Consider the following 144,179-nt stretch of genomic DNA (forward strand, 5'->3'; position numbering starts at 1 on the left):
AGAACAGGACAGTAAGACTGGTTCACAAAGGCATGCTCAGAAAGCTCATGAAATCAGGAAAAATGAACAGTTTCACTAAGAGGAAATACAGGAAGCAGAAACTACTGCTTGAGAGCTCCCTGGTAAATTCTCATCATGCTCGAACTGATCATACTTTAATTACTTATCTAAAAAATTTGATGGAATATCAATCAAATACCTATAGTAGAATTATAGAAAACTAAAATTTATGCTCGTCCCACTGATTTCCAAGCAAACATAAAGAATCCTTGGATACCAAATTAGGTGCATATAAGATCTGCATGGGTCAAGACCAAGACAGAGACTTCTACTAGTCTACTATGGGCTGTGATTTACAGGGAAAAGAAGTGGTGTGTGTTTCATACTGACTTTGTATTTCCACATGAGTTCTCAGACAGAAGGTATTCTTAGCTGGCTAGGAGAATCAACTGTCTTCCTGTCCACTTTGCACTGTTGAAATGTCTTGAAGCAAACAAACATTTAGTATTTAATCTTTTTTTTTTTTTAAGCTGTGTAACCACATGGAAGATTTCATACTATAAGAGCATAGCACCTGTAGGGTTTAGTGGATGTTTAGAACATGCTTTATACACATTATATCAAGTTCCTCTCTATTCTTAGGCAGCTTAATCTGCATGAAAGTGCTCACTGAACAGGCACAGACTGTGGCGGTATCTACCTTCAACAACTTTCCCTGTAGGTTTTGTCTTCAGCTAGCGTATAATTAAATGTTCATATAAGGTGTCAGTTTCTCCTTTCTTCCTCTACACGTTCAACCCAACAACTCAGAAAATGTAGACCTTTGTATCAGCTTTGTTCAGCCCTCAGTTGTGCACTTGAGTTTGCACCAAGGGGTTGCAAACAGATTTGAATGACAAGATGAACCGTACTTAAGGGTTCAGAACAGTAATGTTGACCTTGCGGAAAGTTTGCATTGCATATCCTCCTTCAAATTGGACATAAGGAATGCCTAGGAGCACCCATAACATTGCCCACCCCCAGTGGCTGGGCAATGACCAGGAGCACTGACAGCCGTGCCTATCACAGTCAACTGTTCATCTCTTTGCACTCCCATTGCTTGCTGGCCATGGCTTGTCAGCCTGGGAATACATGTGCTGTTTTGGGAAGACAGCACAATAGGGACTTTGCATCTAGTACTAAGGCTACATGGACACTACCCCACAAAAGGCACTGAGAGAATAGAGTCAAAGAATGACTTCTGTACCAATATAAGGAAACTCCATCAGGTTCCTAATGTGCAACTTCAAAAATAATTATGAGGCTAGTATTGTACAAAGACATCAAAAATATTTATGAATTAGGTCTTATAGCACAGAAAATGGGAGCATTACTCTCCCCTGGTAAGGGTAAGGAAAAGAATATCCAGATAGGATGAGTGACTTTCTTAATTTCACATGGGAAGTTTGGAAATCCAGAATTAGAATTGAGATTTTCAAAGGGACTTCAGGTATCTCCATTATATGCATCTTAGAGTGGCTTAATGCAGTAACTGCAAGCTCCATGAGTGTTTGAAACCAGGCCACTTGAGAGGGTCCACAATTAGGCAACCATTACTACTAATGACCTTGGCAAAACTTAGTCCATATTCTTGACTCTTGCTCTGAAGCATTTAGTACCACAAAACACAGTCCTACCAAGATAAAGGGGGATCTAATTAAAGACAGTAACTTATCCTTAGTCACCCAAGAAATGAAGCTTCCACATTCATTAAGTACTGTTTTGTTTTCTAATCTATTCAATGGAGCTTAAATATGTTATTTATAGACCAGACATTTGGGACAAGTCCTGGGTTTTGTAGAATAGTTATGCTCCAAGAAATCTTTTCACTTAAAATAGATGATTACAACAGTTTCTAGAAATATAAATTGTTTTACAGACAAAGACAGACATTACAGTTTGTTCTAGTTTTCACTGAAATTAAGCCAGCAAATCTTTCGTGCCAGTATTATAACAATAATCATGCTGATAGTGTTATTTCAGTTTACCAAAGCCAAAATCCAAAATGCTACAAATTAGATCAAGCACCAAATAAAATTAAGTAAAAGATAAGCAACACCAAAGGAAATGAATACTATTAAAAAAAAAATTTACATTTCTTTGCTGATTTCAGACACAAGCTGGACATATGTAAGCAATCTTATGTCTAATGTACCTTCCTTTCCTCCTGCTCCCACCCCTCTTTTTTTAATTAGTTATTATACTTTAATTTAAAAACAGATTTTGCAGAAGAAGATATTCCAAGAGAACATATTCAGTTTAAATATACTGGTTTCAGGATGTGGGAAGGAAAACAGGGCTCAGACCAATTAAAAGCTTTAAAGAAGAAAGGCAAATCAATTAAAAATGCCAGAGGGCAAAGATTGCTTAGGAAGAGAAGAGACTTTGACAAATTTGAAATAGCTGTCTTCTACAAGGTCCATAATGGAAAACAAAAATAAGTTGCATTTGCAATGGCAAATATCCATGGGAGAACAAGGCATCTGATACATCACAGATAATACAGATCTATGCTTTCACAAGCTGAATAAACACGACACATCACTGAGTTAGTGTTTGCTGTGTGCTTTGAAGATAAAAAGCAACATAAAAAATGTGAGGTGTTATTCTTAAGACACCCAAAGCAGCCAGATTTCAAACTCAGCTGCTGAATTATTAGTCTTATTGATCTGGAATTGCATTATTTTTTGCACCACAAAACCCAGTAGTTACTCAATAGAACACAGGCACTAAAAAGACAGGCATTAAAAAAACTGTGTTATTTGGGACTTTTAAAAGATTATATTCTGATTTTTGGCAACTTTCTAGGAAAAGAACCAAAACTGACATTGCTGAATGTATCCTTTGACTGTAACTATAAATTGAAAGCATTGTCCAATGTAATTTCTTCTTTTTTCACACAGTGATATCAGGACAATTATTTATCCCCCTCCCCCCCCCCCCCCCCATAAGAATAGTGTTTTGAAGTCAGCCAATGAAACATGTTTTATTTAAGGACTATATTCCTAGAGCAATGGATTCTTTGGAGACCTAAAGGTTGCAGAGCACTTCATTAGTTCCACATAATGAAAGAATGGTGCAATTGAAGGAGGTCTCTAAGGGAGAATGGTGTGAAAATTAGAGACCCGTCTGCTCACTTGAAAAAAAAGAGGAAAGAAAGAAAGAAAGAAAGAAAGAAAGAAAGAAAGAAAGAAAGAAAGAAAGAAAGAAAGAAAGAAAGAAAGAAAGAAAGAAAAAGAAGAGAAGAGAAAAAGGAAGAAATTTTCAAAAAGGAAAACAGCAGAAAAGGGTAAAAAAAAGGAGAAAAAGGAGGAAATTTTTTTTTTAAATGTGGATTTTCTAAATAAAGCACACCGTCTGCATTCAGCCCACTGAGAAAGGGTGCCTACTCAATCCTCTTACCGTTGACAATATAATAAAACCAGAGGAACTTTTTTGAAGTAGATCTGCACATTCCACATTTGGATTGAGGGGCAATGGACTGTTTAAATTGCTATTTACATTTCCAGCTGTTTTACCAGTGATTTGCCCAACTTAATAGCTCTTTAAGCTTTTAAACAAGAAAATAGCTATTCTCACGATTCAAAGAAGAAACCATGGTTATTTCAGACTGCCTCTATTGTAAAAGGCTTAGACCCCTCTGTCTTTATAGATGCCCTTCCCTTTATAGTACTTCCCTTTTCCATCTCCTCCCGCTTTCTCAATCTTCTTCCATATTTTAATTCACTTTTTACATTATATATTTTAGTGACGTAGTGAATCTTTGCTGATACTGCTGATTCGAGGAAAATGTTTGCAGGCAGCCACCAAAATTCCCAAGAGAGACTTAAGTTAGCTAGAAAATTAGATTTGCATGTCTGATCTTCTGCAAGTTATTGGGGAGTTAGCCAGTGTTAAACAAATACTCTACAACTATTGAAAAATGTGTATTTATTTATCCTCTTTCCTCCGGGGCTGTATTAAAAAAACTAGAAGTGTGTACGGGCATAATGTAAACTGTATTTTCTGCTTATTTTTTCAAGCAAAGGGGAAGAGGAGGGCAACGGGGTAGTCCACAAATAAGAATGAGACTAAGATGAAAGGTTAAAAAGGGGCGGAGGGAGGGGGGAGTTATTTCATAGTGGCTCTACAGACCACTGCCATTATTTTGTTATAATTTGCACCCATTAGTTTGTTTAACCTGGTGCTAATAAACTGTAAAATCATGAAGGAAAAAAAGTCAAAAACAAAAGCCTCCCCCTCCCGCTTTTCCCCTGATCAAAGAGTAACCATTTTCCTTTTACTAACTCTAAATGTCCCCTGTGTTTACGGATGTGCTCGGATAGTGGGGCAAACAAATTCAGACCTTGTAGAGGTAGCTGCAACTCTGTTCGGAATTTTAAAAATGAATATGGTTCACTATGGAAAATTACGGTAATGCTTCAAAAAGCGTAAATGCGTTTTAGGACTGGATTGTACCTTAACTTAAAATTTTTGAGAAAAAGGAATTGTAACTGGTATAATGTTAAACAGCCATGATTATATTTTAAAGGCAACACTTCGTATTTGACAGTCAATATATCCTAAACTAAATTTCCCCTTTTTGTGAGGTTTCTGCAAAAGGTCGTGTATGATCCCCAAACTGACATATTGGCTGCTGCTAAGCAAATGCTTGTCCCAGTGTCACACACCAGAACGTCACTGAGAATATAACAGGTTCACTAGGCAAAGCAGGTCTGAAAATCAATATCTATTTGAATTACTGTGGTTAAATAAAATGGGCTTGTAGCTGGAATGTCTGGTCCCCAGAAAGAGGGGAAAAAATCTGCACATCTAAGTCACTGAGAAGTGACAAAGTTCTAAAGAAAGTATCTTTTTGGGTAAATCAGGTGCCCTGCTTCCCTGCAAAGAAAGAATAAAGAGTATAAAACATCACTTCTAAAAAATAATAAATAAAATTAAAAAAAAAAATCAAGGTCCAGTGAGGGATTGAAGAAGCTGGTAAACATCCAACATTGTATACACAATTAGACTTCATGAATTTTAATAGTGAAAAGAAGTTCCACAGACTTCTAGAGCTCTGCAGGAGGGTTGAAAACAAGCAGTCTCTGGCAGAATATTTCTGAAAAACTGCTCAGATTTTGGAAATTCCCAGGCAGTGCTGCTATTAATTCCAAGTAAAGGAAAAAAAAGTAAAAATCTAATGTGACAAATCCAGCATTACTTAGGACTATTGGTGAAAAAACAATACTCTGAGTATATGGCAGAAGAAAACATGAAAATACTGAAAGAGCGGCTCAAAAGGAAGTTCCTCAGAGCAGGCATTCATCTTTTGGCACTCAGTTCCAAGAACTGTGATGCCTTCTGTTCTACACAAGATAGATTTTTAGTTAAACATAAATTAATCCCTTTTTCAACCATATTGCCAGTGTGTACAATAAGAAAGGAGGACTGCAAATCAGATTGTGTTCTATGCCAAGGTGTTCTATGAATTTAGGTACCTTAGGTGTATTGCCCTAGCCTTGGTTTCAACAACTAAAACTATCATTAAGATCCAACTTCATGGAAGATCCTAGTAAAACTAGCAGAGAAAAGCTACCATGTACAAAGGGAAAAAAAATAACTCATTGACCAAAGTCTATTATTAGTCAAGAAACAGTGCAGTAGAGTAGCCACAGTAAGGTACACTTTGAGTAAAAAGTATTTGAAAGTAATACTTCCCAGCACTGGACTCAATTAACAGCAGATGCACTCCTGTGAGTGGCTCCACTAAAATCAAAACAATTGTTTACAATAATGGAAATAGGTGCAATTGTGGCTGCAGGATTATGACCCATTCCTGAGCTGCAGGAGCCCTGTATTAGAAAATGCACATGTATTAAATCACTGTGACTACTCTGTCACAGAGATGGAAGTTTTATTGCCAAAGGAACCGTAGTAAAAGGGCAATGACTCAACTCAAGTGCTCTGCAGCATGTGAACAGTTGCACATTTTATGCAGCGCTCAGCTGCCACAGCCACCAGATCTCAGTAATGCCTCCTGGCAAATCTCATTAGGTTTCTTCCTGCTCCATTAAAATCACCGGAGGCAAAAGAAGCAGTATCAAATCTATTTTGTATTGCCTAAGGATCTGTTGCTGCATTTATTCTTTACGCTGAACTATTTACTTGCATGGGTAAAATTCAGCCCAGAGATTATTGTTTTCTAAGAATCTCAACAACACAGGTTGTTTTTAGTGCTTACAAGGTAGGAATTCATCTGACACAAGCGAGTTGTACACGTGAATTAACAGAGGTTAGATGCCTGAAAGGCACCCTGAAAGAAAGCATGAAACAGCCGTGTCACCTTCACCTCTGATCTCCTCCCGTTTCACAGTCAGCCTTCACTGCTCCAAAATAAAAGGGAGCAACTGGGGTGCTGCAGGCCCCGTCCTTCTCCCTTCTTCTCGTGCAGACAGGCTGCAGACTGCCAGCTGGGTGTTCACAGCATGTGCTTGGAGCCACCCAGCTCCCCAGGCTGCCGCCAGCTCTCCCTGTTGTGCCAGGGCTTACACACCTGCAGCCCTTCTGTCCGAGTGCCTGAAGGTGAGCTGGGGGGAAGGTGGCTACACATACACAGGCTGTATCAATGCAGCAGAGGTGAAGGCTAAAGGAGACTGTGGGTTATCTAATCGAGATGTTCCCAGCGTTCTGAATGTCTTGGTATTGGCTTCTCCAAGTGATACCCTGAGCACACAAGTGGAGTTACAACTCCAGAAGTGGTGTTGCAAGCAGAAAAGTTTAGAAACAAAGGAGTTAATCTACTCGTTATCGCAGGTTGTTGCCTTTTTGAGGCCTCTCAGGTACTGCAAGATATGGAGAGGGGGGACTGATGGTGAGGTACACCCACCTGGCAGTGCTCTCATGTTTCAGGAGATGCTCTGAGGTCAGAGCAGAGGAGCCAGACACTTCCCCTGGGTACTGGTGAGGAGTCCCAGGGTGAACCCAGCCACTGTGAGGTTCACCAGGGAGAAGTCAGTCTCCAGGCACAGCCAATTTCCAGAGCTTCAGAGGAGCTAAGCAAACACTAACTCAGAGTACATCTGGCTAATTGTATAGTGGAAGAAAAAAATCTTTCCTGACCTCAGTGGTTACCCAGCTAAACCCCTGAAGCACAGGCTTTTATTACAACCATTATCTTTATGCAAATGATGATCATGCTGAGGACTTACTTGGCCTGTTACATATGAAGGAAAGAGCTGAATGAATGATACATTCTGGACAGATTCCTTGGCCAGAAGGGACCATTCACGCCAAAGCCAGTTTGAAAGAATATATTTTGGAAAGATATCCAAACTGCCTCCTAAAGTCTCCAAGTGATGTTAATTATGCTACCCCTTTGGTCTATCGTTGCAGCATTCTGCCACCCTCACTACTAGGACACTATCTGAAATCAATGTAAAATTTACCTAGCATGAGCTCTTCCCTGTCAGACCAGTTTCTGCGAGCCTGAAAAGCAGTGATAAACTTTGCTGTTAACAATCCTACCAATAGCAGTTTTATAAAGTTCTCTGCTAGCCCTGAGCTGCTCTATTTCAGGCTTCAGTGGGATTCATAAGGTGTCAGAGAAATTCTCCCTTAGATGCCAAAAGTTCTGCAAGGGAACTAGACAGAAACATGTTTTGTTGTTTTTTTTTCTTGAATGGAAAAGACAAACAGACACACACTAGAAGCGAAGAAGGAAAATGAAAATGACTCCACTTTACAAGCTACAACATGGGCCATGGCTGCAAGGCAAACTCTTTTATTCTTACTTACGGCTCTGTCCATTCGAAGAATATATACTGGCCGCACACAAAAAGGTGGCTTAATCTCAACATATCAAAATGGACCCTAGGAATAAGAACAAACAAGAGAGAAAAAAAATCCAAAACCAACAATTCATGTAGCAGTAGGTGGGATGTGAGACGGCAGGACATTTCAGCTGTTTCATGCAGCCATTGCCACAAAATCAGTGTGACAGCTCTAAATGCTAGAAAGGCACAAACTGTTAACCAGATTGTAAAGGACAAAGCACAGGATCTTGCCAGCTGGAGAAACTGTAACCAAGGATAGCAGAGGCCACCTTAGCCTATGTCTCTGTGTTCCAGAAATGTCCAAGACAGCAGTGAAGAGCCGCCATCATGATCATCTGGCATTGTGGAAGACCAGTTCCTCCTCAGCAGCTCTGGGATATGCTTGATTAATAGTTGGGAAATACTATTTGGTTGAACACTGAGTAGTAGCAGGTGCACCCAGTACGCAGCTATTACAATGCCTGTTCCCCAGTCAATTCTCTTACATGGATACTCCTTGTCCTCGATGTACTGGTTTTCAAAAGTGAAGTGTCTGTCACTTTAGGCTTCGTGTGTCTGCGTCTGTTGCTGCTACCACACTGCTCACACCAGCAGATGCGTACTGAGCTGCAAAGATAGCCAGGACTCTGAACCTGTGCTGGGACAAATCCTAAATTGTCTGCATTCAAAGAATCTTGTCCTCAGAAGCCAAGTTTACAAAAACAAACTATTCCACTAACTGTGCAGAGGGAAAAAGGCACAACCAGCCATGAGGTTGGAGCTAGGGAGCTCAAGAACCAGAAGGAACATCAGAGCTTGCACAGCACATTTGTGTCGATTTTGCTTGCATCCTGACATGTGTGTACTGTGCTTCTTCCGAGGAGAAACTGGCAGGAAAGCTTCCTCTCTGCTACAACCTCTCAGTTGTAGCAGTCACTATAATGTGTTTCAAAGGCAGGACGGGGCCTGGGATTAAAGTTTTGGCAGACGGTTCTTCATGCTCTTTGTGAGCACTTCTGTTCTGAGGCTGGTAAATGTATGTAGTATACATGGCACTAAGACTAAATTTCTCATCGCTACTTTGCCTTATGGTGGGAAGTTAACATATGCTATTGCTCAGCAAAGGACAACATTACATTTTAGCTCCTTCATTTAAAACAATAACAACTGCCTCCTGCACAGAAAACTAATAGGCCCTGTCCCCAGATGGTGTAAATTAGCGTGGCACTACTAATGTCTGATTTATAACAACTGAAGATCCAGCCTTCCCAATATACCACATGATTAAATATGCACTTTACTAGCCTGGAAATGTCTTGAGGGCCATGTAATTGTGTGGTAATGAACTAAACTTTTAATTAAGTTCTAATTTTGAATTAGAATCAATAAGTCAATAAATAGCCTTCACTTGATTTAGATGATAAATATGCGCAGCTGAGGCTGCACTCTATGTCCTCCCCAGTTTTCAGGCTCTCCTTTCTCTTCCATATGTCAGAATCTAATGAAGGAGCTCTGAAGTATGGTCCTAATATATTATTGTCACACACATGGTGATAATACTGCTTGAGTTAGGAGACTGCCAGGCTTCTATTATAAATCCTGTTCTCAAGGTTTATAGCATGTGTGTTTCAAACTGCAGTGAGCGAAGTTGTTTTTACAAGGAGCTGTCAGCCCCAGTGTGAATTTTTGTCAAAATAAAATTAAAAATGGATTTGATTGATTCAACCTGTCAATTTTTCAGGGTTTCTGAAGCTATTTTTGCTAACCTCTGGCATAATATGGCTTGGATTTGAAAAATGCAGTTTCATAGCAAGCTTTTAAACAAGACTAATTGCTGATTTTTGTTGGAAAGAGAGAGAAAGGGCCAGTAAGTTTGTATGGTGGTAATGACTCATATTTTAAGACTAGACAAGACCTTTCTGACCATCTAGTCTGACCTTTGAATAGCTAGGTCACAGAATTTCACCCAGTAATTGACACATCTGTCCCAGTAACTTCCATGTTGAATTATAGCAGATCTTTAGGAAACTGTCACCTCTCAGTGGAGGGAATGTCACAGACAAACTATTATGTATTATCCACTGCTTGGAACAGCAGAGGAGAAGTCATCACTTCAAGTTTCTTTTCTTCACTCTGATTCTGACTTGCTGTGTGGTCTTAGGAAAGTCATTTCATTTTCTGATTTCTCCATTTTTTCCATCTTCCACAATGAGGAAAGTAATATTTAAATGCCTCAGAGAGAATGTGGTGAGATGTCATAAATTATTTGAGGAATACTTTGAACTATTCGGATAAAAGATATTGTTCGGTAAAAGTAAAGAATGCTACTACTATGTATTCAAATCTGAAAACTGATTGATTACTTTTCATAACGCTTTCTTTCTCTCCACTTGTGTCATGTTAACAGCTAGTGCGTAACAAATCTGGTTCCGCAAAGTACTGATTCTCATAGTCCACTGTTTCAAATATTTTAGAAAAAAAATGGTGTAAAAGGTTAATTTGGATCATTTCATTCAGCTTGCTAATATTTTTTCTAATGTAAACGGTGGTTTTTGTTATGACCAGATTTTGTCTAAGTTTCCATTGGATAAGGAAACTTAGTCTCTCTTAATGTCTCTCAGGGTCACAAAAATGGACCCTTTCTCAGCTGTCCAAAGATCTGGTAGAAAACTGCTTTTTGGAGCACAGTAGCTATCACTCTGAAATCAGTGGGGCAGTTTGCACTCTGGACTGTCAGTTTGAGTGTATATTCAGCAATACAGAGTTCCACCTTTCAAGAGCATGATGGTAATGATTGGCGCTGACATGAAGACTAATACAGAACATTATGCCTTAAAAAAATATCCGTCATCATTCAACTGGAATATCTATGTCATTTTTTCAGCATTACTTTTACAATTAAGTTCCAGTAATGGACTTTATCACTCAGTGGCTTTATCTGCCCTGACACAATCATTTCCTTCAAAACCTGATCCTTGCTACTCAAACTAGAGGTGAAAAGAGGCCTGAACATCCCCTGAGTATCTACTTCGTTCAATTTGGCACCTTTGTGGCTCTAAGAGATTGTTATTATTTCACTGCAGATTTCTAATTCCAAATATCAAAAAAAAAAAAAAAAGGAACAACAAGGTCTACAGTCAGTAGTAGTGCAATTTTAATGAGCTACTCAGCAGAGTAAAATTAGTCTCCAAAGGACCATCACAGTGAAAAACTCAGAGATGATGGGGACAGCAGCCCTGTGCATCTTTACTGCTGGCCCATCACTATTCACAAAGAAATGTTCTGTGCAAGAGACCACAGTTGGGGCACAGTGACTCTAGGAGTGGTGTTTCAGTGAGGAACACGGAAGAATGATGTGGAATTCACTGAAGTGATGATTGTTGCGGCGTGGCCAATCACTGCCACACAGTGACTTGCAAGAGAAAGTGTAGAAGGAATTGTAAAAAAAAAATGGTAAAACTTTAGACTTACAGAAGTGATAAGTTGGGATCAAGGGAACTATGCATCTGGTCTTAAGTTGCTTTCCAAGGTCTATACAGCCAGGTGCTTTAGAAATAACATTTCTACTGTAAAAGCCCGTGCTCCTTCTATCTGTGTTTTTCCAGCCTGGTTGAATTAGAAGTTTAAGCTCTCAAAGCCTTAGTAGTGCTAAGAGAAATTTGTGTGATGGTTTGGGAGGTCTCAGGCTCTGAATTCTGGTCACAGAATAGAACACTAGACAGAAACCTAAGTCTAGGAATGAGCCTTAAGCTCCCAAAGTCACAATAGTGACCAGACTCTGTCCCATCTGGGTGGGCTGAGCTAACAGTAGAGAAATAGTGGATCAGATTGTAGAAGTTGCACTGACAGCCTGACACAGCTAAAGTCAGCCTTCGCCAGCTGAGACTGACCCTTTGTCTACAAACATCAAAAGAGAAAGAAAAATTTGTTTATATTTTTACTTTGACTGGACATTCTTTAGCAAGCACAAAAAATACTTAGCTTTCTTAACTGCATTTATGAGTGCTTTAACACTTATGGCAGTACTGCCTGACTCCATACAACAGCTTTAGCAAAAGTGGAGAAACAGCGTCACAGCCATTAATAACAATTCTGATAGTTAAATAAGCACAAGTAGCATTAAAGGGCTATGTGCCTTTCCCTGTGCAGACATAAGATGATTGCAGTCAAAGAAAGTTTCCATGAGATACTGATGCTTCTTGGTTCTGTGTGGAACATGATACAGAATGCTTCTGGGCAGCCGGTGCTTCGTACTACTGAAGACTACTTTTTCAGCAAAATGATAATTCTTGCCGAATGATCTGTTTGCAGTGATCATTTCCCATTTTTGACTGAAAAACTCAAACCTGAAAATTTTAAGACAATGCCTGAAAAATGTGGGATTTCAATGGTATTCAGTCATTTGCTGGATATTGACATTCTCCATCCAGGCCGAGTATATGTTTGCTTCTCCCTTCACATCTGTTTAGCTCTCTGTCCAATTGCTGTCAAGAGCAGAGTCACAGCTTGAGCCATAGTTTAAGGTGCTTTTGTAAAATCCTTTGTTTAGAAAAATATCTGGAGGAAAGTAGATTCTCCTCTTAATAGGAAAAAGATCTGTCATAAAAAAAAAAAGGAGAAAACGGAATAAAAGAGAATGGACTCAAATAGCAGGGGTACCATGAAACCTGCTACTTAGTCATTTGACAGAAATCTCCTTATATCCTTATACTTTATCACAGCATTTGTATATTGCGTAATCTTTACTTCACTGCTTTGTGTACTGAAATTATATGTCTGGTGGTGATAGACAGATGCAAGATTCCCTGTGCAGCTTCTGACCTGGCTGGAGAGAAGCATCTCTGGTTTAGAACCTGGGTTGGCATGATTTTGCATTCTGAGAAGCTTATCTTGTCTCACAAGAAAACCGTCGGGAAAGAGATTATTTTGCACATGCACATATGACACCCAGCATGACTAATTTTGGTTGGCCTTGCTAGTTTCAATTATAGAAAAATAATATGTTAATACAATATATGTGATACCTATACAATATGTATTGTATATATACATATATACAATATGTCAATCACAATATAATGTGATTTTGTTCACACTCAGTTTCAATGTCTTTTAGCAGTTTAAATGTGGTTGTTATTAGCAAGGACTGAAAAAGAGTGAGGAAATGGCTTCCAAAAAAATGCCTATATTAGCAGTGAGAATCTCTTGAGCTGGGGAGAGATTAGATTACTCTCAGGAGTTTGATTCAGGACAATGTTAAACCTAAGATGTAACACCCTACAAGACCATGAGTTTAGCAACTACCTAGACACAATATACCAAATTAATTCCTGATTTATAGTAGAGGGGTTGTACCAAGAGGTGAATTTAACATGCTGACACTGTTTAGTGAGAAATGCATAGTTGTACAACAAGTATCATGAAAGCACTTACAATTAGATTTCTCAGACTGTTTTCCTTTTGGGCATCACTGTTGACCAGAAATACATTGGAACAGAGCTTGTCAGCAAAGGTTGCAACTACAAAAATACAAAGGAATCAGAATTAAAAGCCTTTAGTCTAAGTGAACAACACCAATTTGTTGTACAACTCTTCACCAGTTCTGAATGTAAAAAACTACCAGAATCACTTTTCTCTACGGGATGTGGCTCACCTTTGTCACAGATAATAAAAAAGTGTAAATTGCTACATAATAGAAATTCATTGCTGGCTCACTGTTGAGCCAACATCATTTCCCATTAGCCTCTGGCACTGAATGGTTTGTGAACAAGGTTATTCAGATTGTGGTGTTGGGAAAGTACGTGGAAAAAGGAAATGAGCGAGAATACTAGGATACTGAAGGACAGGTTTCCTCCTCTACCTCCTGACTTGACAGTTGGTGTCTGCTTGACATATGCCTCATATTTCAGAGTATGCCAAACTGCTATAGAAGTTCTGATAGAGGATGACAGTGGCTTTCCTGGAGCCCCCTCTTTCTCTGTATGGACAACAAAGCGTTCATGTAAACAGCAGCTGAAGCAGCTTTTGCTCCCGCAGTAAGGAACTGCAGTCAGTCAATAGGTCCTGTTCGGGCACCACTGCGCCTTCAGCCTCACAACATCAGCCTAGGGAAGCACACGGCTTTCAGCCAGCACTGATGCAGAATGGAAGGCTGAATCTTACTCCCTTCTGGGTTACAAATATGGAGTTTAGTGTTGTTACCATTATTCCACTAGCCTTCATAAACCAATGCAGAAAGTGAAGACCACTCAGTGTATTATACACAAATGCAAATGCTACTGCACAAATATCTTCACATCACAGCAAGATTGTTTGCTGTATTCTGTCACATTAACCAAAATGCAGTAATCCTATTGAAACAAACTGTTGGCTACCAGCTATTGCTTTTACTCAGGAGAGGAAGGAATGTATTTATTTTTTACTGTACTCAGGGTTGTAGGTAGGAATCCCACACACTTTTGCAGTACTGCTAGTTCCCTTACCATGTAGAGTAACTGCTTTTTCTCATATAGCAATGTGCAGCAGCAGCTGGCCAGAAGTAAGTGGGAACCTTCAGGGCATCCATCTGGGACTAAGTGCAAAGAAATATGGAAAGGTAACTGGACAGCTAACAAAACATGGCAGCACTGATGAAATTCTCTTGATACTCCACAGCATTTATTCCCCTGTGACAGTGCTACTAATCTCAACCAGAATTAGAAGCTCCAAAGCATTCTGTCAATGACGTATGGCACAGAGCTCTTGATACAGATGCAGTCAGCTTTCCACAAGCATAAGCCACCCGTGTAGCCAAGCCCAGGGTGAACACGTAGGGTGTTAAAAGCCCATCATGGTGATTAGCTCTGAGCTGGAGCAGCCAATCGGTTTGATCTCCTGGCAGTGTGCGAGGCAGATGGAATATTAATCTTCTGAAATATCATACCCTGCAATTTATAATAATCAGGGGACTGATGATAAAAATCTAGACCGATATTAGGGAAAATGGGCCATTTAATAATCTGGTTTAGGCAGACTTAGATAAATGGGTAAGAGATTCCAGACATATTTGAAGGCTTCGAAGGCACCAAGGAAATAATCCATTTAATTCAATAAAAGTCCAGTCTGAAATTGCCTCATTTGCAGCTTGCTTGACATTTGCTGAAATTTTTGGTGCCAGTACAATAAAATTGTTCTCACAGTACAATTAGAGCACTCAGTGACATATTATTGAATGAGGCATTCAGTGTCTGACTAAACTTTTTGTCTCCAAACTACAGACATAAAATGTTTTAACATAAATTGGACATGAGAACTGAGTAGCAAAGTTTAAATGGACAGACCGGTCAGGACTCCTCTACCTCTTTTAAGAGCATCCTGGGCTGGATTCTCCTTGCATTATAGAGGCACAAGATGACTCCTGCTGTGTTCTACACTATTTTAAAATCACATTTGAAGAACTGCAATTAACAGGGTATTATTTTTCAGATGAACCACTATTGACACAATGTGACACCTCTGTCCAGAATGGAAGCTTGTTAGCTATGTTATAATTCACATCACCACAGAAGCAATTGGTCTGCAGGTCAGTGGCATTTTGCACACTGTGGCTCCCTACACAGTGGCTGGCTGCAGGAGTGAACCATTACACCATCCTAAACTACCAAACTAGTATTTATGACCTTATGTGTCTTTCTGGACCAGTGTTTCCACGGATGGAATGCAACCCCTGATTGGACAGTGAAAGGCAGTAACACAGGTCTTCTTCAACAGCTACTGCCTGTAAAACTCTTACTAACAGCAAGGAAGGAGTCACGATCCACAGCCGATAAAGGTCAAGAGCTTAGCATCTCATAGAAGCACAACAAAATGGAATACTTCTCTCTCACCTGTTCAAGACATTGGAGACAAGTATTTTGTTAACATAGCTGCAGCTTGTCCAAGGATTGACATCCTAATATGACTAGCTGGTATTGTACAAAGCAGTGGTCACACGCAATCACTTACCTGTTGTTTGCTAATGTGGTGGTTTCACATTAGTTTTCCAAGCCATTTGTTCACAAGTTGGCCTCATGCTTCACCACTGAAATTGAAGCTCAAAACTCAGTATTAGTAATGAAAGCCAGGAACATTCTGAGTTTAAAATCAGGGCTGTTTGTTTCTTTCAGGTAAAAAGATTACACTGAATAAAGATTAAATAATAATTCACTGAAGGACAAAGATGACGAATAATGATATAGCTCATTTTATTTACCTAAAAGGGAAGTGCTCCTGACAGAGAAGCCTAGATAGACAGATTTGCTTCTACTCAGAAACACTGTCCAATTCTTGAAATGCCAACAACGAAAAAAAAATTCAGGAAGTAGGAATGTGGTCTAATGTCAAACAAAAGATGTAATTTCAAGCCATGAAACAACAGATTTCAATGGAATGGCACATCCTTCATTTGGTCTGCAGATTGCACCACACAGCTACAAACAAAGGAGTCCCTAAAACTTTGTGGGTGGCAGCACAAAGGAGGCATAGAGACCCTCTGGATATATTACAACATGATGGTAGGACTCTGTTTATTAAATCAGTCTTTCATTCTCTGCTTTCGAATGTCTGCAGTTATTCACCTCCTCAGTTGTACAAATGGATTATTTAGACAAGACTAACCTGGGCCACCACTGCAGCACTGAGGCTGAAGCTCTGCCCCTTCTTGGGGCACTGAAGCAGGACACTGACGGCTGCAGCACTTGTCTCCCTGCCAAGGGGCTGCAGGGCTCCTGAGAAGCAACTTTAAAACACAAGGGCTACCCACAGGTATATTCTGCTCTTGTTGGCTTCTAACTGCTCCCACTCAAAGAAAACAAGAGGGTTTACAGGATGCCTTACCAAAGCCTCAGTTTCTGTTCTGGGGATTGCTTCTGTTGATGGAAGGAGGCTGGCATGGAGCTCTGACATTACTGTCTTGTTAACAGGAAGCCACATGAGTTAAAGACCACCCCACAGGGATGAGAGTGATGAGAGGGGCTGAGCAACTGTACAGAAGGATTCAAACTGTTTGCCCTAAAGACATTTCAGCCCCTTAGCCACAGTCTTTCATATAAAAGAGCTGTGAAACTATGCTCTATTTGTCCTTATTCTTTCTTGATACTCCTAGGTACTACTTGTAATTTCATTTTATAACTTCCAGCATTCTGCAGAGGCATCATTCACTGCCCTCCAGGATACAGTGATTAAATTCACCAACAATGAGATTTTTATCTCTCATGGAATGTTTTTGCTGTCACACATGGCTTATAAAATGTTTCTTCAGAGTTTTCTGTCATAATTCTCAAAGGAAGATGAAACAATTTAAAAGCAGAATAATAGAATGATGGTGACTGCAGTGTGTTGCTGACCTGCTGTGAGGCGTTATTTCTCAAGTAATTAGAGCTCCATAGTCCATCCTATACTTTTCTGTGCTTCACAAGCACTGGTACAGCACTGCTCCCTGCTCCAACACTGACACAAAGATAATAGTAATATTTGCAAGACTGCTTTCTAGCTCGCCAGGCAAGATGTTCTGGTTAAAAAAAAGCACATCTCAAACATCATCTTTGTCTCAGAATGTGACTAAAGGGACCATCAAAATGCACATCACCATCTGGATCAAGACAGAATTATTTCTGGTTAGCATTGCTTGCCAGAGAATCGCTGGGTTATAAACACAACTGAACATAAATTGGCTATCATAAGAAGAGGAGGTTATAAACACTTTAGACAGACGTGCTCCTGTACTCTTGATCTTTATGCTGCCAATACAAATAAAAAGAGATGGCTGTAATTGGTAGTCTCAGATATTTGAGGTCAATAGAGCAATAAAGAATGCATAATGCAAATTTGAGTTAATTGCTCTATTTGATGTTGTCAGAACTCACAGCCCATTGCAAGTACAATAATTCACTTGTTGGTTGCATAGGCCAGTATACCCTGGTTTGATCAGTAGATAATATTCTGCAATTCCATAGATACATCAGTTAGAAAACTCAAAAACTTACCTGGTGGTTTCTCATTCTGCCAGCACTTGACAGCTCTGTTTGCATCAGCCTCAGGAGACCACTGAGTCCATTTGGAGTAAGGCACAGAACAATGCAGTGAGGCTCAGCTGCAGAGCTGCAGTGACTTCCTAGTTTAAGAAAGAATACAATAGCTTGAAGTGAGTGGGGGGATTTGACACTTTCACAGTGAGCAAGGCAATCACATTTCGTATCTGTCTCTCTTTGGTTTTCAACCCAATGATAGGAAAATGTCTTTTGGTGTTGTTTTTGGAACAAGTGAACAATAGTAAATTATCTGGAACACTCCAAACAGAAAAGGCCAAAATTAATAAGTACTTGACTAGGCTGCAGAATTTTGAGGCTGAACTTAAGGCTGTGCATTCACTGCCATCTCTTTCCCTTTTACCCACTCACAAAAAGGGATGTTGTTATGACACATTAGCATGGTAGAGATTGACAGAGTGGTACACAGGGTAGGGTGTTAAAAAAAAATAAATCATTTTGCCTCAGTAAGATATTCTTATCATGATGTTTGATCAGAATTAGTGATCTCATTGAGATATTCTGTGCAGTTTTAAGTTTTCCAGGAGGTAACATATAAAAACCCACTCAGCTAACATTAGAAATTGCCTTCACATAAGAACTGCACAAATATTTTGACTAGTCACTTCAGACAGCTTGTTTATAAGACTACTAGTAGAGGTGCCAGTGCATGCAGACTTGGTCCTGCAGCTAGAATCTGGCTGACCATCCTAGTGATGCTGCAGTTGGAAGAGAGTTTACTTCTTCACTGTGTTGTCTCAACAAGGCTGCAGGGAGTACAGATAATATGTTTTCATAGCTACTTTAAAACCACAAGTTTCCTGAATAATGTGGTACACTTCGTGTTAGTTTGACACAGTTTGAGTTACCGTTATTAAAATGCAAGGAAATTGCCTTGAAGAGTTAATTAAGATGTGTCTTTCAGCTGAATACAAATATAGGATTAGTTTCAATCTCTGAAAGTTGCTGGTATTGAACTTAAAAAAAAAAAAAAAGGCTAGCAAAAAGCAGCAGAGCACAGCAGTGTATCTGCAAAGCTATCAGTCTGCTAGACAGCTGTTACAAGTACAGCAGCTGATGGATCTACATATTTTCAAATGTAAAAAGTCATACCTTTCATTCAAAGAAGTGGGAGAGCGTTACAACTGTTAATTAAACCTCACGACACTGCTGGGAGTCAGTAAAATGTGAATGCCTGTTTTGTAGATGTGTAAATTAGCCCACTTATCATTTAATATTTGAATGTACTTGATCACATTCAGGGGAAGGTGAACAGGAACCTTTTTGTCTATTGATTTATCTATGTTTAGAGGATATGGTTTCTCCAGAAGTTTAGAGAAGGTGTATTCTACTTAAAAAATGAAATTGCTTGGAAGAGTAAAGACTGTTTAGTCTTCTACCTTTTCCCAACAAAACTCAAAATGAATATTCTCCCTTTAGCATACATGACACTTCAGAAAAAGAGATATACAGGTTTAGGAAGGAATGAAATAAGCTCCTACTTCTCTGCCCTACTTGCCTACTAAATGTTTCCAAGAATCCTTTTACTGTAGAGATAATTAAAGGTAACTATGTTTAAACTACCAATCAAATTTCTAGTCAGTTCATTCCTAGAAGCAAGGAAGTAGCACGACAGCATGACAACATATGCCTATAACTTCCAACGAGGAGGGAAAGACAGATGAGAAGAAAGTAAGTTGAAGGAAGGAAGTTCCCAATTTTCAGAGAATTTAGAATATCTCAAGTTTATTTGCTCTGAATGACAAAATCCTGTCGATAGTGGAAATTTTTTTCAAAAGACAAAACACATTGAAAGAATAGATGGAATAAAATATTTTGTGTCGTACAGTCTCAGTGTCGCGCTCAATAAAGGTTAGTTTAAGATGACTGTTCTGTGTAGTCAACAGATATTTCAATGAATGGTAAAAGGACTGGTGGTGTCTCTAGCATATGGCACTTCTTAGAACTGTTAAGGAAGGCCTGATCTTGTAATTCAGTGGGCAGAAAAGCAGCTGAAGCTAAGTGGTCCTAAGGCTTTCAGCTCTCTGCCCACTTCCCATCTGTTCCAAAAAAAATCAGGACTCAGCAGAGAATACATTGCAGAATAATCATGTAACTGATCACAGAAAATTATGTGGTGCCTCCCCTATTCTGGCTGCAAAACCTTTGAGAAAGCATAGCAGATGCTGAACAGGTAATGGAAAGGGACAATCAAAAATGCTGGCAGAACTGTAGAAGCCTTAATGTGATTGCTGACAACATTACAGCTGTAAAACCTATAAAGACAGGTGTAATTAGATCTCACATTCCAGGCAGAAAGCTGAGTCCTGTGCCACTTAAAGTGATGCTTACCTCAGTTTTCTTCAGTGGTAGTTAGTCATGCTTTGGCTAGGTAAACTTATCCAACTTCCTTTAAAGCATAATGTCCTGACAGCTGCTAGGAACAGGATATCTGACATGATAGGTATGGCAAATCCTAAATTCCTGGAAAGGTCTCCTTTGAGCCTACTCTTTGATATTTCCTTTCCTATGGAAATGGGCAGAACTGTCAACATCATTAGAAACTGCAATTAATCCAGGGTGAGGAGATCACTGCCATAACAAAGATGCAGACAAAACTGCTTTTTCTTCTCAGCACATCTAATATTCAAACGTTCCATCCAAACAGTAAGTTCAGCTTTGAGACTGAAGCCAGAAATGCTCCAAAGCTGTGCTCTTAACTTTGATTCCTACTATGAAGTGCTGCACTAATAAATATCTGATATGTATCCAGGACTTATTCACTGGAAGGATCCCAAATTGTTCTGCATGCTATATATAGGAATAACTTCATATGCCACTGAAATGTGGTTACATCTGAAGTGAAAGGGAGGGCAGAAAACAGAAATATTGCAGCAATGATGTGAAAAATAGATTGGTTAATCTTAAAAGCAGATGAACTGTCATTTCTTGAGCCAGAATCAGAGCCTTTGAAGACCACTTATTTTACAGAACCACAAAAAATCTTCAGTGATGCCCTATCATCAGGTTTCTGGCTCTTCGTTACTGCTGAAACACAGCGATCCTGTGCAACAGCTCTTTGGATTTGTTCTTTAATCATAATACCATTTTTTAAAATATAATTGCAAACAGCAGGAGGACTTGGCATGATGATATCAACTCCAAACAGAGAAGATAAGGCAGCACAGAAGGAAAGACAGATAATAAATTACCTGGCAACAGTACCAACAGGACATCCCTGTAGTTCTGGTGCTTCACAGTCGCAATGCATTCATCCTCACAGCAGCCTTGTAAAGATGATCAGTTATTCGTAGGAGGAGCCAAAGGCTCAGGAAGGCTTGCGTCCTCTCTACATAGCAGATGTTCTTCAGGCTAAACCATGGTATCATAGACTCACCAAAGCCTCCAGGCAGAGGCTGTGGGTTGGCTCCACTTTCCCACTGCAGTGTGAAACCTGGACAAGTTCCACCAGGGTCTGGGGACTCAAATCCTCAGACCTAAAAGACTCCAAGAACTTCCACATGGTCGTGAAGTATGGCCAACAATTTGGTGGTTAGTTTTGGCTGTTGCTGCAGGAATTAAGTGTGTTCTAATACATCTTCCTATATGCTGCTAGCTATGCTGTGCCCAAGCTTTGACAGCCTGTTTATCATTCACTGACCATGGAGCTGGAGCTCTCTTTCAGTTCCTCCCTAAGACCATGCAACTCCATCTCACCCCTCTCAGCTGCTCAGTGTAACTGCTAGCAGAGCAAATGGAGCATCTCCAAAGCAACAAAAACAATGTTAATGTTGGAGAAATAAGTCAGTGGCTAGCCGCAGCATCAATGGCTTTGAATTGCTACCATTCGCCTTTCACCTGCAACCATAATTCAGAGGGACTAGATGGCTTGCAACTTTGGTAATCAGTTCTGTAGCTTTTCACCCTGAGGTTACCAGTTTACTGTCTCCCTCAGTTAAGACTGAAAGTTGCCCTTAGGTGCAGGACAATTCTCTTAACCTGGTTCACTGGTATAAACATTTCTTAACATAGCATTGTTAAGGTGCATGGAGAGTAGGGCTATTTCCCTAGAACGGCCAGGAGCAAAGGGCAGCCACAGCACAAGATGGGCAACGTCCTTATCAATCAGGCAGTCTCCCAGTGTTGGACACAAGCAAGCAGAGAAGGGTGGTGACAGCAACGGGCCCTATCCAGGAAGCACTTGGCAAGGCAACAGGCCAGGTCCAAGGTCAAGCTACGAAACCCAGAGAGTACAACAGCACCACATCTGGACTGAAGGCCCAGCCCAGAGCTGAAGTGGGCAGTGGGTGCGTGAGGGGGCTCCAGGGGAGGCCTGTCAGGGCCCTTAATGTTGTGGTGCTGCCCTAGAGCAAACGAGTCTGTTAGGTTTCTCAGGGCCCTGGCAAGTGTTTTGGTTGACTTGCTTCTTAAAGAAGTGTGTTTTTATCAGAAATCTGAAAGCTTTTCACACAGATCAGTTTTGAATTGTGGTGCTGAAAAGGGTATAAACAAAATCTCTGCAGGTAAAAAAAATGAACTACAGTTTTTAAGGCTTTTACATTCAACAGAATTTTATGAGGGACAAAAACAAACAAACAAAAAAAAAAACCAACAAGACTCCTCCTTGTCTTTCCCAAGCAGCTGGGAGTTGCACAAAGCAAATTTAGCACTGTGCTGGATAGAAGTGATGTGGGCAGAAAATCTCAGCTGAGGGACTGAGAAGAGGGCAAGATTTTCATTCCTATCTCCACAAGACTAGATGTTGAGTCAGTGAAACTGTGAGAACAAATTGTTAAAAATCCCCTCGTCTTACCAGGAATGTCAGACGTGCCACAGTGAACATATTAATTGACTTCTTAAGTGAAAGGAGTGTTTTTACAAATACATGATGCCGCAAAGGAGCTGAGAAAGCTGACTTGGGATTCCTCCTGTGAAACGAACTTCAGAGGCAGGCTGATACCTATTTTGGAACAGTATGGAAGAAATAAAGTGCTGCTCCCAGTGATGAGATGTCTCCTCTGTAGATAAAGGTAACAGCTGAAAGTGACAAATTCTCTTGCATTTAAAAAACAATGAAAGGGAAATTCTATCGTTTCTCTGAAAGGTGTATTTAAATTCATTTCCTTCTGACTGGAGCAAATATATAGTCTAAATCTTCCTGGCTCTTCTGTCCTGCTTTTATTTAAATCATTTCTGCCTCTGGTTTCTAGCAAGCTTCTCTAAGAATACAGGCAGTACAGAAAAGTTATGTGTAGTTGAGTTTGGTGAAGATGTGGGTTTTCAAATGACCTTCAATATTTGCATTTTTTTTCCCAAGACACAACTTTTGGAGTCATCTGAGTATGTGAAAAATCTGAACATCCATTTAGAAAAAAGGAAAAAGCAAAAAGAAGTAAGTCTTTAGCCCTTGTTATTGCAGAGAAACATTTCAAAAATATGAACTGTAAGTCTCACAAGCCAAAAAACAAACAAAATGAACCTTATACTTATTATTTTAAAATTGTCACAATATTAAAGCCAATCACATAATTTTTGAGTGCGTGTGCTCCATGAGATTTGAATGTCTGGTTTGAAAATGCTGGACTTTATAGTATTATTATTTCCTACCTATTTTATATTTATAGTATTGAGGCCTAAAATTCCAAGCTTCAGCAAACTAGAATGCTTTTTTGTCCTGGAGTGATAAATCCCCCCAAATAATGGAAATACTGACAGAACTTTAACAATTCTGTCTCAAATGAGACACAGTGATTTTAGCTTCTAATTAAATGCATATTTCTTTCAAAATCAGCTCTTATATAACTTGTAAATCATTTTGGTGGCAGCTCAGAGGGAAATAAGGGGAATGTTGACCTTGGCAATCTTTGTCTTGGCAAGAAAAAAAGAATTTTTATCTGAACTTAAAATATGTAAAACCTTTGGTCCAAACTATACATATGCATATATATACTGTGTAAAAGAGTTCTTAAAAAAAGGGGGGGCTTGGGGGGAGTAAGCATGTCACTTTAAGTTTGCAGACAAATTAACAGGTATTCTGCTGCCTCCCTGTGGAGGCTGGGATGCCTTCATCTAGAATTTCTCCCGAAACCAGCATCAATTTTTAGTTCATGCCAAGTTGCAAGAGTATTTCTAATTACATGTCTGGTTAACGAGTGCAAACATTACACTGCATCAATACAGATGAAGGCTGAAAAATGTCAAAATACTGGCCAGCTCACAAGAGGAAATACCATGGAGGCATAGTCCAGGCGCAGGAGGCTGCACAGTTCATGAGCTCAGTATGTGGTGCTGGACTGGCTAGGGCTGCAGTCTGAGTGAGCGTGGCAGTGCTGTGGCCTCCTACCGACCCCTTAGCCTACATATTCCCACTACTCTTAAACTAAGGTTAAGAATAAAAAATGTACAGATTTCTACTGATTAACCCCAAACTTGCTCACTAGAGAGTTAGTGTAGATTCAAGGGAAGCAGTAAACTGGCATCAGTGCTGACTTAGACGGGCTCAAACTGCTATAAAAATGTAATTTCTAGTTTGGGTTTCCCTCATCCTTGTAGGGCACAGAAATGTGTGTTTCTGTTCTGCGCCATTTCCAAGGAAAAACAGTGTAGACAAGTAACTTTGACCTATGAGAGTGGAAGACAACACTCATTTTATAGAAAAAAAAAAATAAGTTAAGTCCTCTAGTATCACACTTGAGGAGTGTTTAGAGCTGAAGCCTTTTGTGGGGAGTGGTGTGGTGCTGCCCCAGAGTGATCAGTTCATGGCAACCACAGAAGGGGAAGACGATGGAGCATCAGCTGCACTTCTTGGCTAGCGCTCCAGGAGATATGAGCCACTGTTGACTCAGCAAGCAGTTGCCTGCCAGAATAAGGTCATGTCAGCAGGCCAACATTGCTCTGACTGTCCTTCTTTAGCACTGGAAGGACTGATCACTTTCCACAAGATCTTTGCTGCTCCTCGTCTAGTATGTCTACTTCCTAAGTTTCTTCAGCAACCTGAAAGCAACTAAGCCTTTACTGGCTTTTCCATTAGGAAAAAAGTAGAGATGATGATCAGACTCTACCTCATCTAAGCCACTTAAGTGAGCCAAACTATGCTCTGAAGAGGAACTTCTCCTTACATACAAATTAAATTACCCCGATGAGAGATTTTCTCCTGCTTATTATAAAGGAAGCTTCTTGATTTATGTGCCTGTAATCAGAGGGGACTAAGAGCAACTTGATACACAAGGAGCATGGCAACACTGTACTGACTCACAGAACATACCTAGGACATCATGCCATTGACTGCATTAACTTTTCTATGAAGCGTTTCCCAGGAATTACAATACACCCAGCCCACAGGAGTGCAGGTCCAGTGGAAAGCCATGCTGTTTTCCCTTGCCTAGAGAACAGCCTGACATCCAGCCCTAGGCCAGGGACTGCAACAGACTGAGATCACTGCCTCACACTCAATGTCTTCCAACAAATCTCAATGAAGCCACCAAAACTGGAGAAGACTCTAATGCACATTTTGCCAACAGTTAATAAAATATCATTAGGAACAGGTGTTACCAATACTTTCCTACAGAAAATTTCTGCCACATCTTCCTCATATGGCTTTAAGCATACAAGGGCGTGCTCTGACCTATAGATTAGGAACACAGATCATGAGATCACACAGCCTGGAAAGTAATTAAGGAGACGTTACAGCAATATCCCTGCAGAAGTAGCTTCATCTTCAAATATTTTACAATCTATTGTTTTATTAGCTTTAAGTGCTGCAGCAGGCCAAACAATTATCAACTCCTAAAAATTTAAGATTTCCTTTTTTGGAGCAGAGGCACGAAGAGCCTCAGTCTGTACTTAACTCTTTGTCATACCTGACTGTGCTGATGGGCAGACATTAAATTCCTGTTTTGCTTCTCCCCTTCCCTGATCTGTTCTTTGGTCCTGTGAATGTGGCACATTCTCACAGGGAGCTATTTGTTCTGTCTTGAGTCCTGACTACCTGTCCAGGGCCGAGCTGGTCAGTCCTGGAACAGAGTTTTTAGCCAGTGACCAAAGACTTTCTTCACAGCTCTGTTTAGCTCTTAATTACAAAAAGTGCACGTAGGACATGGGCTCTCACCTGATTTATACCCAACATGCTGATTATGCAAATTTACTCATCCAGACCAGATGTCACTTGAGCAAGAGACAGCAGCTCCAGCAATGGCTCCATTTTTCACTTCATGTAACTATGGAAGCCGGTTGGCAGGATTTTTTTTTTCTTTCTGCCAAGCTTCTCACTTTTTTTTTCTTTTTTTTTTTTTTTTGCTTCCGTTGAAAGAAAATTTTGGTTTGCAGATTTTGACTTAAAAAGTGAAACAACTTCCACAAAAGAGCAGACACTTCAGGGGAGGACAAAGTTACTCGAAAACCTAAAAAAACCCACTACTACCATTCTTAGTACTACTTTTAAAAGCAAACACTTCTAGTGTTATTTGCTATCTTATATCTGTCTTAGAGAAGGAAAACACTTTGTGAAAAAACTGCATTTTAGGGAGGGGATTTATTCCAGTTCTGCACTCTCTAAACCCCTTCTTCTCAAATAAAAGGACAGAGAACTTGAAATAGCGTGTGTGGGAAGAAATGTTCTGTCACCACTTTTCTCCTTCTGTAGAAGAAGAAAAATCAAACAGTAACAAAGTAAGGAAAGAGTAAAACCCCCTCCTTGACTTTTTTCTCACTCACTCTCCTTCACAAACAAACAAACAAACAAAAAAGTTGCAGTTGGAAAATAACCTTCCCCTCACATTTCAGGTAAACCAAGGGAAGCAAATCCCTTTTCTAAGTGAAAAGATAAACCATGAAGAAAAATGGTTTCTGATGTTTTCAATTGCTCACTTGCTTTTACACCTGCGTTTAAGACAAATGAAAGTTTGAAGAAACAGGAATTCTGCCTCCTTTGTCAAATAACATGACTATTTTGATGAGTCAAAGGTTCTATCTTTTTTTTTCAAAACCCTTGACCGCTGTCTCAAAAAGTAAATAATTCCATAAACTACTGACTTTTTAATGCATCACTAGTGACAAACAAAAGACCAACAAGAAAATGGCATCTAATGTCTGCTCGATAGACCTACCGAGCAATGTATTCAGCTATCTACCTACTCCCTTATCACACATCTGAGTGCTGCCCAGATCCAGGTGTTCCTTCTGCCTGTGGCTGTCGGACCAGACTGCGTGTTTAGCCTTCCTACCCAAATATCCCTAATAACAGGTGGTCGCACTGGGGCCCCGGAGGCGCTGAGCGGCAGATGAGCTACTGTGGCTGCGCGCGGCGCGGCGCAGAGCCCAAGTAGCTGGACGCACCTCTACGCAGCGCGCCGCCAGGGGGCGCTGCCACCGCTCGCCTTCGCCCGGCGGCCCCCGGCGGTCTGCCGGGCCCCCGGTGGGAAAAGGCGACGCGGCTTCCCTGGGGTTTGGCGTTTGTTAACGTCAGTCATCGCTGCGAGGCCGCGGGCCGAGGAGGAAGGAGCTCCTCCGAGCTCTCCCCCGTTCGCGGCAGCACCCATCGGGGCGGCAGGTGCAGGCGACCCGAGCGTCGCGGAATGGCGAGTGCACCCCTCGGGCACGAAGCCGCGTCCCCAAGAGCCCCTCGCAGCGGGGAGTAGCGAGCCGGGCCCGCCCGGACGGTGTCATCGCAGCATCGCGAGCTGGCCGCCGAGACGGAGGTGTCCATGTCGCACAGCTTCTGTCTGCCCCGTCTCTGCACATACACACACTTCGTGGGTCAGAACAGAAGATATTTTCAGGACCTCTCAGGAAATACCATTTCAATGTCCCTCTCCCAGCTAAATACCTTGAAGAGTCTGTTTCCCTCCCACTCCCACAAAAAAATCCAAACCACCCAAACCAGCAACAACAAAGAACACCAATACCCCAAACGGCATTAGAAGGGAAATACCTTAATTAAACAAGTTCTGTTTATGGATTTTTCTTAGTTTTACCTTAATCCAGGGTATTAGAAAGAATGTATAATGGGAACACTTCCTGAGTTGTCACCATGCTGCAGGAGATGAAATTGTGTTTTACTTCAGAAATAATTAAGAGCAGCTATTTCTGAGTTCTGGTTGAAACAGGTTTTTGTTTATGTTTTAATGAAAAAAATGACATTTTGACACGAGGCTAAATCAGGAGACGAGTTCTATGAGTACTACTGACTTGTTTTGAAATAACAAGAATAATACACAGAAAAAATGGAAGGGTATATAAAGTTGGGGAGGGATAGGTAGCGACAGGACAAGGGGAAATGGCTTTAAACTGGAAGAAGGCAGATTTAGACTAGAGATTAGGAAGAAATTCTTTACTGTGAGGGTGGTGAGACACTGGAGCAGATTGCTCAGCGAGGCTGTGGATGCCTGCTCTCTGGAAGCATTTAAGGCCAGGCTGGATGGGGCTTTGAGCAACCTGGTCTAGAGGGAGGTGTCCCTGCCTATAGCAGGGGGATTGGAACTAGATGATCTTGAAGGTCCCTTCCAACCCAAACCATTCTATGATTCTATAACATAAGCCTGTAAAGGAGATCCCTGTGTTTTTCCCGAGGTTAGAAAGATCATTTCATTCATTAAGTATTGATTTAAATAAAATGGACTTGAATGTAATGAACAATATTAAGATTTTTTTTTTTGAGTAGTTCTCAAGTGGTAAATTTCTGTCCAGCTCCATCAGTTTTGCTGTATCTGTGGTACTCTGCAATGCAATTTCTCAGTTTTACTGAATGTACCTTTATTTCTTAGCATTATTGTCACTTTCTACCTAAATAAGAATGCAGCAATCGTGAAAACGGTTATTCTGAAGAATGTGGTGGAACATAGGCTTCTTTGGTTTCTCTGCTTTTCCAGCAGTACATTTCCATCTATATGTCTGTGTATAGGTGAGATTAGAGGTCCAAGGTGCTTAGCTGAGATAAGTAGATACAGGGCTCCTGGCTCCTACCTTATTTCTCTGCTACATGAAGCCTACTCTTCCACTGCAGCATAGCAAAGCATGCCTGTACTCTAACTCCTTTCAAGCAATGCTACTTTTAATGACTTCAAGCCACTTTGCAAAGAGTAGTTGCTTAAATTCTGCGTAAAACAACTTGGAATTTTTGTTCCATACCTTTCCCGAAATAAAAAGTGGTGTTTAAAAGAGAAAAATGTTGGCAGAAAAATCACCCAAAACACTGATTTTTCAGCAAAATCCTGTAGAATTATCCAAGATATTAAAAACAGTGAGCTGAATTTCGAGTTTATCTTCCCCTATTCCTTTTAAATAATCATGTACCTAAAACAAAAGAATGAGACCTGCCTAAAGGGAGATACTAAAGAATCAAGGCTGCTTTTTAACTTGCCTTTGATTTTTGTACCTTTAGAATTTACATGTCCAAACTATTTTCTGCAATCACAAAAGCTGAACACCAGCCTTTTTTGATGGCGTATAATAATGAATCCAGGAGCTGAAGCTGCAAGGAAAAATGCTATGTATTGTGATGGATTGCAAGAGGTGGCAGCCCTTGTGAGGGGATGCTCAGATGGTGGAGGCTTGGCAAATCTGCGGCATTACTGGGCTTCAGTAGCCACAGCTGAAGAGAGAAAAAAAGCAAGGAAGAGAAGACAGACGGGGGTCAGTGTTGCCCTCTGTCACTGGTGAACTCTGTCACCAGCTCACGGTGACAGGCCATCACCAGCTCTTCCCCCCAGAGTGCTGCACTGAAGGAGGTGGCCCCAGTGCCTTTTGCTTCTTGGCTGATGTTCCCTAAAGTGCCTGCAAAATTTGGAGTTATATAAAAGCACCATTGTTTTCAGCTGGGGCTGGGGACCACTGTTGGAAGAAATTAATACATTATTTAATTTGGAAAGCATACTAAATTCCGTTTTTAGTTCATTACACTTCACTCCCCAGTGAAAGCAGCCATGTCATTACAAGTAAGATTGCTTTGATATTTACCTGAGCTCAGAGAATGCCATTTCTCAATCTTCCTGTAGACGACAAGCGATAATTAGGAGGGGGAACGCTGTCTGAGGAATAAAGGATAATAACAAAGGCAGCATTGCATCTGTTGTTAAAATACTGAAATAAAATAAGACTAGGCTTGTACCTTCCCATTTTCTTTTACAAATGGTAAGGATTTAACTCTGATTAATCTCATTTGGCATTGTCACCAGCTTCTTTAAATGAATGTTCTTGCCAGGTCAGGGTTGGGACATGAAAGGAATATGTATATTTTTAAAATTCAGTCACAACAAAGTTAAAATCACCCAGGTATTGATGCATGCATCTTCTAGTGAATCACGTACCACTCTCATCCACTCCTTCTGCTGAAATATGTGGACAGAAAAGATGATACTTTCAGTGCAGTCACAGGCTGGTGGGAGAGTAATACTGTAAGAAGGCAGCACATTTCAGGAGAGTAGGGAACAGGGGGTACAGCAGACCAGAATCTTAACACTGACTTTGTAATATTCCAGGTAAGAGGTAAACAGCAGTACTCCTCTGTGACCGTGTTCACTTCCTACCATTTGCCGTGATTACTTTATCGCAACTCTGGGTGCAGTGACTGTTCTTCACCATGAGGACACACAGTGCTTAGGATGGTTGAGTTTTAATACCAGCCTAGGCTTCTGTAATACAAATAATAATTGAAAAGCTTATTGTGCCTTCACACTAAAGACAGTGCCTCAAACAGAATCATGATAAATGCCAAACAATCTTTCTCATTTTTACCAGGTCTCTTTTTGTTCTGCCAAACCCACAAACAAAGCAGGGAGAAAAAGGTAAAAATAGCACATTTAGTTTTGCATTCCTGGTAGGGCTTTGATGACAACCACACACAGTGGATTATACATACTTCACTTCCCAGCTAATAACATAAACCATTCATTCCTTTCCAAGACTATACATTCCAAAAATGTTTCGTGTATATTTAATATACTGATTATTTCCTCCATTCTGTTACTAAAGGCAAATTAAATATACCTAATAATCCCTTCCATTTCTATAGACCCTTTTATCCAAAGGTCCCAAAGCATATTCCAGTTGTTAATTTGCCATGAAAAACACCCTGCCATGAAACTGTGAGAATAAATGATTTTGGTAGGTGAATCTAATATACTTTTTGGTTTCAGTATGACCCACAATTACTTCTGGCTTTTGTGAAAGAGAAAATGTTCCTTTTTAAGTGAAAGGAAACATTCTGTTTGACCTAAAACACTATTTCAGAGCATTTCTGGGAAAAAAAAAAAAAGAAAATTTGGAGAGCAGTGGTGACATTCATAAGGAATATTGTTCAAATAGAGTCTGTTCTTTGCTCTTAGCAGTTTGGTGGCTAGGATGGTTAGGGAAAAAAATAAAAATAAGACCCATATTCCACTCTGCTTTCTATTTAAGAAAATGCCCTTTAGGTAGAGTTTTTCCCAGATCATGGAAGATCCATTAACTTTCCTAATAGCCAGGCATTGGAGATGCGAACTAAGGGTTGCCGCACAAGTACTTGCGGATGAGACGAAGTTTAAGGGCACATCTGAACATTTGCATTGAAGTTACAACCCAAAGCACGCACTGAATCTCTCTTCTATTTAGCTATAGTTTTGCCTGTTCCAGTAGTTTATTTCCCTTCTTTTTCCTGTTCCTCTTAGAAAGTGAGGAGGAAAAGTAGAAAAAAGTAGAAAGTGGGAGGAAAAATACAACATTCAGTTTTATTCATCCAGTTCCTTTTTTTTTTGTGGAAGCAAATCAAGGCATAAAAAGACTACTACTCAAGTCACTAAACTCAGTGTGAGTTTTAACATTAACATCAGTGAAAGCTGGCTGGCATCCAGAACCACTTATTGGCAGATCTGAGACTGGAGCCCAGGAGTCCCCACTTGTGGCCCTCTGCTGTGACCTTGCTACAGCACAGATGCCTCAGTGCAGCTGCAGAATTAGCAGATATAGGTTTAGTTATACTTTCATTTGGATAGTGGTAAGTACTATGCACGTTGTAGATTTATGTAGTTTAACATTGTGAGAAGTAATGAAACAAAATTAAGGACAGTAATTAGGAAAAATGTAAATAAATAATAACAAATTAAAGAAGCTGGAAATTATTGCCTAATATGCCCGTAGAACGTAATATGGATTTGGTTTATAAAGCCCCCAACTTTGTAAAATCTTCTGACTAAGCAACCCTTCAGTGGATTTTAGTATGTAGTATGTTTGTAACATGTTTAATATCATTTTCTCTCTGATGCCTGTGATTTGGGAAACTTAAAGATGCATTTATCTTCTAATTCTCCAGAGCCATGACTGGAGCTCTTCTGTTAACCCGGGCACAGCACAAATGCTGAGAAAGAATCAGATCCTGCCAAGGAGGTTACATGGACACTCTAGCTCCATCTCTTCTTCTTTAACCCTAAATTTTATATACTTATCTCTCTTATCCAAATTTAGACAGAGCTAGTTCTGTAATCCATTACCGTGAAATCCAAACAATGTGAAGGTTACGATATACACACAGACCTCTATCTTCCACAGTCTGTCCCATTACTAGTCATACTTTCTTAGAATGACTTAAAAGCCCTAAAACAATTACATATTGGAAAGATGCTTTTCCAAGAGTGTCATTTCATCTGCTTCAGAGGGTTCGTTCAAATCTTTTCACCTGCTACAGTTTTGGAGAGTTGTAGCGTATTGAGTTCTTGCCTACGAAATCATCGGTGATACTTAGTGCAGATTCTTCAGGCTTCCAGATTTGTTTCAGCAGCTACCCATCATACCGCCCTACACCCTTTTTGCTTTGCGGTTTGAATAATATCCAAAGTTCCATGTCTTGAGTGAGTCTTTTCTTTTTGTTGTTTAGTCTTGCTTTTATGAAGTAGCCAACTGTATTGCCAAATTCAAACAGTGTGAGCCTTGGAGAACCTTTAGTAGAGTGCCTAAGTTGTATGTTTAGACATGATATTAAAGCACCTTAATTTGCAAATTGGTCTGCCGCTCTCAAGAACTATACGTTGAGAGCTTGCCACTATACAAAATGCAGATGCAGATGTGACTTCTGCCACCAGAGTCCTTTATTCTTTCAACTAAAATGATAAAACAGAAAAATATGAAGCTTCTCTCTATATATGCACTGGCACAAAATTGTTTTCTCAATTTCCTTGTGCCAAGTTACAAAATCCTCAAATCCACAAGCTAGTAGAACTTCTTGAAAGCAGTTTAAATACATGATTTTGCATGTCTAAAGGATACCTACACTGTTTTTTTTCACAGAAATCTTATTTTGACATATGATTGTCTGAACAGCAGAGAAGATCAAAACTCCTGATGCCACCTATAACTTTATACCCATGTAAACTTAATCAAGGTAATGCCTATAGCATATAGTATGATACCTCATAAAAGGTACAGTAGGTGAGGCAACGTTACCAGAAATGACAGGGTAACACAATGAGAAAATAAGTAACAAGGTATGCAGCGCTAAGAGTTTGAGATTAATACAGTGCCTACAAACATTGGAAACTTCTTTCTAGGCTTTTTACCTGTGCAATCATGTTCTCAGTGTGCACATATATGTGTCCCTCCCAAAATACCCTAAATTTTCTAAATGGCAGGAGTTCCAAACTGAAGAATTGAATTCATACAATTAGTGAATTCCAGTGTCCAGAAAGCCTACAATTGCCTCTGCTGAGGAATAGTATCATGTAGAGTAAGATCTTTTTAGGTATCAAGTATCCATATAAGAGACCATACAAAAACCTCAGCCACAAAGAATGTTTCTGTCAGAGACTGCTCTTCCTTGGACACCAGTGAATGATGAGATGTACATCTCCATAAAGCACCACAGCACTTTAGTTTTGATATTTAAGGAACATTGTTTTGGACATTTAATGTCACAAACGTCAAAGTTGCAAAGAATGGAGAGAATAATGGAGTGGAACTGAGGAGTGACCTGAGGGTAAGTGATGCCGCAGGACACAGCATCCAGAAAAATGTTCTGGGCACACAGGTTTGCTTAAGGGGAAGACAGGAGAGGAGGAAGATGGTCCCTATCAGTCTGTAAGAGTAGGATGTTTGCTGATTTCAGTCTTACGTACATCAGCAAACAGAAGTACCAAGTAACTAAGTTATCAGTGGTCAGTTTCTGCTTGGTGTGAAATGATGTAAAAGCAGTGATTTAAAGTGGGAAGGGAAAAAGAGCCTGGACTATGAGACTGGCATGCAAGGACTGTGGCTTCTAATGACTTGGAGAGAGTTGACTTTGTAACTGCCAAAGGAGAGAAGACTCTAGTATTTGTGACATGGCAAGAGAAGAAAATTTGACAAAATACCCTTGAACTCGGGTAGCATGGGCAGGAAGAGAGAAGGGATGAGGTGCCAGACAATGGTCCTATAGCTGTGAACCCCTTATACTAATTTGGCTGCTGTTTGTTATCTTGTCTCTGCATGTAATGTCTTTTGTATTATTAGCAAAAGCAGCTACACTCTGTTCAAAGGGAAAGAAGTCAAGCATGGGACATTCCTCTCAGAAACAGGAAGGCACTTAACTTGAGGATACATTAATTGTCTAGAAATACTACCAAGCCCACCTTTGCTAGCAGGCAAAGTGCTGCTACGAAATTTTAGTTACGTGAGATAACTGCTTTGCTAAAATACATGAATCAGATATTGACCAACAGCCATTTAAAGAGTAGAAAAAGACAAAGCTTCCTAAAAACATAAAAAGCAAGTGAAAAAGATGAAAACCAATCATAATTTGAGAAGAGAGGGTGCTGAAAAAAAGACAAAAGTTGGAAAAGGTAAAGAGTACGTATTTAAGACAGTTTGTCAGTGTGAAATGGCAAATAAGCAACTGCCGATCACAAACTGATTGCAAGAGAATATCAGGGAATGTATGCAAAGGAATATACACTCACAATTTCAGTTGTATGTGTGTATAGTGAATGGATATACAGAAAACCTATAAAGATAGTAGTAAAAATACCAAAGTTGAAAGGGATCCACTGAATGGAAAAGAGGATATGAAAAGAAGAGCCACTTACATTCAGTAGCAAGAAGATCACCTCAGTCAGGTACAGTTTGTGAAGAGCTGCAGTCTTAGGAGACTACCATGAGATTAGGGATTGACACAAACTTCCACTTGGACTTGAGTGCCAGTAGCAAGTGGTCTGAGTGCAGTGGTGGAGATGTATGTCATATGGCATGGGTCATACCAGTGGCAATAAAGCAAACAAGGCAGAAGGAGCCAGCTGGAGAACAGAGCCCCTGGGAGCACAGAACAGATTTAGAATGATCAGGGTTAAGAATAAGGGAAATGCAAAGGGTTGAGTGTTCATTTGCTCTATCTGTACCAGAGGGGAGTGCAAAAATAAGCAAAAGTAGAGAAAGAAGTGAAATTCTCCCTGTAAATCAAGAAAAACAGCTGAAAAAATAGAAATTAAAAGGTAAGACATGAAGCAGAAAAGGAACAGGTATTTCAGCATCTGCAATAAATAAATAAATAAATAAATAAATAAATAAATAAAGGTGTCTTGGGATCTTATTCTGAGAGAGATTTTTTTGTAGGAAAGATGGACCAATACCTGGTGTGAGAGCAGTTTAAGCAGAGTAATGAGCCAAACTTTTCACTTCAACAGCACAGGTAGGATCATCAGCCTCTTTGATGAAGTAATTCAAATAATTCTTTTGAGAAACACTAGGTCAGGCATGAGAAGTGCAGCTCTGAAACATGTGGTATTCTCCCTTAGAAGACAGTTTTCAGAAGTGCAAAATTGTGTGTAGTTAGCATTCTCTCTTCAATAGTATATAAATGAGGTTGACTTACCCGCTTACACATAGTACATTTAACATGTTGAAGACGAATTGACTCAGTAAATTTTCTTGTCATAGAAAATGGTGACAACAACATGTTGATGACATTGGAACAGTAAGAGATTGTATTCTGAATGTTCCAACATATTTGACACATTATTTCTGAGGTTCTAACATCACTGGCATGAGACTCCTATTTTCCAAGCTAATAGTATCATATTTCATGCTTTCGGCACTGAGCAAAAATGTTCCTACTGTGGACTTTCCTCTGTTTCTCCCAGACCCTGAAATTCAGTGTGTGGGATCCACATTATTCAGCCCTACAATGCTCCTCTAGCATTTTGTTAGAACCACAGCATACTCCCATTGCTTGTTCATTTCACACTTAGCTTTCTCTGTGTTTTTCAGACATACAAACTGCCCTGCCTTTGAAGATTCCTACTTAAGACTTTGGTTGCACTCTGTAAATTCTGGAGCAGCTCTTTGTATCTTTGATTCTTGGACAGTGAGTTTTGGATTGAAGTCCCATCACTGCTGCTGCATAGTTTCATGAGGGAACTTTACAACTTCTTACAACTTAACAGAAGTAAAAGACAGTACTTAGGAGGATAATATTCAATGCAGCTCAAAACCACATCTGTTACTTACTCATCACTGCTGTTCAGCATAGGCTGACAACTTTAAGCCATTTCCAAAAAGAGCTAAGACTCTTCATAGAAGAATGACAAATGATACAATTAAGACACCATCACGCTTTTCCATTAGGATGTTCTCATGTGCTACTCCAAACAAATTACACTTCATTGCATCTATCTTTGGAGCTTTCCACTCCTTGGACAGATTTCTTTCAGGCTACTTGGAGGCATCACTTACAACAGGCCCCTGAGCAGTGTCTGCTGTGTGAGTGGAAGTTGCTGGCTGAAGCACCCCATGCTTTGTGTCCTAATGGGGTGGAGAGGGCCTTGTTACCAAAGTAGCTTTTGCAATGTTGAGTCCAACATATATTCTTTCAATTTTATGATGGTAGATAGGGAAGGGGATAACCTTAGCCATGGAAAAACTGTCATGTCTAACAGAGAGCATATTTCAAAGACCGAACCCCAAATTATCCTCTGTGACAGTGCTTGCATTCACTCCAGTGCTATGTAGAGTCCTATCCAAGGTTTATCCAGTTTCAGGTTTCCAATCAGATCTGGTTCAAAAGCAAGATTTTTGGTGCAGTGGAAGTTTGATGGGGCTTTTAGGATTTGATTTCAGTCCAAATCTAAGTGAGATATTTTCAGGAATTCTTCTGAACTGGAAGTTCCCCAAACCATTCAGCTGCTCAGTGATTATTACAGCTAAAACAAGCACTGACTTCACAAAGCAGTGATAGGGACTCAAACTCCCAGTTCCAAGTAGTTCCATCTGTGATTTGCTCTGTGGGGAGGACACGATAGTCTTCAAAATTTGCCAGAAACTAAGGAATTGTCTTAGATCCAGTGAAACTGAACAGGGCTTGAGAGGTTTCTAACACATGATCGTTGTTTCAGTGGCACAGTTGCTACTGAAAGAAAAGGTCCGATCTATGGCACATCCTGCATTACCCATCCCTTCAGTGAGAAACTCTATCCTAGTCCACATGCCTAAGCTTCCTTTGAATCTGAAACTGGTTGGGTAGGAGGGACGGTGGACTCAGCCTTGATCCAGGACAGCCCTCAGACTGGGGAAGTACTCCTGGCTCATGCACGAGAAGAATCAGTACTATGTAGTCCCAGTTATCAGAAGCTATCTTCAAATAAAGCCCTGCAAATACAAGGTACTTCAATTTCTTCTTTCGGATTTCAAAACTTCTGAATGACCTAAAGTTGTTACTCTACAGGAGCATCAGGCAGAAGGTTTGCAGAAGTCTCTAACTCTCAACAAAGAATGAAGAACACTAGCCTATACTCCTGCAAGTTTAGAAGGAATGAGACATTAATTCTTGCCTCTTGTTGTTAAGAAAGTCATCTGAACTGCCAACTGAGATGGCAGTTATTTAATAGATTTCCTGTAGTTCCCCAAATCTATGATTCAAAATTTACTCCCTGACTCATATATGACTCACACAAATATCCCAAATCTAATTCATTCTCTCTGGTACAGTCTGTTGCAATTCATGTCTGTCAAGGAAGGAAAGTGTGACACTAACCAAGGGGGATCCCAGGACCACTTGGAGAGTGGTCAGATCCCACGAAGAATCTAGATCTTAAGGCACTAATATGATGATGAAGCAGATCTAAAGTCAACATAGAAATTCTGTCCTTAGGGCTAAAATCACATCCAATGATCATTACACAGGTCCACATAGACAAACCTGGTTCCAGATCAAATCAGCTCATGGATTAATGCCCAGAGCAAGCAGCACCCCAACATGACTGTTGCCTTCCACTGCTCCAACGCAGCTCAGACAAGGAGTGAAGGCACACAGCTGAGCTTAGATAGAGCTACTGGTTCCAGGAGCGTGGGTGGAGGCCACTGGTGAAGATGGTCAGGGCTATTAAGACCTGGCACTGCACTCAGTGCCCTGACAGTGCTCACATGATGGTTATGCCAAGCAGATTATAATTACTAGTCTTTATTAAAGAGTATAAGAAAGATCTGCTTAGAAAAAGAGTGCCCCACAGAGATTTTCCTTGTCTCTTAACATTTCTGAGGCACTTTTCTACATCTATTTTGTAACTCTTGCAACAGAAATTGTATCATGTTGCAAGCCCTCAAATATCCAGCTATTTTCAAATGCTGACATTACACTACAGCCTTCTTTTTCAACTGATCTAAAACCAGCTAATAAAGCTTATCATCTACAGCTTTCTTCCCATCTTCTATACAGAATTTTATCTCAAACTCTGAGCCATTCCACTGTGAATGCAGAAATCTCACTGAGGTATGCTAAAGGAGAGACTGTATTTCAGAATAGCTGTTGCCAATTGCATAGTGCTCTGCTATCAGGCTCTCTCTGTGGGAATGACTTGGTTTCTCAGGAATACTTGCAGCCACTATTCCACTGGTTTTGAACTTCTGCAAGACATAGGAAGGGGAGAAACCATCCCAAACATGCCAATTCCTATGAACAATCAATTATTTGCTCCTTGCTTGTTTATACTGGCATTTGGAGTCAATTGCACAATGAAGCTATGTGGACAAAATGTCAATAGCAATCCATGCTAAGCCTGAACCCATGCTTTTGTGTTACTACAAACCCATAGCACTGCAGTTTTCCAGTCTGCTGTTGGAATGAGTTGCCCTTCTGGTTTTGAATCCAAAGAACTACTGCTGGGATGCTTGGTCCACTATGATCACAGCATCTTTCCATACAAGTAGTTGTGAAAATATTTTATAGTTTGAACCCTTGGTAAACTGTACAGTAATTTTTCTCAGGAGAGTTTAGCCATTGACTTTTAATAAACTGTCATCCTCTGAAGTAATTTGCATTCCTGTATCAATATCTAGTTCACAAACTTTAGCATTTTTGTCTAATTGAAAATGAAGTTTGAAGCCCTGGTAAGTTAACACTGAAAAAAAATCAGAACCTTTTCATCTCCACTTGCTAAATCACACACTGACCACTGAAATAACATTCTTTTCCTACCCTTTTAATGCAAATGGCATCTAATATTGTGAAACACACAAATAAACCTCCTCTAGTAGGATTAAAGTCCCATAGAACTGCACATCTGGGAACTGGCTGGTCTTAAAAGACTTAAGAATAGAATTTCCGTCCTCACTGTTCTGTGTGCCAGAGCAAAATTCATTCTTTTTAAAATAATTCGTACTGCTTTGGGTACAGTTTCAGGCCAGCAGCCTTAGGCTGATCCTGTCCTATTTGTAAATATATCTAATTTTGTTCAAAGATACTAGCATGTGCTTAGGGTATTATCTAGGTGTAGTGAACAGGCCAGGAGAAACTGTAGACCAAAGCCCTCTCTGGTGGTAACTCAAACGTAGCTGCTTACTCTGAAAATCAAAGGCCGTCACATTGAAATGACACAAATCTTGTCTGCAAGATTGGCATTTTTTTTCATCTTCTGGGCCAATTTCTGTTGCCAATCTTTGTTTAATATTCAGTCTAAAAAATCAGATTAAATTGTTACAAGGTCTGGGGAATCATCTCTATTCATGGTGACTCAGAGAAAGCCTCTTAAAATGTTCAAGGTAGTATCTACACAGGAACCAAATCCTCCATCATTATTTTTCTATCACGAATTATTGTTGATGCACAAGAAAATTAAAGGCTCATTTTATGTTCTTCTGAAATGTTTTTCCACATCCTTTGTGGCTTCTTCTTTCTCTGCTTGATGGCAAAAACAGATGAGGTGGGTGTTTGAGGTGCTGGCTCTCCCTTTGATGGCCTGGAGCTGGCTTGGAACACCACAATCTCAGTCTTTGCTGAATCAAAGAGACAATCATGATGCTTATCCAAACGGTCTTTTGGGTCATATCAAACTCTGTATTATATCAAAACAAATCTAACAGAAACCTTCAAATTCATCCCTTTAGTGTTCCTCCTGCATGCTATTCAGTTACTCCTGTGGTTTTGCAATTTTACAGTTTAAGTGCATCACTTTTCTTTCCCTTTTTATTGTTCATTATGTATTAGTCGTATCATCAAACATATAAAAATTAACTCCTGCTTTAGACCTACTCAAAACTTAACATATCATGTCCTCCTGCCAACTTTGTTTAAAAGCTGTTTTCAACCAAAGATTTCTTCTTCTGGAGCACTTACCATAATATTATACTGCATTTATTACTGCAGAACTGTTTGTTCATGCTGGCAAATTACCTGCTCCACACTACCAGATCTTCAGTGAGTTTGGCAAAGGCTGGATTTGTAAGGTATCACCTGTCAACTAACAGTCACTATTAGTCACCAAAATTGCATAAGACTACATTCGCTTAAAGTCTGCTCAGCCAGGCTGGCCTAGTAATTGTCAAATTTGAAGCGACATCTACTGTGGGCAGTAACAACCAAGCTCCTATTCTTGCTGCTCAGCTATACACTGAGGAGTTCCATCTTTCCCCTTGTTTCTGGCTAGCTGTGTGATAGTCTTTACTTTTTTTTTTTCCCTTTGCATTTAGTCAAACTATTTATTTGCATTACTGTAAATTTACCTTGTTTTATAAGCCAGTTGTGTTATTTTTGATAGCTTGAAAATGAAACTACCATCCCCTTCCTGGCATGCATGCTAGCCAGCACTGTGTTTTCAGGGGTCCTGGCAGTTAGTTCTCAGATTCCTTACCGGCGCTTGCTTCCTGTCCTAGAGCATTGCAGCAAGGAGGGACAGCAAGGAGGGACAGCTTTACGGTTAAACTCTGCTGCCTTTCTGCAGGCCTGTAACTTCTGCTTTGCTTTGGTCTGGAGAAACATAAATAAATTTGCGCATAAATTACCACATAAATGTTCAGTGATACCTCTGCATTCTACAAGCCTCCCTTGTCCTCTGCAAATGAGTCAAGGACTGATTTCTCCTTCTTCCTCACACTCAGCTATCCTCTGATTGCCCCATAGTCCTTAGATCTAAGGTGCAGGACTTCCTCCAGGATCAGGATAATGACATCTTGTTCTGGTGGGTGAGTTGTGTAATGCCATTCTAATTGTGTGTTACATCTTCTCTGTTCCTTATCCAGCTGTCTCCTACCAGGGAGATAACAGATCATTTCAAGGAGAAGCTAATTATTCCCTTTATGCTTAAACTGAAGGTGCAACAGAAGAAGAAACACTTGATGCCTTTCAGCAGGCTGCAGCGGAGTGGCTACTTAGATGTTGGCCATATTGTCTTGCTGAAGGTCAAACAGTGTGGTCATTGTAGTGTTAGGAGAGAAAAGGAAGACTCTTTCCTCATGTTTTTCTCTAAATGTTAGATGCACGCTTCTCTTACCTCTGAATTTCCTTGTCATGATGGGTTTATTTGACTGCATTGTGTGCTTCTGTGATTTAATTGTTATGTTATTAGGGTGAGTAAAATAAAGCTGCAGCTTTTCTTTTGCTGTATTAGTGCAGTTTAATTACATTTGGGAAAGGCGAAAAGGAGAGTGGGAGCTTGCCAACATTAATGCTGTCTGTCATTCACAGCCCATTGATGACAAGGAGTTGAAAGCTTGGCAGTTACTCTGGTAATCAGCAACCTGGCTGATGACGAATGGAAAAGATTATGTGAAATTTCCTGAAAGAGGGAAAAAAAGAGTTCTCCAAAGAAATAAAAATACAAAACAAGAACAAAGGGCAAAAAAACCCAAACCCCATCTTCTAACTCCAACAGTAAATTCCTTTTATAATATTTACATGAAAGACACTACATGAAACAGTTATAATTAATGAAAAATTCCACTACTAAACAGTTTTTAATGTCTATAAAAGGGATCTACGTTCCTAAAATAGAAGCACAAATATGTCCCCTTGATTGTTGTTAAAAGCAATTTGGAAATGGACCTTTTCCCCTGAGCTGAAGGATACGTATCACTGATAAAAAACAGCAACGAAACACCTTTCATCACTAGAGATGGCATCTCAGTTACATTTGTTGATTTATAGCATGGAAAGGAAACTAATCTTTAGAGCAGTTCCAAATATATAACTCCTCATCTTTTAGAATATAAATGCGTTTTGTTTTCTTTTTTTATTCACTCCACTTAATTTTCTCTTTTTAATATTGGAGAATGCAGACATTTCATCTTACTACTAATAATACAAGCAACCATTTCTGTTCAAGCTTTAGAGTTATTTCTAGACCTCCAGCCTCCAACACAGTAGTAAACTTCAAGAAAAGCTACAGTAAAATGCAACTAGGAACTACATCGGTGTTTAAGAAAAAGGAGTAATTCTAGAATACTTATGTGGTTTTGCTGTGATCCATACAGTGGATAACTTCAGACATTTCTCATTTGTCTTAATTAAAAGCAGAATATTATTCTGAAGCCTTTTTTTTTTTTTTTTCCAAATCTTTGGGATAAAACAATGCTGGCTTGTCTGAAGTTCTGTTCAGTTATTATTCTGTGCATGCTGAATATACCTACTCAATTTCACACTTCACATAAATATGCTTTGGGATTCTGGACTTTGGTCTTTTGTTTTGCTTGTGATGGGGAAATTAAAAGGTCCTATGGTATCTATACTACTATTAGACTACAGTTTTAAGAATAAGAGAAACCTGTAGAATTGGTCAATTGCTTCGTATGCAAGCAATTGTGAGCCTTTTGTCTCTTCTATTTTGTCAAACAACTTCAGGCAAGAAAAAAAAAAGTCTTTTAATCATGATGTCAGGCAACTCAGGCAATTTAAAGTTTACCAGCAGGTAAGTCTGATTCTTCAGGACCGCGAAGAGGGAATTTCTCTTTCACACTGTCTAACAGATACATCACTATGTGGTTTCAGGCTTTTGCCCCACAGGCAGAGTACCATAGTTCTGTATTTCATGAGGAGTAGGAGGGAATACCTCGCAAAGACTGAAAGATCACTGAGGTTTACTGGAAAACTACATATGAATGAGAATGATTTGACTGCTACATTTCCTATTTAGAACTAGCTACATATTTATTAGATTAAAAATGTAATGCATATTAAAGACCTCCTTCCACTCTAGAAATGACAATGGAATATTACTGTCATGCATCAGATCCAGTTTTAAATGTCTGTGGAATAGATGTAAAATTTAGGGGAAGAAAAACCAAAACACTTTTTTTGTGTTAGCAGTGAAGATCTGTTGCCCCAGTAACAGGTTTATCCATTGCTGGACAATGACAAGGTAAGGCTACTTTATGGGCAAGGCCTCCTACATATGCCATTTTCTCCCTGTGGTGATCAGGCACAACTTGATGTTTTTCCTTATTTGTTTGGGTTTTTAGTAGTGCAAAGCACCTGAGTGCATGTACACTGACTCTCACGGTATGTATTCAAGAGTCCTGGCTAGGAGTGCAGTGAACACGTAGATCAGCTGTACTTGCCAAGTGCAGTAAATCTTATCTTTCAGGAGAGCATCATAGGAGCCCAGCACTGACAAGCCTAGGAAGCACTGACATAGTGGATGTGTGAAAACTAGCTTTGCAGTGCATGTGCAGGAAGTCTGATATGTCAGAGAAGCACAGAGGATAGGTACACCAGAAAGGACAGACTGACGATTTCAGAGCTAGAGGCTGTCACTCAGCAGTGGTTTGGTGCTCCTGTAGTGACACTGTACTGACAGAAGTCTGCACAAACATGATCTGTAAAAATCAAACTACTTTAGAATCAAAAAATCCTAAAGTAGATCAGATCCATTTACCTATTGAAAAATGGCTGAAGTATGGATGTAAATGAAATGAAACATAAATAATTGTCAACCTTCAAGAAGCCAACTGAAATACAAAAAAACAGCAGAAGTAAAGGGATGCACTTTATATAGAATTATATTTACTATCCATTTATGCCTCCTCCCTGCATTCTCCTGAACTTCATTTGCCTAGTGATCTTTCACTTTAGATAAGGGGATCACATCCTCCACTATTATTTGAAATTTTGTCAGTTGCTAAGTAAGTAAAGGTTCACATAGAGCACTTTGTTATTAAAACTAGGAACCTGGAAAGAAGATGCATGAGCTCTTCCACCCTAATGTAACGATCTCTTTGTACAACCAAAGGCAACTATTTAGGGGTTCTTTGCATCATTATCCCATGAATTTGATCAAAATCCCATTACAAGTATTGTCCTAATATTATTCCAGCATACTTCCACCCCAAATTAATTTGCTATATTATCTCTATCTCTTCAAATTATATTTGATATTGCAAGTAACTTAGATCTTACACTTGCTGCCATGTACTGACATGAGTTAAGACAGCTAATCAAAAAGATGTTTGCTGCTGAAGTTTTGAAGGTGATGCCACTGAATTGGCTGAAGTCACTGGATAAGCAGATGGAGAAGGACGTAACTGATGCAGGAAAGCAATTTTTGAGAGCTGCAGTTTATTCCACAGGCAGGCTGAGTATCTTTGTTTCAATCCATTCAGGGAGTTCTGTTAAGAACTATTTAATTCAAAGCTGAAAAATCAACGCAAGAGTAGAAAAAGTAAGATTGCCCATTTTTTCTCTGTCAATCTATGGCTAAATCCAAGTACGAGAGGATAAGATCTGCTTGCACTAGGACTGTGAAGGTGATGGCTGCCAGACACTTCCCATTTAATTCCCATTCATTTGTCATTATTTCAGTTATTTCAAGAAGTATTTGAAAATGCAAACATGCTTTTGAAATGCATCAAGCACACTTAAGGTAGTCTTAATTAATGGACAATTTGAAATGATGCCACGTAAATTTTATCTGAATGTCAGTTTTCATGCAAAAAGAAGTTGACAGAAATCATAAGTAAACAACTAAAAATGTAAAGTATCATTCACTATTTTGTAACAATAGAGGCTAAGAAATTGATATTCTGAATAAAAGATTTAAAAGCTAAAATGGAATAATACAATGTGTATGGATACAACGCTGTCTCTTAGCTGAAGAAGAATCAAAATAGCCAGACTTGTTAATAACAATCAGCTGCAAATTTATGTATACATATTCACCAAAAAAAGGAAAATCAGTTACTCTTAGGCAACTAAAAATTTTAAAAGTAAAATATCTAAATTACTAACACCATTTTTTCCACTTGTTCTCTTAAACAATAACTAAAATGAAGGTTTTACTTCAAGCCATCTCTACAGTATCTGAAACATCAACAATGTTAATATTAAAGACAAAAATAAAAAAGAGCGACACTTAGCACATTTTTTTTTAAGAAATTTATTACTCCTATTTCTCATGGGGAACCCATGCAGCCTCTAGATTTCCAAAAACGGGTGCCTGTAATTACTTTTCTAAGCTTCTATTCATGCATCTGAATAAGTGAATTTATTGTGAATATGTTCTGCAGCTTCTAATAGGCCCTAACCATTAGGCTGATCAAAAAATTTTCAAGCACATTTATATTGTTGTAAAAACGCTGACATGTGAAAATGCAAAATTTCAAGATAAATACGTTTTGCCAGTAACAGAAATGGTGAGGGAGGGTTCTCAGGTCCAATTTTTCCGTTTCTGGCACAGACTGGCCTCATCTCTCTAGAGCAGAATATAGCTCAGTGGGTAGCAGAGGTACTCGCCCCCTGTGAGAGCCCTGTGCTCCAGTATGGCCTCTGCTTTGGAAATTATTTCACTACTGGGCTGGTCTGAGATGCATCCCCTCTTTTTTTCTTTCAGAAAAAAAAAAAACAACCCTCTAATGCTGTCTGTTTCATTCTGACACAGAACAAATGCCCAAATCCCAGTTCTCTTTTAAGGAATGGATGTTTTCCAGCACGCCATTTTTTCAAGGACTGTTCTATCAAGTGATAAAGTCACTGTGTGAGCTAAAAGCAGATGTAGCTCTCTAATTGTTGCTGGCCATCCAGCACGATTCCTTGCCTGCTAGGTGAAACAGGAACAGGCGCGCAGGAATTAAATTTATTCTTGGAGGGATTTTAAAATATTTCATTTCAGAATCACTTGACGACTGTGCAGTAAAGCCCTTTACATGTAATTTGCCTCTCCTCGATGTATGCGTTTAACTCTCCTGCTCTCTACTCATAATATCATAGGAGTGTAATATTATATATTTATGATTCGATGATCATGGCCTGATTTTGAAACTCACAGAAGCCGTGCACGCTCGGTGCCCCCGGGAGTCACACCGGGAGCGGGCAGGAAAGGGGCCTTCCCCTCGCACCCCCGAGTTCCCGCTGCCCCACTAACATCTCCCAGCCCCCCGCCCTGTGCCGTGACGGGGAGCGGCTCCCCCGACCCCAAAGCGGGAGGCGGAGGGGGAAACCCCGGCCACCGTGAGGAGGGCTGCGGTAAAGGGGCAACGGCCCCCCACGGCCGCCCGCCCCCGCCTCACGCCCGCCCGCTCTCCGCCTCACGGCCGTTGTGGCACGGCCTGGCTGCAGGCGGACACCCCGATGAACTTCCCCCTGCGGAATGAGGGGACGCGGGGGTGGCCCCCGCCTGTCCCCCGGTCCCCGGGGGCTGCATCCCCCGCCCCGCTGGCTGCTCCAGCGAGACCCTCGGGCGGAGGGTGTAGGGGCGCGGGGGCGGGCCAGCAGCTCGTCCCGGCCCCGGCCGGGGGCCATGGCGCACCGCGGGCCCTGTGCCCGGCCGGGGCAGCTCTGGCCACGGGCCGGGCCGCGGCCGCTCGGCGCTCCGGCGGCGCGGGGCTCCCCGGGCGGGCGGAGAGGAGGGGAGGGCCGGCGGTGGGGGAATCCTGGCCCCCCAAAGGAGGTGGGGGAGGCGGGGGAGGGGAGGCGAGGGGGAGGGGAGGCTGGGCTCCCGGAGAACGAGACGGGCACTCGCACAAAATCCTGCGGTTTCAGAGCAGCTCTGGCGGGCAGGGTAAGTGCTCTGGGGAGCGCCCCTGCCCCACGGGGTGGGAGCGGGGAGGGCTCCGGGCGGGGTCTGCTCGCGGCTCGGGGCGGGGGCACGGCACAGGGCCCGCTCCCCGCGGCGGGGTCGGCTGGGGGTGGTGGGGTTCGAGGCTCGGCGCTGCCTTCCCCGGCTGGGGACCGCGGAGAGGGGGGATGGGTGTGCGTGCGCGGCCGTGCCAGGATCTGGATCCCCCCGCCTGCCCACCCCCAAGCGCGTCAGGGCTTTGCCTCTCCCAGCCGAGCCTCCCCGCGGCTTCTCCGCGCTCCTTAAAAAATATATACGTGTGCCCCAAAGCCGGAGAGAGTGAGGCAGTCCGGCAGGGGGAAGGGCTTTCTGAGGAGCAGGGGCTGCCGAGAGGCGGAGGGAAGCGCCCCGCAGCTCCCCGCGCCCTGCCTCCATGCCGCTCTGCCGCCGCTCGCCTTCCGCCGGGCCGGAGGAAGGGGTGTGCGAAGGTAAACCCAGGCTGTCAGCCGCCGAGCGGAGCGCTGCCCGCCCGCCGCCGCCTCTCTCCGGCCGCGGGGCTGCGGGGGAAGCGGCCGCGCTGCTGCCCGCCCTCCCGTCGGGAAGTTACTTTGTTAGCGAGTTCCCGCGGAGGCTGCGAGCCGCGGGCGGAGGGAGGGCAGCTCCGGCGGCCCCGGGCAGGTGCGAGGGCACGGACGGCCCAGAGGGAGCCCCGGAGCACCGGGTGCGGCAGCTCGGCCCGGGGAAGGGGCGGTGGGAGCGGCAGAACTTTGCTCGGTGGTAGGAGAGGATCTGGTGACCTCCAAAGTTTTGTTCCGGGAGCAGAGCGTTCAGTAAGTTGCTCAGAATTCGTGCTGATCTTCGTGTCGTGCATCGCGCTGCTGTTTGGTACCCGGCACGCTCCGAGTAGCAGAGCGGGGAGAAAATAGAAGATTGAAGAGGGTTAGGTAGGGGGTTCATTGCTGTTAATATATTTCACTGTTTTCTTTATGCCTGCATTTCTGTGTTTTGCACGTTGGGGTAGGCAGCGTGGAATACATTTTTAAATACATATATTTGTGCATGGCCAACGTAGGAGATAAGGATGGGAAACATGCAGAAAGCAGGCAGGTTTCAGACCTTCCGTTCTCTTTGGCAAATGATCAATAGCTGAAGATTTCTCCCTGCACCATCTATATCTTGATAATACCATCATTAAAAGATCTGCTGACAATGTCCGGTATTGATAACCACTTCAACTTCAGTTAACACCTAATGAATTTAGTATGTAATTTAGACTGTAGAGCAAAGGAGCTTTGGTTATTCTGGATAAACTGATAACTGGGCAAGATTATTAAACTTTGTGATAAGCCCCTGATGAAGTGAGCTCAGTTTCTCAAGAGAGTAGCAGTAGATATTAAAATGCAAGACTACACTGAAAATGTGTATGGTTGGGATTTGGCTACCAAAATGAGTGCATCTTTTGAGAAGATTATTAAGTAGTCATTACAGGACTGTAATGTGTGCTGGACCTGCGCATGTTAAATTGCGCCGTGATGTAAATTTGCTGGCAGTGTAGGTAGGTATTTTTTATTTTGCAGATGATTTTTTAATTATTAAATGTGATGGCTATTCCATGTATGTTATATAGATGTGTTGATTGATAGTAATCGTTAGACACAATTTAAGTGGCGTGTTTAAACAGTTCTAGCTTTGCTCTTCTGGTTTCCTTCATTGTCTCAGGCTATCTGAGACAGAAAAATCTTAAAATTTCTTGCTTGTACACCATTCTCCGTCGTCTCTCCTCTGTGCTTTCCTTCAGTCTAATTTAAAGCATTGTAACTGCTGTGAATACCTGTACAGATTCGCATGAAGAAAAGTGCCTGTGTTAAAGATAAACAATTGTTCCTGTTAGACTAGAGCAAACCCTTTGTGCCCTGTGTGAAAACCTGTTAAGGTGTTATTATAGGATGCTTTGGTATTAGTTTGTGATACCAAGCAACAAACGACACGAGAGAATGCACAGATAAAACTGGCGCTCTGATCTTTGTATAAACAGGTCATGGTTTTTCTTTAATGCTGTGTGCTCATTACAGGAACTGTCAGCAGGAATGTAAAGCGGACCAGAGTTCTGATTTGGAATATGTTGCCTGTTCTGACACTGATGTTTCTGCTTCTTGAGTTAATGATTATAGCATTGTTTGTGATCATATTTATATAACCATATTCATTGTAAAGAATTAGGGAAAAAGTCCAGATTATGTCCTTCTAGGAAAGGAATACAATCAGATCTGCTGCTTCAGATGCAGTCCCTCTCACCTGAAGAGTTACATAGGAATGAGCCCTTCTCTACTGCAGTAGAACATGCAGAGGTATATGGAAAGGTTTCTGTTTTTTAAGTCAGCTAGAGTTTTACCACTGAACTATGAGGAAGCTCAAATCCCTTAGAACTAGGTGACCACTTAACTGATTATGCAGATGGTTTCTTCTTGCAGACAATATCAAAAAGTGAATTAAAAAGTGAGTTTAAATTTGAGGATTTCAGTATTTTTGTGTATGTTTTCATCTCAAATGATTAATACACACAGTAGTAATTCCCTGCAGTTCATTTGATTCCTGTTAAACCTTATTTCAGAGAATTGCAAGCAGCCAGATTCAGAGAGGATATGTAAAACAATCTGAGGAAAGAGTCTTTCCACATGGTACTGTTACATTAAGATGTATTGGACTGTTAAAATGTACAGTTTGAGGTCTCCCGAGAAGACCCGAGTATAGTGGTGGAAACTGTAATTTGCATGTACGCCAGGTTGGGTTTTGTGAACATTGTCTGTGGGTCAGTTGGGTCTGCCTGGGAGTGTCTGAAAGTGATATGGTCTCTAATTGTTATTTCTAACTTAAATACATGTTCCTGTTTCAATCCTGAATCTTCCAAGTTAGATTCAAAATATAAGCAAGGTTATTAACGTGTGTGTGTGGAGGGGGGGGTCCTTTAAGGTCGCTGGACTGTTATTCTGTGACTTCCTCTTAGAAGGTCATCCTTAGAGGCTAATATTATTATAAATAAAAATACTTGTGGATGTAATGCCTGGCTAAGGTTACAGAATGACAGTCCAGTGTAAGACACATTGCAAAAAGGAGCAGAGCTCTTAGCGTAATGACTATTCACCTGCTTCTACAGTGACCACCTCCAGCGGGTGAAGCAGTTCATTCTCTGTGACTGCTCACTGCTTGACCTCATTGTTTAAACTGTCAACAAGTGTGACAGTTTTGCTGTGATTTGAAGTGGCAGTGGAAATTATATTAGGAATAACAAATAACCATCATGCTGTATACGTATTAACTTGCAGTTGTGGCTGATTCGTTCTTGGTTACACTAACCTAAATACAAAATGCTTAGCATTATCCATTCAATTACTATTTAAAATACTGTTATTTACCATGGGAGTAGAAGTTATATGTAATACATACATATAATACATTCCAGTTTTAAGTATTTGTCCCGTACTGATTATATCTTTTTAGTTTATACATTTCTGCTAATAAGATTACTATATTAAACATATATGACTTTCTTTGAAAGCTATTTTGATGCAGCATACTCTCCTGACCTTTTAAGTTCAGTTTATCTACTGTACTGGTAGTCCAGCTTCCTTTACAAGAGGTAAGGGTCTTGCCATTCAGCCAAGGACTGAAGCTGGCAGAGCAGCTGTAGAAGCAGCATACGAAAGAGACCAATGATTTCTGATATATTTCACTGTTTTTTCTTTGCCTTATCCTAATTGGCTGTTTTGCTCAAGCTCCCTGTTTGCCAGCTCTCGTAGTCGCTTTGCTTTGCGTTCTCTATGGCTCAAACACCCCGCATGACACTTCCTTCCTTATCTTTTTTCCTCCTCTCACCTGCTTTATCATCTTTTCTCTTTTGTCTTTTGTGACGCTAATCCTGCTTATTTTTTCATTTTCTGCAGAAGTAAATGGAAAGAACGTAATGTTCTGTTGTTGCCTTGATCATTTTTTTTTCCTGCATTGCTGTATTATTTTTGTCCCACATCCTTTGTTGAATTTTGGTAGACTGTAATCTCTTTGGGGCAGAAGCTTTTTGCTGCTGTTTGATTGTACAGTGCCTAGCATAGTTTGTTCTTGGATTTCAGTTGGTCTGTGGACACTTGTGTAACAATAAATGATAATACTGGTATTATGGTTTGTTTATGTGACAGCCTTCCTTCTGGTTTTGTGGTAAACCAAAAATTTATTGTTCAGAGCTTATCTTCACAGTATCGCTATTCTGAGATATATCTCAGTTTTTCCCTCAACACATGTACTGAATCCCTAGTGTGAGTAGGTTTTGGTAAAAGTTCAAGATACCTTGCCTACTGGAAGGAGAATGGGATGGATTAAAACCCAGCTACTGTCAGCTACTTTTACTTTTTTACTTTTCACCACTGGAACACTTGGCTGTGTTTTAGCATCTTTTGGGTCAAATGAAGATTTGTAGTCCGTCCAAATAAAATTGTCAAAAGAGTTTTTCAAAAAGCCAGCAAACGAGGTGATGTACTGTGTGTATGGCTTGGAGCCACAGTTCAGCAGCAGCTGGTCCAGCATTTTGCAGTGTGAGAGCTTCCACCTGAGTTAGCAAAACTGGAGTGAAGTACTGTGGGTGTGCCGTCTCAGTGTAGGTGTTCTGATTTTTGTTTCTCTCACAAATAGCCCCTTCCGTTTTAGGGAGAGCACTGATTTGCAGCATTCTGTTGTGAGAAAGGCGCTGTAGGACTGGGTCTGCCTGATCTCCAGCACTCTGCCTCAGAACTGTGTACCTGGGGCTTCTGTATTACCCCTTTCCTTGAAGGAAGAGATTTAGTTATCTTTGTCTCAGTTTCCTGTGGAGCTTGGAGGTGGGCTCTCTGTGGGCATGACCTCATGCGTACAAGGAGCGAATGGTCCAACTTCTGAGTCATTTTTTCCTTATCAGTCCCGAGGAGGATACCTGGAAAAATAAACAGGGCAAACCTGCTGACACTGTCCCTGGACGTTAGTCAGATGACATGAAGGATTTCAACTAAATAAATGCAGCTAAAGGATTGAAAGGTGGGAACAGTGAAAATAATAGGACGATCCACTTAATTTTCAAAGTTCTGTGTCTGAATATATATATATAGATATATATACATAGTATATAAAGCTGTTAAAAAGATTTCTTGATTCCTTTTAATAAAATTATCCTAAAAGTAATATCACTATAGGTATATTTACATGTAAGCTGTTGTATGTTCTGATTTACATGAGTTTGCTTGCTTGTACTCCGGCATTTCATTCATCTTCAGCTACATGTATTAGATTGGCAACTTTTATTTTCTTATTCTTGTGTATAGACATAGAGATCAGCAACCTTTCAAGAGTGTTTAGTGTGAGATTTTTTTCCTGAAATTGGAGGCAAATGTTGGCAACAAATTTATCCAAAGCTGAGCAGTGCTGCTTGACAAAAAGGGAAGACCCTGTGAGCTGTCCTGCCGGCATCAACATGCCTTTGTGTGAAGCAGCAGCTCTAGTTGTGGCTGCTTTCAGAATGTGGGAGTTACTGCCTGTTTTGCTGTCTGCTACTTCTGTCCTCAGCCACCCTAGTACCTGCACTGTGCATTGCTGACCCATGGGCTAACCCTGCTGGTGGAAGACCCTGATTTTGAGTGCTTGCTTTAAAATGACCTGAACTGACTGCTGGGCATTTAGTATTAGGCTTTGTCATATTCTGATAAAGTACTGGTATCAGAGCAAACAGGCTAAATCACATGGATTTATTCTGCCCTCAGGTGAGAATGACCCAATCAACTAAATTCTATGCATTTATATGCTATTTCCACTGAAATTAGTTTGGATAAATTCTGTGGCACAAGTAACTTGGATTTGACCTGGTGGTGCTTGTCCAGATAAAGGCTAGGAAATTAATGTTAGGCCAGTTCTCACAAAAGAGTAAAGGAATGGAACAAAGTTTTTCACTTGCAAATTTAAACCAAACTCTGCCTTCTTAAATATATTATGTTTCAGTACTTGTATATTCATTTTCTAAGCAAATATTTTAAGAGATTCAAGAGCTTCATCAGATGACATACCCAAATTGTAGACTGAAATGTGGAATCAAAGCACTGCAATCTTAGTTTACTCCTATTGGAAGGTCTATTTTTGGTAATTTTTCCCAGATAACCTGTATTTTAGCTATTTTTTTTTTTTTTCATTAAGATGACTATTGTCTTTTGGGACTTAGAAGGATCTTCAGCAGCATAGCAGATTTTGAAATACTACTGGAGATGAAGGCTAATTTTTTAGAGTGAGGAATGAGTTTTGTGGCTCTTAGATATATTTATTTAAAATTTCCTTCCTTAGCGATAATTACTTATATAGGTAAGCTATGTTGGCAGATATTTTGGGATAAATAGAGGCAACATTGAGCGCAACAGAATATTTTTCAGGGAAAAGATTTGATTTTCCGTAAGAAAAACGTATCCATGTAAATATTTTATCCAAATGTGACGTTTTATACGTTCAGGCAACATTGTATGTTGGTTTACGGTGAAGCATTTAGCCGTGGCAAATGTTCAGTCTGTTTGTAGATCTTAGAGTATTGCAGTGTTTAAAATGTATTTGGTGTATTGTAAAGTGAAAGTTTAAGAAAAAGACAAACCCTTGTTATTAGTGTTTTTTTTATTTTATTGAATAAATTAACTGTTATTTGCATGAATGAGAACTTGGTTCAGAAAATGATACTCCTGATAATCCAAAATAAAATAAAAATTTTCATAAATCGAACACTCAATCATTGTGGTTTTGTGAACCTAGTTAAGTGAATTAGAAAAAGTAATTTTAACTCATATAATCATCATTCAAAATAGGACAAGCTAAGAAGGTTTTATAGTGATAATTGTTTTAAATGAACACAGAATTAAATTTCATAGGCAAATTTTGGTGTTTTCTGAACTCATCCATCTCTTTTTCTGGGTGCCAGGTCAGAACTTTGCCGTAGATACAATATTCCTTTTGATGAAACTCCAAAGAAGTGAATGTAAGGGCACAGTTCCAAAAGACAAATTATCTCATTTCCTACTTGCTATGTCTATAAAATATTTGCATGACAGTTAAAGCTAACAAATACTAACAAATAGTGTTTTTTATTTATAAAGTAATGAGAGAAATGTGTATAATACTTGTGCTTGAGAGCAATGGAAGAAAACTAATTTGAAGTAAAAGTTAATTTCAGTGACGAATGTTGTCATGCTGTGTTTGACAGGTCATTGTAATCAGCAAAGAAGAACAATGTGTTTTTACATGGTGAGAGATAACTTGGGGGGATTTATTTTCCTAATGCATGTTAAGGTAATTATAATTACAGAGAAATAAAAGGTCTTATTTAAGTCAGCGGATCTTTTCACATTACAAAACAGGTTGCTCTGTAACTTGTAGATCTGCAGTTAAAAAATAGATGGTATAAATGAAGAGACACTGAAGCATTCTTTGACAGATGAAATACAAGATTTGATAGATTGTGTGTTTCTTCTCATTGAAGTTGGTAGGATTTTGAGGCATACAGGTAAATGAGAATTATGCCTGCTCTTTCTGGTTATTTATCTGGGAGTAACTCTGACATCTGGTGAAAAGATACAGTCACAGAACTGAGTATTATTTGATAACAGCTAGCAAATTTTGGTTCACTAGTGCAGAAAACCATCTCAGATGTGTTTTTTAAAAAGATGGTCCAAAGGGTCCCCTTAATAAATGATGGAGACGATTTAGCTTCTTTACCTGTCTTCTGAAGAGAGCTGAAACTGGAAGGCAGGATGCTTAGGATGTCGATCCATTAAAGATACAACATAAGAAAAAGTTTTTGAAAATGAGGGCCAGAGTGTAGCAGAACATAAGTGCTCTAGGTAACAGGTGAGCCATAGTAAAGAGGCTTTTTAAAGGTTTTGTTCAGATTCTTGACCTTAAGACAACAGCACACACATCAATCGATATCCCTACATGTTGTGCCCTGAGAAGCAGATGAAGCAATGTATTTTGCCACCTCAGGGCCCTCACAGAACAAACTGGTGAGCTTGTTCCACTTTTACTGTGGCGATAAACCTGCTCTACAGAACTCACCCTAATGTGTATGTTTATTTGCTGCTTAACAGCAGAGATTTCTTGGAACATGTGACTGTGATGTGGGCACTGCCCTTAAGTGATGGTCTCTAGTGAGCAGGTCGGAGGCACAAAGGCAGCCTAGGGCCTCATGCCAGGCCTCTGTGTGTGCCGTGGATTGAGGTCCGGAGGCTTGAGGGCTGTCACCTTGGCACAATGCACCAGAGCTAAACTGATGTTTAGGAAAACTAACATTCTCAAATTCTGTCCTGCTTCTGTAGCCTAGGTGGGGCTAGCTTGCCAAGCAGGATTTCCAGCTGCCTGTGTTCATGACGTAGAACTCTGGGAAGCTGGTAAGGGTTGTAGGCACCATAAATGACACTACAGATTATGAAATGACAATTCAGATATCCTTGAGGAATATGTTGGTTTTTAAAATATTGTTTAATACTCATTGTCACAAATTACGTGTACGTAACGCAGTTGCCTTGGGGAAAAGAGGCTTATAGGTGCACATTTCACTTTAATACATCGCACTTTCACTTGTTTGCTTTTTAAATGGAATTGGTACAACAAATCATTCATTTAGAAAGCCTAATAATCCCATCAGTAGAAGTGACATGATTGACCTTAAAACCTACAAGTGTCTCTGTGATGATGCTTCCTTCACTTCAAAGTCCACAATTGTGTTAAGAGCGTACAAATTCCTCATTTGTCATGTGAATCTGCCTGGTCTCTTAAGGGAAGACTTGGTGGTTTTTGTTTGCCAGGACTTGCATTTGGTTTCAGAAAATGAAGAGAAGAAGAGGAGAGTGTATCACTTTGGAAAAGCTTTTATCTCCAGAGTGATTTGCTTGGCTCGTCCTTTCCCACAGAATAATGCCTTTTTAGGATTGTTTCAGCATTCATTTTCTGGTGACAGAACTGGAAATAGCAGCCTAATTCCATCGATTAGTATGGAGTATGTGAAATGGATATTTTCAACAGGAAAAAAAAAAAAGAATAGTTTTCAGCCTGTTTCTCATAGTAATCACTTTACTGGTTCCATTATGTTCACTTATTGCTGGACAGTCTGTAACAGTCTGTTTGTGTTGGGGGGGTGGGGTTAAAACAAAAAATAAACAACAGTAATTTGTTATCACAAAGCCAAACACCAGGGGTTTTAAGAATGTTACTATGACAATTGGTACTGCTGAATACTCTGGCACTTTTTTTTTCTCCTTTTTTTTTTTTTTTTTAAATAAAGAGCTGCCTTCTCTGTGTAGAGGATGACCTGCCAGCCTATGAACAGTTTACCCTCAGTATAGGGGACAACCTGAACTCCTGATGAGCTCTAGGAGGGGTTTCTGCTTACCAGTTTCCAAGATTACCCATATTCAGTATCTAGTGGAGGGTGTCCCCATGGCAGGGAGTTGGACTAGATGGTCTTTAAGGTCCTTTCCACCTCAGACCATTCTACGATTCTGTGATATGCACATGAAGCACATGTGTGACTATGTGGTCTATCACAAGCTCTCATGTGCTTCGTTAAGGTATTTTACTGCTGTTGTCTCACTGGCTTTCCCTGAAAAAATATAGCTTTGGTGTTTTATAGCTGCATGAAGGTGCCTTTTTTTTTTACTACTGCATTTTATTTCTTCATTGCCTCCCCAAATCCCAGCTCGTCAGACTCTCTGAACAAAATGTGTTTTCTGTAGCTGCCTCTGCCACTGACCTAGTACCAGCTTCTTTCTTCGTGGTAGCTCACTGTTGCTGATGCAAAATCTGGCAACTACTCCTCTTCAGCTTTCTTGCTGTAATGTGCTCCAGCTATGCTGAGCTTCTTGATCTCCAGATTTTTTGTAACCTGGCAAAGTTCTTTGCTCAACAGGTAACTCCTTCAGAGTTTTATCCCTTAATTTGTAGCTTCTTTGTTCTTATCATCAATGTCATCATCATCATCAGTATTTTATCTGGATTTCTTATTGTTTCAGTGACATCTGCTTGAGCTGTGTGGTTTTTAAGTCTAGATTCTTATATCCCATTGCTGGAATAATTGTCAAGAAATCTTAGTATTGCTTGTAGACTTGAGACAAAGAGCAGGTGATAGCAGTGGAGAAGATGGAATAAGATCTGATGAGAGACCGTGGACAAGAGAGTGAGCTGGAGGATGAACATAGAACGAAACAGAATTTGAGAGTGAAGAAGTGAGATTAAAATAAAACATTGAAATGGAAAATAAAAAAGGAAAAAATGGATGCATAGAAAGGCTGGAGAGTTCATGTAAAAATAAATATGCTGGCTATACTAGAAATTCCAGGCTGAAAAAGCAAAAAAATCTTAATACAATTTTTTTTTTATTTGGGAACTTAATTCAGCAAATGACTTAAATATGTCTGAATTGAAGCACCTGCCTGGTCCAGCAATTCCTCAGGAAAGATGGTGACCCATATAGTTTATGGCCTGATGCAAAGCCTGCTGAAGGCAATCTAGCAGTGTCCATTGTATACAGTGTGCTTTGGATTAGGCCTTTGAGCACATGTTAAAGGAAGCACCTGAAAGATGATGTACGGAGAACATTGCTGACATCAGTAAGAAGATGGCTTAGCTGATTTAATAGCTTTTTCTCAGTCTGTGATTCTAACAGCCAGGTTTGTGATATTTATTTTAGTATTCATGTTCTTGCAGTCCTTTTTACATTTCCCTGTTTTTCTCTGGCAGACATCCCGCAGCTCCATAAGTCTGGGGGAAGAGGATGGTTAGCATGTTGTTGCTGTGGGGATTTGAGTCTTAGTGCTCTGTGCTGGTAATGCTGGGCATATAAATTTTAAAACTTGCATACTAGAGAAGCAGATAATTATTTCCCTGCTACATTTTATGCCCTGTTCTGGGCAAGAAAGAGATTTCAGAATATTAAAAGAAGAGAAACTTATGATTTTGGGGACTATTGGAAATGGAAACAGAAAGAGGGGAGTAATGGGTGTCAGTCTAGTTATCAGTCAAGCTAGAAAGAGACAGCTTGTTCTGTCGAACACCAAGAATGTTCGTAGTCAGCCAACCACTTATGCAGGAAAGCAGTCCTAGACTGAAAGGTAAGGTTCAAAGACATCTGTGTGTGTTTCTGAAATGAGCTTGAATGAAGCTTGCTATTGAATTATGCTTACTGATTATGCGTGTTACAGTATTTGATTTTTGTTTAGCATAAGCTATTCATGCAATTGCTAGTTATCTTATTTTTATTGCAGTATCTGTCTCTTTTTTCTTTCTACCCCCCTCGTCTTAGATGCTTTTTATGTGTCCAGAGTTGACAATGGGTGACTGTCATTTGGCAGAAGGCTCAGCAATGCTGCGGCATCTCTTTTTTTTTTTCCCCCCTTAAGTGAGACATGTTGCCTTCCAATTTCCTACATGTTTTTGTGGTGAACTTCTTGCTGAATGTCTGTGACTAGCATCCTCACAGGCTGGCCTAATGGTGTGATTCACATGCTCTCCCATGTGCAAGGACTGATTCCCTGCTTAAAAAAACTCTTCAGCACTAAATGGTATATCAGTGGTGTACTTGCCGTGCTTAGTTTTTATTTGCAAAGAAAGTGGAAAAAAATGTTATTTTGAGTTAGTTTGTGTTGAGAAGCGCTGATTTCCCCTTACCTGGAAAGAGGAAGCAGAGCTTAAGAGTGGGCATTGGGGTGCCAGGATCCGTCTGCTTCTCTTCTCCTTTGACGTATCACTTGAGAGCAGTTGTAAAAGACAGGACCGAACAGGAGGCTAAAAAAACGTGTCTCAGCTGCTTTGGGCACTGAGAGCTTCCAAAGGCCAAGGGGAGATTCTGGGTCCTGCCAGGCAGTGCCTTAATGCCTTTGCAGCTTCAGTTCAGCTATGTGTAAAGTGGGCATGAGCCTTGAATTATAAAACACATGGTGTTTTTTAAGGTAATTTGAAATCCTCACGTAGAGCTGTGGAGTTGTATATTATTAATCATACTGGAGATTATTTCTAGAAGTTGCCAGTCCTAATGTTTTCTTTCAAACACAAGTAGGTTCACTAAGAACAGTTTACCCCCTATAAAATGCCTGACCATGCCCATTCAAACTTCTTTACAAATGCTTCATTTAATACAAGAAGCTCCTCAGGGAGGATTCTTCACATCTGCCATCATAATTTCTTATTTCCTAAGCGCTGCAATTTGTACTTGATTATTCTTACAAGAATCGTTCCTCCCTTCCCTCCCCCTGCTCTGGCACATTCCATTGTGCTGCTGCTTGTTCTGTAGCGTGCGCACAGCATCTGAGAGTGTTTAAATCCAAATTTTTCTTTGCTGTTATTCTACCATTTCTTTACCTCACTCACTTCCAGGGGAGGGCATCTGCTTTTTTATTCTCAGTTTTCCTGCAGGTTGTTAGCGACAGTCAGTTGTCATCATTTTGCAGCCATTCAGCAAGTAACAAAAACAAGCTGAATCTCTCATTCCAGTTTTCTAAGGACAAGGTTTCCCAAAACAAAAATACACCTCCACTTCTTGGAGCACTTAACATCTCCAGTAGATAGAAGGACTGAAGCCGTGTTTTTTTTGAAGATACTTAGGTGCTTGACTCCCACTGGAACTGAATTAGACCTAAGTACCTATAAATAGCTTTAAAACTTTGAGTGACTATGGAGACCTTCCTCATCCATCACTTGGCAATGGTCCCATCAGAATGGAAGTAATGCACATCAGCAAGGTCACATAAAAAACTTGTAGTTCTGCTTTCCAGAAACTGCTCATATCAGATGAATTGCTGTATTCTACCGTAACTTTTCTTGAAATACAGCTTCTGAAGCAGATTACTTATATTCGCTAGAGGAAAAAAAGCCCTTGCTTGCATGAAAGTAAATATTTAAGGCAGACAACTTTTAAAAAGGACACAACATTATACTGCAAAAATACCCAACTGTATTCCTTATAATCCATTTTTTATTAAAACTGAGAAATAAAATTCACAATTAAATTACTTCCTGCTGTTTCTAAGGGATACTCTTTACATTCCATTTGGTTTCACTTTGCAGTTCCTCTACCCATTTTCAGTGCTGTTGTTCTAGACGTATGTAACCTTCAGAGAAAATTTATTCCCAAACATAAAACCTCTCTAGATTTTACTATTTGATATTTAATAACATTTACCTGTGTGTTAGCCTTCAAATCACTTTTTTTTTTTTTTTCCATTGAATCCAGATTTTGGGGCTAGTGCTAAGAAGAGACTGTGTTTGAAGTGGGGAGATTGTCATATGTATATCAGGAGGTCCTTCAGGATGCTGCAGGACCAGGAGCATGTGTGTGGAAGGCTGAGTTTGTTTGGTTCCTTGGGATGTGAAGAAAAACCATGTGCATTGCATCCCATTAATAAATGGCATAGTCTTTCTTAAGAATTTTTTTAATTAACTCACATTTTAGTCACGCACAGATGTGTATTCAGTTTCAGGTTTGGGGTTTTCTTCGAGGAAGATGGGGTATAAATATTCAACAATTCAATCAGAAAAGAAAAGAAAGTAAATGTGTTGATGAGACATTAATATTTGACACACCATTCTCTTTTAGATCTGTATTAAATGTCTGAAATATTTGAGCAAGTTGCCTCCTGTATTCTGTTGCAAGCTTACTTCCCCCACCCACTTCCCGCCCTCAACTAAAGTATGTTCATCAGATTGCTGAATTGAAAAGGTTTGTAATGAATTCTGTGAGCTGTGCATCTTCCTTCTTACCCCCTCCTTGATCTTCATCTCGTAATAAATAAAGCAAATCTTAAACAGATTAACTGTCAAACAGTTATGCTCCATCTCTTCTATCTACTTTTAGGTTTTTCAAAGAGAGGTGTGCTGATTAGATAAGGAGATGCCATGGTCTTCTTCCGTCGATGTAGGAAGATAGCAGATATGATCGCTTGAAAAAGCAGAGCTACCCAGTGCAAGTATGGCTTTCGCCCAGTCGCACATTATGGCAGCTAGAAGGCATCAGCACAGTAGACTCATAATTGAAGTGGATGAGTACAGCTCCAACCCCACACAGGCTTTCACGTTCTACAACATTAACCAGGGACGTTTTCAGCCCCCACATGTGCAAATGTAAGTATTATAGTTTTGTTATTGCTCTAGCACAGCCTTCTGAATTGTTATTGCCTTGTCAATGTGGTATTTGATGGACCAGTCAAAAAGAATGTGAAGAAAACTGTTTTGCTGCTTTTCTGATAATAATTACTATAATGATACAAAGTCAGTCCTTTTGGAAAGTGTAAGTACTTTGTTAAAGGATGAGAGAAAGATCACTCCACTAGCATAACTTTAATACATAATAGTATTAAAAAAATAAATAAACATCAAGCTATGATAATAAAACAAGACATTCTACAAGGTTGATACTTTCTGCAATCTTAATAGTTGTTTGTTTGCATTGTGCACTTGCCTATTGATGTAAATAGCTGTTGAAATACCAAGCCTGTATCTGTACAACAGATATCATTTGGTTAGTTATATTACAGACACATACAAGGAAAAAATGACATCAATAAGTAAAATGGTGTGGGCATCCATCCGACAACTTACTTTCATACGAATGTGCTGAAGATGCCAAGTGCTTAAAGAGTAATTAAAATAATGTGTTTGTTTCTGACTTCTTATATAATGACAGCATCAGTAAAATTAACTGCTCTAAATGATTTACTTGTAATGTAAAGTGGAGAATTATAATTACAAAATGAAACCTGCCATAAAATTTAAAGCCAGAAGGAAGAGCAAAACAGTAAAGCTATTACAAATAAATTAAGTATAAAATTCTACTGTAAAATATTTTTATAGGGAATAAAAATGTCTGCACCATTTTATTATGTTTATTAAAGAGAAAAGCAGCCTTATCTTTAGATGAGAAAACTGGAGTTCATTTTTTTTTTTAAGGAAAGTTTTTTCTTTTACAAAGTCTGAATAAATTATCCGCTCATTCACATTTTTGGTATTTAATATAAATTGATAATTTCCAGACGTCGACCACGATTTCTGCAGTTGAAAATGTCAGCAGTTATGAGTGGTTGAATTCTGTGTGTCTGTTTAGTGAATGCTTATGTGTATTTTTTGACATAAATAGATACTGTGTAAAAAAAAATAAAAAATCTGGAGACTGACATACACCAGGGCGATGAACAAACACTTGCTTTTTGGGGGCAGCGTGTTAGCTGGTAATCTGTGTTGGGGGTTTTAGGTACTATTGAAATGCAAACAGTAGAATGAGTTGAACGTCTGCAGTGGGAAACATCTTTTGTTTATAGAGCTGGCAAATGATAGCAAAAGTACAAACAAACAAATGTGGGTTCAGAAGTACTTTCATAAATGATAATACTAAATGCAGGTTGCTTTATTTGTCAAAGCTTAGCCATTCTTCATGTGTATTCAGGGGGTTCCTGGGCACTCATGAACTTGTTCTTCAGATCTAAAAGCTGAATTTTACTGAACTGAAAATAAGTTATTTGTTAGAATCATAGAATCACCAAGATTGGAAAAGACCTCCAAGATCGGAAAAGGCCTCCGACATCATCCAGTCCAACTGTCGGCCTACCACCAATATTTCCCCACTAAACCATGTCCCTCAAAACCACATCTAAATGTTTCTTGAATACCTCCAGGGACAGTGACTCAACCACCTCCCTGGGCAGCCCATTCCAGCACTTGACCACCCTTTTAGAGAAGAAATTTTTTGTAATATCCAACCTGAACTTCCCCAGTGCAACTTGAGGCCATTCCTTGTCAGCCTATCAGGAGTTATGCAGGGGAAGAGGCTAACCATCACCTTGCCACAGGTTGTTGTAGAGAGCAAAAAGGTCTTCCCAGAGCGTCCTCTTCTCCAGACTAAACAAGTATCCACTTGGTACTCAACAAAATGCATGTTGAATTTCTAACTAGTAACAAACAAATTGTATTACCGGAGGGCTGAGAAAATCAACTTGGTGAGTGGAGTTAAATCCAGCTGGCGACCGGTCACAAGTGGTGTTCCCCAGGGGTCAGTGCTGGGGCCTGTCCTTTCAATATCTTTATTGATGACCTGGATGAGGGCATTGAGAGCACCCTCAGTAAGTCTGCAGACGACACCAAGCTGGCTGGAAGTGTCGATCTGCCTGGGGGTAGCAAGGCCCTTCAGAGAGATCTGGACAGGCTGGATCTGTGGGCTGAAGCCAACGGGATGAGGTTCAACAAGACCAAGTGCCAGGTCCTGCACTTCGGCCACAACAACCCCAGGCAACTCTACAGGCTTGGGGCAGAGTGGCTGGATGGTTGTGTGGAGGAAACGGACCTGGGGGTGTTGGTTGATGCTCGGCTGAGCATGAGCCAGCAGTGTGCCCAGGTGGCCAAGAAGGCCAATGGCATCCTGGCTTGTATCAGAAATAGTCTTGCCAGTAGGAGTAGGGAAATAATTGTCCCTCTGTACTCAGCACTGGTGAGGCTGCACCTTGAGTACTGTGTCCAGTTCTGGGCCCCTCACTGCAAGAAACACATTGAGGCCCTGGAGCATGTTCAGAGGAGGGCGACGAAGCTGGTGAGGGGTCAGGAGCACAGGCCTTATGAGGAGCGGCTGAGGGAGCTGGGATTGTTCAGTCTGGAGAAGAGGAGGCACAGGGGAGACCTTATCGCTCTCTATAACTACCTGAAGGGAGGTTGTAGTGAGCTGGGGGTCGGCCTCTTCTCTCTTGTAACTAGTGACAGGACAAGGGGGAATGGCTTCAAGTAGCGCCAGGGGAGATTTAGGCTGGACATTAGGAAATACTACTGTTCTCAAAGAGTGTTCAGGCGCTGGAACGGGCTGCCCAGGGAGGTGGTTGAGTCACTGTCCCTGGAGGTGTTCAAAAAACATTTAGATATAGTGTTGAGAGACATGGTTTAGTGGGGTTATTGGTGGTAGGTGGATGGTTGGACTGGATGATCCTGTAGGTCTTTTCCAACCTAGCTGATTCTATGATTCTGTGATTCTATGATAGAAGTTCAGCACCTAAGCAAATAGTTGAAAATAAGCTATCCTTAGAAAACAGTTCCTTAGAAGAATTTAGCAATCGCTTACAAATGATTAATACCATTGAAGAAGCTTGTGCATATAGAAAAACAGGCTAAATAAATTGCAATATCTACCAGAATCTGACCTGCTCTTTTTTTGGTATGGAAATCGTAAAGAATGTTTCTGACTACCAGCAGGATTGCATTTGCCTCCAATCAGTGAATACAACAGTGTCAAAGAAGGAGAAAGTATATACAAAATGTGTAACAAAAGCACCTTTATTCACCTAATTAATGGCGAAATCTCAACTCTACTTTAGTCTGTGCAAGTTTTGTCAATAACTTCAGAGAGGTGCGGGCTTTGCCTCGTCTGTGTGTGTAGTTCAAAATACCTAGGTTGCAGCCAATCATAAACACACTTCAGACAGACCCATTAACATTTTAACTTGTGGTAAAATACTTGAACTGCAGTTATTTTTTGTACTCATCTTCTGAATCCAATTCTGCAGCTCTTCTTTGGTCTTCAGTGCAGTTCTGTTTAACTTTTTGGCATACTGACAGCACTTTCCTAGCCCCATCTTAGTCCATCATTCCCGTGGTTGTGAGGTGACTGGATTGCTGCTGATAAGAGGAGTGGAAAATTCTGACAACGTTCTCAGGTTCATCAGTCACTCCTAAGAAGTTCCTGTCTTCTTTTTTGGGGAAACTCCTCTAAAGTCTAGTCTGAAAACTCACTCTTATCACTGTTGTTTTTTGTTTTTTTTTTCTCTGAGGTTTTAACTTTGCTTTTCAGTTTCTTTGCAAGTTTACACGTTGTTTTATAGAAAAACAGCATTTTGGCAAAAATAATCTGATCTTTCTTCCTCTCCTCATGCTGCAAGCAGTGCATGGAGTGTTGGTGTGACAGCTGCTGTGGCAATGTGTTACCCAAAAATATGGGGATCCAGCCTTCAGAAATCATTTATAATACAAGTTAGATGCATTTGTGAAACCTGACATATGTTTTTACCTATATATGGCCTCTGTGTGTGCATATCACTTGAACATGAAAATGTGCATCTCGTTTATTTGTGTTTTTTTTTTTTTTTGTATTGATATCTTTTCTTCATGAACATTATCTGACCCACTGCATGAGCTCTGAAAGTTAGACATACCTCAGTAACCAGGAAAATGCTGTCCACACCTTCTCCCTCTCCACCCAAACTGTAAGAAACAGCAAGTGTGTTGCATGCTCAGTTTACTGTGTTTTTCCATTCAGTTCTAATGTAGTAACAAGGGCAATACCTCCTACCTGCTGAGGAGGAGCTTTGTGAAATAAATGCAGCACATTTGATGCAGATTGCACCTTGAGACAAACCTCACTCCTTAGTCCAAAACCCACCATTCTCCATCCTTTGGTACCACCCATGGTGCCTCCACTCACAGTCCATAGAGCTCCCTCTGTGACAGCTTTCATCCCTAGGAAACAGAGGCATTTTTAATACCTAGTTGCGATCATCTAACTGCACTGTTTGAGGTTGTGACCTCTCATATCCCTACCCCCCATCTAACTCTTTTCTGTGGCCCTCACACAGCATATGTACTCCCTCAGCCATGCACATAATGTTTGCAGCTTCTGTATCTCAGGGTCCAAATGGCTCACTTTTTCAGCTGAGTTTCACAGTTTCCATTATGTGCTTACTTAGGTGTACCACTGACATGCACATAATGCTAGGTGCTCGTTGGGTAGGATCTGATCACAGCTGGTTTTTCTCCTTACTCACATTTTTTCTGTTCAGAATCTGGAAGTTTGGAGAGAGAGTTAGAAGGTACTCATAATGGCTTCCCCACTATCCCCGTAAAAAAAAAAAAAAGCAACATAACCACCTCACAAATAGCTGATGCTTAGTGTGATGGATTCAAAACAAAACAAAGCCACTCCACTTCTTCTTCCTCAAACACGTAAGAAAGATGGGTACAATGTAATTTACTCATACATGATTTTTATAATTACAAAAAATGCTAAGAACTTTTTATATATATTTAATAAGATTTGAAGTCTTAGGTTTTATCCGTTTATCATGTGAAGTTGTCAAAAATACCTCAGTTTACCCATCCATAAATTTAATAGAATTCTTCTTTGACTTAGGGAAAAGACTGTGTGATTAGAAATGATTATCTTATGTCTTTCAAGTAATAAAGTGTCTTCAGAAAATTTACCCAGTAAACTCAGGGTAGTATTATTAATAACAAAGATCTCTAACTATGTTTCTGTGTTTCTTTATGTAACAGTAAGATCCTGAATTCAAGCACAACCAGCAAGGAATTTATTATATAGGGCAGTAATGAACAAAACTAATTTTGTTTTTCCATTCAGGGTAACTATTTTAAAAGTAAAGTAATTAATAATATTTCTGTATACCTTTCTGATTCCTAGTGACGTAAATGTGACTCTTGTATCTCTGACTTTTTGATTTTATTCCACCAGAATTCCCTAACTGGAATAGCAGATATGGCATAGCTGTATACAGATACATTTGCTTCTGTATATTCTAACAAAATATAGCTTGAGGGTAAAAAGATTGAATGAGTTGGAAATAAGTATGCCTCACATAGCAGAGAGGTGTTCTCTGCTTTCCTCTTCTGAATCATAAGTCGTAAGTCTCACCAAACTTGGTCAGATTGTTTCTTTTCTCAGTTCTGAATATTGAGATTGGGTTCTGAACAATGCAGCCTCATCCCTCGCAGCATCTGATTTCATTTAGTATAATTAAGCCCAGAAAGTTACCACATTTGTCCTTACAATAGTCAGTCTTGAACGTACATTTACAGCTGTTGTCGGGAGAATTCTTATCTTGCTTTGCATTAGCAGACTGAAACGTATCTCCAAAATGTGTTAATTAAATTTGCAGGAATTATATAACTTGCAGAAAAAAGTTATAATTAAAAAATACATTAAAAAAAGTATTTATGTATCTAAAATAAATCTTTTCCCTGTGTACCGTGTAATCATATTTAAACAATGAAACAGGATAGCACTGTTCCTTTGAATCTGTCGATGCCTTTGATTTATTTGTAAGTATTTGTTTCAGAGTTACTACCATAGTTCAGTCTCTCTTGCTTAATCTCTTTAAGTTAATCCAACAAATACTGAGAATGTTGTGATGTGAACATCAACAATTTTTACACCTCCCATTGGTGTTAGGTTTGTTTAAATAAATCCCTTCCATCAGACAGATCTGTAAGACTGTGTATCTTTTGTAAAGGTAAAAATTAGTATTAGAATTGCGAAGTAGACACTGGAAGTTCGTAAGTACTTTATAATCATGTTATGATGCATTTCCTGCAGGGTTGATCCGGTGCCCCATGATGCTCCCAAACCTCCGGGGTATACTCGATTCGTCTGTATTTCTGATACTCACTCGAGAACTGATCCCATCCAAATGCCATATGGAGATGTGTTAATACATGCTGGTGATTTCACTGAGCTGGGACTTCCTAGTGAAGTAAAAAAATTCAACGAGTGGCTAGGTAGGTATTGAAATCTGTGTGGATTTGAAAGTAAATTTGTTTACTGAATGTATCTGCCCCTTCTGCCTCCCAGTAAAAACCACCACGCAGTCAGGAATGATGAATATTAATTTGTCTTAAATTTGAATGGCAATGAATCAGAAATTTGCACGAATGGCACGAATCAGAAATTTCTTTTTCTTTTTTTTTTTTTACAAGTTTTTTTTTTTTTTTTTTTGCATTTTTCCAACAGAGCAAATAAGATTTGTGAGACTATTCATCTGTTCTGCCTTCACACTCTCAAGTGTACATTAAGCAACTTTGTGGTGTTAGCAACAATTTCAGTCAGTAGGCCTTTAATGATTTACATAAAACCTCCTACATACATTGTTATGGCTTTGCTTCCCAGCAAAAAAAAAAAGTTGTTGTGACTGAAAACATTTGTCTGTTTAACCCCGGAGGCTCATCGTTTTTTTATCTGGGGCTCAGCTGCACCACAGTGATGAATTCCAAATAAAGCGAAACGTGTGCCCGTGGTTGCTGTCTTGGATGTAGCAGACCAGATGTAGATGCCTTCTGTAGGCAACTGCTGGCACTGGTAACTGAAATTCTGTTCCACTGGGCAAGAGAGTGGTGATTTACGTGTGCTTCTGCAGTGTTTTGTATATTCTAAAAAAATGTCAGTGAAAACTGGAAAGCATTGCACTGTATCCAGACAAAAACCCCAATTGGTATTGTTCAGGCAGCAGCGTAGATACTGTGACTTAGAATAAAAACAAAATCTTGCTTCTGATACCATTATCCAAAAAAAGGGTCACAGGACTTGGGAAGTGGAAGGATAGAGTTTAAGGGTAATGGATTTTAGTTTTTAGGTTGTTTTTCTTTCCTTTAGTTTATCTTTTGTGCATTTTCCCTGTCTTTTTTTTTTTTTTTGCTGCATGCTACAGTGTTCCTCACTAAGACCACACAAAACTGACAAACACACGTAGGCTGAGAACGAATGAAAAAAAAGGCAGGACTACACAATTTCAGCAAATATTTACCAGCAGAAAATCATCAGTTAAGGCTAATAAATATTTATTTCAGCTTGGAAACCCCATAACATACCCAGCATGAAGAAATTGCGTTGTTCTGTGGTCACTCAGTTAGGGGCAGCCTATGGAGGTATCATACTCTGCTGTAGTGCCCTCTGCTCTGTCTCTGTCCCCAAATGGCATGGGTCTGTTGTGCAACCAAAATATGAATCTTATTTTGTAGATCTCTACCACATAGTGTAATAATGCACTGATAATAGCATATGAAGATGATACCTACCATATGGTTATCCATTCTAAATAATACTTAGTTTATTTGTCTGCTAGTGTGGGAAGAAAAATGCCTTGGGACATCACTAGTGAGCAAAGACGGGGCTACGCACATTGCTCGCTGCGCAGTTTTTGTGTCCTTAGTTCTCCATCTGCCTCCCCGCCAGTCACAGCTGTAGAGTGTTCTGAAGAAGTCCTTAAGATGAAATCCTCTCAGTTTGGTTGGGAGATTTCCCAAGGCATTCCTATGATGGTCTCTTCATCATTTTTTGTTCCAAAAGAAGGCCTAATTTTCTGACTTTTCAAGGCATGCTTCCAATTTCATGGTAGTGTGTGGTTTGGGAAAAGGTGATCTTTGCGGTTTGAGGTATATTGTTGCCAGAGCCTCTATGGGACATGCATATTTAAAAAATAAAAGATTTTTTTTTTTTTTTAGTTTATTGGCAATTTGAAAAAAAAGAAGAAAATTTAGCTTTTTTTTTAAATTAATTAATAGAATAATAGTTTGGAGTCACTACGCAGGTTTCATATGGCTGGCACTAAAGGCTTTGTTTCAGTTAGACGTTGTAAATTTTTATAATTACACTCAATCAGATTTCAAAACAAAAGCATTAGCTTTTGTTTTGAAAGCTTATTTTGTTTTAAATGAACAACTTATGAATTAATAATCCATTGACTGTTTACAAAATCTGTAGTAAACGATAAAATGGTTAAAAGCATTCTCTTTGAGAGGCAGACTTTTCCAAACCTTTTGCTCGTTGTCTGTGTTGCTGTGAAAGGTGCTAATCTCTGACAGTTCAGATTTTTCTAGATGGTTTTGCAACTATAACTCCCACAGCCTGCCCAGCCTTATCCTTCTTCCTTGTCCGAACGTTTCTTGGTGTCTTGAGAAAGCAGTTGATGCATTGACCAGGACTTTTACTTCCAGCCTCATTCTTAACTGTTGCCATCAAAATTCCTAGTCCGTTCTTTCGTCCCATACCAGAGGACTGGCTTTCCCATTTGGTTATTTTGTTCTGTTTCAGATATGTGTCTTCTGCCATCAGTAGACTATAACCTATTTGTTCATGCCTTGATATAAAGAGTAGAACATTTGTTTGTTACGCGTTCCCTCAGCTTCCTGTAGGCAGTAGGTACACATCCTACTTCTGCTGTTATGTGAGCATTTATTCCTCCCTTATGGCATTCAGTTCTGTTACACCCCCTTGGGTCTCTGCCACTCTGGTCTATCAGCCTATTTCATCTTATCAGGAGGCCCTTTGGCAAGTTCAGATTTTATCTTTCTGCTCTACATAAAATTTCTGTGCCTTTTTGATGCAAAGTATATTTTACGTTAACATCATTAACTTCCATGGAGCTTATGGTTCTATCAAGCACATGCACAAGTGTTGTGCTAATAGAGGCACATTGGCTTGCTGAGTCATAGCCTAAAATATGTTCTCTCTTTTTTAGGCTAACCGTATGTGGGTACACAGGAAGGCCAGATGATATATCTCTGCAGCCCATGATTGCCTTTGTCTGGCCCTCAGTCCCCTATTTTAAACTTTTAATCCTCTCACTGCTACAGCCTCCACATTTCTTTGCAGTTCTTCTTAGTAATCAGTTGTTTACTTTCCCTGTTCGTTTGTTTTTTTTTTTTCTTTTTTTTTTTTTTTTTCTGAAGACTTCTCCCTTTTTCTTGGGAAGTGATTTGAGGTTTTACCAGTACTAGATTGATGCTGAGCTCCAAGGAAGAGGTAAAAGTCTGGTGATAACTGGACGTGCATATTTTCTCAGCTTTCTCTGATAGGCAGTCCAAGGACTTCCTGAACCACAACATTAAATACACAATGTGTATATTTAATAGACGTATGTAGATTTTTCTTCTCTGAGTTTTTAAAATGCCTCTTGGATTTGTGCAAATTTTTACCACAGATGCAGTCTTGTGGCAGTGTTCCGCAATGTAACTATGTGAAGAACTTTCTGAATTTTGAATTTACCATTGACTAGTTTCATTTGGTATTTCCTAATACTAGAAGAGGCACGTGAACAATTCCATTCTTCATTCTGCTCCAGAATTTATAGGCTCTTCCCTTTTAATATTTTTCAGGCTGCAGGCCATTTAGAAGACCTTACATGCCTTTGATCATCTTTGTCTTTCTTTGTACCTCTGTTTGTTCTTTATCATTTTAAAAGGTGGAGGAACTAGAACTGCATGTGCTCTGAATACTCCACAGATTTATACTCCAGCATAATGAAATTTCCTATTTTGTTCTCTTTTTCTTTCTAATATTGGGGATTATTGTTTTTATTTTTGACAATGACTGAACAATGAGATTGCACTTTCATAAAATTGTCTATTATAACTCTGTGAACTCTTTCCTGAACAGCAACATCAAGTTCAGAATCCATAGCTGTTTTCTACAGTTCGGATACTTTTTCCAGCAGTTATATTATTCTGCATAAATTTCTGTTCCATTTCATCTGTGCTATTATTGCCCAATCATGCAGTACCGTGATGTATTTTTGTAAGTCAGATTTCCATTTTGCTACTTTTATTCAGGGTAGCTTAGAAAAAGAAGGGGAAAGGCTATGAATAGTCAGTTTACAGAGTTTGCCAGTGGTGCTAATGAGGTCATTTCCTTCCCCTCTTTTTCCTGAACTGGCTTTTCTCCTCTTTTTATGGTTCTCCTTTTCCTTTTGCTACGTAGTTTCTTTTCCGACTGTATTTTTCTTCCAGATTTGTAAATCCAGTTATTGCAGATCAGAAAAAAAGGAAGAACAAAGCATGTATTGTGGTAGGTGCAGATGGGAGGCCATGGGGGCAGTGAAACTTTGTAGTGACATTATAAGAACGGATTGTGTGACAGTTTTGGACATACACTGGTTTTCCAGTATGTCCAGGGGATTTTAGTGGCATCACTTTAAACAGATGAAAATGATTCAGGGGAATTGTTATAAATACACATTAGTGTGTAATCAAGGCTAGATAAGGTGGATTATGTTGTAAGGGACGTCATGCTTCATATGCACTGCAGCTATCCTTGTAGTCAGATATTTCATTATTTTTGTTACTTAATCTCAACCTGCATATAAATCAAATGTGCTGTGGGACAAACACAAAGACAAGCTTTCCTGCACTCATCAAATAATGAGTCCAAAACCATTTCTATTTTGTGTGTCCCATATTGTTGGCACTGGAAATTGCCTGCTTGGTTCAGTTGCTCTTGCAATTCACTTTGTTAGAGTCTGTAATATCATTTCCAAATTTTGTACGCTCCAGGACCTGCTGTCACTTTGAGCTTGTGGGTAAGTTTCCTGGAAATGTAACTAAATAGCCAATCTGTGGTATATGCTACAAACATACTTTCATATTCTCTCTGAGAATTATCTGCTGTACTTGGATTGAAAAGCTTTCTTAAACTAACACATTTTATTATATTCATTGTTTCAGTGTGTTTGCTTGAGATTTTCCAAGGTCAGAAACACTCTTCTTATTTGAAATTCAAGTTTAAGCTGAACTTGAAATAAAAAAAAGTAGAAGGTGGCTTTGCATTGTAGTGGAAAACAGTAATTAGCTCTTCAGACTATTTTCCTGACAATATTAATCTTACTTGTGTATCATACACACAGACACAGAAAAATTGATTAAATTATTTGACATGCACTGCCCAGGAACAGACCTGGGCAGACTCAGTTCAAAAGATAACATTTTTCTTTTAGACCGAAAAAGTGTTTTAAAGATAAAATGCCTGCCCAGATTTAGTAACTAGCACTAGTGGAATTGCCTGTTTCTAGTATTACACTGAAGAACAAAGTCAGCTAATTTTGTTCAGTAAACATCATCCCTCTTTTAAAATTCTTAGTAAAAGAAATTCAAAAAAGCTTAAAACACTAGGCTAAATTTTACTTCTGGTCTAGTGCTAGGTCTTGTGAAATGGTGGTGGTTATTTACCTTCCTCTCTTAACAGGTATCTTGTATTTTTAGGTTCAATAATACTCACATTTAAAGCAGATTAAAATTGTGTTGAAGAAGAAAGAAAATCAGCTTCAGAGCAGCAAAAGAAATTAGAATTTATAAATTGTAGTCATGCCATTTTGACCATCGGTAATTACACTATTTTTATGTTAATGTAGAAACCCCTTGAAAGAAGTATTTAAGCACAAATTATCTATTTACAAAAGAATGGCTTTGGAAATGCAGTGAAAAACATTGAGCTGTGTAGGGATTTAGAACAGATGTCATTTTTAAAAGGCTGGGCATACTAAAAAAAGTGTTGGTTTTTATTGCATTTTTTAAATGTATGATGTCTCAGATGCATTTGTACATCGAAGGTTCCAACAGTGTGGCACAGAAAAATGCACTGCAACACATTCTTCCAGGATACCTCTCGAGTTCTGAGGATTTCCAGAACTTGAGATATATCCTGAAGACCTCTGAACATTAGGCTGGGAAGTAGGAATCTCATGAAATATTGAAACTACACTCCTTTATTGGGAAGACGTGCCAGAACAGCTGTTTTCCAGATCTGCTCCTCATGCTAGTGATGAGAAGCCGCAGGAGCCCTAGGAATGGTAGATGCTGAAGGATTTTCCTTCATTCCCTCTTTCCAAACACATACATGCTTTGGGGCTTATTTTGCACTTTGTACGTACATTAAGTTTTCTGCTTTTCACCAATGGAGTGGAAAGTAGTCAGCCTTCAAGATTCTGAGCCTTGGGGTGGCTCGTGTAAAAATCTCCCATGGTTTTCATAAATACTGAGATGTCTGACTCCCAGTTTAAGCAAGGGAGTAAAATTACTCAGTCTTATTCTGGACTAGCAGACCAGTGTGCCTTCAGGAGGGCAGTGAGACCCAGAAGTGCATAGAGCAGCCAGAGAAGTGAAAGATCTGGAATATAATTCTGCAAACTCTGATTGCCTCTGACTGAGATGTCTGAAAGAGCCCAAGGAAGGCAGGCAACCAAATTTGACTTAGTCCTCTTTCAGATTTGACAGCCTCTTCATCGTTCCCCCTTGTAAAATTGTGAGAATGACGCTTGATCCACCTACTACATGAATGTGTTGGAGGATTAATTATTCTCAGTTCAGCACTTGGAACACCTATTGCAAAGCACTGTACACAAACATTAGATGCTGTTATTAGTGTTGTGCACCTCATCCAGTGATGCGACACACGGCTCCTCGTAGTCTTCCCTTGCAGAAGGCGACAACTGGGAAATAGTGAAAGCACCTCTGTGGGATCTGAAGATCCGAGCAGGAATCTATATCAGTGTGCAGAGAGATCTATGCAGGAAGTTTAAAGTATTCTTTTATTGTTATTTTTTAATGTAGTTCTCTATTACCTTTGCATGTATTGTCCCCAGATACATTTTGTATAGCAGAACTAGAATATTCTGAAAGGCTTAAAAACGCAGAAAGGTATACTGTTTAAACTAAACTTCCTCAGGAAATAGAAAAAGAAAAAAAAACAATTTATGAAAATGAATGCCACGATTTTGTGAATTCTCAAACCATCAATTGCCATAAAGTAAGGGAGCATATCAAAGAAAGGTTCAGCTTGGGCAAACCTTGCAGTTGTACAATTATCTCTGTGTTACTGACCACTAGTGGACAGAAGGTGCAGAGTGACACAATGTTTTGACCTGACTCACTGCAGCTACTCTCAGTGCCTAGTTAACAGCGTGCATGGGCTTGGTTCTGCGTAATTGCTAGGCTAAAAGAAAGCCACATTTCCGTTAGAAGTAATTTTGGCCAATTATTACTGTGTGTGTGTGTGTGTGTATAAGGTACAATTTATCAAAGAATATAAGTTGGACTATTATCCAATTTTTATAGTTATATTGCCTTTATCTACTGTTTAAAGAAATCCTGGTTTGCAAATGTGAGCAACATTGTATGTGTTTGTTGTTTTAATGCTTGATATAATTACTGGCTTTTACAATGCAAGAATGTCTTGATCTAGCAGGTTATAGATGACTTAGGAAGGAGTGTTCATTTACAATGTTATTCCAGATTACACATCATACAATAAGTATGTTAATGTGAATTTCCCAGACATCAGCCCCAGTGTTTAAACACAGAACTGTCAAAGAGATGCTAAAAAAGCAATCTGAGACAGTTATGCAGTCTTTTTACTATATCACTCACTGCTGTATTCTAAAAGGTTGAAATGAGAGGGAGAAAGCATTAAGTGGGCACTTACATGATTGCCACTGCTTTTAATGAATACTAAAAATTCTGCTCAGTACAATACTGTGAGAGAAGCAAAGCACATCTGCTGTACAAGTTTGCTTTTTATCTCTTGAAGTTGCAAGTTGGTAACAATTGTAAGCAACAAAGGAAATCACGTTGGTAAAGATGCCTAACCTCTTAGTGCAAGGGGAGCCTGGAGTATAAACATCCTGCATTTACTTTTGAATTATTTGCAGTGTTTATCTAATATAAGAAGAGGAAGGCTTGCTGATAGAATGGAATGAACCTCTGAGTACACAAAATTCTACTTCAAATGAACTCAGATGTGGAGAGATGGCAAACAAAGGCACATTGTTCAGCGCTTTGCAATATGCAGTTTGTAGTTCAAGTGACAGTCCCCCAGCATTTCAAATTATTCGGTAAAAATTATGTTCACCATAAAAAGGACCTGCTGTAGTTTACAAGTTAAGAATTGCTGTAATAATTTTGTAATTGGTGCATAAAAACACAAAAAATTAGATGTGCAGTTGATTTTCTTAATTAGTAATTTGCAGTAATGAAAGGAATAAACAAAGATGTTACCAGCTAAACAAGTATATAGGTATATTCTCATTCACATTATATTACCAGAGCTATTCTCAAATTCTTGTATTAAGCAGACAAAGGCTAAGAAACTTTCTGGGGAGGGCTTGCCGCAACTGACAGAAACCCTGTTTATCTAGTTAAGAAGCTGCCAAGGTGATGCCATCTTTTGGCTACATATAAGTGAAGTATGATATCCCAGGCTTTTCAATAGTAAAAAAAAAAAACCCCAGCGAATAATAAATTAAAAGGACTGCTCCAAAAGTAATGCTTCCTATTTTATTACATTGGCCCACGGTGTCAGAGGCAGGTGGATATTGGTGGTATGGCAGTAGAGGCTGAACCTTCCCACCAATATTCCATTACATTCTGTTGCCATGTGACAGATGGCAGCAGAGGGGCAGTCTTCCAAACATGGAAGTGCATACGAAGCGAAGGTGTGTCACTGAGTTCCTTCACGTGGAAAAATGGCACCCACTGACATTCATCCACACTTGCTGAATGTTAATGGAGACCAAACAATGGATGCGAGCACAGTGAGGCAGTGGTGATGCGTTTCAGCAGTGACAACAGCATTGTGAAAGTCAAGCCGTGTTCCAGATAACCATGCAGATTTTTATGAGCATGGCATGGCTTCTCTTTTTCATCGGTGCTGAAAATGCACAGTTAATGGTGGTGGCCACTGTTGAAAAATAGTGTTTTGTAGTTGAGATTTTGCTCTATCAAACAGTGTTATTGTGCTCTTTGTATCTGATATATTTTCCATGAAAATAAATAGGAAGTATTGCTTTTGGAGCGACATATGTACATTAATTCAGGAGATTTGGGACAGATTTTTTTTGTGTGATGAGTTGCTCTGGGAGTAGAACCACTGCTGCCTGGCTTCTTAGATTTTCTCTTGCAGACCTTCTGCGGGACCTTAGGCATCTCGTAAGAGCTGTCATCCTTTTGAAGCCTCTCAGATTGTACATGAGTCTTATTAGGCACTTACTTCTAGGAAACTCAAGGGAACATAATTATTCTTGAGGTCTCTACTCCTCTGCCTATTGTAGTAAATGACTTTTAAATCTGTTGGGTATTTGTAAAGGGATATTGAGAAACAAAGGTACGGAATTGTAAGATACAGTGCTTTTGTATTGGTAAAAGGGTAAGAAAAATATACCCTTTTCTAAAACTGCTAAATTAAGTGCAAGAGGATGTGACTCTGGCATTTTTCTGCATACAAAGGAAAATTGCAAAAAAAAAAAAAAAAGGAGAGGGAAAAATGAGGCAGAAGAGATGAAGAATCATGTAGCAGAGAAGGGAAAGGAAAGAAAAAAAATCTATTAACCTATGTTAAGATAGTGGCTGAAAGAATGGATCATTGCTTGGAGCCCCATTCCAAATTGGCAGAAGGCAAATACTGGATGTGTCCTGAAAGAGAAAGCCCTGAAACCCAGGACTGAATTGGAGCCAGTGTGTTTCTGACAGAATTTTGATGTCTAAGCATTTCTGATGATTCCAAATTCAAATAGGATGAAGTGGCTAAAGATTGATTACGGGGAAATATACTCTCTTATTTCTCACAACTTAGGCATTCCAGGAGAGGAAAAATTATTTTGGAAAAAAAAAAAAAGTGAAATTTTGCTTAGAAGTGTAATTTTTATTCACCCCAAAATATTTTTAAATGACATTTTGTTTCATTTTGTTTCCTTGGTAATGTCAGAACCATAACATGAATTTCCAAATATATCCCATTCCGTCCAAGCGGTATTTTAATGATTTTAATACAGAAAACTGTTTAGGTAAAATTCTCCAACCAGTCTAGTTGTATTTCCTCTCCAGGCTGTGGAGCTATTTTAGCAGAAGCTTTTCAGGTGCAAAGAACTTGGGAATCCAAGGTCTTTGGCAAAATCACTTGTCTTGATTTGACTGATCAAAATAAGAAATCATGAAAAAATACAAAATTTTCCCCAAATTCATAACTTTTTTTTTTTTTGAAAAAGCATCTTTGACTCCCATAGCATATGTTCTTGCATGTGTTTTTTGGCACTCCTGAAGGGCAGATCTATTTCTTACATGCTTGCTGCCTTGTTTTACAGGGGAATTAATTTTCATAGAATCATAGAATGGCCTGCATTGAAAAGGACCTCAAAGATCATCGAGTCTCAACCCCCCTGCTAAGTGCAGGGTCGTCAACCACTAGACCAGGCTGCCCAGAGCCACATCCAGCTTGGCCTTGAATGCCTCCAGGGACAGGGCATCCACAACCTTCCTGGGCAACCTGTTCCAGTGCGTCACCACCCTCTGTGCGAAAAACTTCCTTCTAATATCTAACCTAAATCTCCCCTGTCTTAGCTTAAAACCATTCCCCCTTGTCCTATCGCTATCTACCCTCACAAACAATCGATCCCCTTCCTGTTTATATGCTCCCTTCAAGTATTGGAAGGCCTCAATGAGGTCTCCCCGGAGCCTTCTCTTCTCCAAACTAAACAAGCCCAGTTCCCTCAACCTTTCCTCATAGGACAGGTGCTCCAGCCCTCTGATCATCTTGGTCACCCTCCTCTGAACTCTTTCCAAGAGCTCCACATCTTTCTTGTGCTGGGGGCCCCAGGCCTGGACACAGTACTCCAGATGGGGCCTCACAGGAGCCGAGTAGAGGGGGACCACCACCTCCCTCTCCCTGCTGACCACTCCTCTTTTAATGCAGCCCAGAACATAGTTGGCCCTGCGGGCCACCAGCGCACACTGCTGGCTCATGTCCAGCTTCTCGTCCACCAGGACCCCCAAGTCCCTCTCCGCAGAGCTGCTTTCAAGTACTTCTTCCCCCAGGTTGTATAAATACCTGGGATTGCCCTGGCCCAAGTGCAGCACCCTGCATTTGGCCTTGTTGAACCTCATTAGGTTCTCGTGGGCCCACTTCTCCAGCCTGTCCAGGTCCCTCCGGATGGCTTCCCTTGAATTTTGTCCTGGATATGTTTGCAGAACTCCTGTGACAACCTTAAGTTTTCTTTGTATGCGTAGAGTTCCTGTATTAAAACAAAGTTTGCTACCTGCCCACAAGCAAAGCCGTGTGCTAGCATCAAATGTTAATTGGCTATCGGTCAAGTATTTAGTCCTACTCATCTACAAAATGGATAATGCGAGAAACTTATATGGAAATTAATGGAATATACTTCGTAGTCCTGTTAAATTGCTTGTTTACCATAGATTTGTTCCATTAGAATCACAACATGGAATGAGTGTTTAATTTCTTTCAGCATTGCAGGCTCTTTAAAATTCTCATTCGTTTTCCGGTGTAGACTTACAGAGATCATCTGACCTCTGGAGATCATCCTTCACAGCAGCCCTTATTATTCAGAAAGGGTCCCATGGTTATAAAAGTGGGAGCTCTGCTTTCAGCTCCTGCTATACAGAAATTGATGATGGGATGCACCACTCCCACCTGAGCTGCCAACCCCCTCACTGGAAGGATTAAGGAGGTGCCACTGGGGCCCCATCTCCTTCACCATTACCCCAGGGCTCTTAGTCCACCCTGTATACATTCAGGGCCACTCTGATGGTATCACTGGTGGCCATGTGGCTGAGTGGTAGGAACTTGCTATTTAGTGTGTTACTGTTTTGGAAATAAAAAGGAAAAACAAAAGGAAAAAAACGAAAACAGTAAATGAAGATGCTAGCCACTGCCTTTAGAAAGGCTTATTTTCAAGGAATTTGTAAAAGAATGACAAAGGGAACCCTCTGCACTGGATACTTTGTAGCTACTACTGTCTTAGCTAGGAATCCTTCTTGCCAAAGCCATGAAAGCTTTCACAAGTGTGAATGCAACATTCTTAGCTCAGCTTGTTGAACAAGGGACAGAAAGTGTGCCTGAAGTTATTCATATCCATCTTGCCATTAGTACCCACTACGAGGTGCAGGATAAAGTGGTCAGCCTGGAAGTATCTGAATTATCTCTATTCGAGAGCTGGTGACACAAAAATTATAGATGGAAAAGTGGTTGTTGTCAAGCTATGTGCACATGTAAAAATTCCAGGCTGCTGTGCTGTGTACTCTTGGAAAGGTCTTGGTCCCAGCCAGAGTCCAAGCCAGAGCTATAGAGTGTGCCATAGTCTGTGCCTAGGGTTGGAAAACCATGTGTTTGCATTGGAAGGATGTACTAGAATAAGAAAATACAAAACTATTTAAATAACAAAATACAGTGAGGAAGAGTATTATGCTAGTAGATCAGAAGCAGGAAAGAAAGTTGCTGTTCTAAGGTAGTTTTCAGGTAAATGTCAGATATTGATAGCGCTTGGTGGTTTTTAAGGCTGTAGAAGGCACTCAAAACATTAACAACTTTTCAGGATTGTATTGACACACCATATTAGATTGTGTTTCTACTACAGTAAGATGGTAGTGGTACCTTTGAGGTTAATGGTAGGATTGTGCCTTTAGTGCACTTGCGTATAGTATTCAGTGCTGACTTTTGTGTGTGGACTAACTGTGAGCATTGGTAAGTATTCATCATACTGGAAGCAGGGAGAGCAGGAAATGTATATTATCAATACTGTGGCCTGAGAGCTGAGGGTCTTATATATCTAATGCATACAGTTCATGACACCAGTGCCCAGCCAAGAGCAAGGTTTCAAAGATTTCCTTGTAAGGTTAACTTTGTACTCTAAGACTGCCTGGTGTAAAAAGTGAAGCATGTTTGTAAGTCTTCTGAGGATAAAACTGAAACAAAATACTGTTCAGTTTATGTGTAAGCAGCAAAAATTGCCTCTGTGTGTTAGACAGAGGGTAGAGAGAGCTAGTGGAGACAAAGGAGGGAAATTGGTTTAGCAAGTGTTGCTGCCTGGTATGGAATGAAGGAAAAGAAAGAAAAAAACCTGAGCTGCAAACTCATCAAAAACAGAGTTGTTAATTGAAAAGCCGACAGACCTGTAACTACAACAGTGCTGCTGGCCGCCACTATAATAAATGTAACTGTACATTTAGAGTAATTTGCTAATTTGCCTATGTAACACCCACAGACAGCAACATGACATAAATACATTAGTGGAAGCAACAACTATAACCAGCTCATACAGGTTCTTGGCTGCTAGATGGATGGATCAGATGAGCTGGAAAAGATTTACAAAACAAAATAGAAATGGAATTGTTAACAATGTTGTGGCATACAGGATTTCTTTTTTTTTTTCCCTTATTTTCCTCAGAATGCTTTAAGTCCTGTAGATGTCCATATGTATTGCAGCATGTAAATTACATTTTAAACTTGCTTGTGTATGTGTACACACACCCAGAAAACTTGTGGAAGTGGAGTACACATCTGCAAAACGTGAAGCATTTCAGAAACAAAAATTACAGTATTTACATTTCACAAAATCTTTCACATAAATAATTGAATCTGTGTGTAATAATTAATACCTGAACAGAGTTTCTGTTTGTACATTTTCTAAAAGCACATATGTATTGGATCCACAGGTGGGATTGTGAGATCAATTTTCCTAATACAGATGTCAGAAATGCCCAAAATCTATGTGAAAGAGTCATGCAGCTATTTTAATTCAGAAGACACTGAGTTCAGCCATGTGTATACTCCTCTGGGCTAGGGCTTTCTGCTCTCTCTCCTCTTTCTGGAGCTCTGAATCCCACTGTTGGATTTTATCTTTCATCCTACTGATGCCAACTCCTGCCACTGTGTATGGACTAGTGACTTACATTGTCTAAACATCCTATCTCTGGGTTAGGCTAAGGACCATCACTAAAGGTGAACATAATGCTAGAAACAGTATGTTTTTTAATTCAAAATGACAAGATTGCTACTGTGCCATGTGCGTTTTCTCTCAAATGCACATTGAAGGTTTCTGCTGAGTGTTTTGGGACCAGTGATCCCTGCTTTATGAGCAGAGTCCAGCTGATAAGCAAAGTGGAGTCAGGTGGAAGGGTTCTGTTGCAGTATTGCTCTCAGGAGAACACACGTGTGTGGGCATATGTACTCTTGCCTTCAGCAGAAGGTTGCTGTTAGGTTTTTCACTAACTATGGGTTGTAAAATATTCTCAAACATGAGTCATTTTAAATTATAGTCCATGGATCCAAGGAAGTCAGTGAGAAAATAGAGCAGAGAAAAGCTAGGTATCACTGGGGGATGTGGAGTTCTGACAGCGAATCCCAAGGCCTGTCTTGTTTGAAGTCTTGGTCTTCATATCGGGGCAGGGAGGGCAGCAGACCCAGGGGTGATCCAAGCCTTGAGTCAGTGAGACTTTGTCAGTGCAAGCTGGCAATGACCGCAGGGCTAGGGAATGAGAGCTGGGATTATATATTGAGCATTGTGGCCGGTTTCCTTTGAACCCTAATTTCTGTCACTGAGTTGTCATCGCTGTCACAGTAAGTGATACTTGCAATGCAAATGGCAATTAAATAGAAGTAAATACTAGAGCAGGAGTCTGCAGACTGTTATTTAAGGTTGATGAGTTGAAAGTAGTTTCAACACAATAATGCTAAGCAAGCTAAATCGTACTGTGCCCTGAAGAAGACAGCAATGTCATTTACCCGAAATCACCAGGAATTATAGTAACACTGAGTAGGAATGTGCTCAATTGTTTTGACTATGTGAGGCTGTTATAGGAATCGATAATAGTTTGTGAGTCTGCCTATTTTCTTTGATCGGATTTTCCATAAAACAAGTAATTTGTTTGTTTTTCACTGTTTTAGGTAGCCTGCCCTATGAATACAAGATTGTGATAGCAGGAAATCATGAATTGACCTTTGACCAGGAATTCATGGCTGACTTAATCAAGCAGGACTTTTACTATTTCCCCTCTGTTTCTAAGCTGAAGCCAGAGAGCTATGAAAATGTACAGTCTCTTCTAACAAACTGCATCTATCTTCAAGACTCTGAAGTGACCGTGAGGGGATTCAGAATATATGGCTCCCCTTGGTAAGCAGGTTTTACAGCATACATTAAAAAATACTGTTGATTGCTATTGCATCAGCCATTTTGTATGCATTCAGCCATATTTGGATTGCTGTGTTAGGAAGAAAAGTAGTACTTGATTTGATAAAGTTTTATATATTGTCTTGTAATGAATCACTCTTGTGACAAATTATATGCTTGTATAGAATGGGTATTGTTAATAAAAAAATGATGGGGGAAAGATAGAGTGCTTCTCTAGACTCTTACCCAGGAGCAGTTCTTTAATATAGTCCTTGTAGGTTTTTTTCTGTCATAAAGTATGTTTTCAACACTTAGTAAGTTTATATAATTACAGGTTAATTTTATTGCAAGGATAGATTCTTTTGACAGTTTCTGTCCGACAGATGATATTTAAGGTTCATTAGTGTATACAGTAGTCATTTAACGCAGCAAACTTGTTTCAGTATTTGTTCAGGCTTTTTTTTTTTTTTCCCTTTGCATCCCTCAGAAGCCTGCTTTCCGTTATACAGTGGTAGCTTTCCTCGAGGTATAGCTGAGCTTCTAAATTAAAATCAACAAATCAGTGGCAACATAGTATTTCATGGGTTTTCCTGTGCTGTGTAGAGTGAACACTTAAAACTCCTTTAAGTATTGGAGACAGATAGGCCTTGGCTTCCTGACCTCCACCTTTAACCTCTCATGTACTTCTTCTGTATCACTGACATTACATTACGATGTTATTTCTGCTAATAAGATAATAAATTAGGTCTTTTATGAGCATTCAGTACACATTTCAAAAAAGTTAAAATCTATTTTAAAAGACTTGTTTTTAAGGAAATATGTTATTCTTCCTTTAAAATCACATCAGGCTGGAATATAGCAAACAAGTTGTCAGACCTGATGCATATACCCCAATGTGAATTTTCAGTGTGAATAAACTGTGAAATCTTCTGGATTTTTTTTTAATGAAAATTGGCATTTTCCCATTTGGTTACTTGAGATGGGTATTAATTTTCTCCAAGCTTATTATTCTGCATTTTTCTGTATTAAATAGCTTCCCTCTTAACTGCACCCTTCTCTCTTCCTCTTAGATCTCCAGATCTTTCTGTTGTTGGTTGTTTTTTTGTTTTATTCAACCTACCCACCTGCTGTGTTGTAGTTCATATCTTCTTGTGTCTACCGTGTATTCAATCAATATACAGTTTACTTAATTTTCCAAATTACTAGGGAAGATACTAGATTGTATAATTCCCAATATTAACTTCTGAGAAATGCCACTTGGCATCTCTTCCCATTTTGATGTTCAACTGTAAATACTGTAATTATGCTCTGTTTACAATATGTCTGGCAACTTCATATCTTCATTGCAATATTCATAACCAGGCACCATATTTCTAATGTCAGTAATAATTTTCCAGGCAGTAAAGTACCAAAGTCTCATTAAAGTCTAGATAAATTAAATTAAAGCAAAATACTATCTGTAAAGTAGCACTAAGTATAGGCAAAAAGAAACCATTTGAACTTTCTGGGTTTGATTAGGTCTGTAAAAATCTGTTGAGAAAACTTTTTTCCACCCACCAAACCATAAATGTTTCTGTAAAATATGGTCTGTTGCTTTCCCTTTGTGCATTTATCCTGTGATTTTGCACACATTTTCTAGGCTGTCTGGCATGACCCATTGTTCTTGAAAAAGATTGCTTTTCATTTTTTCATGCATTCATTTAGATTTACTGTCATCCTTATTTTTCCAATTCTGTGGTGCTTTGGGTTATATCTTAGCTTCTGTAGTACGTTTCACAGTGCTGCTAACTCATTTCCCACCCTGTTACGGTCCCAGAAGGTAAGTGTTGTAGAGTTCTTTGAAGATCTTCACTTACATCATATGAGAGTAAGTCTTGGTGATGAAACCTAGGCTGGCAAAGCTTTTTTAACAAAAAGACCTGGTGCCCACAGCGTTGTGAATGTGTATCTTACAAAGAGACATTACATTGTCCGCAGTATTATAAAGATTGAAGATGCCTCCCAAAAGCTGACGAGTGTAGTGGGAATCCACTGATTTCCTTTCCTGCCTGCTAATTCTGCCTGTGGTCTATGGAGAAAGTCTGTGGAACTGGGATGATGCTTGATTCTGCCTTTGCATATCCCATGTTGTCTGGTTTCCATAGGGTTGACTGTCTCTCTTTACCCCTCTTGACTGACAAAATGTTTTCTCTTTTTGCAATGTTAAGCCTTCCTGCACCAGCTCTGTTGAATTAGGCCTGAGATTATGCTCATGTGGTTCCAGCCAAACTGTTCTTTTTTTGTTTGTTACCATAGAATGCTGAGTGAAGTTTCCCCATTAAGTGATGTCATATCCAGTGAAAATGGCAGCAATAACAATAAGAAATTGCTCTACATCATTCTGTCAGAAGGACACATAGAAGAAAACTTGGTAGAAGTAACCGAGCTCCATCAGCAGGGCCACTGGTCAGAAAACTTAGGAAGAGAAACAGCTGTTGTGTGTGTCTGTCTGCCTGTCTGCTAAATTGAAGGCTGCGTACAAGTCTATGCCTAATGAGCATTACTGTTCTTCAGCATTTCTTTTTGTTTCTGTACCTCATTTGCCCAGAAAAGAAAGGTGTTTTCATAGTCTCTCTGGGAAATTAATCTTTGTGCATCACAATAATGATAAAAACTTAAAAGTGCAGAACATTGGTGAACTTTTTGTGGTGAATCTTTTATTGCCTTTACATCATGAAGCCAGTCCTTTATAAAAAGCTTACAAATCTAGTAAAGACTTCAAAATTTAGAGTTCTTAAGCCTCTCTGAGCTCAATAAGGCGGCTAAGTTTCATGCAGTTGCTTGCTCAGTATCCTAAAATGTTTTCTTTTCCATCCTTGGAAGTATGCATATAGCTTTTCTTAGTGGATTTGTTTAATTGGAGAACTCCCAATTAGAGTTTCTGTTTGTTGTACATGCATAACTCTAATTAGAAGGTGAGCTATGTAAAAATTGGGGCCCCAGATCCTCCCTTTCTGTTTCTGTTTATAGCCCTAACCCTCTGTCTTAATTTACCCTGTGTAAAAATAAATGAAAGCTACAGATATCCCTCCTTTATGAAAAAGGCTGATCAGTGTTTGTAAAGTACTTTGAGAACCCTGGAATAAGGTCTGAGTGAATGCCAATCGGCATTAATTCAGTGTGTTTACCTGTAGCCATCTGTGTTTTTATATGTGACCTGTAGAGAATTAGATTATATTTCTGGTTAAGATGTTTTAGTAGCAGAGTAAACCATGAAAGCTTGATTGGTTTGTATAACATGAAAACCTCTAAGGCCTTTTAAGTAGGTACCATTTGTGTGTAGTTAAATATTTTCAATAGCACTTGGATATTTTGACCTCTACTATTATTTAAAACTCAGTGGTTATTTTTAATTGCAGAGAAGAAATGGGACACTGTCTTGTCTCAGAAACCAATGCTATAACTCTCCTGGGCTTCAGGGGCAAGATTTCAGTGCCAGGTTGAACCTCTACTCAATAACAAAAATTTAACTGCCTTAAACATTAATTACATTGGTAGTATAATCAGGCAGGGAGCAGCCATTTTGTTATGCCAGCTGCCAAGTACAAAAGCTTCTGTTTAAAAATTGGTATTTGCAGCACAAGAGTATCTTGGACCAGGGGACTATCAGTAAATATGATGAGGGCGAGGAGCATAATGACTTAGATACTTCATGAGAAACTTGAGAATACCAAGATTTTAAACGTATCCAGAGAATCTTGAGTTTTAAGAGTTTTCTGTGGCTGTGTTTGGCCAAGGAGGCTGGTGAGCTTGACAGTGCACCACGTGCTATTGGTTCCTGTATCTGGATGGGCAAAGCATGAAGCCACTTGCCAGAGAGGTTTAATTTATTTTTTAGTAATGTGTAAAATCATAATGTATAGATACCACTGCCAGCAAGCAGGAACAACAGGGAGGTGGCAGAGTGCCCATGCTCAGGTGTTTTCAAGACTTAACACAACAGTCATGGCTGACGCTATCTAGTGACAGTTACTGCCTTTCTTGGAGTGGTAGGTTGGGCTGAAAACTTACAAAGATTCCTTTTGAGCAATGTTGCTGTGATTGTAAATCCTGCTGTGGAGCTAGAGTGAGATATGAGTGTTGATACCCGAAACGAACAGGTATTAAAATGTCCTTAATGCTAGGGAGCTTTTCTGTTGAGATCAAACTGTCAACAAGCAGTGGACAGTCCAGACAGGTGGTTTGAAAGTCAGGAAGCCAGAATAACACTGTAAGTTTGCATTTGTAGCAGAAGTTCTTTGCTGTGTCATCAGACTGGGTGTTATCTGCATGAGGATATCATGCACGGATATGGGTGTTGGCAGCCCTGCCCGTGGCAGGGGGGTTGGAGCATGATGATCCTTGAGGTCCCTTCCAACCCAAGCCATTCTATGATTCTATGAAATTAATCAATGATTAGTGAGCATTATAGGTCTTCAGCTTTCCGCTATAGTTCCTTTCCTCCACAATGTACACTAAAACATACTATTATTGCAAAGGTAAGAGTGTTAGCTGCACCTAGAATTAAGATAGAATCCACTTGTGCCTGTGTACTGCTAACAGTTTTAATTAGTCAAACACTGTGTTTGTACAAGATTTGTTCAGTGCTCAAAATGTGTTATGCTTGCCGAATGAGGCAACTATGTATTCTATGCTCATTATTTAATAACACAATGTAAGAATAAATAATTGTAAAGGTGCACGTATGTTTTTGTATTGTCATGAGAGCACCTTGCCAAGTTTCATACTTGCAGGTGTGATCCTGAGCATTGCCACATCTGCTTCTCTGTTGCACAGGGTTCTGGTAATACCACGCTGAAGCGTGGCTGGAGCTTAACAGGCTCTGCTGTACTATGTTGTTTCTATTGAGCTTTTAACAACCCACTGAGTAAATAACACAGCCCTCTGTTCTCCTCTTGCATACCATAACTAATGAGAAGACTTGAAAATGAATGAATTGACCCCTATATCTGGCAAAGGTTATACTGCTGCTTCCCTAATGTCTAATGTTGCATCCCTGCCTCATTTATTGGTAAGGTATACCTTTGCAGAAGTTATTTTGTGTTTATCCCTTGACCTTGTAGAAAATGGCAGGAATTTCTATTTAAAGGTGGACTATTGTGCATTAATGGCAAGGTAAGAGTATACCTTTCACTTGACATAGCGGGAGAAATGTAAGTGCCAGAAGGAAGGCATCTTCTTCCTAGCCACTGAATCTCCATAATGCTTCTAAGCAGCTGTTCAGAGCTGTAGGAGAAACTTCTGTCATCCTGTCCTAAAACATGCATCTAAAGTGGCAGGAGAGCATTTTTTCTCTTTTTGCACTTTTTTTCATTTTCCACAATGTGGCAGAGAGAGCAGCAATCAAACCCCTTCTCCCAAACACGACCGTTCTGTTATTCTAAGTGACACATCGTCCTGGACAGCTTTAAAAAGCCCTTTTGGATGAGATTGCCTCCAGACTCATTATCCAGAGAGTGGATTTTTGTTTGGCTTTGATTATCTGAAGGAATCTATTCCTTCTGAGCAGAACCTCATTTTTCTTTTTTGCAATATTGCTTTTTTTTTTCCTAGTGTCTATGTATTCATATTTCCTTCTTCATTCTTCTGTTATAGCCCATCTGGAACTTCAGAAACTTTTATTTCCATCAGGGAAAACGGAAGAGCAAAGATTAATATCAGCCTAGAAAGACATTTGTGACCATTTGTGCTGAAGTGACAGATGCCCAGGCTGGACTCTTGTTTTTTTTTTTATTGCTTTTCTCTAACGGGATGCTGATTAGATACAGTCCTCACATGTTTACACAGAGGCCAACAGCTCTCATACAACATTTCTGTTCAGATAATGGGAACCAAATGAAGAGGGTTAGGGGTGTGTGTGGGGGAAGCACTTATTCTGTTAATTTATTGTTATTACTGAGCATCTTGGGTCAATGACGGGAGCTCTGTCTGTGTAAGTGTAAGCTGCGTAAGTGTAAGACACATTGACCTGTCAGTTGCAGCAGCCACCACCTCAGCCAAAGTAACCTCAACAGGGCTTCATTCTCCATGTCATCACCCCACTTCAGTGCTACGGCTGGAAAGCTGTTCTAGCTTCTTGGCCCTTTTTTCAATGTGCTGCAGCTATCTGTACTGTTACAGCATGCAGTCAAGTGCCCTTGTTCAAGCTGTGTAGTCCAGTGTCATCAGTAGTCCTTAGCTGCAGGTGTGTAACTCATCCTTTTATTCTTTTCCTTGTCTGATTTGATTTTTTAGTTGCAAAGTAGGAGACTTTGTTATACTCATTTTCAGACTCTTTTCTTATGTGTCTGCACATGTGAGTGAGGACGCTTTGGACAGGAAAATTGGTGACCTCCATGCAATTGCAATGGTTTCAAAGAGTATGCAGAGGGCAAAAGGAGGCAGACTGATTTTTGTTTCCCATGGAGTCTAGTCCATCCATACCCTAGTCTCTGTTTCAGTGTCTTCCTCCTCCATCTTTTCAAGAGCAGCTATAATAGTCTCTTTCATTCCTCGCTGAACTCAGTTTCCATCAGTAAAATAATGTAACAAAGATTTATAGGTTCATTTCATGAGAGGGACATGGTTTCATTTTGCCAGTGATGAATCATCTCATGTTTACTTTGCCAGACCTTGTACAAATCTTTATAGTCATTGAGGTGAACATCAATTAAAATGAAGCTGTATTAAAATAAAATATTGACTTCATTTAACATAATGTGCCTTCCAAGTTGGGAGCGTGGCTTACTCATGATAGAACAGCAGCGATGCAAGATATTATGTTGCACATTTCATCCTCTGTAAAATCCACAGGAAATAATCACTGTTCTTCTGCCTCAAAATGACCACTTTGATTCTTAGTTCTTATTTTCCCTTTCATGTCTACAAAAAAACTATTGCATATCTTGCTTGTGATGCAAATATATAGGGAGTAAAAAATGTATGTTATTGGACAAAGCCAAACTAGGAATTTTTCTAAGTAAAATATCTGATCCTCATTTGTTCTCTCCTTTCTGCACCCTCACTTGGTCAAAAAATAAAAATACAAATAACTGAAGTGCAATTGCATGTAAGCAATTACTGGTTTGTAAAGCAGTGAAATACTATTCTAAAATTCTTGCAGATCTCAGAGTAAGTAGATTTTTGAGCAGGTGGCTTGTTTTCATGTCTAGCTGTGTCAGTGCTGAAGTTTACAGAGCGCTGGGTGTGGACGTACTGCAGAGTGCTGGGTTTTGGTTGCTCAGAAATTTGTTTTAATAATGGTGGATGTTCCCTGATTTTGCGACTCAGAAGCTGTTTGGAGCTCTTTCTTTCTCCGTGGTGAGGCAGGTAATATAAATGAATAATCTGGGTACACAGACATGGTTTGTGAAGAAAAGGAATGCTGGCTGGGAGTGGGAGTAATAGGCTCCACTTGTTATTTAGATTTGAGGCATCTCAAGTTTCAGAAATTTGGGGGAAGACGTTGGCATCTAAGCCTTCCTGATGTGGCTGCGTGATTATGGTTAGAATGCTGAAGATGTTTTATTTCAGGCGTTCAGTCAAAGGTAGGTAAGATGTGACAGATGGGTAAGAAACAGCAACGTGTTCAGAAGAGAGAAAGCGAAATTGATCATTCTGTTAAAATATATTAATTACAGTCTGTGGCACATAGATGCAGGTTTAATTGTGTTTTAATGGAATGCTCGAGTGATATTTTTATTTCCTCTTCCGTACTTATCAGAAATTGTTTTCCATTTTGGAAAGTGCTGCTTCTAAAAACACTTAAAACTGCAATGCACTGTAGTTTAGTTTGCAACATATGGGAGATCGTAAGAATGTTTTTTTCTGCAAAATGATTTTGATCTATTAAATTCAGCTGTTCAGGGGAGGTGGTGGGGAGAAATGTAAGATGTTGAACTCTTGAAGTGTAAAAGGTTTTCCAGTGGCAGAAAGAAACTGAGACTTAAGAGTGCGTTCTTGGCTGTTTTAGCATTAGAAACAGGTTGCTGAATATATATGTACTTTTCTTATTAATGGTACTTTGCTAAAATCGGTGCATTTCATATGGTAAACATGGCCTGGCCAGCGTTCTCGTTACATGAATTGGAAACAAAGGAAATGTGAGTGCCATTCAGTAGACAAGAGGTATACAGGTGTCATTGCTTATATGAGCAATCATATAGAATTGAGGAGAGGTCTTTTTAATGAACACTGCAGTACAAATCAAGTGACTGAAATGAATTAGCGACAATAATTAACACTGCAGAAGAAAATGTTTATGAAACAAAAGCAAGATTTCTCAGATTGAAAGTGAATTTTCTATAGCATGTTAAAAGAACACGTTTAATATTATCTAAACAAACTCTGCTTTAGGTTTTGTGAGTGAATGAAAGTGAAAATCTGGCTACACCTAGCTCATAAATATTGTCAAAGGGTGACCAATGTGATAAATTCTAGTTGTTATGTGCTCCTGAGAACTTTTCCATTTCCCATGGGATATTTTTTTAAAGTGATGGCAGTTTAGAACAGCCCTTTTTTCTTTTCCTGTCAATGAATGTTCCAGAAAATGTTTTCTCTCACTTAAGATTTCTCCCCAGTATTGCCCAAGGCTGAGGGGTCAGAAACAATTCCATCTTTGATGGTCAAAAGAGAGGAAAAAAGTAAGTCAGAGGTGGTTCTGTACTGCTTATGTATACATGTTCGTGTTATATGGATACGGATGAATCCTCTAACACATTTCACAGTGATCTCAAGCAGAGTGAGCTTAGTCAGTTACTGAATCCAAAGGACCTTCGCATCCACTTTGCAGTTGTGTTCCTCCTCTGTATCTGTACAGGAGTGCAGGATGTGGCGCTGTATGCTTGTGTGCATGTATGCTGAATATAGATCAGCAGTTATGTTTATTTCCCATAACATTTTTGGGTAAGTGCTGTTTCTTGTAGCATCTGAATGCATTGTGTGGCTTTGTATTTCTGTGTGTGAGTGGGGATTTGCATTTGCTTGTTTTGCTGCAAACGGTTCTAGCTTTAGTTAAATCTGAGAGCAGTTGAAAAATATATTGCTTTAGTTTAATTAGCTTGGTAGAAAAAAGTCTTTTCTTGGGCAGTAATTATTAGTTGTATATTATTAGAATGAAGTAGTTCACGTTCAGTTACTTAGCAGAAATAATTGAATCTTCTGATCCAGTAAACTAGCTCACTTTGGATTCAGCTGGTTTTTAATTTAAGACCTATAGAAGAGGAGACCTGTAATCTCACTGCAGGGAATTGGCTTCACTTTCCTGCAGTTCATAAACCATGAGAGTGAAATAGTAATCCCCCACAGCAGTTTTCTCTTTATTCTACACATTTGCTTACAAGTTTAATTTTATGAGACAGAGCTGATTTTAAACTTTAAAGTGCTTTTTTTGTTGTTGCTGTTTTGGCGCTTTTTTTTTTTTTAAATTATTTTTCACTTGAACAAAAGGCCCACCAGCTCTATCTGTAGTCTGGGCTGGAGTCTCAGACAGCAGCAATTTCAGGATGTTTCAAAGATGTAAACACAGTTGGGTACTGGATGAGCCCTTTGGCGATGATCCAAGAGAAGCACAAATAGCTAACTACTTTGGGGCGGATCCACGTGGAGCTGATTCTCAGCTGGAGTAAACTGGCAAAGCTCCACCAGCTTCTGAGCCCTTTATACGGAGTGACAATCAGCGTCCCGACTTCACAATCGCTCCTATGCGTGTGTTTTCCATAGGTTTTTACACAATAGGTGTGTTGTGAAAAATTTTGCTCGAATAGCTTGCTCAATTATCTTTATCCCAAAAAGAGACAGAGGAGAGTCTTTAGCTTTCTTTATTCAAACAAAGCGAGAGTCCATGGGGACAGCCCCCTCCCCCCCCCCCGCAGGGTGTCTCAAAGTATCAGAGGCGCAGCTCCCCTTTTATCCCTATCTCCAGACCGCATTGTCACTCCTCCTTTCCTCATTGGCTGAAGTACTCAGAGGTTAGAGACTCCCCAATATATGTCCCCCCTTGTATGTACCCCCAGTGTATCATACATCGCATGTGCATTTAACTCTAACTTTATGCTGCCCGGGGTGGAGACAGTAATATTAATTAGCCTATTAAGCCTGCGCAGTAAGTCCGAAGTTCATAAGTTCAAGTTGTCAATTGGCCATTGTAACTTCGTGTTTCAATTGGTTCTTCTTCCTTACGAGCCTTATGTGGTGAGAACTTAAAAAGTAAGTACGGCAATCATGCGGAGAGGAATTTGCAAGCCTCTGCGCAACTAGTTTGCAAGGACACCTTGTTCGCAAGCCTCATTCATCTCAGTTGCATTGCTATGCTGAGAAGTAGATGCTGACTTTACATCGTACTCTAAGGAAGTGTGGTATGCAGAATTACTGTCTCTAACTACAGTTATTACAATACAGTTGTCTCAGTTCTTTCTATTTTCCATGACCAGAACGTAAGAGATAAAGTGGTAGTCTGCCACTTGTTGTGGATCTGTTTAACATCAAAATGCTTCCTTTGGATTTGATGTTCATAAATTAATTTTATTTTAAAAATCACCATTATTTAATATGAACAGTTTTCTTCTCCAGTAAGAAAGTAGAATAAATTGGAACCCGTGTTAAAATGGAAGGCTATACCTGTGTGTGTCTCATATTTCCAGTTATGTAATTTACATCAGATAAGTGTATGATTTTTTTTATAAGGATACCACAGAATTCCTAACTAGCTGAATGAACATCCAGATGTTGAAGCTGTACATTTTTGGCATAGAAAGTTCTATTGCAGCAGTTGTTTTCCACTACAGTAATGTGGGGTGAATTTAGGACTGCAGGAAAGCATTAGCGTGGAATTTGGGATTATGTGAATGTTTTTCACTCCAGGTAAGAATAAGGCATATGAAGCACCAGTATGTGCTTTTTAAAACAAGAATTAAGTTCATCTGTTGCTAAATTGAAAATATTAAAAAGAATGCACTTCATGCATATGTACGCATGTGCTGTATTAAAGTATTAGTTTTGGAAGCATTTTCATGCTTGTTTAACTCAAAATGGCTTTGAATTTTCTTTAAAAAATGAGAAAAAGAAAAAGAAGGAAAACTAGGAAAGAACTGGCAGACAGTTAGTCCATATGGCCTAATTACTCCTGGTGTTCTGAGAAAAGAATGCAAACCTGGTGAGTTACTAAACTGAGAAGTGGGTACTGTGAGGGCCTTTTTAATCAACTCTTAGTGCACCTATTACACATCCTATATATTTGAGTCATATTTCATGTGAGAGAGTCCCTCCAGGAGCTGCATCATAAAAAAGCCAAAGTATGGTGTCTCCTTTTGGAGGGATGTTCCATCTCCGTAGCTAGTAGAGTTCTGCAAAGCCTTAGAGGACTTCAGTAAAGCCTAACTAGCCAGATGTGTGGAAGAAGAACATGTTTCTTTAGCTGTCTGGTCATTTGATAGTGGAAAAACTGTAAAGATGCCACGCATAGATGAGGCTTGAATTCTTTTTCTGTACCGACTGGTCCATTGGTAGCAACTTTTCTATCTAAAAGGAGGTCACGACTGTACTGTGGACAGAGGGGCTGTTCAGTCTTCCTCCCTCTTAACCACTGTGATTCTCAGTTACCAGTATTGGAAGTACAGTCTGGATAACCTACCTGTACCTATATTTTCAGTGTTGGGAATCAGACTCCAAGATATCAGAAGCTAAACAATGCAGCCCTGCCTTAAGTCCATAATACCATACTGATTGTCCATACAGTTCTACATCTGTACCTCTAGCATTAAATCTCTTAGCTAATTATTCCAAATGAACTTTTAAGTTTGTTTATGGGGTTTATTTTATTATTTAAAAAAAATCAGATGGGATATCATCTTTTGGCTCCCATCAGAATGAAATAAGCTATTTGCGTTTGGTGCTGGCATGTTTTAAATTCAGTCTTTCATTAATTTTTCTCTTTACCTGTTATCTTCTGTTTTCTTGTTATGAAGATAAAGTGGATTTCATTTTATTTTTCATTGTTTTATAACAGATTAATGTTTAGAAATGATCAGTTCGTATTAGTCACAGCTCATTCTTTCTTCTTTCCAGTCAGAGATGTATGAAATCCTTTGCTAAACAAAAGATGAATGATTTTATGTGTAACTCAAATTGCAAAAGAAATAATTACTGACAAAGGGCCACATTCTGATTTTTACACTTCTTTCCTTTTGTGAAAACAGTAATTTAATTTGATTCAGTTTCGAGATTTACAACTTTGGATGCAAAGCAAGTAAGGCAAAAAACCAAGAACACCGCAGACTTTCCCATGAAAGAAATATACTTGAACTATATTTGCGGCCAGCAGGCTGATGGAAGATGCAGATTCAATTTGCTGTTCACTACAGACCCCTAACTAACACTGTGCAAGGCATTTAGTGTCTTAGCTGAAGTTCTTAGCTTAGTTCCCCTCCCTGCCACTTTTGACTTTCCACCTGTAAGCTGTACTTGGTGGCCATGTGTTCCAGAGGTTAATCACCTATGAGATTAATCATCATTTGCATTTAACAGATTTAAGTATGAGGCTTTGGCATTCACTAAAATACCATGGTTCTACTGTTAAGAACGGGTGAATCTTGGTTTTGGTTTTTTTTTGCATAATTTAATCTTTTCCATACACTGCTCTCATACGTCTTCTCTGAAAATATACTGCCCTTGTCACTCTCACATGGAAGCTGGTCATGTTAAGTTTCCTCATAACTTCTGAAATCCATTTTTCTTCACATCTCAGTTATACTGCTAATGTAGCAGATGCCAAGATGGTGAATGCTTGTTGAGAGCCTACAGACAAACATGTCCTGCTTGTCCCTGCCAGCTCCAGTGGTCCAACTGCTCCTTTGGTTCCTGCATGATTTGGATAGTCCTCTTGCAAGAGAAAAAAGAAAAAGGACAGAACAGTGCTAGTTCACAACTCCTTTAAATGTAGAAACAACTGATGTCAAATGCATACACATATACACACACAAAAAAGGTGAGCTTTTTAGAATTCTTACTTGGTGAGAAAACGGAGTAAAAAAGCAGCCAAATTAATGAACTGGATAGTTACGGAGGAAAGGCTGAGTAGACAGTTACAGAGATTGGTTAAATTCATCTAATGCAGTGATGGTGAATGTGAAAATGGGAAGAATGTGAACAACGAACAGATAGGGAGGGTATATGGTGTAGACATTACTGTATACCTCTGTTCTCAGAACTGTAGCGAGCAATAACAGTTAGGTTAAATCAAGAGCGAGAAGGATTAGGTTTATGTGTGGCTCTACAATTGTGATGAGGGAGCAGGAATGAGAGGATTTGGGCCATTCTTTCCCACTGAGCTTCTTTACCTGCCCCTATCTGCTTGTTTTCCCACAGGTGGAACAACTGTTGTGGAGAGAAGACTGGAACAAGTTGCATGTGTTTGTGAACCATTGAAATTTATTTTGTAAGCGAAGGAAATCTAGTTAGAGAGTTTGCCTTTCAGCTGCAAAAAAGCTGTCTGTAGGAAGCTTTACAAAAATGAGGATCTATAATAACTGTGTTCTAGTTATGTTTTTTTTGCTATTCAGGTGTACACAAGACGTTGCCCACTGCTCCCTTTGATATGCTAATAGCTATTGAGTCTGTTACCACCCATAGCTCTCTGTGGATTTTGGACTCTGTAAGGGAGTTTTCCCTTGAAGTCAAAAAGAGTAATTGTGTGCCTACTGGTGGCAGGATTTGTCTTAAGCAACCGGACAGCCTGGCTGGAGTTGCTGCTGTAAATCTTGCCGCGCTGAAGTTCTTTTGGTGGCTTGCACTCTGCGGACACTAAGGGTGATGCTGTGCTTTGAGTATTTTTTTTTAACTGCCCACTGGCTGCTTTCCATGGTCATTTGTAGCTGATGACCAAGTGCCATGTAGAGAAAGGAAAGAATCTGTTCTTTAAGTAAAAACATTTAAGTAGAATCAAGATAATGGAGATTTACCGCCTCATTGCTTGAAAAAGAAAAATGCATGTACATAAACAGTTTTCACCAGTCAAGTATCCTTTTTTGTATCCCCTTCTATGTCTAATGAGCAGATTGCGATGGATACCAGTGGTTTGAAAATTGAAAACCTTCAATGTTCACATAAATTACAGGTCAAGTCTTTGTAGTGCATCAGTGCCCTTTACAGTAAATCACATGTAAAACTAAGTTATGCCCCATTTAAATGACAAAAGAATTCTTGGACTGCACGGTAGCTCCTTCCAGTAGTAGCTGAATAAAAGAAGGAAAACTAATAAATAATTAAGATGGTAATATGTTTGACCACTTTTTTTCTTATATGACTTTTTTCAGTTATTATTGTAACAGAATTGCTCCTTTCAAAGACAGCTAAAGCGCTAATGATAGCTAAGAAGGTCATTCATAGGAGGTTAAATTGGTTTAATTAGTATTTATGAGAAGGTTACTATAAGAGTGCAGGAAGATGTTAAGGGGTTAACCTATAAGAGATTACATTGTAGTCAGTGTTCTGTTAAAGTTTGAATTAATTTTTCCCATGGGTTTTTCACATTCTAATTTTCAACTAAATGAGACATCTGTTTCAGAAAAGGAAAATTTGCTATGGTTGTCATAGCAACTATCATTCTGTAAGAAAATTATTCCAATGGTTACTTTAGAACAGAAAGATAGAAATTCAGTACATAAAGCAACATCCGACTGCTAGCACAAATTCTGATAATTCAGCCTTTTTTGTATGGTGGATTATTTGACCTGTAAAACTTGTTCATATGTTTTTAACATAAGGTTAATTGTGCTGTAAACAAATTCACTTCCAATATATTTCGCCCCTAGAGTCTTATGTGTACACAATTATTATTTTATTATAATAATAATGCTGTTGAATTTCAGTAGGAAATGGAGAGACTGCAACTGTTCTGTTTAAGAAGACCTAAATCAAAGTACATTTCTACACATGAGCACTTCACTTCAGAGGTGAATTACATTCATGATGTATGTCTTTAATTGCCAAATATGTTTTTCTTTTCACTGGGTGTTGTTTTTGAGAATAGGAGGTTTTCTCTTCAATAACATAAGGTATAGCATTTTCATTATAAAATGTGAACTATTATTGAAAAATAATTATAAAAACAGTATGCTTTTCATCAGCAAGTGCTAATAAGGGGATCCAGATATTCTGTGCTTGATACTAAGACTTCGACTTTGCTTTCAGGTTCCACCATAAATGGAAATTTTAGACCAAGTTGTCTTTGCGTGACATCCAGGTCACAGACTTGTTAGTGGGTATTAGAGAAGATTTTTTGTTCCTACTCTGAAACTTTGATGGGTGTTCTGCAGTAAATTGTCAGAAGAGGGGACCTGGGGATTTATAAAATCCTCGCGTGCGTATAAAGATGGTTTGGCTTTGGGGGTGGGGGCACTGAAGGGCATGATTTTTCTTCCTTCTCTTAAATAAAGCACGCTACTATCCTCCGCTTGAATCCTTCCTGGGACTGCAGATTTTTGCCCAAAACACTCCGGCCATTTCTTTCGATCTTGGGATTGTCACAAAAGACAGGGTAATGGCAAATCAGGCGAGTTCGAACATTTTCCCTTCACAAAAGAACAGCTCCAGCATGCATAACTTACAGCCCTGCAGCTCGGGTGGGCGCGCTGCCGGCACAAAGGGAGGCAGGGATGGGGAAAGTGCTGCAGATCTTAATAAGCAGATCATGCCTATTCATAAGGGGAAATGGGCTCTTAACAAGCCGCCACGTTCGGGCTGGGCCTAAGAGGGACAGACTGAGGCCCTCGCGTCTGCATGGTGCCGTTCGTAGTCGTTTGGATTTCAGCGGGATTGAATTGTGTTGACACGACCTGTGACAGTCACGATTATTTCTCTTTATAAATGCTTCATTGTGTGCTTAAAATAATCATTCTGGAGGTTGTTGACCTTCTCTTCTTTGGCAAATATTGATCTTTCTCCTTGGGTTCTTTACTGGGGAGCAGTCAGTTCCTCTGTGCCCAGCAGGCTGCAGGCTGTGGGATGCATCCTGACCCTGCATCCCTTGGGGACATGGGGCCTGTGCTGTCCTGGGCCACAGGTGGGAGCAGGGGGCTGCAGTCACTGCATCTCAGCAGTGCTTGAACGCTGAAGCAGGATCGACTGTGCTGACTGACGCTGTGTTTGCCTCTTGGTTGCCCTTGCGAGTATTTTCTGTCAATGAGATTTTGCTCCTGGAAAACTTGCTCTGGCCCTTAATACAGTTTGCCAAATAGTTGAGTATGTTCATCTTAGTGAAGGAAGCTGCTTGTCAGGAAAGTCTTGAAGTGTGATCCCATGGCAGGGATAGGGAGTTTGGAAAAAAACTATCGTCTTTGTATTTTTATAAAGCCTTCCACTTCTGGAACATCTGAGCACCTTGCAAACTCTGGTTTCTTTATTTTGACAGCACTTCTGTGAGACAAAAGCACTCCCATTCTGTCAGTGGTGAGCAGAACATAAAGATCAGACTTCCCAGGCCTGGATTTGATTTGTGTGACAGTGTTGCACACCGAAGTTGCAGGCAGCTTACTGCAAAATAAGGCAGAGAATAGACTGCAAGTGATCTCCCCAGCAGTGGGATGGGAAAAGTCATATTCCGTGGGCCATTTTGTGTTCCTGCTAGGAGGAAACCCTTCTGGAAGCTGAACAGCTTTCCAGAAATGTGGGGTTTGAATTGCGTGGGTACCTGCAGAAGGCAGCTGCCCTGGTCGGAGCCGCCTGGCTTAGAACAACCTTTCTGCTCCGTTGCTGCTGCTCTTAGCATCTCTTCAAACAGCTTTTCCTCCCTCATTACAACTTCTGGAGGCTGAGATATGCTCCTGGTCCCAGTGGCAGATTTACCAAGTTTCGCCTTTCTTTTTTTTTCTCTTTTTTTTTAATCCCTGGGACACCTGACTATCCAGGATGCTGGGTGATGAGGAGTTGGAAGCTGAGCTCTCTCCTAGCCGTGGGCACCCACAGCCTCTCTAGAAAAGCTAAGGCTCTTTTTGTCTGTAGAAGGAAGAATGGAAAAGCCCCCTTCTGCTTTTCCTTTCACCAGAATTTTCTTTTCTTCCTGTACATCCCTTTATATTTTAGCAAGCTCTAGACTTTAAGCTGTTTTCAATAGACGTGTGCTTTACAGCTTTCCAAAAGGAAAAGAGGAAAATATATCATCATGAAGATTGCAGACGTGCTAATTTTTGAAATGTTAGTCAAGCATCAGTAATGGAACAGGATGAATAATAGCTTCATGGGCATTTTCTTTTGTCTTTGCCATACATGATGTAAAGTATAGTTCAGAGAATTTGTTTAAAAGATTTCTTTCTGTCTTTTGATGCAGCGAGGGAGTGTAAAGCTTTCTTCAACAAAGTAACATCTCAAAGGGAGCTCTGGTTTATGTGTATGTATTTATAAACACTAAGGCTGCAATTATCATAAACCTTATTAAATCACAGCAGTCTGTTTGTTGTTCTCCAAATATGGATATGGCCAGAACATGTCAGTCAAAAAATTATTTAAAAATTCCATCCTAAAACTAACCCTTCAATTTTATGGCCTAGAATTAGAATATAGTCAGCAAGACATAATTTACCACTGTGATATAATTGCCGTGAAATACTGTTTTTTAATCAGTGGGACAGCAAGGTACAGGTAAATGGCATTCTGACTGGCATTGTTACAGTCCCACTGGTCTTTGATGAGCCGCTCTATGTTTACATTTTAAGAAGAGCAAATGCCCATATGATAAGAAATTCTGAAAGGATAGCATCTTAAAAGCCACTCAGCATACCAGTGAGCAGAAGAAAATTGTATATAAGAAAAGAAGCAGTGTTGTTCTGATGGGATGCTTCTGACTGGAGAAATGAAACAGCACAGGTGATGTCTCCAGCTTCTGAGTAGGATTTCTGGTTGTGCCAGGTTCTTTCCCTGCCCAAATGATGGTGGGCTACAGCTCAAACATGATGGGAGCGAATGCGGAACATCTAGCCACACCTACCTGTCTGAGGCAGGTGTGCTTCTAGATACCATGGGAGCCTGGCATGCTAATCCACGGGGGGGGGTCTTGGTACCCAGCTCTTGTAAGAGTTACTGTATACCTGGTTTGAATAATGCTGTGAACATTGTACTGTGTGCTGCCGCTGAAATTGTTAAGGGCTGCATGGATTTTCCACGCAAGTTATATAACACTGGTTATACAGAAAGGGAGTTTCACTGTACACACACAAAAAAGAAGATGAATACTATTCTTGTCTCCAGATTCCATGCTAGTAGAAAGTTAATCTCCGTATTTTAATTAGGTAACCATACATGGAAGTAGCACTGAAGACATTCTCCTCCTCTCTTGGCAGGCAACCTTGGTTTTATGGCTGGGGCTTTAATCTTCCACGAGGCCAAGCACTATTAGAGAAGTGGAACCTTATTCCAGATGGGATAGATATTCTTATAACACATGGACCACCTCTCGGTAAGAAAATATTAGAGCTGTTAGCTGTGAATTTCAAATGATTATACAGTAACTGATGCCTGTCCTTCGACAAAGAGTGGAAACCTGACTTATGAAAGTCAAAACTGACATCCTTACCGATGTCAGCAGCACCAGGACTTCAGCTCAGGTTTATGTTTTGTGATTACTGACAACCAATGGTAGAGAATAACATAATGGCTACAAAAATAAAATCTTAATAAATAAGGTCTTAATGAGCTTTATAAATAAGTGAGGTCCAGTTTTCCTGTGCATCTGCCCACTGTGCCACTGGTGAAATCAGTCAACTTGAAGCATGGAGCAGTCTTAGAGAGCAGTGCAGGATTATTTTGTAGCACTGTCATTCTCCCTCACTTGCACCAGCATTCCCCCCACCAACCATGGATTTCTATGCTGACTTGATTTATCTCCTGTCTCACAAACCCAAATGCTGCAGTAGCTGGCCTGTCCTTGGATAGGGTGAATTGCCTATTGATACAATACAGTAACGCTAACAGACCTGCATGAAACAGTTTTGCATTTGTGTTTTAAAAGTAATAATACTGAAGATACAAAGCATGATGGGAGAAGTTTTTTACCTTCTCAGATAATAATGAAATGATCTATGTTATGGAAGTGAAATTATCACAGAAACTTGTCCTGATACAGTAAAGGCTTTGTTTTTTAACACATTTGTCAACAAATCTAACAGATAGCAAGCTATGTCTAATGCTAATATGTATTTCACTCTCACTAATTTAATAACTGGACTTGGAAGTGAAGCATGTACTGAAATGTTTTGCTGCCTCTTACTGCAGAGGAGTGCTTTGTGTAAGATGAAGGCAGTTGGTTCCTTTAAACCTTTAGATTCCCTTCAGTCCTCAATTTCCTGAAGCTAAAATCCTCTTGTCTTCCACCCTTTCTCCTCCTTTTTCAAAATCTGGAGGAGAAAGTTTCCAAAGGGTTTGTGTTTTGTTGTTTCCTATAGAAGGACACGTTTGCATTCCACTGCTCACTAATCCTGGTGAAAGGGCTGCTTTGCAAGCTCCGTTTCTCACAGAGCAGGCCTGTGTGCTGCTGCTCCACCAAAGTGGAGTCTGATGCTATGTCACAGACTGCTCGTAACCTGGACCTGTGCCATAAAAGCGGATGGCAGAGACAAGTTGTTTAGGCCTTGATATATCTTCTCCAAATGATTAGTAATGGAGATAATCACTACGTAGATCCAAGGCCTGCATTGTAACACTGGATCTTTGACATTGTCTTGTTCTTAAGTCATATGCTTTTAAAATTTCTTCAGGAATGTCAGCCCTTTAAAAGCTGTTTGTAAAGAGCCTCCAGCTCTTCCAAATATCCTTGTATCCCTGTTTGAAATCCATTGTCTGAAGGTAGAGAGCAAGTTTCACACCACTCAGTTTCAAGTGCTGTGCTAATTTAATCACTTGTTTTTATTATTATTGTTAATAAGCTTGAGTTATCCTCCAAGGATTTTCCTTTTTTAAAGTTCACATATCTTCTTATTTTTCGTATTGATACATTCATAGCACAGAACACTTTGCCTGAGGGCATCAGCTGTTGGCATCCCTAACACTCATGGCAACAAATACATGATGCTTCAAAAGAAATTAGCGCTATGCCCAACTTACAGAACCTCCTTAATATGTAGCTCTGTCCACAGACAGAATGGGAGTTGGGATCTTCCTTGACCCTCCAAGCTAATTATTTTAACCAGAAAGCTGATTACTATTGTTCTGATCTCACATAGCAAGATCAGAGCTGTTCCTAATGATCACATAAAGCAATCAGTGCTCTTGCAAATTCAATTTTTTTTTTTCCCAGCATGGTTGCCTAAATTCTGTCTGTTATTCATTTTCTCTGATGCTTTCTTATTCCCTCACTTCCAAAAAGCATGCATCCTCCTAAACTAATTAATACTACATTATTAGATAGATTTAAATTTGCCCACATGATTTAGAGGCAGAAGCACCATTAAGAGTTTATGGACTTCTTTGTTTCTAAATCACTTAGACATGCAACAAACAGACCTTTTTTTCAGAGCTTACAAAATATGGTATTTTACAAGTGCTAATGCTGATTTCTAAATCAGCATATTTTAGTTAGTTTTATGTGTAGTGTAACTTTGAAAGTCCTTTCCCTGACTCCCAAAGATCTTCATTTATGATTCTTTTCTCTTCAAAAGTTCGCTTCTTTTTTTTTTGTTTTTAATTTAATTTCACCCTTAAGTCTTCATTTCTAGCTGTCTGCTTGATTGTCTGTGACAAAGATTTATACTTTCCTGACAGCTGCAGAAACCTGTTTAAAGTAACCAAACATTAAAAAAACCCTAAGATGATCTCTAATTGTTAGCTAGGTGTAATCAATTATTCTTAGTTTGTGTAGTCAGGTGTACATAATAAGCTGCTAACATATGGGAAAGCTTCAGAAGGGTGATAATGCATGTAAACAAAAACATGTTCAACATAAATAATGCTTAATTTAATGGAGAAGTTAATTTTATGGATTTTTGTTTGTGAAGTTTTTGAAGTGGAAATACTTTTCCCTTTATGTTCACCGCAGACGTTCTGACAATTAACTGTTTCAAATCATTGAAGTAACAAAGCCCAAAGTTATAACGTGTTTCCTCTGAAAAAAACATGAACTGAATTCCAGAGGAACTGCTGGTTTCACTGTGACATCTTAAATACTTGTTATTTCCTACAGTGAATTTTGAAGAGCGTTGGGTGCACTGACCTGCTCTGTCTGTAATTCATCTGGCTTTCTCTTTGTACATCCTGTCATCGGGAGCCAAGCAGCATCTTCAGAGATATCTGAATAGATTAGGAGCCTATGTCCACTGCCATGACTTATGTGACACCTAGTTCACGACTGATAGCAGGGCAAATTTTTATCATTTTGATAAAACCCGCTGAGCTCAGTTTTCAGGCGCTGGCATCTAAAGAGGTATTTTTCGATGTGTGAACCTACTCTGAAGCTCCAGTACAGCTGGAAGCTTTTCCAAGAGCTTGAATACCACACTTCTGGCCTTTTAAGCCAGCTGGTTAGATACTACTTAGCCATGCTTGATTGCTCCTCAAAAGTAAACATATGAAAACCAGGTCCTGACTCTGCACCTCTCTGGCTGACAACAGTTTTCTCAAAAGCACAATATATTCCTGCTGTTGCAGCAATCTGAGTCAGAGATGCAGAGCTATGACAGGAACGCAATAAGAGTACCAGAACAAATAAAGAAAAACAGAACAATTGTATCTTCTACGTTTCCAAGTTTGAGCCTGATGAAAAATGGCTGAACAATAGAAAGGAAGCAAGAGGGATTCTTCCAAAGCCTCTAACACAATAACATCCTTCTTATACTGCTGTGAAGGATGCAACACACTTCAGCTGGCAGTAAGCAGCAAGTTTATGGGCATAGAAGCAAGTTGGTGTATATTTTTGTCTCATTTTGTTTCATAAAAAGTGCATTTTTATACAGATCTGTGGGAGTAAGTACAGCACTTACAAACATGTCTACTGCACAAAGGCTAAATTTCTCTTGCTATCTGAAGCTCTTCAACTGATTCTTCTTGAGGATGCTCTTAGATATGCTCTGGGTTCCTCACCTCAGTTCCACTAATATAAGAGTCAGTGTGAAAACAATATATTTTTATCGTTAGTCACGCAAATTCATTACATTGGTTAAAGTGTTCACTTTCAATAACTGCATCCCAGGGCAGGATTTAAATATCTAAGTGTTGATTTAGGTGCTTAGCTTTAGAGACTCGCTTTGGATATGCAGCTCTTTAATCATCAGTCTCCTAAAGGAAGAAGAATGGATAAAGCACTGAGTTTTCCTGCTAACGACAGTGCAAAAATGCTTTAATTGCAGTGATTTTTTCCCTTGAAAAATTATTGGAAAGAGTTATCATAATCCTGTTTCTTCAGATGAGCTTTTATGTTTCCTTCTTTCCTCTTCTACTTACCAAGGCAAAGACCATTATTTTCCACGTCAGTTCTTCTGACTGCTTATGAGAGATGATGAGACGCTAGATCTCAGAAATGTTTTTGAATACTACAGCAGTACGGCTTTGCAAATAACCTGTCTTCTTTTAAAGCTTTCCTTTCTTTTCCAAAGGTTTTCTAGACTGGGTACCTAAGAAAATGCAACGGGTAGGATGTGTAGAGCTGCTTAACACAGTCCAGAGACGAATACAGCCAAGGCTTCATGTGTTTGGACATATCCATGAAGGTCAGAAAACATTTCTTTCTGTATGTACTTAAAACCCACAAACACAGAAGTTGTCTGTTTTAACCAGTATTTTTAAACTTGAATGTCTGAACTAGCACTTTTGGAATTCAGATACTTATTTAGCTGCATATATTCAGATGAAATTGGCTAATGCTCACATTTCAATATTTGTACATCAGCTTCTCTTCTAGTTTCTATATGTATAAAATAGGGTGATGCCTTCTTCACAGTGAGGATTACTGTGAATTTTAAAACAACACGAGTCCAGTAGTTGCAGGAAGGGACTAAATATTAAGATTGATAGATTGTATTTTCCTCTGCTGAAACTCTGTGACTTAAGGTAATTCATGCAAGTTCTTTGTGTCTCTGTTTCTGTGTTTTTAAAATGGGTAAGAGTTCTTTAGGTGGGGGTACTTCTGAAGCTTACTCTATAAGATTGGACAGTAAACGTTGTCTCTCCCCATCAGTGCCTATATGAATTTAAAATGAAGAGCAATATCACCACTGACTTGTGTAGATGTACAGGATGCTTATTCATGTATTTATGTGCTTTGGCAGGGGAAATGTTTTGTAGCTGGACAAAAGACGGCAGCTCTCTTGACTGTTTGATTTTTAACTGGAAAAAATAAGTTCTCTTCACAAAGTCAGTAAATGGTGACAGATGTGTGCTGCTGAATTCAGGAACAGCGGGAGTTCATCTCCAGGCAAAGAGTATGGTAGATGCCCTCTGCTGCAGAGGAGTCTGTCCAGTACACGTACGGTGGCAGTAAGTCTTGAAGCGTGCTCCCACCAAAAGAAACCACTGGGCTGTGCAGAAATGTGCCCGTCGGCATGTAAGCATGTATTATTAGCTACTTAGCTCTTGGCAGTGTTAACTGATTGGCAGGAAAAGGTGCTCCACAACTGCCAGTTTTCTGCTTTTGGGATTGCGCCGGACTTCAATGTAGGATATCTGTGGGTTTCAGCAGTGTAGGAATAAACAAATGGAAAAACTGGAGTAGCTGCCACTCAGATACTTCTGCTTTTGTGAAGAATCGGTGCCTTTCCCAAAATGTCCCACTCGGACTTTCTGCTTGGAGTCTTGACCCTGCTAGGTTAAGAGTGGTTAGAGGTGTGCTGCTGTAAAATTGACAGAGAAGACATTGAGATCATTATTTTAGAGGGCAGGAATGAAGTTCTTTCTTTCTTTTCTCGTTTGCAGTGACCTGTTAATGCACAGTTAATGTCCAAATTGCTGTTAAAAATAAAGAGGAAACAAGCAGTGCATAGGCAGTATTTTTGCCTAACATGTTGCTGTTACAGCAGGCTTTGAGAATCTGTACAAGAGAGCTGGTGAATACAATTCAAACTCATTGGCTTTTCAGAAATGGTAGGCCAAGTGAGTTGAAGGGGAGGTAAGCAAACAGTTAGTGAGCCATGAAGCTTCAGGCAGGTAAACAAAATCACATCTGTTAAGACCAAGCCCAACTTTGGCTCCCAAGTGAAATGAGTGGCACCTTCACAGAATGGTAAATCGTGTGAATTAATAAGTTGGCACAGGAGGTATCAGAACACAGAAACAAGGTACTCTTCTCGTTAACTACCATAATTTAGAGAAAACAAATGGAGAGCTGCATAGCCTGTTTTGCGGTGGGATGGCAACTCTCTGCAGAGGAGAATTCCCACTGCAGACAGGCTGTGCAAACGAAGCTGCTCTTTGTAGAGAGAATGCGTGATTTGAACAGATGAGTTCCTCCCCTGACTGAGCATAGCTACATCTGCAGCAGTCATTTACTGAACATCCGGGAGGAAGAGATGCTTAGAAGAAATGTTTCTTCCCTATTCCCTCTCTGCACAGCTGTCTCTGCCAAAAAACACCTCTGCACATGGCCTTGTTGCTGATTGACGTGGTGGTGGTGAGAAGCCTGGCAGGGGCTCCACCTGAAATACTGCTTTGCCAATTACAGCCAGTGCTTGGTGGAGGTCAAGCCCAAGGAAACTCTGCTGGCAGCAAGGGAAGAGTGAAAACTGTAGTGTGATGAATTTTCTAGCAAAAAGAATGTATTAGCAAGCTTATTTTGTTGTCTTCAAGTGTGTAGCTGAGGAGACAGAAAGTCCCAGCAGCAATGCAGACTGTCCTTGGTGCAGCTTGTGTTTTACACAGGACAATTGTTCTGTGGCAAACAGCACATGATGTAAAGAAATGTCTGTGACAGGAACCTGACAGAGTTTTCTTCCCTCTCTGCTCCCTAATTATAGCGTGGTTTTTCCATGGGGAGTCCAAGAGGCCCTGCAATTTTCAGGGTATTTTAAGGAACAAAAAAGAAAGCTATTTGGCTACCGGATCTTTGTAAATTCTACAATTAGCAATGCTTCTGTAAGACATGAAATTGCTTTCAGAAAAACTAGGATCCTAGCTACCTGGGAGATGAATAGTGTTAACTCAATGCATGTAGGTCTCTCCGAAAGTAATGCCTCCTATTTATTTCCATGGAAACTAAAACCGGTACTAAGAGTACAATAATATTATGTGATAGAGCACATTCTCAGCTACAAAACACTATTTTCTCACATAGTCACCACCATTAGCTATGCATTTTCACCAGTGATGAACAAGAGCCTGCATGCCATGCTCATAAAAATCTTCATGGCCATCTGGAACGTGGTTTGTCTTTCACATCACAGTTGCCACTGCTGAAATGCACCACCCACTGCCTGACTGTGCTCACATCCACTGTTTGGTCTCCATAAATGTCCAGGAAGTGTTGATGAATGTCAGTGGGTGCCATTTTTTCCACTTGGAGGAATTCAGTGACACACCTTTGCTTCCTAGGCACTTCCATATCAGACGCCATCTTGTCAGACTGCCCCTCTGCTGCCATCTGTCACACGGCAACAAAATGTAATGGAATATTGGTGGGAAGGTTCAGCCTCTACTGCCATACCACCAACATCTACCTCTGACGTTGTGTGCCAGCATCATAAAATAGGAGCAGCACTTGTAGCAATGAATACGTTTCTCTATTAACTTTATTAATAGTAAGATTGAGTGTTAGTACAAAAAGCCTTCCACTGGGTGATTTCCCCAAAATCACGTTTCAGATTGTGAATGCATTTCATGATATTGATCATAATGCTTGCATTTAGTTCAATGAAAGTTTCCAACATTAAGCTTTTAGTTTTAGTGTTATCAAGCTCATGCTTTTTCCTAGACATTCATGAAAAGATTTTTGACAGTGGAAAGTGTGTTTAATTTTTAGTCAAAGGGCTTTTTCTTCAGCTTTTCAAACAGCATTTCACTGTATTTCTACAAGCTTAGGAACTGGAAGTTCGATTTCCTGCAGATTTAGCTCTGGGAATGTTTTGGGTGTCTTGTCAGACATGAGATGTAGTTAAAACTACATCTAAATCCCCACTGATGTGACTTTCTGGAGGTGTTTTCTCCTGTGGAAATGTTACAGTGTCTGGGGTGGGAATTCACCTCATCTGTCAGAGAACGTACTAATAAAGTCATTTTTCTCTTCCTGGGCTGACATTTTACAATCTTTCCATCAGATTTGATTGAAATTAGTCATCAAGATCAAACACAGGAGAAGAGCTTCCCACAGAGACCAATCACAACCATGTGTACATGCACACACCCTCCCCTTGGTCACACCATCCTTTTTCTTCATCAGTTGCTTAAAAGATGTACAACATAGCACAGAGAAAAAAGGTAGAAGAAGAAAAATCGCCCAAATTTTGGTGCATGGATGACTGCAAATCTAGATGAAGTATGTCTTTTTTTTTTAGTGCTGAAATTGTCTAAGTTCTGCCTTCCCATCCCTTCTAAAACTGGGTAAGTTTGAAGAAAAAAGCTTTTCAAAGTGAAATACCAGTGTTTGTAAGGAGGTCTGGGGAGCAGGCTGCCAGAGACAATAGCCTCTGTCTAGTGAGGGTCAGTTTTCGTTTTCTTATGCAATATGGCAAAATGTTCTACTGTAGAACAAAGATGATATTCATCCAAAAGACTTGCACATTTTGCATTAAGGTAAATAATAACAATGATAATAAAGAGTGAATAATAAGAGTAATTAGAGCTCTTCTTTCTTCGCAGGTTATGGTGTCATGGCTGATGGAACTACTACCTATGTGAATGCATCTGTGTGCACTGTGAACTACCAGCCTCTAAATCCACCTATAGTTATTGACTTACCTACTCCAAGGAATACATGATTATAATAAAGGATTTCATGTTGTGCCCAACGCATTAGCAACTTCATATTGCTGACTGAGAATGCCAATAGGGAACTGTTCAACAAAGAAAAGTGCTTCTTCTCGTTTTCCTGCTAGATCTTCACAGATAAATCTGAGTGACAAAAAATGGAGGATGAACAGAGACATTTTGGTGCCAGAAACAGATTAAAGACGTATCACCATTAAAATGTTTGTGAACACAAAAAAGTGAATGCATTCCACATATATATACATACACATATCTCTCTCTCGCTCAAGTAGGGACTTTTGTATATACTGTACATTATATGGGACTAACTAAAAGAGGAATGTCTTTCAGGGGAGTGTTTCTTCAAGAAAGTTGCAGTTTAAACATATGAGTTTAGACTAGGATTTCCTCGTTTCAGATGTTTCCCGGTGAGCTCTTGATAAAAGTGATGTTAAAGAGATTTTCCCTTAATTAACACAGTAAACACAAAAGATTCTACATGAATGACCAGCCATGGGAGGAAAGCTATTATTTCAAGCCTTCCAGGTCTTGAGTCTTAGCATCTATTCCAAACCAATGCAGTAGAGGTCCAAATTCACTGCTCTGAAATGAAGTTTGCTCCCATCTGACATTAAGGGAAATGATGCATATTGCCAGCATGCTGTAAACAGCTCAAAATCCAAGAAGGGAGAAGGGAGACTGTGTTAAGTGCAGTATAAACTCAGGAATTTGTAACCTGGCCTCACCTGTGGGGAAAAAAAAGAAAAAGGAAAAAAAAAAGGTGATATTTCCCTTAAAAAATGAAGGAGTATAACTGTGTTTTCGTATGGTAAGGCAATGCGTGATTCTATGTAAAAAGCAAAAACAGAAAACAAAAACAACCACCCAACAAGCCAGTGTTCAGTATTGAAATTTTAAATAAAACCCACTGGGACTATTTGTTTAAAACCTGTTGCTGGAATATGCAGCCAATAGTGAGATTTCTGGTTTGAATTTGGCCCATGTCAGCTGTGACGGAATGTCATTGTGATCATTTTGTCCTTCGGGAGACTTCATGGACCTCAAGGGGGGGTCATCCAGAGGTGGGGTTTGGGCATTTGTTTTTGGATAGCTATGTAGTAGCGTAAGTGCAATGAGTGATGAGTATATGTCAGCGGGTACGGAGCAGAGGTTGCCTCACAAAACCTGTCATGGCCATGTACCCATTCATGGACAATGCTGGGGGAGGCCCAAGACAAAACCATAAACTCAGCTGAAATCTGTTTCTTGTGCTGTGTGTAGATGCACCCAGGCAAAGCACGGGGTGTCGCAGGAGCTGCTAGGGATGGCTGGCACTGATCCTACCTGTGCAGCTTTCCTGCAGCTTAGCAGAGGTGTTGAGTCTGCTGAGTTTTCCGTGCAGTCTTAGGCAGAAGCTGGCGAACGGTCTACAAACTTGCAAAAATACTTGCTTCAAATGTGTCCTGCTTTGAACTAGCATCTCCATGCTCAGAGCAGCTTTTCTGCCAGGATGGAGATCACTTAACTGCTGTAACCTGAATGATGGCTGTGTTTGGGGCTGACTGCATTTACATATTAATCTTGTTCACACAAACTAGGCAAGTCATCGCACTATCAATACTGGATTGTTTTCAGCTCTGTGCATAGCTCCTGTGGGCACACACAGTGGATGGTAGTGTGGGTAACTTTTTGCCTGATGTATGGATATAAATGTGAGCTTGGTGTAGTGACTGCATTTAGATTAGATACATATGCGATTTAAAGTTCGGGCTCTGCCAGCCCAGGCTAGCAGCCACAACTCTAAGGGAGGCAGGCAGAAATACTGCGTTCTGGGGGCTTCCCACGTGTTCATCCAATGGATGCTGGAAGCTGTGAAGTTCAAAGCCAGGAACTGATGTGCTGTGGGCCCACTGACACCAAGAAACATGGCAAGCCGCAGAGCTGTCATTTCCTGAAGCAGCTGGGTGACTTGGGATCTAAGCTGATTTGCTGCTTTTTCCCGAAACAAGCAAACAAACAAAAGACAAACACAAAAATGAGCAGCGGTTTCCTGGAGCGAACAGTTTACAGCACAAGAACAGTCCGCCATTGAATGCAGCTGGGTCTACTTTTCGTGAAATCCATTGGTGTAGAAATTGCAGGATCAGCTCCTAAATCAGCAAAGACTAAAATTCGTAGCTTAATGTGAACCCCCACCATCGCTGGGAAGATGAACAATAGCATGCAGTTAAAGTGTCTTATCTAGTCACAACTCGAGCATTTTGAAACAAACGTGGCAGGAAATTGGCTGTATGTTAAAGAAGTCTGAAATGTTTACATTCACTCATGGCACTTAAGATACTAAAATGTTGAAAGTGGAGGGAAGAGGTCCTTTTATTGGCCTCAACGAAATTTCTATGTTGACCATAAACTATTCTCTTAAAAATAATTTTTTCCTAAGGTATCCTCAAAATACTGTGTATTTTTATGTGAAAAAGATATGAAAGCAGCTGTTACTTCAAAATATCATTTAAACTACTTGAGGTATGAAATCTTAAAGGTTATTTAATCATTTTGGCATAACTTGATTGTTGTTGTAATTTTTGGTCAAGCATGTTAGACAAATAAAGTCTTAAAAGAAACAACAAAACACAAGGCCTCTTTATATCCTCCTGGTACACTCAGCCCCAGGTAATGGAGCATCTGCTCTACAGCTGTGGGAGCCAGCCTGAGGGTATTGAATTGGAGTATTGAAGCTGCCATCCTGAATGGCTGGGGGCAGCTGGCACGGAGGATGGGGTGTCCCATGGGTCACGCAGCCGACACAGTGATGGTCACTATGATATGACCAGCAGGGGATGGCCCTTATCCTGCTCCGTTCTGGGAAGTCTTGGTCTTCCCTGTCACCTGCTAAAGCTGGATGCTGTCCTTGGGGAATGGGCAGTGAACTGGAGGATGGACAACTTGAGTGCTGGGTTGAGTCTGTACAGACACAAACCATACAGGTTTGTGAGACTAAGCAGATTAAGCAAGGGGACATTTTTATTTTAGCTTTGTGAACACCATCAAAAGCCTGGGTTTCTTGCACCAGCTCCAATCTACCCCAGGTGAACAAGGCCATGAAAGGGAAGGTTCTGCAGTTCTGCAATTGTCAGCTCTGTTTAAATTCGGGGATGAGCTGTCAAGTTGCTTACCACCCCCATCCCCAGGGCTGACCTTCACTGCTATTTATCCAGGTAGGATCACTCCCAAAGGTGTGCTGGTGTGTATCCATAATAATGTGCGTTCCCATCATTAGGCAGAATTGTTACCAAGATAAATTTCAGTTCATTTCAATGAGGATTAGGGGAGATATCGCTGCATGTTAGTGAAAAAAGGCGAGATTATTTTTACCTCTCTCAGGCACATATGGCTGGGGATGTGAAATGTTCCTTGGGTACTAGTAGTGAGCAAATAGGGATGCAGCACCTACCAGAGCAGCTGCCTTTCCCCTGCCCACCACAGTGCACCCCAATCTGGAGAGCTGGATTCAGGATGTCAGATGCTGCTGCTTGTGAGAATCTGAAGCTAGAGACCCCCAAAACTACTCTGACTTTCAAGGAGAGTGCTTTCGGGAATTGGCAAGGCAGCTGTCTGGAGGAAAGGTGTAAATCCCTGTCTTGCTCAGCAGGGCCATGTGTGGGACTGGAGGCCATGCTGGGCAGGAAGCAGTGCCAGCACTCAAGCATTGCTGCAGTGGGCAGCCAGAGGGGATGGGGAGAAATAGTTCATCTTCTGCAGACTCTGAGCATGCTGACAGCCAATGTTGGAGGAACAAGCCATTCCTTTGAAGGCAATTTTTGGAATAATCTGCCCATGGGGATGTTTGCCCCTCTTCATTTATTCTTGTTTGTATGAGAATTTCTCTCTTAAAAACTCATATTATTGCTCGCTGCTAATGTAACTCACATATAGCAAAGATAACTGCGAATGTCCTGTCAGGTACGATCCTGTCCCTCTCTGGAAACTCTCTGCATCTGAGATTTCAGAGATATTTTGGAACAGTGAGTTCCCCGGGTGATGATGCACAGTACATTAGAACAACAGCATTTCGCTTATCCCTGTAAGAGTGTTGTCATTTGGTTTTATTGACTGTCCCTTTGTTCTCTTTTTATGTGAAAAGTGTAAATAGGAGTGCTCATATGTACCTTCTTTGTGCCATTTGTTATTTTGTATACTGCCATTATGTTGCTTTTCCTCACTTCGTCAGGAAATTAAAACAATTTCAATTTTAGCCAGACTTTTTAAACGTCTTTCTGTCCCATCTCAGAAAGACTTCCTCCCTTCTGATGTGTCCTGTGGGAGCTGGGGACAGCCAGGGACTTCAGAGGACCTCCTGTCCCTTCCCATCAGAGCTTCTGGGGACAACAGTCTGCCACTTTCTTCTCTCCTGATCTTCATCTAACACTGTTCATTTGTAGGTATTTGCAGCCCAAAGTGAAGGACTGTGGTGAGCTGCCTGTGGCCCTAGATGGAGTTTTCCTTTAAAGAGATGACAGCCTATCTAGGCTCCCCTTGGTTTGCACAAGCACCACCTATGAGGAATCCCTTTGAGACCATGTAGGAATGCTTCTGCAGCCTTTCTGCTCTGGGCCTCTCCCCTGGCCGTGGTGGTGCACCCTGCAGCCCTCCTCTCCTCAGGCCCGCCAGTGGCTCCAGGCTGTGGGGCTGGCACGCTGCTGCAAGGGGCTGGTAGCTGCAGGATGCCTGATCGCTCCCACCCCATGGTGTGGTGCTTCACAGCATGTCCCTTGCCCATGACCCTTTGCTGCCTTTCAGGAGCTGCTCTTTGACAAAGGTCTCCATCAGGACCTTTGTGCGTGTCCACACCAATTATATCAGACACCTCTTCTTGACAGGATTTTGATGTACCAAAGCTTTCAAATAGATTAAAGGAACAAGCTTTTTTTTCCAGAAGCTGACTGTGTTTTATTTCCACACACAGCAAAGTTCATTCTCCTCTAGCGCACGACAAGCTAATGCTGAGTAGAGCAATTAACCTCACTGTCAGCCACTGGGCCAGTGCACAACATGCCCTTGTGCTCCGCCGTTTGCTCTGCCTCAGCACCATCCAGGTCTGGTCAAACAGCAAATGGCTTCTGGTGCTGGAACACTGTGTGTTGAAGGCCCTGCTCCCAGGCTGCAGCCAGCCTCGTGCCATGGGCCTCAGTGGGGAATGGTGATGCGGATGGGCTTGCTGTTTTCATTCAGTGCTTTCTGCTCTGGGGGTGTCATGAGCCTTTAGTGTGCTGATGGAGTTGTGCTGCAGAAACACTCCTGGCTGCCCTGCATAGCAGCCCGTCCAGCAGCTGCTGCTCCTGCAAGGGAAACATTTATAGGCCAACACAGACCTCCCCCCGCCTAACAGCTTGGGACAAATTTTCCAGAAATAATGAAGTTATGCAGGATAACACAATTTAAATTGATTGAGCAATTAAACCTGCATTTGTATTTCTTTTCGCTGTTTTATAAGGCCGTTGCATGGTGCAGCTGCTCTGATTGCATCTGTTACCTGATGTTTTACAAGGAAGGGAGAGCTGCTTTGCATGGACATGTTTTGGCTGCCAGTCACCTTCCTTTTGTCACCAACCCTTCTGCCTCTGTCGCCAGCACTGTGTGCCACTCATGGGGGGGCTTCATGAGCAGCCCCCAACGTGGGTACCCCCACTCCAGACACATCCTTGTCTCCCCCAGGGCTGGAGTGCATCCTTATATGCAAAGAAGTGGAGGTCCAGCTGGCAGGATAGCTGGTTTGCCCAGCAGGGATGTGACTGGATGAGAAAGGTCCCAGGTGCTCCCTTATGTCCCACAACAAAGGGCTGTGTCCCTGGGGCTGTGACACCCCATGTTTGCCAGCCCAAATCTTCACACTACTGTGTGATTTTGTTCCCATACTTGGATTTCTTGAAAGAATACATATTTATTTTAATGGCAGCAGAGGCATTGAGCATAATCATTTAGATACTATTGCATTTCTTCATTTCGTTCATTTGAAAAGTCAGGATTTACATTCGGCTGCACTTACAGAAAGAACAGGGTTGGCTTCATGGAGTGCTTCCAGATGCATTGCTAAGGGCAACTCCTCTTCAAAATGAGTTGGTAATGCCGATCACACTACCCTGAGAAGTGTCAGCTCGTGAAGGGATGCTGCAGGGACCATGTGACAGTGGCCAAATCACCATCTTTCATGTCATGTGCTCGCTTTCAAAGTTAGCAATGATTTAACATGGCTATGGCATGTGTGGTGAGAAGATCTGTGAGGACCTTCATATGTTGGTTTTATCCCATGGACAGCTGGTCTTGCCTTTGAGCCCACAGACAAACCCCACTGCCTTCTCCATCAGTAGGACTTCTCTCCAGGCAGGACCAGCAAGCCCAGAGGGGCCAAGAGGGGCAGGTCCTTCCACTAAGGGTGACACCAGACACTCCACAACTCACCTCAAGCTGAAAGATGTGGATATGGAATTGTAGAATCACAGCATGGTTTAAGTTGGAAGGGACCCTAAAGACCATCTAGTTTCAACCCCCCTGTGCCATGGGCAGGGCTGTCATCCACCAGCTCAGGCTGCCCAGGGCCCCATCCAACCTGGCCTTGAACACCTCTAAGGGTGGGGCATCCACAGTTACTCCGTGCAGCCTGTGCCAATGTATCACCACTCTCTGAGTAAATATTGTTTTTTCGTAATATCTAATTTAAATCTCCTCTCTTTTAGTTTGAAGCCATTACCCCTTGTCCTGTCACTACACTCCCCAGTAAAGAGTCCCTCCTCCTCTTTCCTGTAGGTCCCCTTTAAATACAGAATGACCTCAATTAAGTCTCCCTGGAACGTTCTCCAAGCTGAACCAGCTCTCACAGCCTTTCTTCACTGGAGAGGTGCTCCAGCCCTCTGACCACCTTCATGCCCTCCTCTCAACCCATTCCAACAGCTCACATCTTTCTTGTGCTGGGGACCCCAGACCTGGGCATAGTACTCCAGATGGGTCCTCACAAGGGCAGAATAGAAGGGGACAATCACTTCCCTTGCCCTGTTGGCCAGGTCTGTTTTTACATAGGCCAGGAAGCAGTTGGGCTGCAATTGCACAATCCTGGCTTGTGCTGAGTTTTTGCCCACCAGAACTCGCAATTCCTCTCATCTCATGTGTCTTACCTGTTTGTGAAATGATGGTGGCTTCTGGCACCTGAGTGATCTAACAGCCTGCTTAATGCTCATGCTTACCAGTAACAGAAGGAGCAGTGCCTCTGTTACCTGCCTCTAGCCTGCTGTCCATTGTTCCCACCAGAGCCCTTGGCAATTCATGCTGGGATTGCTGGGAAGCAGTTTTTTCCCCACATACATCCAGCAGCACCTTCTTTCCTCACCCGTTATCCTTGTTATGCAGAGTGTACATAACAGTGTTTATTTTTTGTTCAGAAAGAAATAAAAGCTCTGAAGTGCTACCTATCCTGTTCATTTCTGCAAATGCCCATAACAATAATTAATCATACATATTATTAACATGCGGTCAAGAGACTTGTCAAAACTGGAGCTCTTGAGTGGTAAACAGAGCTCACACAATTAACAGCCACTGCTCTGAGAATGCTTGAATCGAGTCAGTGTTTCTCCCAACATGAAAGAAAGTCAAGGAAGTAATAAATCATGGAAACATAGACAATACACTCAACAAACTGTGATGAAGACACTTCATCAACTGCCTGTAGAATTGCATCAGTGTGTTGCACGAGTCTGCAACAGTCGAGCTTGTTGCATTATAGATGTATTGAATAAGTACTCATTAATGCTGCCCTAAACTTGAAAATACTGTGCTCATGCTTTCTTCTGTCGTAGAAGTAGTTTTATTGCTTAATTACATTCAATTAACCTGCTGCTGAGCATTTGCTGTTCCTTAATACAAAGAACTTCTATGGTGCAGATTTTAATCTAAAGCACCGGATCTCAGCCAGGCTGAGAGTGATGGGGCAGGGGTGTGCTGGCCTGGCTGCACAGGATAGGTCCTCACATCGGGTACAGACACCCTGCTCATTGCATCTCTGCTCTGTTAAAGCAGTGCCTTTCAGCTTACGAGAAATCAACTCTTGCTAAAGGAAACAAAGGAAAAAGGACAACAGCAGCAGACGGGGAATGGCTCCTCCAAACTTTGAAGCTGGTTTTATCTATTAGAAACAAAAAACTTAAAGCACAGAGATTGGAAGAAAAAAAATATTTGAAAGCAAATGACTGACCGGTGCTCTCAGATGCAACTGTAGTGTTCTGTGCTCCCTGTTGGCTTCATTTCTGTTTCTGAGCTAAAAAGGACAGTGTCCTCTCAAGAACATTGTTGTCCTGTTGTCCCCCACAGCACCTTCTACTCTCCTGGTGGCTTTTACTTTTCTGTGTACAGGACTACAGAGCTCTTCTCACAAGAACAGCGCGCTTACAATAGCAGGGTTGCAAAACTGAGCTGAACCAGTGAAAGTCTAGGTCAGTAGCCCAAGGTCTGAATCTGAATTTGAAAACTCAAGTTGGGTGGCACTTCTGGTGGGGGAAACCTCCTGCCCAAATCCCAGCCAGCAGAGTTCAACCCATCTTTCAGGGGCTGTGCTCCTCTTCTAGACATCAAATGCCTCATAGTGTGCAAAACTTGTGACATCTGGTTGACACATCAGCTAGTGGAAACATTCTCTTTGGAAAGAAGCTGCCAAGGTGATGGCAAAATGAACACACAAACCTAGTGCACTTGGGAGCTACAGAAAAAAACATGCAAACAGCATTCTTCCCTGGACTAAGGAGACCAGGATGGGACAAAGGAATTCTTACACAGACTATCAAGATCCAAAAAATCAGGGGAACGCTCAATGTTTTAGTTATTTTTGTGAGTTTTCTTTAATATTGCTCATTTTTAAATTGTTTTCTATTTTTTTAAATCCTTTATTGACCGTACTTGAAAAAAATCCTTCATGCTGAACACCAGCCTTCTTCCTGCCAGAACCGAAGTCTTCTACTTGTCCATAGGAACTCCCCTGGCAGCCCTGGGGAGCTCAGGTCCATACGTTGGACTCCTCCAGGTGCCTGTCACCACCAAGCACCTGTGAAAAAAGCCAGGTTCCATCTTCTTCCACGCTCCCAGCAGCAGCTGTAGCTAACACTCAGACCCCCCTCTGCCACCCTTACTTAATGCTGACCAAAGGCACCTCCCTCAGCCCGCACTGAGATGCCCGGTGCCCTGGCCCTTCCCCTGCCCTGTGGCCTTGGGCTGGGCTCTCACCCATATGGCCATGTCTTTCCTGTACTGGGAAGAGAAGGTGGAATCCACACACAGACTCCCAAGTTCCAAAAAAACCCACAAAAACTGAGGAATTTACTGTTTTGGTTATCTTAGTGGCTTTAGGTTTTGGCGTTCGTTTCCTTTTCATTGTTTATACTTATTTTTTTTTTTTTTTGGTAAAGCTTTTGTAGTCCAAGCTTGAAAAAAGTCCTTCATGCTGAACGTCAGCCTTCCTCCTGTCAAAACCAAAGTCTTCTGCTTCTGCACAGGAACAGCCACCCTCTGTGACACCTTTGAGACCTCCTCACATTCCCAGGCAGCTCGGGTCCCCCTGCTGGACTCCTCCGGTTGCCCCGGCGCAGCAGCTCAGAGGATGCCAGTCCCTGCCTTCCGTTCTTCCACTTGGTGAAGAAGAGATGAGAGGACTTGGGGAGGGAGGGGAGGTGGGGATGGGAAGGATGGGTTCGTAGGAACATTGGCCGTCAAAATAAGAATTCACGGGAAATGAATGTCTCACGTGAGCCTGCGGAGAGGTCAGAAAGCTGGGGCTCTATCAGATAATGGTAAACTTACAGGATGAGAGCATCAGCGCTGCCATCGAGGCACCTATCTGCGGGGAGGTGGACAAGACCTCAGGCCACTCCAGTAGTAGGGGTGGGCTCTGGCTCTCTTCTGCCTCTTCCTGAGAGCGATGAGCTGCTGGTGGTTCTGCCCTGATGGAGGTGGATCCACTTCCATCGGTTCTTCACCTGGCACCAGATCCACCTCCATGGGCCCCTCACCGCTCTCAGGAGGGTCCACCTCCATCGGCTTGATGGTGTTGAGCCTCTCCATTAGCTGACTCTTCTCTGCAGGAGAACAATTCATCCTGCCTCCTCCACAACAAAAAATACCACTTAATACCACTTCGCTCTCGAGCTCAGTGCTGCTACTGGCGTCTCAAGCTCAGCGACCAGAGTTCTGGGCACAGGGTCACCCTAGTTAAAGGGCTCAGAACACAGGGCTGTGAGGTGACTTGTGACATCAGGAAGCCATGGTGATGCTGTTCTAAGGATGTCCCATGGTGACCAAATGTCAAGGATATACCGGTTTGGACTGGTTCCATGACTAAGGGAGTGGGGGGACCGAGGTTTGAACAAGAGAGGAAAGATATTTTTGTGTAAGAAATAAAAATACAAGAGACAGAGATATACATATAGGTTGCTCTGAATTTAACGCCTCCTATTTGTTTCCCTAGACACTGCAACAGATACTAGGAGTATCTACTCTGAGAGAGCAAATTCTCAGCTACAGCACACTATGTTTCAACATAGTCCCCACCATTGGCCGATTTGTGCATGAGCTGATCAAGATGCTCTTCATTTTATAATGTGATAGCAGTGCATGGCCATCCAGAATGTGGCTCGTCTTTCACATCTCTCTTGCCACTGCTGAAACACATTGACCACCGCCTCACTGTGCTCACGTCCACTGTTCGGTCTCCATTAACATTCAGCAAGTGTGGATGAATGTCAGTGGGTGTCATTTTTCCATGTGAAAGGACTCAGTGACGCACCTTTGCTTCATATGCACTTCCGCGTCAGTCGCCATCTTGTCAGACTGCCCCTCTGCTGCCATCTGTCACATGGCAACAAAAAGTAATGGAATATTGGTGGGAAGGTTCAGCCTCTACTGCCATACCACCAACATCCACCTCTGATGTAGTGAGCCAACATGATAAAACAGGAGGCATTACTTTTGGACCAGCCCTCATAAAATATGTGATACAGTGAATGTTTGTAAGTAACAAAACATTTTATTTTTAAATATCTTTTATTAAAATATTTTTAAAAAGAGAGCAACACACCTATAAATCTAGTGGGATATTTAACTTTGTATTTGTGCAACCAATGCATCAGTCTTCTTTTAATGTCACTGGTTGCCATTCTTAGTGAGGTCTCAAAGTGTTTGTCAGAAATTTCTGATGAAATTTTACTCTTCCACTGCTTCATCCTTGACAATAGTTGTGCACCAATGTACATAGTGCCAAAAAGTGATGACATGAATAAGGTGTGGTTGTGATAGACAGAGGTTTTAAAACTCTGGTAAAGAAGCATGATGAGAGTTTTGAGTTGAGTTTCCAATTGCAACTCTGTACATTCCATTTGAGTATTCATGGTTAATGTGCTTATGTTGACTGAAAATGGAGCTGCAAATATTCCTAAAAAGTGATGATTTTTTTTGACAATGTTGAAACCTCTTCTCCATTTATCAAAATGGAAAGTGTGGCTATGTATTTTTTGTTGGTCACAGGAATATGTTTAGCCAGGGTATCAAAATGCATAATCTTATTTCCTGTAACTTGAGTTAGCACTGCACTGTGCCCTCATTTCAGCCCAAACAGTGCCAATTGCATACCTGTGTCTGACTGTTGCTGAGAAATGGCTGCACGCCTAGGGCCAGGCCAGGCTGCCTGGAAGGGCAGAGCTGGTGCAGCGTGGGGGGTGGCCATAGGACTGACAGGGTTGGGCTGCATGTGGTCTGAGGGCCATGGGTTGCGCATGCCTGCACTAAGGCTTACGTAACTATTAGGAATGTTTTCAAGAGCAGCCATATCTATCCCTGCAAGTATGTATCCATTGCTTTCCCAGCTGAGCTGGAATAGTCAAGAGATGCCGTCAGTGTGCTGGGCCTGCTCTTCCCTTGGTGAAGAGAGACCAGCACTCTGTCCTGAGGAAATACTTTTGTCTTCTTCTAATGAAAGACAGTGCACAATGTGCATGAATTAAAAAAGCCACTTACACCTTATTTTATTTTCCAAGGGACATTTCAGCTTTTCAGGGGAAACATCTTCAAATCAGGACAACTCAGTGTGGCACAGCCAGGTATCTCCGTGTCATCAGCTTCATCTCTGCAAGCTAGTCAGGCGCCTGGAGTTCTGGGCTGCGTAGCTGTTTGCAAACCATGGCAGTTTCATTCAGAGATATGGGATATGGGATATGAGACATCAAGTGCGGAAACTTGAGATATAGCATGTTAAAATATTTGCTCTTTGGGGAAGGATTTTGGTTTAGAAGTTGTTCAATTGATGATTGACTTTGATAAGTAAATATGGCATACGGTTTTTATTATTTCCATGATACAAATTTGAGAAATTTTGTGTACTGGGACAATGAAATTCAGAGGACATCCCCTCACAGGATACCACAGAGAAGCAGAAAAAGACAAAATCAGGGAGGGAGTTCAACTCATTGTAGAGGAGAAGGAAGAAATATTCTCCAAGGGACAAGCTGGCAGCAGAGAGATGAACTGACACAATGAGTTACAACACAAAGGATGTTGCTGTTCATGAAATCAAAAGACACCAGTGCAGTTCACCATGATGCAGCTGAGTAAAAATTGTATTCCAAAAGGAGCTGAGGGACAAAGGGTGTCCAAGGTATCCTCTTGGAGATAAATAAAAAATATCAAAAGGGGCAAGAACATAAGGGTGAAAATATTGGATAAGTAAGAGGTATAAGTGGAAGAATTTGGGTTTTTAGGACTCTGGAATGTCTGCCCTGTTTGGAAGAGCTCTTCTGTGGAAAATCAGGCTGGCTGGATCTGTATGGGGATGTTTCAATAACAGAGACGTGTGAAAAGAATGGACCATCAAACTCTCAGACCATACAAAATCTTTCTGTTGGCAACACAAAACAGAGCCAGAGTACACAGTGCAGAAATTCATGAAGTGATTATAAAGCAAGATTAGGTAATAAATGCAAGAAACAGAAATTACTTGTTTAGAAATATATTTTTGAACTAGCTGATATTAATGAAATCCAATAGAATGACACATGGCAGAAATGTTGATTAAATTGTCTCTAATCTCCAAGAAAAACCAACTCTGCAAAACAGTACAAAATGGTGATATTGTAACTGTGAAGTCAGACAATCGGAATACTTATTCATCCACTGACTCTAGGGAGTAAAGCCCATGGTGTCCCTCCAGGTGACATGTGCTGGGCACTGCTAAAGCTGACTTCAAATAAGGAGAAAGAACAAATTAGATAAACTACGTATTTCAGAAAGGGCAATATCACAAAGCTGGAAGCCAACAAACTGGCTAGGAGAAAAACCATTCAGATGGGAAAATGTAGTTGGTATTTTTAAAGTATTTTTAAAAGTTTGCCAAAGTTCCAGGATCCAGAAAGAGCCAAACTGTACTAAGGCTTCCAAAACAAAATAACAAATAAACAATGAACAAACCACCCTGGTTTTGAAGGTAAATAAAAATAGACTTGAAAAAGAAAGAAGATAGATATATGCTATAGATGGATGGAGAAATTTGTGTTTAAAAGCAGTGAGGAAAGAAAAAGTACACAGGGAGCATTAATGGCTTGGAACAAGAACAAGAAGAATACAAAAGAAAATGGCAATGGGAGATTCACCAACAGCATTACAAAAAAAGTGGGATTTTTAGGTGTTGTTGTTGTTGCATACAGACGAAGTGTCTGGGTGGTACAGGGACATTACATGGGGCTGGCCATCAAGTACTACAATCAGTCCAGCAGTCCTTAAACAATGCGTTAAACCAATCACCAGTTTTTTTAAATCAGGAACATGGTATTTGAGATTATCTGAGAAACTGGCTGAGGAGATTTTTGAACTGCTAATAATAAATTTTCAGACATTTCAAACAAGACAAGTTTTGGGAGCCCAGAAAAAGCTGAAATTTTGCCAGTATTTTAAAAAGGAAGTGGAAGGCCAAAGATAGAGACTGTCAGCTTGAATTTGATCATCAAAAAGAAGCAGTGACAGGATTGCCTGAAAACGTTTGAGTAATAAAGAATTAAAAATGTCTAATAATATCAAATGCTAATCAGGGTGGGTTTAAGTAAAATGGAATTTCTCAAACTAATCTGATATCTTTTTATGAAATTACAAGTTTGGATGATGAATGAAATAGTGTTAAGGTAGCAGACTTCTGTGAGGCACGTGACTTGCTACCACTGCCTAGCATTTTGAGTAGGAAACTGGAATGATATAATTTCAACATGGTACATGTTAAATGAATTTAAAATCACCTAACCAATGTAATTAATTTAGGAATCATCATTAAGAGGCTATCTGCTTTGTAGAGTCCTCCAGTCAGTGATTCCTGTCCTGACTTGATTTGACTGCAAATTTTGACCAGGAAACCCTTCTTCCCGACAAAAAAAAGTGTGCTACTGAAATGTATTACAGATGGAATCCAGTGTTGCACTACACAAAATATTGAACAGGATGGGTCACAGGTACAGGGCAATCTAGGTTATTTTCAAAACAAGGTATGGCTAAAAGGCCTACCTTTCTTGTGGCCACAGAGGAAGTTGTATCCCTGAATAAACAAACATGAGTGACAGTGATTTTCCCTTGGGGAGAGCTCTTACAGAAGGGCTTGAATGTGGTCTGGGGTCTCAGCTGCTGCCATGGGCAGAGGACCATATACAGCAGGTGTTTGGGCAGAGCAAGTGAAGGAAGGTACAAGTCCTCTGCATCTGGTGTCCACGTGGCTGAGACTTAGAAATGCCTCAGCTCTGGCATCCCTGGTTGTGTTCTCAACACCCCTAATGCGGTGTTGAGAAGTTGGAATTGACACGAGGAGGACCTGCAGAAATGAGAAATGCGAAAATTTGCCATTAGAGGTGAAAATCTGAGTAGCTGATTCAGAGTTGCTGAACAAGCAGAGGTTTAGGATGAGACCAGCGTGACTTTCAGGTAACCACAGGGTGCTCAAGCTGAAAAATGCACACAGGCAAATTCGTGTATGAAATAACATCAGCTTAAAAATACATATATGTATGTATTCAAATGTATGTATGCAGTGTTTTCTTTACAAATATTTTAATTACTTACTAACACAACCTTCAAATAATTGTGCTGATTCTTTGCAACTTGCAATTTTAAAATCAAGATCTGGTGTACATCGACAAACAAAAATTAGTTATAGAAGTCCCATTCATTAGGAACAAACTAACAAACACTCACACAGGCTCTTTTGGCATAACTTTGAATCAGGCCCTAGCTTAATGGACAATTCTGCAAAATGGCCACTGCCCGGGGTGCCTCCACCCTGCTGTCTTCCTAGGGCTGAGCAAACGTGTGGCACTGAGGAAAATGCTCCTTTATGCAGACATGTCATTTCACACCCTGCCAGACAATTAAAATGCAAATTTAAAATGTTTATTAGAACTGTTTCAGCATCTATTCTAATGCATAAGAAGGGAATTATGCGCAGTGTATGGAGAAAGATGCATTGCTCCTCAAGTAAAACCTGGCTTCCACTCTAGAACTGGAGAGAGCACAGAGATATAGCTGGGAAAGTTGATTCTGGTCTGATTCTGATCTGATACGCTGGAATAAACACACTGAACTCAGCGTAGTCACAAAGCTTTATTGATTTAATGAAATGAGAATTTAGCTCCATAAAAGTACTTACATTGAAAGCATGTCCATAGCACAACGAAACTTCTGCATTACACTGTTTTTCACTTCACTCTTATTTTTAATTACAAATAATCTGTGTTCAGGGATGAGGACGGACTAAGCTGAAGTAAGGCTCAAACACACTGGCCTTGCAGCCTGGGGTTAACCTTGAGGCCATGGGGCCAGTTATGGAATTTCTGGTTGAGCAACACCTGCATAGGTTTGGAGGAGCCACCAGCAACTGGGCATAGCACCAAGTACTATGGATGCTTTGTTAAATCATATTCTGGAGCTCAACAAATGCAGCTTAAACTCTTTTGCAACTTTTGACTTCCCTGTTTGGTAGGGCCAGGGAAAGAAAGTGGCTGAGCACAGTGCTCAGCCTCTGTAGCCCCATGCAGCACCCCCACATGTCAGGAGCCCACAGTACCTCTCAGGGGCTGCCCTTCTTTGGCTGTGCAGTTCTTGAACTCCCCAGACTGGGAGCTGCTCTGTGCACTTAGATGTCACCTCCCCCAAGATGAGCAATCAGCCCTTAATGGACAGGACCAGAGCCAAGTTTTTTTAAGATGTGAGGTCTGGGTATGCATGCTGGCAGTTCTCCTTCCTATGTCAAATACATAGTTGCTCCATTAAGATTCACTCCAGTGCAAGCTGATGTTTAAGACAACTTGCTTCCCTTTCCTATTTAACATCTATCTACATCAAAGATGAAATCTGGATGCTCCCAGAGCTGTGATGAGGTTGTTTTTACAGGTATTTGAGCAGCGTGTTAAACCTGCTTATTTGAAGATGATGATATTTGTATTGTTGCTAAGAATTCATGCCAAGCATAATTTTGGGGCGTTGGGAAGGTATCATATTTGCATATTTTAAGTATTGATATAATACAAAATTCTTTTTATGTCTCTTTTCACAGCATAATAATGCTCTTTCCACTGCATGACAGCTTTTAGTATAGAAAAATTCAAAAACAGAAGAAAATTATTTTTCAGAAAATGGATTTTTTTTTTCTGATTTTCATTTTGCCATGTTTGGAACATCCCTTATTGCTCATGACCTGCTGTATATCATCCAGATAAAAACAGTAATTGCACAGAGATACAGGTACTTCACATGGTAATGCCTTAATCAAACAAATCAAATGACTGCATTCTGGAGGAGTCTGATTTTTTTTCTACAGCATGCTCTATTTCTAGCCTTGTGTGCCTGTAGAAGATGGGCTCTATGAAGCTCTTCCTTATTCCTTTTCTTTTAAGTCCTTTTGATTACCTTAACCCTTTCTTTTTTGTTCATCCTCCAAGCACAGTGAGACTCTATTTCTGATCCTGCAAGCTCCATAGAATCACAGAACATAGAATTATGGAATGGCTCAGGTTGGAAGAGACCTTAAAGATCATCAAGATCCCCTGACATGGACAGGATTACCATGCACCGGCTCAGGCTGCCCAGGGCCCCATCCAATCTGGCCTTGAGCACCTCCAGGGATGGGGCATCCACAGCTTCTCTGGGCAGCCTGTGACAGTGACTCACCACTCTCTGAGTAAAGAATTTCTTCCTAACATCTAACCAAAATTTCCCTTCTTTTAGTTTGAAGCCATTCCCCCTAGTCCTATCACTATTAGGCCATGTAAAAAGTTACTCTATTTCCTGTTTATAAGCTCCCCCCAAGTACTGGAAGGCCACAATGAAGTGTCCCTGGAGCCTTCTCCCAGATAAACAAGTCCAACTCCCTCTGCCTTTCTTCATGGGAGAGGTACTCCAGTTCTCTGAGCATCTTTGTGGCCTCCTCTGGACCTGCTCCAGCATCCTTGGGACCCGCTCCAACAGCCTTAACATAGAAATAGCTGCCACAGACCCTATGAACTTCCCTCTGCTGTTTTCCAGCTCTTGTTTTCCTTTCCCTACTTGCTTGTGCTCCCAGCAAACAACTCCTGTGCCTTGTGATTCTGCCCTGCCCTGGAAGGGCCCTCCCTAGATGCTGCCTCCCCCAGGCCAGGCCCCAGCGCTTGGCAGTGGTGGCCAGTGGGCCTGGAGCAGGGCTGAGGAGGCCTAGGAGCTCAGGTGGGCTCAGGTATGTGCTAACAACAAGCAGCATATGTTGCTGGTGTTGCACGAGCTTCGAAGTGAGAGACATCCAAGAGGAAGAAAACGCAGTGAAAGATATTCCTCTTTCATAGTCAAATCAGATACAGAATTCATTTTTGTTTTTACTTTAATTGTCTGCAAACCCTATGTAGTTAGGCTGGCATGAGCTCTTCTGCTGTGCAGGCTCTGGTGGTGCTGGCTGTGAGCAGGTGCTGTGTGCCAGATGCTGCTTGAGGGAGGCTTCCACCGCAGCACACATCTCTGAAGGTTTCCTTCTGTCAGTGGGGTTTCTGAGCAGGTAGATGGGTGATCTGGGAGGGATTCGAGGCCCCTGGGCGGTGGGAGAATGACCGGTGACTTCAGTCTCCTTCAGTTAGTTTATTTTGTTCAGAAGTGGATTAAATGGAACTTAAAGTGCTGTTAAAGCACTGTCGAAGGAGCAGCTCTTCTCTACCCTTGGTGAACCTCATACCACAGGTGCAGAGGAGGTATTCAGCAGCAATGGTGCCATTTGGGGGATAGAATAGCAAGCAACATGAGGTTAGGCAGAAGGGCTGTGGAGGGGAGCGGGTTGTGCTGCACAGCTGAACCAGCCCCAGGGACCCTTGTCTTTGGTCTTACAGCCTTTCATGAAGAAAAGATGTTGCTCCAAACCCCGCTGTCCCCCTGCCTGTCTCCCTGCCCAAAGGCTACTCCTGGGGTGGCAGAAAACACAAATCAGAGTCCTCTGCTCAGCAGTGACATTTCCTACCTTTGCAATGATGTTTTTATTTTCATAACCACCTCAGTGATTACGTGTAGCAGTGGGGGACCGTTACCAAGGGATAATACTCAATTCCACTGACATTATCTACCTCTTAGTGGAAACAAATGGATCCCTGCCAGCCCGCCAGTGCTGGATGGCTGACCATTTTTTTTGTGGGGAAGGGGTGCTTAAAAAGCTCTCTTCCATTATAAAGTTGATCCATCCAGCAGTTTGTGATTTTAATATGAAAAATTACCTTGGTTATTTTGAAATGCTAGCAGTTGAAATTCACTTTGTTTTTTGAGGCTGGATAAACAGTTGACAAGTGACATCTCTGCCTTTAAAAACTCACTAAAAAAACCAGCATGATTTGATTTGTTCGTACAGTGAAAAGATTGTTCTTTAATCCTTTTGGAGTTGTTGGATTTGATACTCCTGCCAGTGGAACTAATGAAAAATCCTCTGGCACGATGTGTCAAGAAGCCCAGGGACGTCCCTGGCCACAGCACGTCTCCTGAAGAAGGCAGGTACCTTGAAGGTGGCAGAGCCAGGGACACAATGCCCTCATCCATTCACAACACCGCTCCACGCCAAAAACAGCATGGGGACAGAGACCTTATTATATTTGGTACTACAAAACTGGATCCAATTGTCAGATAGAAGATGCGGGTGTATTTGAAAAAATACACTAAAACATAGCCACCCAATAATTACTTAAGTAGTTTTGTTGGTTGTTTTTGCCATCATTATAACAATTCAGTGAAATCCACTATTTAAAAAATAATCGCTGTAGTATTTGTGTTACAATTTTAGGTGTTCTGAACAGCAACTAATTCTTTAATAAGTATGAATGATTAATTCAGGACATAAACTGCATGAAATAATAACAGAAATTAAATCAGGCATGCTGCATCTGATTAGGGTTGGAGGAAGAAGTTGCCATTAAAGAAGAGAGCACTTTGTGGATTCACAACAGTTACAAAAATAAAACTAAAAGGCCAGACTAATTGGTTCTTGCATGGGGCTAGACTGAACCCCTGCTGGGCTCAACTCAGGTGCTGAAACATAGTTTCCTGCTGCAGCCTGAGATGACCTCAGACCTGTGGGGCTGGCCAATGTCAATGCAGGACCATCTGGAGATGCCCAGTGGGAATGCCTAACACGCCACAACAGCTGTGCAATGAGACCCACCCTTTTCAGTCACTGACACAGGTATGTGTATCCCTAAGATGCACTCTTTCCTAGTAATGGAACTAGGAATTTTTATATTGGCTTAGTATGGGAGGACATCCTTAAATAACCATAGTCACAGTCTCTTCTGTTAATCCAACATCTAAGCATCGATTTTAGTGATTTACAGATAGCCATCAGTTTTGGGGAAAAAGTCTAGTAAGTATTCTTTATGCTACCATTTCAAATACATCCAATGCCAAATGTATTTATTTAATACTGAAGTACAAATTGCAAAAATCCTAGAAGCTATGTGAAAAAACAGTACAGAACATCTACACTCCACATCTCCAGCTCCAATTAGAAACATCCCCAGTGCTTTTTACACACATTTTCCTGTAAATCTCCTGAAAGCTCCAAAAGCAATGAACCATTTTCTCAGAGAAACAGACATTAAAGTGGCCTGAGCTGGGAATCTTTCTGATTCATACCAATGGTTCACATGTTCACTAGAAATAATAAGAAAAACAGTTCTTCCATTTCCATTCAAAAGAATTCCATATATTCACGTGTGTGTGTATGTATGTGCTTCTACAAACACACAGCTTGCTCTTTCTTTTCCTTTATTAATACTTTTAAACTTATTTTTACTGTGGAGGAAGAGTGATACCAAACAAGTTCAGGTGATGAGGACAGAGCTCTTCAGTATACCAGTGAATACTAATTCAGGAATCCAACAGTGACATATTTACCTAACAAGTCTTCAGAGAAGGTAATTGTTTAGTTGTTGATATAATGCCAGGAAGGAAGCTCTGATGATCATATGTCCTTTAAATATCACAGGAGTTCAACAGTCAAAACAATTACCTTTTAATTTCCTTCCCAAGATCTAAGTATCTCACAAGATATTCAAACAGAATTTTGCTAGAACTGGGAAATCTAACCAAATGGTTTACTTGCAATTTACTGTTTAATTAATATATATGTTTATATATAAGTAATCTCTAAAAAAAATAACCTCATGGCTAACACTGGGAATCTATCTGCAATTATGAAGCCAATGCTCGCTGGTTAAGTGTCTTCCTTCCTAAACTGCTGAAGGATGTAGAGGAACAGTTCTAATATAGAAAGGTGTGGTGGTGTCTCGCTGTTGACATCTTCTCAGATTTCAATAGCCGTTCCAAATTAATGTCCGTGGCAATATAAATATGACACTGTAAGTATAGGAAAAAAGAAGCACTGAGAAATGGGATGATTTTTTGAATAATGATGGCTAATATACTAAAAGTAATACATTTGGCAAATTACAATTGAGGAAATTGAATAGTATGCCTTGTAAACCTTTTTACTGAAATTAGAGTATGCCATTAATAAAATGTGTAAAATTGAAAAAAAAAAGAGTTTTCTTAAAAAGAATCGCTTTTGGAGATGTCTTAAGAAGCCTTATTTTGACAATGTTAATTGTTGCCTCTTTTTTGATAAATGGATTATGCAAAATTAATTCCCTCACTATGTAGATTTAATCCACAACACAGGACCACTCTGTCAGAATTTTAAAGTATTTTGAGTTTTCTAATGAATAGATACAAAAAGCCATACTCAATTAATTTATTAGTTTGAAATTTGAAATTATAAATCCGTCACTGTCTTTATCTACAGTTTCCTGCATTTGTCCAAATCCTACTGTAAGAATGCCCGGAGAAAATCATTGTAGGATATTTTTGAAGATAGAGTTTTATCATAATATTCCAAAATGTTAAATAACTCTTCTTCGGATAGGTTGATTTTGTACTCATGAAGAACCTGTAAAAGACAGAAATAACTTTAAAATTTATTATTTTGTGAGGAAGAAGTAAAAACACTGTTTTGCTAACATTTCTTTACAAAACAACTTCATGATTCAGCCCTACTCTATCTTAGGTTTCTGAGAATATCAGAAAATCAAATCCTCTTTTTTATCTTTGTCTTCCCATATCAATACTGGCTCCTTGAGATGCATTTCTGAAAACCTGCATATGCAGGGGGTTTCATCCATGATCCCAAACAGCACTTGCCTTATGGGGAGCATTGGGAAATGGGTAGCCCCTATGTGTGTAGAAGCTGATTTACAAATAATGCATGTTTAGAAGGCTTTAAGTACTATTAGGAGATGGGATGGAGAGATGGAGTATCTTCCTTTGTATCCTCCTTGGATGATCTGCAGTCTTTGCATCCAGAGAAACAGAAGGAATAACACTGTCACTCAAACTGTGTAAATCCCAATGTACGTAATAATGCCCACATGTACTCAATGTTTTTACTTTTCACAGGACAAATGCTTGGCCTATAGGCGTACCTTTTGAACACTTGAGGGATAAACCAGTTTGAACAGGATTAATCTGGTTCACCTAGTGTTAAAAACTTTACTCAGTGCACTTATCAGTACTTTTGCACTTTTAAGTTTTCATAATGCCCTAAAATGAAAGCAAACAAGACATTAATTTCTGGGGGTTACTTCTGGTTTCAGATGAACTTGAGAATTTGAGCCCTGCCAGTGACCAGCAAAGCCATTAGTACTGGTACACCATGCTAGTAATCACTGGCTTTCTGGAAAGATCTTACTGTTTTGCAACTTTCCCTCCTAACAACTCAGCATCTGAAATCACTAATGGCCCTGTGCATTTAGTACAGCCATAAATAGCAGTGTTACTGAAGTTAGGAGGGAGCTAATTTCCCCATTTCAGTAAATTAAGTTTCCTAGGAGATAAAGGGATCTGTACCTTCACAAATCTCCTTACATCTTGTCAATGGCCGATTAACGCCCTTGTAGCAGTATTATGGAGCTGGGGATGGCTTCTTCATCTAGGCCTGTGAGGTGTTATTGTATTTATTTATTTATTAGTTTTAGCCTGGTTTAGATCATGTTAGGGAAGCTTGATTAGCAAGTTGTTGACAATGCTTTAACTTGGAAAGATAATCATCACATGTCCTAGAGGAATATGACAAATTAAACTCAAACGTAACAGGTCTGATCTTCACTCTTCCTCCCCTAAGCTTGGTGTGTTGAGGCAGTACACAGGCAGGCAAAAAGCTGCAGTGACAACCAGAGAGCCTGTGGCATGAAGATGATATGGCTACAGTGGTACTTCTCATCCCCCAGCCTTCATGCAGGAACTTAGGTTTCAGTTACAGGGATGTGCCAGGAAATATCATCTTCCCGTCAATACTAAATAAGTAGAGATTTACAGAGCAGTTCAGTGACTGGTATAATCTAAAGGGGTTTAGACTGTTCTTTGCAGTGCCAGGCAACAAGCTGGTTTCCTGCAGCTCCAGGGAAAGGGAGCTTCAGAATCACACTCCATGATTACTTATTGCATTTAAGCATTTGCTTGCTGTGATTGAGCATCCTGTCCACCAGTTTATCAGTTCTTTAAAGCAGTAATAATACCAAGGGGTGTCCCAATGCACGCAGCATTAAATGAGTTTAGGGACCCATTGTAATTTTTTCTTGCAATTGAATAGCAAATATTCACAATTCGTCTAGAACACACTGTGATTATTAATCCTAAATAAAACAATGTAGAATACATTGAAACTGGTAAAGATTAAGCTGAGTAAAAATCAGAATCCCCATGGATCTAGATGAAGAAGCAACTATTAATTCCAGACTTAATATATACATGCTGAACACAGGTATTTGCTATTTGAGGAGATACAAGGTACCAAAAAATTTGCAGAGCTTTTGGATCCCTCCCCAGTACAAAACTGTACCACACATAGAAGAGCAAAGAGAGAAGCCAGTAATAGAACTCTCAGATGAGGAGTGCTTGGGCCCATTTCACATTCAGAAGGGAACACACCAGTTGGAAGTCTACAGGATCCCACAACAACTTTCCATGAAGGACTCATCTAGTTCAGTCAGCACCTCTGTTCCTATGCATTTGTGAAAGCTATGTATTTAAATGTTGTATAGGAACAGGCTGCCCAGAGAAGCTGTGGATGCCTCATCCCTGGAGGCATTCAAGGCTGGGTTGGATGTGGCCCTGGGCACCCTGATCTGGTGGGTGGCAGCCCTGCCCACAGCATAGGGTTGGAACTGGGTGGTCTTTAAGGTCCCTTCCATCCCAAACCATTCTGTGATTTTATGATAGGGACTAATATTTTCTCTGCTTTATTTATGCTGTTACAGCAGGACCCCACTAAGACCCTCAACCTGATGAATGAATAATCATATGTGGAGAAAGATTACCACGAGTAATAGTCAGAGCTAAATTTACAGAGGGAAGCCAGAATGACTTAATATACTGTAGTTTGGCACCATTTTCCAGAAAATTTTCAATCAGGAAGTTCAGATTAAAGTACTGCAATTTTCTGACTGTTAACTGCTCAACGCAGCTTACTTGTCTGAAATCTGCAATATTTAACAGTCCAGTACGACTTTCATCATAGGATTTAAAAGTGCGCTTCATTGGTCTCCAGCAGTGCAAGATCTGGGGCTGAATTCTCAGCATTGTGCTGTAGAACAACATGGTTTGTGGTCCAGGACTCATCTGACAAAGTTGGATGAGAAAGACAAGCATTAAGTAATACAATGGACACAACTGGGCAGAACTATAATGCAGAATGAGAAGGTTTCTGAAAGTAGTGCTGGCTTAATTGGCGAACTGGCTGCCAAGTACTTGTTTACAAATTATTGCAAGATACTGTTTACATAAGATAATTTTAACCTATGACATTTTAATATTCTTGGAAAGTGCAGATGGTATATTTACTTAATCACTGTCAACGCCCTAACTGTATTATTTGAAACTGATTCTGAAGTCAGTGTTACTTCTTCTCAGATCTGTGTTTTCACTTGTGTTACGTGTGTCCTTGTTTCAACTCCCTCTTTCTGGCATTTTTAATTCCCTGCAGTGTTCGTTTTTCAGAGTGAAATTTTTGCTTTAAAATGACTGAATGCATAATCAAACTATGGGGGCAGCGTGTGATTTAAGAAAAGCAGAACCCCTCTGTACATTCTTCCCAGTACCTATAATACCTTGTAGTCAGTTTTTTAACACATCTGCAGTTAAACAGCTGGAATATACACTTAATTTTCTTTTGGAAATATCTTTCCTTGTTTTAGCCTGGCTAAGCTCGTTACTTGTTGTATGCTGAACACATGTGATCTGCAGAACTATTACTGCATTACTGCCATGAATAAGAGACTTTGGGAACCCAAAGTCAGCAGGCCTCAAGCCACCTTCAAGATCTGGATCTGCTCTGCTGCCCTTTTATTTTCCAAGGTCTGTTTTGACTTCTCCCTAACACTTGTCATTGGTTACATCACTTATGCCACATTTGTGCCAGGCGCATGTGACACTTCAGAATACGTAGCTGAGGAATGAGTGGATACATGAATAATGCAATTTCCAACCCCAAATACTGAATACCCTTGTGGGTTGAAGGGAGGGAAGGAGCTCTTTACAGTGAATGCAACTTGGGTTATTTTCATAGAGTGGAGCCTGGATGCTTCTGTGAAGCCCTAGGCCATTGATTCTCTCAGACTTTAGAGAAAGAACTGTGCCTATGACATAAAGAAAAAGTTTACTATTATTATTATTATTACCATTATAAATTATTATTCCTTTTGACGTGTATCTGCTTATTAGGTGGAATGGGGTGAGCAATCAATGAGGAAATTTCACTTTGAATATCATATTACAGAAAGATGCTGAGAACATGGACTAAGACCTTCATTATGTTTTCTGAACAGAATAAATAAAATAAAAATGATTTGAGACAACTACATAGGGACTCAAAAATTACTTCTTTATATACTCCAGAATACTGGGATGAAATTTTACAGCATCAAATTTGTATATAAAGGAAACCTTATGTAAGTAAATGAGGTTCTCTGATGCAAAACTTAACAGTTTTACCTTATTCTCCCTACTGGTAGTGAATACTTGGTAATTCCTAATGATACTCTCTTCATACCTTCGTAGCAATCTGTTCCTTTCACATCTGAAAACAGTTCAGTAATGTAATTTCTCTATAAAATGCTGCTACTAACCATATCTAAACTAATTAGGCACAGTCAGAAACAGCCTAAAAATGTAACAGACTCACTGAATGAGCAGATTTGGAATTTGGCACTGTTCCTACTACATAACTTGATTGGGACACTGTTACCGATGCCTTTCTTTCTGGACCTCTACACCCAGACTTCTACATTTCTTTTGATCTTTCCTGCCTTAGTGCACTTTTATAGGCATTTGTCATGTCCTGCTCATAAGGGCAACAGCCTATGGGTAACTGTTTTGCTGGGTCTCTTTTGTCTTTTGGGTAATAGGTATGTGTGATGGGGACAGCTGCATGGATACAATGTGCTTGATCAGTCCTGGCTACAAAATGATTTTAGTAACTTATAATAGTGGTGCTGGTGACATTCGACCATACTTTTCCTACAGGGGTGGGCATGGAGCAGGGGCACAGCCTGCTGACTGACAGCCATCCCATGACACATCCACAATACTTTTTATTCCTAAACTGATTTTTATTTAGCTCAGCCAAAGCTCTTAAAACTTCAGGTCATATGTTTTCTACTGATAATTATTATCCAAATTTTAGCACATTTAGCCAATTTACCATATAACTCAGGTAGATGGGAGTGATCATGATCTCAAAGAGTTAAATCCTCAAACTAAAAGAGATACCAAATGAATACTAGAAATTAATATCATGGGATTAAAGAAGAGAATGCTGGAATACTCTGTCACCACAGCAGAAACTGGAAAAAAATGTAATTTGAGTTTTATAAGCATTGTATGTACCGGTTTTTGTGGCTTTGGTATAATCACTCTTTGTAGCAGTGTGCTTTTCTGGGGTTTTAGCAACAAGATACAGCTCTGAAAGAAGTCATAGTATGCAAATTTTCCCTTTTTCTTGATATCATATTTTGTTGTTATTTGGTTAATTTCCTCTTTGCTTAAATCCAAATGGAACTTCTCTGCTATATCTGAAATAATACAGAAATGCGGAAAGAACATTTACTTTGTTATTCGTAAAAACAGACAATCATGTATTGTGTTCACAAGTTTTAGCAGGGATGTGTTGACTTGTTCACTTTCAGTGACTGCTGCATAAATGTGTTATGCAGCTATTGCTATATGCAGGTATATACATATGCCTAAACTTATAGATCTAGCTGTTCACATTTCACAGGGCTTCAGCAGACTAATAATGTTACTTTGATTTAAAATGCACAAGAAACATGCCTTGATACTAACGGTAATTGATTTTCTGATGAGCTAACATGCTTTTTTACCCAGGATTTTACATTTGATTATACAAGTGCACGTTGTCTTATCACACGTGTAGATGGACGTCCTAACAAAAGCACAGAACACTCTCTCTAGAAGAGAGCACAACAGAAGAACAATGTAACTCTATTTGTCTGAGAGTAAAATCCAGAGTCCTTTCAAATCAGCAGGTATTCACCCATCGAGACCAGGGAAACCAGAAGCACATACAAGATCACGAGGAAAAGACTGGCAAAGTCCTTTAGAAAATACCAGGCACACTAAGGGTAGTGTACTAGGAAGGTGAGGAGATAACTTGTCTACAAGCCAAAATTATCAACAAGCAAGGCCATGTACTCCTTTTCTAAGTGGTGACTAATTCTGAATAGGAAGGTGACTTTATTGCACCCAAGGATACAGTAAGCTGTTCTGCTCTGCACTAGCAGGGTGGGACCTGGAGCAATCATGCAGTGAACGCCGCTCGACTGAAGGCCAGATGTCCTATGGCCAGAACACCAGAAAGAAAACAGAACATATCTGAGAATGAATGAAGCACTTTTCAGATGGTAACAAACCTAGGAAGTCTGACACTGGGATTTCTCCTAGCTTGCTGACATCCTTCTCTTGACACAGCTTCAGTATGTCTCTCCAGGAACACTGGATATTCTTTCTTATCTTATTTTCTATTACTTCCCAGTTAAGGACAGGTGCAGAACATGTTGTTGTTGTCTGAGGACGTCTGGATGCTGATGTCTAAAACCAAGAGATAACAATAATTATTCTACCAAATCTTACTGATTATGTAGATGACCAACCAGATGACAAATCCAGATTCTGGTCTTCCAGTGTTGAGACTAATGTACCATCTGAACAATTTCTGATTTGAATTGTTAGAAAACTCTTAGTGTTGAAATGACACTATTCACTTACTTGGCCTTGACCACTTTAAAAAAAAAATTATCATACTTATAAATCATTTATTGTTTCTCCAAGCTGTTTTTTTTTAATTAAAGACTAGATACTGTATTTAGAAAACCTATGTAATACCATCTTAGAATAAATGAATGAAAAGCCACTGAATAATGCAATAACAGGTCTTCGATTTTTTACTGAGAAAACTCAGTTCTGCGGTCTCACATGCAGAGCCACAGAAAGAACAACATGAGAGGATCCAGTGTTTAGTGTTTTTTTGACTGCTGCCTCAGCAGTACTGTGGGTGAGCTGGACATATAGTGTCAGCTCTATCTATACTTCTATATGATGGGTGCACAAGCCATAGTTATGCTCCTAAATCCAACTAATAATCTCATATTTCCTGAGATTTCCCAGTGCTCCTACAGGAGTCTCACTGGTGCAGACTTGGTGAGGACTCACACATTCCCATGCATCAAATGCTGCAGAGATGAATGTTAATAGGTGTTCAGGCTGGCTGGTATGGTCAGCCATACGTTCTGGGAAACTTACATTCCTTTCCTACTGCCTTGCACCATCCAATCTAGCATTCACAGGCAGTAATGAGAAATTTTCCAATGCTTTCTCTGAGAACTGGATCGAAGCTTGAAGGACACATGCTAATAGTTTGGCTTTTCACAAAAGAACCTACAGTTAATGCAATAATTGAGCTAGCAATGGGCCTATGTTTAGATTTACCAGCTGTGACAAGTTGTTTGCATCTTTAATTTGTTCAATCTGTTATTTCGTTTTCAGTAGCTAAACATCTCCATGTAGAAGTAGTCAGAAAACTCAAGCATTTTATAGGCACTGAATTATTTTAATATTTTTTTTCTTTTGTAGGTTTGGTCATAGTCAAAGAACATGGTATAAGTATGTGCAACTCTACAAGTGGATATCGAATATTTTTGCCAGTAATTATTTCCTCATGTTTCTGTAAATTCTGCCACTAGCGTAAGAGGCCAGAATGGCAGCTGAGGGGACCAAAGTGCATTACTAACATTAATAAGTATAGATAGCGATGCCAAAGTGGAACAAAACTACACACCTTCTAATGAACTTCTCTCATCTGTCTTGGATCAGTGGTCTTCATAGCAAGTCTACCAATCTGACTCCTAGCCATTAACAACTGTAATTTGGCATCAGCCAGAAAGCAGAGCAAGACCACAAGAATGTTCTGTACAGATCAGCAAACTGCAAATACCACTCCTGCCTGGCTTTGTCAGACAACCACTCATGTTTTGTTTATGTTGCTTTTGCAGCTGTTGTAATTTGGACAGTTTACTTTGTTCTCAGAAATGTGACTGTATTTCAACAACAAAAAAAATTATTTGCCATATAGATCTGATGAATGTGTCTAAGGTAACAGCAGGGAATGCTGTTGGTATAAATTGATATATATGATTTGACTTCAGTGGAGTTACTGATTAGCCCAATTTTTGTCATTGTAATGCAATTATTTTGCAAATAACCCCATTTATTTATTAACAGGTTTTGTGCCTGATCTCATGGGCAATCAATAGAAATACCATCACTGAGTTCCAAAACTATTATTTTCAGTCTATGCACAGGAATGAAAATTGATAAAATTCATAAAACAACCACACTTACACTCTTCTGCCCCACTTGAGAAGATAATGTCTCGGGATGCTCAGGCTGAGAAGATGCATGGGTAGCTGGCTTGGTAGAAGTTGCAGGACTGGTAGCACTGGGAGTGCTTGATGACATTGTTACAAGTTCTGAGCTGAATTTCTTCTAAAATTCCTGATATTTCAACCATCCACCAGCATCAACATCCACTGTGTTCCAAAGATTTTCAAACTGATGAAGAAAGATGACTGCTGTAAATGCTAGTTGTATGAAACCAGAATCCCCTAAGGTACTAAGGATATGACAAACTATATTGAAAAGAAAGGGAGAGGATGATTTGGAACAGAAGGAATCCTAGGGTCCATCTTATTACAAAAAACATTAAAAATCACAGCTTCTCTACAGAAGCCTGTGCAAAGATGGGAAAACAATGAAAAAAGGAATTTCTGCAAGACATTTTTTAATTGAATTTGGCCCTTGGTGTACGTTTAAACTGCTAAGTCTTGTGATTAGACACAGAGATTGAGCTGCCATATAGAAGAATAATGTTTTATCACGAGATGTAAATCAAATCCACAGTGCACATGTATCCTAGCTAAGTACCATTGAGGCAAGTTTCTCATGCTATCCATTACACCTAAGTTCTACAACCATCTCAGTAGGCCACTAAGGTTCTTCAGTTATTGTATTTGCATCAACAAATTATTTCACCCTGAAGGCATAAAGGAATCAGCAGGAAATAATATAGCAGAAAATCTTTGCAGCCTTTAGAATCACATATAGTTACGATAAACTGCTGAGAACCATACCTCTACAATAAGGACAGCCTATGGAGGTCCTGGGAGCAGCTACTGTCCTGAAAGCAGGTGTGGAGGTTGGGTGGCTGCTTGGCACAAGGCAGGGCAGGTAGCCCAGCTCTCAGAGTGATGCATGGCACTGTAAGGATGAGGCCAGGCTGTTTTCCACTGAACAGCTCTTCATTCCATAAATAGCCGTGCTGAATTTAATGGGCCTACTCATGATATAAGCTACTAATCAAAGCAGGGATTATCACAGTCTGCCCTTCAATGAGCTGCACTCATTTTGCAAGTGTTTCAAGAGTCATCAGTATGCCTTTTTAGGGTCTTCATTATTGATTTTTAATATAAATCTAATTGGGAACCTCAGATTGCTTTTGATTTGATCTTTTTCGGCAGAGACTTAAACCCTAAAGGAAACTAGTCACCTCTTTGATGCATGTGCCAAGTTGCAGTCAAACTTCAAAGGGCAAAGGATACATTTTGAATTTCCTTTCAACTTTCCCCCATTGGCCTGGCTTGCTACCACATTATGAATTATAAACAATTCTATTTTGCACTTGTGATTACACTTCTCACTTCATACGAGGATCTCAAAGTGTATTACAAACTTCAATTAAATACAACAATACCCTGATGAGCTGGGTTAGCTATAGTTAGAAACTATTTCAACACTCAACGAAATTTGGGGGATTTTGGGGATTGCAAGTAGTTCAAGCACGTCAAGGTAGTTCAAGCAGAGAGGAGAAAAGTGCCTGTAATAAAAAGGGGGGTGTCAGTTGGGAAGATATTAATCAACACCCCATTTGCCATCTGTTTATACTTTTTACGAGAAAGGTCACAAAAGTTCAGAAGACCAAGAAGCCAAATTTTAGGAAGAAAGTCTTCATCTGTAACTTGATACAGATTCCAGCTGAGCCTTACTAGCAGCAAACAATGTGACTGTCATCCAGAAAAGGATAAAAGATGGTGTTTTCTGTGAAGTCATTTAGAATATGATTGTTAGTAACACTTTCGTAACAACTCCAAGCATCGACTACAGCCTGAACATCAGGGGTTTGGTTTAGAAGTGGCAAATCTTGCACCCAGATTGGAAGGCTCTCCTGGTGCATCTTCATATAGCTATACGTAGGCATATCCTTGGGAGGCCTGTCAAAATCAAAATATCTTGGAAGATACAGGGCTTGAGTCTCACTCACAGAGAGGCTGCTGCTTATATAAATGAGGCTCTTCAGGCCTGCTTCTCATTGCTATTATGGATGACAGTTTCTATCAGGAATTTTTTTCTTCACTTGTCTGAGGTTCTTTCGAAGTATAAAATAGCTCCTCTGTCCCTTTGCTTCTTTTTGACTGTAAAGTAGACAGGATCTAGTCTGGAGGACTTCTCAGCTGGAGATGCCTACCTTACTGCTTCCAAAAAGGAAAGAAAAAAGAGATTTTTCACAACGTGGTTGGCATATGTTTGCTCTCCTGCCTTGGCCTGGGCTCAGCCATAAGCCAACCCTGGCTCTTCTGCTCAGTGCTTCACAGGGATGAGGAAACACTGTCACCAAGTTTTTTCTTCTGCTTTCCTCTGGTTTGGAAGCTCAGGACTCATGAAGCCCTAGCAATTGTGTTTGGTACCTCACCAGCAGTATGACTATCAAGGCTGGAGCACACAGATCATTTGTTCTTTTATAATATTTATATTATTTTCAAGGGGGAAGCAGAAGATATTTTGATCTTTTTTTATTGCTTTAATTTGCTAATTTACACATGCATAGCAGTGCCCAATAATACAGCAGACTGTACAATCTCTCTGATGTAATTTCAAGCAGGCCCTACTCCTGTCTGCAATTTGTAATCAAGTTTTGGTGAGAAATACAGAGCTAAAAAATCAGAGCACATATCTGCAATGAGCAAAGTACCAAAATAATTTTCTGGCTTGTAGACATGCATAAGACTTTGGAGACTCTGTGTCTTGTCTTTCAGTGTGCTGCCAAAAAACACTGATGCAGTCACAGGCATGAAGGTTGGAGTGCTGTTAAGTAAAATCTGAAACCTTGTAGTCAAGATTCCCTCTCTCTTCTTTATTATTCATCTTGTCTTTGGACTAGGAAAATTCAAAACGAAACAGCATTAGCAAAAATAAAAAATGACTGTTTTCACTGTAAGCTCAGTAGAAGCAGAATCTTAGGAAAGACAGAAATCTCAGGTTACCCAACATTAGCATGGGATTAACTGAGTGGTTTGTAGTGCCAGATTCATGTCATGACTTCAGTCACTTGAGCTAAATTCAAGGTTACGTAAACCCTGCTGGCGCTAATCTAGGGGAATCTTTAATTCAGAGAAGTAGCTGAGAGATGGTCAGGCAATGTCAAATGCTTGCCCCCTTCTTTGTCCAAGGAGGGCAGAACAAAATATCTACTGAGAAAAAGGAATTTGCATTAGATCCTCAGGGAAGTATTCTCTGTTCTATGCTGACAATGCTTTTTCCCTCCCATCAACCCTGGAAGTGAATTAACTTAAAATTGTAAAAGAAACTTTTAAAATAGCAAATACACAGATGAGGAGCTGGGCAAAGAGAGCTGCTGCACTCTCAGTTCACACCTTCCTTATTAGCAATAACATCTCCCTGACCTCGCTTTGGAAAGCCTCTGATTATTACAGTTCACAGCCACAGTCAGAGATCAGGAAAAAAATAATCTCCCACACATGTAGCAAGTAGCAAGAAAAGTTCATGGGATAGTCTTAAAACATTTTTATTTCTTCCAAACTGTTAAATCTCTTGTCTATACACAACAGTATTCAAACACACATCTATAGCCATAGCCAATTTACCTAGTTGTACACTTAAATTAACAATAAAAAATAAAATATTTGTCTTACTTGCTCTTCTGTCAGATGCTGAAAATGTCGGTTACAAATATTCCAGAACTTCTCTTTTGATATTGTGTTATATTTTGAAGAGTCAGTATCTTTAAAATCTCATGCAATCATGTTCAAGCGAGCAGTTGCTACTTCTGGTATCCGTGAGAGGATGCCTCTCTCTGACAGCTCCCAAGAAAATTTAGGCAGAATGACTTTTTGCCCTTCCTCAGTCTAGACAAAACATACACACAGAATCAGTAATGGATCTACTGAATAAATTATAAATCATGGTGTGGCTCTCAGCCAGACGAAGAGGGAGAAGTCCACAGAGAAGGCGGCCTTGGAGATCCCGCAGGCAGTAAAACCTGCTTCCAGGAATTCTGGCTTATACCACAAAAGAGAAAAGGGGCTATGCAAGTAGTTAAGGGGAAAAATAGACTCACTATAAACGTGATCCAACTGGTGACAGGCCAACAAAAGCACAGAATTCCAAGACTGATCTAAACTTTTACAAAGGTCTAAAAAATTGGGTGCTCTTACAAAGAGGGATATTCTGTTAATGCAGAAAAAGGGAAGTGGGCGCTAACTAGCCCAAATATCCCAAATGTATTCTTCTCATCTGAATAGTTCTTAGCACACAGTGAAAATCTCTTTGATTTAAAAGGCACTTCAGTCCTGAAATGAAAGAGAGGGCAATTATTTCCCTTTCATTTCCAAGTCCCAGGTATATTCACTACGGCACTTTTTAATCTGATCATCCACAGTAGGAATATGGCAGCTAAACACTGCAGCTGAAGACTGCAAAGGTACAGAATGTGTGAGGGGAGAGCAGAGAAGTGTGTTAATGCTTGCACAAGGTGTGCACCAATCCTATTTTCAGTGTGTTGCTTTCAAATTTAACGCTGGTGCTCTGCCTTTAAAATCTAGCATCAAAGCTTATTCCTCGTAAGTAAACTCCCATTATGCATTCTGCAGTGAGAAAGTGCACATCTTGAGTAAATGCAGTAAAAGGTCATAAGGCAAGCAGAGACAAAAGCTACAAAATACTGTTGGTTAGAATAAACCACAGAGCAAAAGACTGCTATGCTTTTGTATTGACATACCTGAAAACACCATAAGTTTCACTGTGCATGCAAAAAACTACATTTCATAAAATTAAACATCAATGAAGTCTATTCAGCATTTGCATTCTATCTTCAACAAGCTTCAGTTTTTAAAATGAAATGAAGATTTACTCATAAAATTAGTCTCAGGCACAATACCAGTAATTAAAAAGCAGTATCAGAATTTTGAAAAAGCAACTACTTATTTTCAGGAACGGAAGCCAACTTCCCACCCACCAGCACTATCTAAACTAAATATGTAAAACATCTTGGAAGTAAAGTTTTCCTAAACACAAGTGGTAGCCATTTTTACTGCATGGTGGTAAGAGGTTCTGGTTTTAAAATAATAATAATAATAATCTGCTTTTGGTTCAAAGACGCAAAGATGTTTCTTTATAGCATGTCGAATGTTACTACTGTATTTTATACCTCCGTATTTAAACATGTAAGCTTTGCCACCTTCTTGCTCTGTGCAATACAAA

At 40.3% G+C, this 144,179-nt stretch overlaps 2 protein-coding genes across 10 annotated transcripts in view; one reads left to right on the plus strand and one right to left on the minus strand.

Annotated features, from left to right (window-relative positions):
• Positions 46,959–112,077, plus strand: MPPED1 (metallophosphoesterase domain containing 1). 8 transcript variants are annotated; one of them, XR_002437267.1, is made up of 9 exons: positions 46,959–47,061; positions 60,689–60,811; positions 60,947–61,212; positions 67,448–67,629; positions 82,346–82,571; positions 100,916–101,031; positions 105,158–105,271; positions 105,830–106,104; positions 109,347–109,476. XR_002437267.1 is itself a non-coding variant. In XM_021392621.1 (8 exons), exons 3-8 carry the CDS (start codon positions 61,061–61,063, stop codon positions 109,463–109,465), a joined length of 909 nt encoding a protein of 302 aa, XP_021248296.1. In that variant the 5' UTR covers positions 46,959–47,061; positions 60,689–60,811; positions 60,947–61,060; the 3' UTR covers positions 109,466–112,077. The 8 variants fall into 8 exon arrangements, 6 of the variants coding, with proteins under 6 accessions (XP_021248296.1, XP_021248300.1, XP_021248307.1 ...); XR_002437272.1 differs by lacking the exon at positions 105,830–106,104 and adding an exon at positions 106,473–106,665 and having other exon boundaries at positions 109,347–109,419; XM_021392621.1 differs by lacking the exon at positions 105,830–106,104 and having other exon boundaries at positions 109,347–112,077.
• Positions 130,743–144,179, minus strand: part of EFCAB6 (EF-hand calcium binding domain 6) — an 18,008-nt gene continuing 4,571 nt past the window's right edge. The window contains exons 2-8 of one of the 2 annotated variants that reach the window (XM_021392673.1): positions 142,613–142,825; positions 140,944–141,151; positions 138,969–139,178; positions 136,982–137,159; positions 135,939–136,123; positions 133,524–133,673; positions 130,743–130,947 (exon numbers count right to left, since the gene is read on the minus strand). In XM_021392673.1, coding sequence (XP_021248348.1) covers positions 130,825–130,947; positions 133,524–133,673; positions 135,939–136,123; positions 136,982–137,159; positions 138,969–139,085 — 753 coding nt within the window. In that variant the 5' untranslated portion in view covers positions 139,086–139,178; positions 140,944–141,151; positions 142,613–142,825 and the 3' untranslated portion in view covers positions 130,743–130,824. The remainder of the gene's footprint in view (positions 130,948–133,523; positions 133,674–135,938; positions 136,124–136,981; positions 137,160–138,968; positions 139,179–140,943; positions 141,152–142,612; positions 142,826–144,179) is intronic. The other variant, XM_021392663.1, reaches the window with a different exon arrangement.

This window comes from Numida meleagris, chromosome 1 (assembly GCF_002078875.1).
Source record: "Numida meleagris isolate 19003 breed g44 Domestic line chromosome 1, NumMel1.0, whole genome shotgun sequence".
Classification (NCBI taxonomy): Eukaryota; Metazoa; Chordata; class Aves; order Galliformes; family Numididae; genus Numida; species Numida meleagris.

Bases quoted from the DNA above. Each gene is read 5' to 3' on its own strand.
- MPPED1 (XM_021392621.1), top strand. From the start codon at position 61,061: ATGGCTTTCGCCCAGTCGCACATTATGGCAGCTAGAAGGCATCAGCAC. The intron at 67,630-82,345 runs GTAGGTATTGAA...TCACTGTTTTAG, and splicing joins AAAATTCAACGAGTGGCTAG to GTAGCCTGCCCTATGAATAC. The intron at 82,572-100,915 runs GTAAGCAGGTTT...CTCTCTTGGCAG, and splicing joins AGAATATATGGCTCCCCTTG to GCAACCTTGGTTTTATGGCT.